The 104,137-nt window shown below is 39.0% G+C and overlaps 8 protein-coding genes and 1 long non-coding RNA gene across 9 annotated transcripts; 7 read left to right on the top strand and 2 right to left on the bottom strand.

Annotated features, from left to right (window-relative positions):
- The first annotated feature begins 4,261 nt into the window (after positions 1–4,261).
- On the top strand, positions 4,262–13,245 carry LOC306824508 (B-cell receptor CD22). The gene is made up of 19 exons (XM_079344687.1): positions 4,262–4,500; positions 4,606–4,671; positions 5,597–5,695; positions 5,807–5,918; positions 6,023–6,168; positions 6,269–6,389; positions 6,506–6,642; positions 6,918–7,040; positions 7,348–7,494; positions 8,238–8,343; positions 8,559–8,722; positions 8,814–8,963; positions 9,145–9,276; positions 10,526–10,607; positions 10,888–10,936; positions 11,073–11,159; positions 11,277–11,410; positions 12,163–12,287; positions 12,469–13,245. The coding sequence occupies exons 2-18, from the start codon at positions 4,623–4,625 to the stop codon at positions 12,263–12,265; spliced, it is 1,941 nt and encodes a 646-aa protein (XP_079200813.1). The 5' UTR covers positions 4,262–4,500; positions 4,606–4,622; the 3' UTR covers positions 12,266–12,287; positions 12,469–13,245.
- Positions 13,246–16,353: 3,108 nt separating this feature from the next.
- Positions 16,354–19,379, top strand: LOC306823273 (B-cell receptor CD22-like; the record flags this gene model as incomplete). Its single annotated transcript, XM_079342728.1, has 8 exons — positions 16,354–16,384; positions 16,493–16,717; positions 16,824–17,102; positions 17,421–17,705; positions 17,817–17,895; positions 18,486–18,516; positions 18,803–18,930; positions 19,278–19,379. 8 exons carry the CDS (start codon positions 16,354–16,356, stop codon positions 19,336–19,338), a joined length of 1,119 nt encoding a protein of 372 aa, XP_079198854.1. The 3' UTR covers positions 19,339–19,379.
- Positions 19,380–19,658: 279 nt separating this feature from the next.
- Positions 19,659–35,144, bottom strand: hpn (hepsin). The gene is made up of 13 exons (XM_079343035.1): positions 34,543–35,144; positions 32,844–33,008; positions 26,282–26,389; positions 25,997–26,038; positions 25,461–25,590; positions 25,263–25,382; positions 25,042–25,082; positions 24,637–24,802; positions 23,670–23,860; positions 22,734–22,829; positions 22,345–22,487; positions 22,046–22,210; positions 19,659–21,289 (listed from the first exon to the last, which is right to left on the bottom strand). Exons 2-13 carry the CDS (start codon positions 32,878–32,880, stop codon positions 21,245–21,247), a joined length of 1,284 nt encoding a protein of 427 aa, XP_079199161.1. The 5' UTR covers positions 32,881–33,008; positions 34,543–35,144; the 3' UTR covers positions 19,659–21,244.
- Positions 35,145–35,262: 118 nt separating this feature from the next.
- Positions 35,263–40,335, top strand: LOC306823477 (sialic acid-binding Ig-like lectin 12). The gene is made up of 8 exons (XM_079343036.1): positions 35,263–35,429; positions 35,708–35,835; positions 36,039–36,100; positions 36,180–36,385; positions 37,701–37,964; positions 38,483–38,791; positions 38,975–39,077; positions 39,517–40,335. The coding sequence occupies exons 1-8, from the start codon at positions 35,375–35,377 to the stop codon at positions 39,572–39,574; spliced, it is 1,185 nt and encodes a 394-aa protein (XP_079199162.1). The 5' UTR covers positions 35,263–35,374; the 3' UTR covers positions 39,575–40,335.
- A 588-nt stretch (positions 40,336–40,923) lies between these two features.
- On the bottom strand, positions 40,924–45,264 carry cd22 (cd22 molecule). The gene is made up of 7 exons (XM_079344025.1): positions 44,940–45,264; positions 44,038–44,382; positions 43,722–43,943; positions 42,265–42,552; positions 42,027–42,123; positions 41,877–41,907; positions 40,924–41,799 (listed from the first exon to the last, which is right to left on the bottom strand). The coding sequence occupies exons 1-7, from the start codon at positions 44,983–44,985 to the stop codon at positions 41,752–41,754; spliced, it is 1,077 nt and encodes a 358-aa protein (XP_079200151.1). The 5' UTR covers positions 44,986–45,264; the 3' UTR covers positions 40,924–41,751.
- A 2,197-nt stretch (positions 45,265–47,461) lies between these two features.
- LOC306823995 (uncharacterized protein) lies at positions 47,462–51,545 on the top strand. The gene is made up of 6 exons (XM_079343950.1): positions 47,462–47,586; positions 48,474–48,603; positions 49,389–49,585; positions 50,429–50,576; positions 51,088–51,210; positions 51,326–51,545. Exons 2-6 carry the CDS (start codon positions 48,513–48,515, stop codon positions 51,373–51,375), a joined length of 609 nt encoding a protein of 202 aa, XP_079200076.1. The 5' UTR covers positions 47,462–47,586; positions 48,474–48,512; the 3' UTR covers positions 51,376–51,545.
- A 10,301-nt stretch (positions 51,546–61,846) lies between these two features.
- On the top strand, positions 61,847–74,084 carry fxyd3 (FXYD domain containing ion transport regulator 3). The gene is made up of 8 exons (XM_079343046.1): positions 61,847–62,052; positions 71,037–71,094; positions 71,405–71,437; positions 71,756–71,779; positions 71,931–72,005; positions 72,104–72,140; positions 72,340–72,383; positions 73,281–74,084. The coding sequence occupies exons 2-7, from the start codon at positions 71,061–71,063 to the stop codon at positions 72,380–72,382; spliced, it is 246 nt and encodes an 81-aa protein (XP_079199172.1). The 5' UTR covers positions 61,847–62,052; positions 71,037–71,060; the 3' UTR covers position 72,383; positions 73,281–74,084.
- Positions 74,085–76,375: 2,291 nt separating this feature from the next.
- Positions 76,376–101,316, top strand: LOC306823483 (proline-rich transmembrane protein 1). The gene is made up of 3 exons (XM_079343042.1): positions 76,376–76,741; positions 77,651–77,881; positions 100,136–101,316. The coding sequence occupies exons 1-3, from the start codon at positions 76,568–76,570 to the stop codon at positions 100,277–100,279; spliced, it is 549 nt and encodes a 182-aa protein (XP_079199168.1). The 5' UTR covers positions 76,376–76,567; the 3' UTR covers positions 100,280–101,316.
- On the top strand, positions 93,019–95,879 carry LOC306823488. The gene is made up of 3 exons (XR_013779006.1): positions 93,019–94,254; positions 94,339–95,397; positions 95,495–95,879. It is a non-coding gene; the product is annotated as an uncharacterized lncRNA (long non-coding RNA).
- Positions 101,317–104,137: the final 2,821 nt, after the last annotated feature.

Below are 104,137 nucleotides of genomic sequence, written 5' to 3'. Positions count from 1 at the left end.
CCTTTCATTGATTTGTTTGAAAGAAAGTCTGTCTTTCATCCTGTGGGAGATATTCTATTCTAAAAGTTAATTTAAATGTGTCACGTCATTCTTTAAATAGGTTTGCTTCAGCTTATACGTAAATTATTTGGATAAAGGGAAAATGATAGTCACAATGAAATAGTTCTGTGTTTTAGGAAAAAATTTGTTTCCAACAACTCTAAAAGATTATAAAGTAAACACAATATGTTGTGTGGAAGAAGAGAACAGAAAAAACAACAAAATGTGGTTTCCTAGGGGTGTTTTCCAGACCGTTTACTGTGCAAACAGGGAACTCACTTACTCTAAATGATGTCAAGGGTTTCCCTTTCTCCATTTTCCATATTCCATACACAAAGGTGAGCTAACTAGCTGCACAGTAGTTTCCATTAACCTCACATGTGAGAGGAAAAGATTGATCTAAATGAGCACTTCCTAATACTTCCTTAAAACTTAATTGCCGGTTAAGTGCTTGAGAGTTTTCTGCATTAAATTCAGGTACGTTTTTCTAAGCTATTGTATTTTTCTAAATCGAATGTACCTCCCTTGAACATCTGCTATTGACCAAAAAACGCACCAATTATTATTGTTTTGAAGTTTAACATTAAAAAAGCAGGTCAGGCATGTCTCGATTCTTAGATTTAAAGATACATTTCCTCCTTTAATTTTGACCTCAATAAAAATAGGAAAAAAAGCAAAATCAACTGCAGTCTTACACCACAAACCAAAAATGTTTCCTTAACTCATCCAGCTTGGTTAAAAGAGAACCCGATCCTATAGAGTCAGCTCAGCTGGAAGAGGCTCAAAAAAGATGTAATTTTGTCAGCTGCCACTAGACGGGGTGAGAGATGGGGGGAGCCAAACCCCTGCCCATAATAACCACCAGACATGACTCATTCAGCGTGGAATACCACAGCAGCCACAGACAGGTCTCTGGCAGACGAGGAGCAGAAACCCGACCCTGCAGCCCAGTTTGTGAATGGAACCCAAATGAGCAAAACCAGAGTGATTTTAATAGAGCTCTATAGGGCTCAAAGATTTAAGAGTTTTAAAAATTCATAAACGCTTGGTTTGGCTTATTTATGAAAGTTAAGAGTCTGAGAGGCTAAATATGTTTTTTTTTTTTTTTCATATGATCAGCTTAGCAAAGGAGGAGGTAATTCTTTCTCGCTTGCCCTTTTCCCTTCATTCCTCCTTTTATAATTCCCTGTTGGTTCAGTGATTCTTTTGGCTACCCCTCACATCTAATCCAGTCGTCCTGCAGAGCGCCTAAAAGACAGCACAGGAACAACACATCACCTTGTCAGATACAACTGTAGCTCTGATCATCGTCAGTCTTTGCCCAGATTCCTCCCTGTGGAGACCACCACTCAATGTGAAGACTAACACATGTTGGACAGTCAAATCATTATTTGCTTACGTGGAGTGTGTCCAAGGCTGGAGGAACCGTCGAGCCAGGAGTCTAATCTGTGGGCATGAGGAGGAACATAGAAATAACATATTGTACAACTTAAAGTATGGCAGGGGAGCAAAATGTGAGCGCTCACGTTACATGAAAACAGCAGGCAGGAAGTGTTTTGCAACAGCGGAAAATCTTCAGGTCCAGTCTGACCACCAGACGGTCACACTTCATCGGGCCTGGAGGCTGCGGTCAGCGGACGGATACCTTTCCTACCGTAGGGGTTGGATATGCTGTCATGCATTTGTCTACTGCTCCAACCCTCAACCTTTTTTTCCTCTCTTTCGCTCTTTGGACAAACTGGGCATGTTTTGTTTTTTAAAGTGTCCCCCTTTTCTTAAAACGCATTTCCCCCTTTCTTTTCCGACCAGTTCTCAGTTTCGTCTTCTGTCTCTTCTTCTCTCCCCCTGTAGCAGCCTTACCTCATTGTGTTTTCGCCTCTTTTCTCCTCCCACTCACCCACCGTCCCCCCTCAAACGTTCTCAGTCCTCCGTCTCTCACCCTCTTTCTCTCTCTGTTTGTGGTCAGTCACACTTAATCTACCTCCATCCATCTGTTTCTCTTCATTCGTTTAGTCTGGTCTGTTTTCCATTAAGATTACATCAGGCTTTGACCTATTAGTGCGCCATGATCCTTTTGAAGTCATTCTGTGGTTACAGGTTAAGCTCAAAGCCCACCACTTTTCTTACTCTACATAACACAGACTGTATTTATAAGGAGAGGGTTTTTAAAACTTCTCAGACTCCGACCAAAATGACTTTTTTTTTTTCCCTGGGATCATTAAATCATACGAGCATTTTTGTCATGTGGAGACCCGTCAGAGGAGGGCCTGCGACCCATTTTGAGTCCCAACTCATAATCCAACCTAGCATTCTGTGAACTGGAATATATTGTTCATTTAACTTCACATCTTGGGGATTTTGATGATTTTTTTTCTAAATAGCTTTCCAAACCAGAGAATCTCTGTTCCTTATTAAGGTTTCTGTTTAAAGTTGAGTTGAAATCCCGGACTTAACATAATGCAGACCTTCTGAATAATGTTTTTTTAAGTGTTTCCTGATAGCCGTATCGTTAAAAATGTCCTACAGTATCTGATTAAGGCTAAAGCACCACAAACTAATCTTTTTGGAAAAACACACAATAAGGAACATTTTGATCTTTTTTGAATAAATGAAAGTCTGAGCAAAAAAAAAAAAAAAAAAGAAATTTGCATTGAAATATGGCAGGCTATGAATCCAATATACATCCATCTCTCTTCGTTGAGTCCTTATTGCCCCCCTCACTTGGCTGATAATTAAGCAGTTACTGTTCATGTCCAGATGTAGATTTCAATATCATCTCTTTAACCTTTACTTTCTCTCCCTTCTTTCTCCCTGACTTGATGCCAGTAAATAGAGACTGACTGAAATGTTAAACTGTACATCATCATTACTCCTGGGTCAGAGCGCGGGTAAGTAGCCAATTGGCCGAGTCGTGATGTTAAACTGACATCTATTGGCCGAGCCGTGGCAGGGTGGGATGTTAAAGTCATTTAGACTCATCAGGCTAAGTGGACACAGTTGAATGAGAGGTCTCAAACCTCCCTACGTCTGCTTGTGGGTAGATTTCTGTGCCAAAAATTCTCAATTAGAGCAGTGGATGAGAAGACATCTGCCGAGTGTGTGTCTGCTTGACTAATGCGTATTGATGTTCGCCAACAGAGCTGAAATCCCTCGACAAATGAACCGTACATGTCTTTTCAACAATCGGTCAATCACAATGTCAGAGTTTGAGAGATATTGTGACAGTGTCAGATTGAAGCCTGACTGTTTTCCGCAGTGCAAAGAATGTTGTACATTTTGATATACATGTATATATTTAAAATGGCTAAAAATGACAACGGTATTGTTTAATGCCAAGGTGCTACTTGATATCATTGAGCAGAAATTAGCAGCCTCTGCAGATCTCCTGAACTCTCTGGATCATTTTAGCTTCTTTCAGCGCGTTGTTTTAGTTTAACTGCTTAAAAACGTCAGTGTTTTGGTTCATTCTCAACTCTCTCCAATCTCTCATCACTCTTTCTACAGTTACAGGAGGAAACACAGAACCGACTGTTCAGAGAAAGAAGAACGACATTTGTGAAAAGCACTTACACTGCCAGCCAAAATGTTGGACACACAACAAAAAGAGATTTTTTAATAATTCAATATAAAATATTACTACTGTAAGCTGTATCTAGGGTCTGGTGATAGCCTTATTTTTTTTTTGTTTACTATTTTTAAAAATAAAACGTTTGTTTTGTTTTGAAATGAATTGCATATGTAGGCATAAACTCTTTATAAGAAACACATCATGTAAGCATAAGCCTTTAGATCAAAATGTCTTCAAGTTAATAATTTGCATTTGAATCAGGTGTGTCCAAACATTTGACTGGTACTGTATACTTGGAAAGGGCAAAATCCTCAAATAGATCAGTGATACTAATTTGTCAACAGGGAGTGCCAAATGGAAGCACTGATATTTCCTTACAGGAGCTTTTAATAAAAGATATAGAAAATAGACATGTTCTGTACAGTAAAGGAAAGACCCGAATATTTCTATTTTTTGTATTGATAAAAAGCTTATTATTTTCTAAGGAATACTTGTTTGTGCAAAAGTTTTCTTTAGTTAAAAGAGAATGCACACACTTGTCTTTCCGACCTTTAGGTCTGTTACATTAAGTTACAGTAGAGGAGACAACTGTGAAAGTGATACGATCACAAGGACATCACAAGTTCACAATAAAGTAGAGCCATCAAGTCACTGACCTTTAATAACTGCTTTAGAGGGAGAAGTGGAAAAAAGTGAAAATAGAAAAATCAAGAACAGACTATTGGAGGGTAAACACACTACTTCCTCTTCCTCCTGCCTCTGCCCCTTTTACTCCTCCCACCTGATTCTGATCACCATGCAACAACCATCACCATATAAGATCACCTCCATCACTGCATCCCTGACACCCTGCCCCATCTGACTGACTGATGTGAATACAAATACTTTAAGGGGTAAGTGCTTCATCATCAATCTGCTGGATTTGTTTATCTTGGTGAAAATATTTGATCATTTTTCCTTCTACTTCTTCTTGTGCTAAATCTCCGGTGCCATTACAGCGTTTGTGTCAGCGGAGATGTTGGCAGGTGTGTTAGTTCTGGCCACCATCCTTACAGTTGTACCAGGTAAGAGGGCTATACAAAAGCTAACTTTTTATGTTGAGGTGTAAAACATACTCCTAAACATATAAGTACATAGTCTTATGACTTAGTAAGAGACGATTTGCAATACTCCATCATTGTCAGATGACTGTTTGGAGTTTCAGATGTTTCACTAAAAAGGTCAAAGAAAAGTAAAACAGGTGAAAACTGTTTCAAAGAATAGCCTGACTTTTTGGATTCATTATGCACATAAGGTCTTGCAGCCAGGTGCCCTTGCCTTTACGCTCAGGTTATTTATAAGTATTGATTGCCTTTTGTGCAAGGTAGTCAGCCAGGCAGGCAGATAGCAGCACAGGACGACACCACGGCTGCACACTCAGGCTCACTGTCACTGCTTCAGTTTTATGTGTCGCTCTGTGAGCAGATGCGAGTTGTGGTTTGACAAGTTTTACTCTGAGGAGCCACTCTGACGGGAAGAAGTTAGTTTTCAAGTATGTATTCCCAAATCTGTTGGAATTTTATATTGTGCACTTTTTTATTTGGCAGAAAGTAGATATTGTTTCTTGCTTGATTGTAAACCTTTTACTAGTCCTAGATCAAATAAAAAAATTAATGGTGAACTGTATAAAATATATCAATCAGAATTAATTATACCCTATCGTATGTATTGTTAGCTCATACCCTATCGTACATAAGATATTGCAGCATGATTGTACCACATCATTACATATCATATCCTATCTTATAATTTCATACCACAATAAATCATATCCTTTCCTACCATTGTATCATAAATAAAATCAATTCAATTCAAAAGACTTCATTTGTCCCCGAGGGGTAATTCAAGGGATCAGAAAGATACAGTGCTAAATGAAAGGATCCAATATGACATCCTCAGTATATATGATTTAATAAAATAGAATTTGATGTCATTTAAATTGTCTTATAGGTATCCAGAGCAGGTGGAGTGTGTCATTTTCTCGAAGGGAGATCTGTGTGTGGGCAGGAACAACTGTAACTTTACCCTGTCGTTATGACTACCCTTCAGGTATGAAGTCAATGAATGATCCTTCACCAGAATTCATTGGTGTTTTCATACAGTGATTGGCAAAGCTATGAAAGTGTCTAAATGATGGTTCTGCTGTGTTTTTCTCCACAGGTCACACTGTGAAGAGGGTCATGTGGTTCCGGGTTTCTACAGACGGTCGCAGGGAGTTCACTCACCACACGGACCCAAACCAGATCAGCCTGTCGTACAGAGGACGCACACGGTTGGAGAAACATGTGTTGATGTTTAATTAGCTACTATACAAATAATACTGTATGAAAATACTGCATATGCATAACTGTTTGACAAATGAGTACTTGGTTCCAGCTACATTGGGGGGAGCTACTCTAGCTGTTCAGTCCAGATCCGGGTTGTGAGACTGAGTGATGCAGGACAGTACCACTTCAGGTTTGAGACGGATCAACCACTGGGGCGATGGACTTCTCCCAACACCATCACTCTGGATGTAACAGGTTAGACGTACACAAACTATCACGCTAATTAAGTGACTTATAACAATTCTTCGCTGGGCTAAAACCATAATCGTTTAACGTCAGTGCCTTTCTATTTCAGACCTCCAGGTCCAGGTTCATCCAGCCCGGCCTGCAAACATGTTTGGATTTGGTGAGACTGTGTTTGTGGGATGTCAGGCTTCAGGGTGTGCTGCACCTGGAAGGAGCCTTGCTCTGTACAGGTGTGTTATCATGTACACATGAGAGTATAATTAGTCACCCAAACGGTGGTTCAGAGCATATATTGTCGTAAAAGAATATATACTGTCTGTCACAATGATTATATGACCTTCTGTAGGAATGGACTCAACCTGGGCTCCTATGAGAAATGGATGATTATAAACCGATTTGACCTGCAGCATGCTGGAGCGTACAGCTGTCGACCGATCCCACCACAGAACGTCCAATCACCCTCTCTCTCTCTTGCTCTGGGACGTGAGTAATCAAAATGAAACATGTCAAAAATGTGCCCGTTTGCAGCTTGATTGTTGAGATTAAAATGAGATACATGAGCAGCTTAAACTATTAAAAGACAGAGGAGTGAGTGATTAAAGAGACAAACCACTCGTACTAATAAAAGGGCAAAATAATTAGAAGAAATTTGCGTTAACATTTTTTATCTTTCAATCTTCACTCCCTTTATTCTGTTCTCTTTTCTTTGTTATATTCTTCTTTTCCAACCCTCCCATTTTCAATGTCTTCCCCTGCAGACAGTCCTCGCTCGACCTCAATATCAGTCTTTCCTGTAGGGGAGTTGTCAGAGGGGGGGTCAGCTACTCTGACCTGCAGCAGTGATGCAGCTCCACCTGTAGAGAGCTATGCATGGTTCAAAGGTACAAAACAACACATTGTTATTGTGTTAACAAAATATGAAAAGTTGGCATGAACCAGTTGTGTTCTTAAATGTTCACGTGAATATGTGTGTGAACTAATTTTGTCTGTATATCTTTGCTGTTCTGCATGAGTTTAGTTCTGCTCAAGGAACTTAAAAGGACAATTTTCCTTACAACTGTTACTTGTTTTATGCATTTCTTTTAGGTCTCTGTAAATAATAACTGTACGGTCGAGATTTGCTCTTTTGGTTAAGCGTCTTGAGATGAAGAAAAAAAGATTGATTGATGCTTCTTCCTTGCTCTCCAGATATGGAAAGCGGCAGCATCCCAGACAGTTTCCGGCCTCAGCTCCTCCTATCTCACCTCAAATACACAGACAGAGGAGAGTATTTCTGCGTAGCAAGAAACTCACTGGGAACTGACCGCTCCAAATCACTCCTGCTCAATGTCACCTGTAAGTCATCCTGGATGTTCAAACACCAGCACACTTAAACACGGAAAAAAATGTGTCTACGGTCTGCTGAAGTTTTGTATGTTAGATGTAAATCTGTCTGGGGTCAGCCTGGGTTTAACTGGTGAGGCAACAACTCTATTTCAAAACAGGACTCTTTTATCATGTGCATTTAGAGGGAAGTGGTAAAAACAGAAACTACTGACATTTTACTTTTTGTTTCTCTATTTTTTTAAAAAGTAATAGATCTAATATTATGCATTAACTAGGTCTTTCAGAGGAAAATACTGTTTTGACATTCACCTATATCATATATGAATACAATGTGTCATTTTGTCTTTCCTGGTAATTGTCTTTCTTACATGACTATTTTTGTCATAACTCAATTGAAACGATCAGCAGACCTAAAGTTCTTCAACTTTTCATCGATATATTTTTCTGTTACTACTTCTTGTTTTTTATCACGTTTTTATACTTTTCCATTACACCGTTGTGTTGTTGTTGTTTTGCAGTCACTGACAAATTATCTGAATATCATGAATCAAGACTCATCTATACTTCCAACCTCCTGTTTTTGCTTGAGTTTGTTGATTTTTAAAGCCATGCATGGACAGATGCGCCATTGCTGCATGTGTTTCACACACGTCACATGAAGGGATCAGGGTGGCATTTACTTAACATCAAAGACAAACGTGAGCTTACTAGCAAAATGCTGTTATCTCGCTTTCGTCTGCCTTCTTGTTCAGACTCTCCAAAGAACACCCGTGTGCTGCTGAGTCCTCCAGGTGACATCAGAGAGGGCTCGTATGTGAACCTGAGCTGTGTAAACCAAGCCCACCCTCCTGCCAGCAGGTAGAATCGATACTTCTCCTTTCTTTAAAAAACAAAGGATTGAAATGAGTCTGCTGAGGTTGGCATCAATCTTAAATGTTTCTTTGTCATGTGAAATTTCTATTTAGTTTAATTCGCTTTTGAAATGCAGACCTCAGAAATGACTGGACGATGTGAAAACCCTATGATCATTTTCATTATTCTCATCATCTTCACCTCTTTGTTCTCTTCTGTAGGTATACTTGGTACCATATTGTAGGTGATCAGATGGTGAATAAAGGAAACGTCCAGAATCTGACGTTCCCCTCAGTGCGAGCTCGTCATGCTGGTCAGTACTATTGCTCAGCATGGAACCGCTTAGGATACCAGAGCTCCCCTGTGGCTACACTAACAGTGCTTTGTAAGTGCAATTCTAAGTTTTTCATTCGATTAAATGTACTGGTATGTGCATCTAAGATGAAAAATCTATTTATTCTCCCTCCTCCCTACAGATCCTCCTAAGAACACGTCTGTTCTGGCTCGTCCCTCCACTGTGGTGGACGCTGGCCGGCCGTTGACGTTGACGTGCAGCAGTCAGGCCAACCCAGCAGTGGACAACTTTACATGGCACCGTCTAACTCTGGACGGGGGCTCTGTACAATGTTAGCATCTTAAAAAATGTGGTTCCACTCGAGGTTAACATAAGAAATCCTCAAGGTCTATAAGCACTGCATAATGTTTGCAGTCTGTAAGGCGTTGCTCTGTGTGTGTTTCTGGACTGTCTGTTGGTTTGGATCCTCAAACTGTCAGAGTATATTTTCTCTCTGTGTGTGCTCCCTGTAGCGTGGGGCACAAAGTCCGGGCCTGTCTTCACCTTCTCAGAGGTCGGCCCTGGAGAGAGCGGTCAGTACTACTGCGAGGCCAGGAATCGAATCGGAGCTCACAGCTCTCCTGTCCTCACCGTACGAGTCAGAGGTAAAAAATGATACATGTATGGAAAACATGTAACTGAAAGCAACTTTGGCATTTGATAAAGTTGTTTTAAATTTTGGATGGACATTTATGTCCTCTCGAGGATGAATCCCACTAACGTTGAAGACTCTACCATAAGGTTCAGATTTGCAGTTTTGACAGAAATTTGTCTTGGTGATGGAAATTACAACTCTATACCGAGAGATGGCTCTATTTTTCTGATGCCTTTTGAGTCAAGCTATTTTTCTTTCTTGTAAAGACATTTTGGTCCCATGACTGGTTGAGACTTGATGTTACCCAGTGATTTGAATCTGTGGCTAAGAGGTAAAGTCGCAATTTGAAGTGTCCTTGGCCTAGATACTGATACTGAGTTAATGTAAGAAAGCTGTCAAAAGAACATTGTAAACGTTCTACTTGTTGAACAGCATGTTAGTATTGCCATTGGTAGAAACTTAGCATGCAAATGCTAGCATCAAGCTGTAAGCTCTTCGTAGCTACCGCATCACAGAGCATCAAGTAAAAACTACACCTCTTCTAAATGTATATATAATTCCTTGACAACTACACTTGAGAATGTAGTCAAACAACAAAAGCCACATAATTGTTGACTGGCAGGTTGGTTACACCTTTCTCTTGCTTTTCATTCCATCGTCATCTTTGGACGTGTCATAGATGGGATGAGCTGTCACTGATAAGCTCAGTGAAACCCTCCTTCGTCCTGTGTACATCTATGTTTCTGATTATCTCAGACAAGGACTAAAAAGAGCAGATTATGCTGAGGTTATAGCTTGCAGAATGTCAGGATGGGTCTGATGTTTGCTTGAAGTGTTGGGTGATGAGACCTCCCCCGTCTCTATTACAGCATGGGTCTAACTCCTCGCAGCATATGGTGTCATGGTTTCTGACTGTTTTTATATGAGTCATTGTGAGTCATGTAAATCTGTCTCACTATGAGGAGAGAGGACAGGGTGATGAGGTGTTGTGGAAAACTTCTATTTGAGTCTAGACAGCAGAAGTTGTGGACTTTGGTTTTGGAAATCAGAAGTGGAAACACAAGTTTGAAGTCTAGACACTTAAAAGATGATGCACATGATGTTTTTCCTCTTTCTTCACTTTCCCTCTTTCTATTTTTATGTTTCTGATGTTTTTATAGCTTGCTGCACTTCTATTTTTATTCAACACATGTAACCTTCAGTTTTTCTCTTTACTTGACGTTAGAAGTCAGGCTAATCAACTGTCTTTAAACCGGCAGGTCGACTTAAGGTCATCGCCCTGGCGTCGGCTGTAGGCGTGTCTGCAGCCCTCATCACTCTCACTGTGGCCATTATGATCAGGTGACAGGAAGAACACAGCTATTTAGTCAGTGCTTTATGTGCATGTTTGCACTACTGCACATGAAACAAAAATGAATTGTACAAGCATATCTGTTTTGTGTAGGGAGGGAGGACAAACAATTTAGTTCCCCTTGTTGTTACTTTTTGTGTTCAGCATCATTTTATTCCATGTCTCATGGATTTGCATCACATTTAAACTTACAAAAAAAAAGTCGATTTCATGGTTTATATGAATCACTTTTGTGAAAGGAGTCCTCACTTCTTCCCCATGTCTTCACAGTAAGAACATGCACAGAGTAGACATGGAGCCAGGAGAGGTGCCAAACAAGGTCAAATATTCTACATTTTCTGCTGTCTTTGATGATCAACTAATTGTCAGTACTTTCAAAACTGTATAATATTCCATCATTATTTATAACTTTTCCCTTTTTCATACTGAATGCATGTGTCTTTGTGTGACCCCAGCGTCCATCAGTGACAGCTGACACCATGTTTTATGAGTTAGCCCAGCAGAGCTTTCCAATGAGGAAGGGCAAGATGTCCGACATACCGGTACAAAAGCAGACCCTTGCAGATTCTTATACTGGAGGTAAACTACTTACATGCATATATGAAACTGTGTGTGTGTGTGTCTGTGTATGTGTCTGTGCGTGCACGCGTCTGATGCAGGAGGAGCCAGAAGACTTGAGTGACAGCTGCCACCCCGCCATTGTCCCTCTGAAGGAGGCCCCTCCAATCACTGAAGTTGAAAGTCGAAGCCCCGCCCCGAACTGCATCACTGTTCATTACTCCAAATTGTCGAGGTAAACTTTTTAGCTATTTGTCAGCTATTTTGTTGGTCACCCTATAATTGACATTTGGTCCTTTTTAATATGAAGTTTACGAGGATATCAAAAAAAGGTTGATATCATTATTATTTTTAAATAGAAAAGAAAATGTATTTTAGCTCTTTTTAGCAGAACTGGGTAATATTGCTTTGGGTATGGTGTATATTTAAGAGCAGGTTTGAATAAGATTGGATGGGCGTGACTCACCCTGTGCTTAGTTTATTTTGAACATTTTGTTTTGATAAATTGAATATAGATACAAATCAAACTTTCTCCATCTCTGCTACTTTCCACAGTCATCAGCTCTATATCTGTTTGTCTCTGCTTCTGACTCCTTCTTGTATTTTACTCTTTTGTCCTTCCTTTTCTGCACCATCTGTCTCCCTTCAGACCATCGACCGCAACAGTGATCTACTGCTTCTCGTCTTGCACGTCACTGATTTTATTTTACAGCTACACTGGCCCTCTTCCTTTATTCTTTATCTTCCTGTCATCGCTTTCTCTATGCTGTCCACTCCTTGTCATTCCTTCTCTATCTTTTATTCTGTCCTCTGTGATATCCAACACCTCTGTCTGTTTATGAGAGGACAGTAAATTTCTCATCCAGTTTCGGAGGTTAAAAAACATTTTAATGGATGTGGAGTAAAATAAGGACTTCTTTTTATGGTGTGATTGGACTCATGTGGAGAAGGACTCATGTGGCTGCTTCTGTTGTTGTCCCGTTTCAGCACAGAACAGGTGCAGGTCCACAATCTGCCACGAGGGGGAGACAGAAAGCCGAAGGATTCATCTGAAGTTGTTTACACTTTGCTGCAGCAGCCTTGGCACTAACAGCAGAAAGACGGCAAGTCAGGTAGGATACAGTATAACTTTCAGTCTTTACATTTACAAACTGACAGTTATTAGCCAGTCAAGTTTTTTTGGTTCCTGTTTCAACTTTCTTTTCCTTACCGACTTATTAATTGATTTAATTAATTACCCATTATCTATTCTCCTCCTCCCTCTCCATTTTCTTCCTCGTGTGATTAACACAGCACACCTGATGTGAACCAATCACTGTACTTCTCAGACTGTGGGACAGGTCAGTCACTCCTTGTGGATCCGGATGAGACCTTACTGTAGGTTTTGTAGGCCTGACATGTTTCATCAGACTGTTAGGACAACTTTGGGCCTTGGTCCAAAAATGTGTTGCATGTCTTTCCTGTTTTTTTTCTATGCAGCTTACCTCCCGAATGCAGCCTGATGAAGGACAAATGCTTTAAACAATTGTTTGCCGTGTTATTTGATCCACAGTACATGCTAAATACAGTACAGTATGCTGATTTTAAGCTGAGGGATGTAAAGAACGCTGAACAAGCATTTTTATGTATTAGAATACAGTTCCTTTTTTTATATACATTAGTGTCAGCACTCTGTAGAAACTCTTCTGACATTTATGGAGAATATGTAATATTTCACACATTCAGATGTTCACACTAGTGTGCACTTAACTGTTGATGTTTCAACATTTATCCAGTTTCTAGAGCATACTTGTTTCCTGGAAGTTTGTTGACATTTTTTGCATGACAACGCAGACTCTAAAAGTGAGGGGTGACAGTGTGGCACGCTAATGAGTTCGAGCATTGAGATTGTCTGAATTTGGATTTTTCCCTTATGGTAATAAAATGTGTCTCAGGATTATAAAACAGAAAATATTATAGCTCTATTACGCGTGACTTTCTTTCTTACAGTTTGACTGACAGTATTTGTTTTGGTACAATGACATGATCAAACATGGATCCTAATGGTCAGCCATGTTTATCAATGGTGGCAATAAAGAGTTGATAAAAAAACATTCACTTGTTGTTTCTTTTCCAGTTTAAACTCATCGCATACAAAAAACGTTTTGTTCTATTATATTTTTTTTTCCTTCTGCGGTGTAAACGCATGTTGATGGTCAGAGGACTTGAAAAGTTAATTTACAATTCTCCACTTTGATGATTTCTTACTACTTAAACTGAAAAATTATTTGACCATTTTATTATGAAACAACTACAGACTACTAAATCAGATTCATTACATAGTTACTGAACTGTTTTATACTCGTGATTTTTTTTAAATACACAAACAGCAGAAAGCATTGTTTTAAGCACAAATTGGAGAATTTTCCAGATGACACAGCACAGTAAAGGGACACGTTTCTACATTTGCGATGGGTTTCACTTGCGGAAAATCATACCACACACAGGACCTTACACGATCCAGGAACTTTTTACATTACAAGTCAATTATAATAGCACTCAGTTTCCTAACAGGAACTTTTGTCACCTTCAACTGTCACTTTGTTTAACATGTGGCAGAGTAACTGTTGAGTGTAATGAATCTTTAACAACTTGTGACCTCTCTTCACGTGATGTTGGTTGTGTAATTTGCTTAATATTTTAGGACATGTTTTAAGTGTTTATTAATGTTAAATATCACAATATCCAAAACAATATTTTTTTCTTCTTTTCTCTGTCATGATCAGATGGAAAACAAAGAGGTTGACCAAAATGCAGATACCAGCAAAACTATCATGTATCCCCTTTTTAACACTGCAATGATTAAGATTAGACCGAGCCACTACTTTAAAGTTTATAAACAGGATCCTGGGTGCTCAGCTTTAGATTTTAAACTCACTAAATGTCCCTTTACCAGTAAAGTTATCAATACAGGCTGACATGATCTGTACATCTATGCAATGCCGTTATAAGCCAAAATAAATAGCATGGTGCAGAACTACTTAACTCAACTTATGAGCTATCCTTGTTTTCCCCAGAAACAATGTAAAGTATTTTCAAATATCAGTAAACTTTTGTGTGTGTGTGTGTGTGTGTGTGTGTGTGTGTGTGTGTGTGTGTGTGTGTGTGTGTGTGTGTGTGTGTGTGTGTGTGTGTGTGCGCGCACATGCGCGTAAACATGTCTTAATACCACAAATACAGAGCATTACTCCCAACATACTAATGATTATTTAACCCACAATTTACTCCCAGAAATTACCTCTTGGTTAACCAACTCTTTAAATGTTCTCATTCGCACCAAATGCTTGGATTTTAAAAGTTAGGGCCCACATAAAGAATGGAAATCCCTAGGACCTTTAACAGCTCTGCTTTCAGTATGAATGTCTTCAGTTACTCACCTCACCAGCATTTGTGCAATTAGAATCAAGCAGGTAGCCGTCTGTGAAGCAACGGAGCTCCAGCACACAGGATCGGCCCACGCTGATAGTTGCTAACACAACAGCAAAATCCCCCTTCTTTTACCGTCCTCGGTGAATCTATATCCGTTGTTTACAGCTCGTCTATCACGAACACGGTGCTAGTTTAAACAACCGCTTAAAATCCAAACATACACGTCTCCAAAGCTAATGAAAACAACAAATGCAGACAGCATGCTACCCTTTCACTTTCCATTGACAGAAACATAACTGATTTCTTTAATGTAATGACACAATGTGTAACTTCGAAATAATGTTCAATCCGGGTTATAACAACGGATATGAACGAGACAATGTCTTCCTTATTGGAATTTACACAGCTCCTCCTGCTTGCCGCACATTGCTAATCTCACTCACAGAGAGCATCGGAACGGTCTCCCTTCGGAACGGTCTCTCTCAGTCCGTCACCTCCTCTCTACTCATAGTTATCTCTGATTGGCTAACACGTTCAACTTTCCTAGTGACTGATTGGCTTAAAGTACATCACTCAAAACAATACGCAAATAAATTGTCTGAACCATAGACTGTAAAAGAAACAAAGGATCGTGGGTAATAAAGTTTTCATAGAATACGTGTGTATATGCAATAAAAGAGTCTTTTTAAAGAACCATATTTTGTAGGTCCCTACATAAACAAAAAGGCAAAACAAAAACTTATTATCTAAACAAAGTCCAAAACTGCAAAAAACCCTCCACCCCCTCCATTTTTTTAATCTAAACTGGTTTTTTTCTCTGTACATTTAGTTCAGAAAATTGGATTTTTCCCTGGGGTAGCAACTTCTTCCAGTGTTAAGAAACTAGTAGCTTGCATAGAAATTCTTTCAAAGTATCTTCCTCTGTAAAGTCAACCAGGGACATTTAAAAACAGACGTGGTGAAAGAATCTGACAAAAAAACAACAACATTTCTGTCAAATCTCCAATGAAGCTCCACCCACTGTGTGTGCATGTAAATTAATAAGATGGGAGGAAGCTGGGTGCAGATGATAACTTCGAACTTCTGCTTTTCACCACACATCCACATATCAAGTCAAAGAAAAAGAAAGCATTGTGTCCTCTTGGTGAGTATGTTTATCTTTAATTTAATATTTGCTTAATTATGTTCATCACAGACTATATAGTAACTTGTGTTTTGTGTCATGATGTTGCAGATTTATTTTAATAGATCTAATGAAGAGTTCAATTCTGATCTTTCTGTTCATTATCCCAGGTAGGGAAACTTTATTCTCTTTTACATTTTTGATTCTGTGTTTGGTGTCTGTCATGAAATAATCTGACAAATACTACTCATACAGTCTACTTTTAGTATTTTATTTTATTTACCCACGATTATGTGGGGAATTAGTTTTTGCTGTGTTCATATTTATTATTTTTTGCTCAAAGGTGTCTGGAGTGGAAACTGGGGTGTGAGCTTCACAAGTCAGTGTGCTCTGAAAGGAACGTCAGTGGTAATAAATTGCAAGTATGACTATTCTTCTGGTGTTTTTGTCACTAAAACTCAGTGGTACAAAAACATTTTGATATCTGGAGAGTTCAGACTGGTTCCCCTTTCAAAGATGCCTTCAGCCCCTGAACACTTTAGATACTTGGGTGACAAGTGGTCTGTCTGTAGTCTGAAGATTAATGATGTACAACACTCCGATGCTGGAGAATACTATTTTCAATTTCAGACAACTTTGAACTACAGATGGAGGAGTCAGAGACCTGCTGTTTTAACTGTAACAGGTACATATTTAAAACTAAATAAAGTTATGTTCATGTTAATTTGGTTGTTTGTTTGTTTGTTTTGATATGTTAAAAGGGTTGTCCTTGTGTTTTCCATTCAGATTTGACTGCTCTTGTCGAGCCGAGCACTGTGACAGAGGGAGATCATGTCAGTCTGACCTGCGTGTCAAGGTGTCTTTCACATGTAGAAGTAGTTTGGTTCAAAGACGGACAACCTGTATCAAATCCAATCTTTCAGGCCAGGAAAGAGGATGCTGGCAGGTATTACTGTGCCGTCCAGGGACAAGAGAAGATCCGATCTGCCTCTGTGGCTCTCAATGTTCAGTGTAAGCATCACACCCACTCAGCTTTTGAAAAATAAAACTACTTGGAATTTGCAATGTGTCACAGTTATTTTGAATCCTGAAGTAAATCTTACATTTTCTCCCTCAGATGCTCCAAGGAAAGTCTCGCTGGTAGTAAGTCCATCATCAGAAGTCCACAAAGGGAGTTCTGTGGCTTTCACATGCAGCAGTGATGCAAATCCAACTGTCACACACAACGGATACAGCCTGCGTAAAGACGGACATTTGATCGGCTCAGGAGCAAATTATAGCATCTCTGACATCCAGCCAAGCCACAGTGGACTGTTCTGGTGTCAGGCCTGGAATAACATCAGCAGGAGGGGCGTAGACCTGATCAGCTCTACTGCAGTTTACCTGAACGTACAGTGTAAGTTTGCTAATGTGATACACTAAAAAGTCTGCGTTCAATGTTTCAGTTGTTAGAGAAACAGTTTCGCTCCTACGCTAACGCTTCATCTTAATCATTTGTTGTCCTGCATTCATGTGGCATCAAAAAATTCCCCTGACAGAAAAGAAAAAGAGTTCAGTGGAAGTGAAAAAGACTTATACAGTTATTGGGAGGTGAATTTGAATAGAAAACCCACAAGAGAAATAACAACTATTTTCAATCATTTGTTTATGGTTTTAAAATATAAAAATAAAAAACATTAACTGTGAACACATGTATTTTTTTAACTCTTTTCAGACCCTCCAGTGAACCTTTCTGTTTTAATAGACCCTCCTCATGTCACTGAGGGCAGCAGTGTGAATCTGACCTGCAGCAGCTCTGCTAACCCTGCAGCAGAAAACTACACCTGGTTCAGGAGGACAGCTTCTCCCAGCTCCATGTTCCAGGTGGGCTCAGGACAGGTGATGTCTCTCCCCTCTATGGAGCTGTCCCATACTGGACTCTACCTGTGCCAGGTCAGGAACACAGTCGGAGAAACCAACTCAACTGAGGTGCTGCTAACCATAAGTGCCCAAAACCATGGTTTGTACAGTTTAACTGTTAATTATCATTAAGAAAAGATTCATTATCAAACACTTTGTTTCATCTTTGTTTTTTACTAAGACTGGCTTTATTCTTTGTGCTTCTTCTCAGGCGCTCAACCTGTCCTCTACTTGGCTGGAGTCGGAGTCTTTCTTTTTGTTACATTTGTGTTCGCCGTTTTTTTCTTCTGGTGAGTCCTGTGACCAAAAGACTCATGTCTTATTCACTGCCTAATGCAGACTTATGTTTGCATATTTTTTGTATCTCTTGTCAAAATGTTTTGTAACTTTTCACCAAAAGCTGTCATTGCTGAATGTGCTCTGTCAACTTGGTTTCCATTGTGTTTTACCGTCTTACAAAGATGACACTTGCCATTGCCTCAGGGATGTAAATGTATTTCATAACCTGAATTCATTTTAAAGTTGTAATTTAGTTTTTCTGTTTGGCACACAAAGTTCCAAGTTTGAAATGCTGATTTGCTTATATTAATAGGGCTAAGGCTACATGGAATTTATCCTATCTGGACTGTATTCAGGAAATACAAGTTTTGACTAATAATGAATCAAGAAACTTTTTTTAAGCGCACTTAGTTTTCTTTTGCTCAATTCTGACAAACAGAAAGTCAATATGTCTGGTCTGAGCAGAAGTTACTGAAAGAGCGGCGCTTCAGTGTTTTCCCGCAGTTACAGAACAACTTCCTGTGTGCAATGTCTAAGTTTGTGCAACAATGTTTTGTCAGACTGATTTATTAGTTTTTTTGGGTTTCTCATGTCTTGCTAGGAGGAAAAAGACTAACTACACAGAGAAAAATGTGAGTGCTTTATATTATTGTTATTTATTCATGACAGAGTGAGAACAGACCTAACAAGACTTTTAAATGGGGTATGCCTTTTCTCAATGTCACTTACACTCTCTGTGCTGCATCACTTAATGAAAGATATGAAGTGGTGCTGCATCACTTAATGAAAGATATGAAGTGTCTTAAAATGAGAACTTCACGTTAGAACATCAGAACAAATACGTATGTTGACCCAAGTCCATTCATCACAGTCAAATGTCTCCATCATTCGCTTTAAAAGGCTCTTTCTCTTCCTCAGTCTCTAACATCTCATGAAGATGACGTAACATACTCAACAGTGACCATCAAACCGAGAGTCTCAGATGGTCCACAACACATGAACAACAACAGAGCCATGAGGGACTCCGCGTTCACTGTTCAGTTCAGGTAGTCTTTGGTCCAATGTGCTTATACAGACTTATATTCAAGTAACTAAACTGTCAACCTTCAATGAGAGTCATGACAAATTCCTGTTAACAACTAGAAACAATATCACAGCAAATGAGTGCAAAGTCCCTCCTACCGTAAAATACTGAACCGTGTCTGGGTTTAGAATTATTTACTGTCTCTCTGTTAAAGTATTTGATAACTTGATTTAAACAGCTAAACATAAAACATGATACAACTCAGAAACTAAAGTAAAATAAGACTCAATCTTTGGTCTTAGAAGAATTCAGTCAGAATAATATCTCATGTTCAAATAAAACAAACAGGTAATGTTGTTTTCTCCTCAGGTCCAGAGTAGGAGACATTGAGGACTCTGTGATCTACGCTACAGTAGCTAAATCCCACTGAGTTAGACTGACACCTTCTCCACCTGAGTCCGAAGTTTTACCATTATCAAAACAGTGAGTCGTCATTTGTGTACGGTAGCCTGAAGAGGTAAAATGTCTATTATGGGCTTAACTCTGAGATTTAAGATCTTGTGTAATCGTTTTAAAACCACTTTAAAAAATGTTTTTGTATTTATTGCATTATATTATTCAGTTATTCAAGTTGTATGTTTATGTTCTTACTAGTCTAAATATTGTTAAATATTTTAAATACAGAGGATTAAAAGATATCATGTTATATAATACATTTGTTCCCATGTGCTTCTGTTTAATAATCCTCCATTGTTGTTTGTAGATTTCAATGAATGTTTTTTTATTTAATCTTTATGTAAATACAATACTCAATACAATAATTCACATTTTACAGTGTTTCTGTCTCTTGTACACATCAATTATAATAACACAATTGCTATAACTGAACATATATTGATTTTCTTTCAAAGGAGGAACAGGCGGTGAATGTTCTGAGGGTTTTTGAGAAGACAAGCTAAATGATGAAAGTTAGTTGGGTTCACATCTCTTTATATCATCCTTTCGTCAGTGATTCTGCATTAACGGAATTCACATTGTATTTTTGATAACATTTCTTGACAGATACTGTACATTGTACCTTTTGTGTTTGCTCACAACATCAACATGTTGCCTATGTGCAGTAATCGTCATCCTGTGTAATGTGTGTCCGTCTTTGCATAAGAACAGACTGGGTTAAAAGATGTGTGGATAAATGTAAAAAGTTGTTAACTACTGTGCAAATGTTCTCCATAGTACTTCAAATGTTCTTTTTTTCTGCTTGAATGTTTTTTTTACATAATAAGTTCAACCTCTAAAAGCAAACAGTGGTACTGAAGTGTAACAAACTATTTCCAGATGCCACTGTCATCTTAACTGTACAAACAATTCCAAAAAAAACATTAAAACTGGGCAACAATGAAACATGTGTTAGTGTGTTATGTTCAAAATGACAAAATGGACTTTTTGTATTCAACACAACACTTTGGACATCAACTTGATGTTTGTGCTCTGTTTTTAAGACTTATGTCTGTAGGATCTGAGGTTCATGAAGACACCTGGAACATGACTCAAATAAACATGTACACCGTGACAAATATTTACAAGACAACAAAAGAATGTGGATTTCAGGATTAATGAATTCACAACAACAAAAATAGGAACAACTTATGTGTAAAAGTCTTAAAAGTATGAATCAATATTACAAAATGATGCTAACCAGGGACAGTTTAATACATCAGCTTGTGTACAGCTCTTTGTACTTCAAGTTAAACATCCGTCCCTTGTAGAAATCAAAAGTGCAGTCTGCACTTACTTACACTTACACAGGCTCACTGTGCTGCAAGAAGTCCATTAATTAGTGTATACATCTTTTTAATTACATGGTGAGTGCTTCAGATGAATCTTAATTTTACAAGTCTTAATTCTGGTCAGCACTTTGGAAAAAAGAAAATCTTGACTTCTTGTTACTTAACAGAAGCTGAAGAAATAAACTGTCAGCTTCAATCCAGTTTAGTGTTTCAAAAGCCATTTCATTTTCACCCTTTTGTCATTGTGCTTTTTATGAAAAACAAAAAGGTCAACAGAAAAAGCTCCTTCCTAATGATCACATCTCCAACTTTACTTCTCTTAAAGAGCCCGTCTGTCTGACACTGGGTAGCAATAAGAAATGTTGGCAGATTCACAAGGAGGTTAAATCCTCATTGCAGGTTTAGGATAAGAACGGGAATCTCATGAACCGTGACATAAGGGGAACCTTACATCCCTTGGTCCTTCAGTTATACAGTCCCCATGGACCAGGTCTGTCAGTATTGTCATCCAAGAATAGAAAAAAAGTAGAAAAGGTGAGAGCAGGAATCTCATGTTCGGGCCATTTTGTGGAGCCCGGGTGAGTTGTGATAGTTCTGGAAGAGAGAGAGGAGAGCAGAGTGTGTGGTTAAATACATCTGTAGCCCGAATTAAATGTCGGCTCACCTAACTCATATATGTCATTATGATGTGCAGATTTCCCCCTTTCCTGAGTAGAGAGCATTAGCCGTCGTGTAGCAGCAGCAGTAGAAAGTGCTAAGTCAGCATCTTCATGTCCTGTCTAATCGTCCTGCAGACGTGAAGTACCATACTCCAGTGAAGTATGTTTACATTCAGTTAAACATGACTTACAAATGTCGTAGTTCATTCCTCACATCTTTAACTTGTGGGAATGTTTCAGGGAAATCCTGGTGTATATATTATTCTTATTCTTAGTTTTAAATTATTTTTTTTGTATTCCATATTATATTGTTTTGTTACTAACATTGTGTGTTTGCTATCCAATAAATAAAAAAAAGTCCAATAAAGACAGAGCTTTTCTTTAACACATGCTGTGAGCCTGAGAGGATACTTCTGTCCAGTTATAAATGTCTTCATGACTCTCCGGTTGTTGTTTTTCATATCACAACAAACTTAGTGAAGGTGAGCCCAGCTCAGTGAGTCTGAGGATGGTGGTTTTCCATTTATCCCTACAAAAGTTTAACACAACTATTTTCTATATTTTGTGAGGAAGAACCAGCCTGTCATGTTTTCTACATTCTCTGAGTCAACATTACCGGGATCAACAACAAACCAGAAGAAGTAAATAAATAAAAAATAAAAAATACAGAAACAATAAAACAATCTCTCACCCTCATGGCCGTAGATATCCAGGGAAGAAATCTGGACACACGTGTGTAGACACCAGGTTTCTTTGCCATGGCACAGCCCGTTCCCCAGCTGACCACACCCAGCAGGCGATATCGATTGGTTTTAGACAGGCAGTCATCTGCCACAAACGGACCGCCGCTGTCTCCCTGAAACCATCGACACACTTAATAAGTCAGACAAGAATACATAGAAAGTGTATTCACTTTGTATGGCAATAGGATAATAAAAAGACAAATCACATCAAAACCTGAAAAAAATAAACACACTAACACAATTTTACCTGGCAGGCATCAATGCCTCCTTTCTCATAACCTGCACAAAACATGCTGGTGGTGATCTGGTTGTCATAGTAATCAGGAGCATTACAGACATTGTCACTGATGATCGGGATGTTTGCTTCCTGCAGAACATCTGCTTGATGACCTGAAAGCGTGAAAAGTCCCAATATAGTGTATAACAATTAAAATACATACATGAAAGTTAATCGATCTTCAGTTAAGTCCTGCACTTTAAAAATGGAAAATGGTCATCAACACACAGTGAGATATTTGAATGCAGAAAACAAATACAGAAAAGCAAATTAAGGATGGAAAGGCAACATTTTCAAGAAAAAAAGCTCATGTTTTTGCAATATTTAGTTTTGTGTCATGTGGTCCTTTGTCAACTCACCATAGTATCCTACATTCCCCCAGCCTGTGACGGTTCCCATCTGCCCGTCTATCAGTCTCTGACCATACGCTGGCAGGCAAACAGGCTGGATGTGTTCTGCACAGACACAATGACAAACATAAGGGCACAGCACATACTGAAAAAACACTCTCTTGACTGAAGACTCTGGGTCCTTCATGTACAGTAGAGTGTATGGAGTATGTTTGCTATCTGTACATTTGTAAACAGAACCCTTCCTGTCTGAGTCCAGGTTGAAGGAATGAAGGTTAAAGCTTCACACTGGGGCTACACAATTATATGCAATACAATCAGAGCTGTCATCTTTCCAAGTTCAAAATGTGAATTCACAGCTTGATTGTTTTGATAATTATAAACCTTGTGACTTATCATGATTATAATTATTAACTTTAGTGCTAATGAAGTGTCCTGGCCTTCTCTCTTCTTCAAAATTGTTGTTTCTCTTTACTGTGTTTTCCTAAACCCCAATACATGTAAACAATACCACAAACCCAAACATTATGATTCCCATCACTGAACAGTGTAACAGAGAGCAGGGATTTGTTTTATTTCAAACCACAGTAGACTTTGTGCTGTTGCTGTAATTATGAACACCAAACACCAGAGGGCAGACATGAACTACTGAACCATTGCTAACTTTTCTTCTGCCCTCAGATTCCAGTAAAATCACAAATGCAGCAAATGCATCTTACCTCAGCGTTCATGATTGATATAATTATTTCCAATAAAAGAGCTTTCATCCTGCTGACTTCTGGGAAATGGGCAACCTCCAGATATAGTAAATTACAAAATTATTCACTCCTGTTGAGTCTGTCCTTTTCATCCCTACTTTATCCCTACATATCGAATCATTCTTATCATGTGTTGCTTGGGGCTTCTTGATCAATAATTATGAGGATATGTTGTTGTGAAACCTACCGTTAAAGGTGAGGGGCTGGGTAAGGGCCAGAACAGCGATGTCCCTACTGTTATCATCAATATTAGGGTCTACAAAGGGCAGGTAGCTGCTGTGGTAAACGATGGTCTTCACCTCCACCAGGTTACCGTTCCCTGGTTTATTATAGATGGAGCCCAGATGCACACGCCAGCGGTTAACGAAGCGATACCGCCTGACACACAGGAGTGACAGAGGAAGACATGATAATGCCTGATAAGACTTTGCAGTTTTTAACAGGCACATACAACACAAATGAACCACCGTTAATACAAACAGAAACATAATTTCTAGAAAATTAGACAGAGGAACGATTCATGCTTGCAAAATGAGTTACACAGTTGTTAAGATTATTTCTCATCGTGTGTTAATACTATTGTGTGTGTAAGAGGTGTTTCAAAGTAAAGTCAGTGCTAAGACAACAAAAGCAGCAATATTTCTGATGGCCAGCAGGGGGCGAGTTCAAACGTCAAGTGTAAGGAAAGACGAGTTTAAAAAGCATGCGTCCCCACAGTTGGTTTACTTCCTCTGTTAGATTGACTGTGACGAAACGTTGTCTTTTTAATGTGGCTGCCTCAAAAGTAAACAAGACCAAGAGAGAGTTACAATGTTTTCATCTGTCAGCAGACTGGTGATGAAGCAAGTTATCGAATGTCAGAGAAAAGCTTTTTATTTCATTTTATTGGCATTATCCACATGACTGGTACGTTACAAGGAAGCAGAAGGAGACCTTTTTTTTACACGATCAGCAAAGACATAGGAAGTACTTCGTTTTTGGAAATTGAACACAAGCTGGAAGTCCTTTATATCTATATAAAGTCGTTGGTCTCAACTGTATGGTCGAATAATTTTTTAAACAGTGTCGTCAGTTTCACTTCAGTCCCAGACATTTACTGAAATCAGGTTTTATTCACCAAATGAAAGGAGATGGTTTCAGGCTTGATCACTTACTCTGGGAAGCAGTGAGCTGCAGACACAATCCATCGGTCTGAGATGATGGATCCTCCACACTGATGAACCCCATCGTATTGCAGGCTCACCTGCCACGGCCAGCTGCCCTGCCTGGCATCCACACCATTAACTATACGATCTGCTGCAAAACTACGCCTGCCGCAGTCTGCATGAGAATGTTAATGTCGGGATTAACTCGATGTGATGCAGGAATGACAACAGGTAAGTCAAATGAAGTAATGACAGACTGAGAAGGAAAATAACTAAAGAAAGGGGGACAGGCAAATGTCTCAATGTGGTAAACGTTTGCATTAGTAAAGTTGTCTGGATCTGAGGTGGGAGGTGGGGTATCTGAGAACAAAGTGTGTCAAAGGCAATAAGAGAAGATCTGAGCTCACATCTTACCTTGGCACAGGAGTGTGAGAACCTCCCCGCTCTCACAGTCACTGAAAACAAGACACAGAGTAAGTAACACATCACGGAACAAAGAGAGAACATCATAACTGTAAGGCTCTCTCCTTGTTAACCGAGGATCGGCATGAGAGAAAAGGCAGGACGAGGAACAGAGAGGGCAGTGAGACTGTTGTGAGACAGTTGAAGGATCTAACAGGCGTTTCAACGATTACCATGGAAACAATGAGTCTTTGATTTTCTTGCCGTAGCTGAGCTCTTTCTCTCTGACGCAAAAGAACTCCCCTCCGTCTCCACTGGCCTCAGGCACTGATGTGATGGAGTAATTCACCACGCTAAAAACAAACACATCGGTGCCGTGTAAAACTGTGCTTCATGAAGATGGTGAGATATCATTGTGAAAATGGTCTCACCTGACAAAGCCCACTTCTTCACAGCTAATGCTCGCTAGAAACTCGTCCGCTGTGGAGGAGCACACCTGACGCCACCTCCTCTGGGCGGAGTCAAAGACTCTGAGGCGTTGGTCAGGAGCATTTACCTGGACTTCAGGGGATGATAAGGGTTTGTTTTCAAACAAGCTTGGTGCAAAAACAAAAAAGTCCTGCTTGCAAGTATCTAACATTTATTACTCCCCCCACTGTAACTGAAAGGATCATCTAAGTAGTCTTTGTAACACCAAGATCTTATTGATCTGCAACAATAAATAATAAGTCATTCTTTATTTGTCTCTGACAGCAGTGGAATATGTCATTCAAGTTCAGCTAGGAGTGAAGGAATCATTGATAATGTGTATGAAAGCTAATAAAGTGAAGTGAAACAAAACCAAAATGACCAAGCCTTGTTACTGTGGCTTTGGTTTTGTTTCGTTGATTTCATGTTCAGTAAAATACATTTTCACATGAGAACGTGCCAGAAATCATTTGAGAGCCTTCACCCTCTCGATGCTTACCATCATACAGTCCTGTGTCTTCCTCCATTGTGCAATACGTCACTACAGGGGAAGAAAAACAAGCCGAGGTCAATGCAAAACCTGAGAGAATGGCCAGCACACTTTTTAAACCCTGCTACATCGACTTTTTTACTCTTAAAGGGACATTTACCTACAAAAACAGGTGTCATGCTTTATTAAGGAAACTCTAAACCAGTAATTAAGAGTGTGTGTGTGTGTGTGTGTGTGTGTGTGTGTGTGTGTGTGTGTGTGTGTGTGTGTGTGTGTGTGTGCATGTGGTCTGACCTACGGCCCAGACGGCTGCTCCAATGGCTCCCAGGGACATCAGGACCACACACACCCCAATGACACGGCAGGGCGTTAGCACACAGGTCAGAGAGATTCCCCTGCTCCCTGTAGATGCAGACACACACAAACACATATATAAGTATATAATTCATACACACACTTACTGTATGTTGTGTATGAGACTGCAGCACTCAAGCCTTCAACAGTAAATAATACTGTCAGAAAGGCAGCTGAAAAGAGGGCAAAGGCTAAATATAACTGATTTTATTTCTCTAGATTGTATTAGATATTTTTCTGCTACTTTAATTTGGTCTTTTTTTTCTTCTTTTCTTTTGTGGGGGTGTGGGGGGGCATCCAATAACAAACATCAGCAAAGTGGCTGCCTTCAGCTCTCTGTCCTGATGTGAAGGGGCATGCAGCACTTTCCTGGCACTGACAGAAAGGTACAAATGACTCTAATCAGATCAATAGTCTAAAGTCCTAAAGTCTACCATTTCTCCACGAAGCAAGAACAAACTTTTCAACTAAGATACGGTGCCATGTCTGTGCAGCGTGCATGTGTTTAAGAGTGTGTGCACCTGTATGCGAGTGCGATTCTCAGTGTGTCCCTCTATGCTCTGAGCAGAGTTTTGTCAACTCGACCTACAAAGACTTTAAACACACCGGTGAAGAATAGGTGGAATAAAGCACTGCCACTGTATGAATCCGTCCAACTGTGCCAGATTCACAGTTCACAGCTCGGCACGCTGACTCACAGTCATGAAGGAACTCATGAAGTCTCTCTTCTCCCATGTTTCTTCCTTTCATCTCAAGGTTTTTTTTATACTGTTAAAAACTAACTTCAAGGGAAAAAATGCAAATATTATTAAACTTTTTCACTGAACACAACTCAACCCCCTTTCCTAGCAGATGAGATGTTGTGTCTAATAGAATCAATCAATCTCAATCAATCTTTATTTATATTGCGTCAATTCATAACAGGCGTTATCTCGAGACACTTTACAAAAGCAGGTAAAGGACCTTATTGTTTGTCTGTTAACATTAACGAAAGAGCAGGTAACAAGACCATGCTCATCATTATGTTTACAAAAAGCAGGTAAAGGACCTTACTTATGGCTATATTACAAGAGCCAGCTTAATCCGTCATAGCGTGGCAAGAAAAAACTTCCTTTTAACAGGCAGAAATCTTCAGCAGACCCAGGCTCGTGACGGAACAGCCATCTGCTAAACTGTGCTGGGCTTGTGAGAATGTGATGACTTGCAAAAGATTGAGACACCATATTTAAGTGAAGAAGAAAAAAAATTGAAACTAATAAATGTCGTTGCTTGTTGGAAAACGATGTGCTCGTTTTAATTTCAATGCCAGCAGCAGGTTAAAAAAAAAGTAGGAATACGGTCATGTTTCTGTTGCATCACTTTCTTTAAACACTTTGTTTTTATGAAATCTGGATCTTTGGATAGCAAATTCTCCTCAGATCCAAATTTGTTTTTTAATGGAGGACTTCAGCAGTTCAGGGTCTCCTTTGTGTTATTATACACTTTTTAATGCTCCAAACATATTTAATGGGAGACCAATCAGGACTGCAGAAAGCCATATATATATATATATATCACTATATGTTATGAACTGAGAGCTTCCTTCAAGTCTTTTGTATATTCTTCTGTAAATATCTACTACTTCTATGTTTTTCAAAATGTCTATTCATGTAACTATTCTGTTCTGTTTTGACTTTTTGATTTCTGTACTGCTGCTGAAACGCTGCAGTTTCCCCTTTGTAATCATAAAGTAATATCTCATGTTATCAACCAAGATTAAAAATATATGCACATTATCATCATCATTAAAGTTAAATCAACAGTGCACACAAAGTGTTACGCCTCTTAAATACCGGAAAAGCTTTCTTTAAGTTTCATGACTCTACCCAAAAAACAGCAACAATGTTGGTAAACAAAAGGAAAAACAAACAAATCCCCTTTTATTGAACATTTGATTTCTCTGGCTCTATAAAACCACCTCTTGTTTTTGTCAGCTCTAACGTTTAGACTTTTAAACTTTTCTGAGGTGGAAGTAGGTTTGAGTTACACTGACATTCTGTGATGTGAGTATTAGCAACAAACAATATTATCTTTAACTGATTGTTTACTTGTCCTGGCAGATAAATCACAACACTCGTTTGTGTTTCGTCTGCATGTGTACGAGGCTCCTCGGATGACCTCGACACACATGAGGATGGATCACTTCTTCCCGGTGTCAGAAGCAGACAAGTTATGATACAGGCATTTTAGTAGCACATTTAATTTGTCTTTGTGAGCCAAGCAGGTTTTTACAAATATCACCAATGATGGCTGTACAGCCTTGTCAATAAACAAGCAGCCATCATGACGTGAGTGATAAGCACCCTGTGTTTCCAGACATGACATGTCAAAATAAACTCTTAGAAGCCATACTGGAATGACAAATATGACCGAAGATATGGGATTTTTTTTTATAGGTTTACAGACAGATAGTGTAAAATATGTGTTTTCTATTCAAATCATGTGTTTTAATAATAATAAAAAATACTTCAGATGAAGAAAGGAATCAGTTTTCAATGTTGAAATAGAAAATGTAGCCCTGAGTGGAGGACATTAATACCATTCAGAGGCTGTTAATCTCTAAAAGCGGGGAGAATTAACTATCATTTCGAGGATTGTCTGTGCATTACATTGCATAAGACAGTCAGGATTTGAAGTAATAGCTCATATCAATGTGCCAGGAAACAACTGAAGATACAGTATATGAGCTTCTTCTCAAGTCAGAGGGAACATTACATGCCTCATTTCCTTCCTTTGTTTCTATCACACGCTATCCTTCCTCACGATCGCTGTCGTTTTCATTTTCTGTGAAAACATTTGAGGGAGAATAATGTACCCACACGTTTGATGAACTCTATTTTACCGAATGTAAATGTTCAGATTCTGAAGGCATTTCCTGTTCTTTCTTTGAACATATACAAGCAAATCTGCAAACACTGAACTGCATTATCTTAAATACTGTACATCTTCTTCTCTGTTAAATCTTCTTCTATTCGTGCTTCATGTCTGCTCTCGTGCTTCTCCTCCAGTCGTCATGCCTGCATACAATGTGTGCTCTTTTTTTCCAATGAGGTCAGAGAAGCGTTTTAAAGGAAAGACAGATTTGATGAATGTATGTATGTCATACAAACATTACCCAACGTATTATCAGAGGTACATCCACGCTCGATCTTTCAGGAAATACCCCGATGTTTCCTCCACACACTTCCACTCCAGCACAAACACAAACACACTAGTCCGGCCTTCCCACTCATTCCCAAATCTCCTTTCTTCTCTTTTCCCCCCCTTCTCCTGCTCTCTGGTCCTGATCGCTGAGCAAGACAGAACAAACACTCTATTGTAGTATTTTCTACCTGAGACCACCTGCTGTTGTGTGTATGTGAGTCTGCATGCGTGTGTCATGAGTCAGGGCTCTCCTGAAATCAGGGCCGTTACGTGCTGACGCGCAGGCTAAAACAGTAAACGTCGGTACGCAGTTGTGAGTACACTTCATATTTAGTGCAGCTTTTATTTTAATAACACAAACACTGAAGAAGTGATGCAATGCTACATAAAGTTCATAGCACTGCTTGATGCTATATGTTGTCATTTTACCTCGCACTGACACAAAGTGGCTGTTTATTGAATGTTAAACTCAGGATCTGATGTCAGGAATATTAACTCTATGCAGGTTATGAAACATAATATTGCAAATCATGTAACAAATATGAAAAGTTTCAGATATAGTTCAATACAGTACACATTTCGGGTTTATCCACAGTGTGACTGCATCGATTCTTTCAGTGTTTTTCTCACCAACGCTGTAAACAAGGCTGGAGAGAGAGGTCAGAGTGATTCATCGCTTACAGTTAGTGACCAATCGTCACAGATTTAATGTACGCGTCCACGTTTTATTTTGGGTTTATGTCCACCCTCACGGATGAGTAACACGATCAGACAGATGCAGCACTATGGAAAAGGTTCACTCCGCCTTTTGACTCATCTTCCAGGATACCCTCTCTAACACCAAAGTGTTTGCTGGAAGAAGCAGCTGTGTAGCAGATGAGACGTGAGGCTGGCCACGCCCGCTTCAAGCCAAAAAAGAAGAAAAAAACATGAAAACAACTCGTTCTGTGCCTTTTTTTTTTTCAATTCTAACATTTAAAACAAACTTTCTCAGAGTGCGATTTATTGTGACTTTAACAAAAATCTCATGTCCTATGAACAAAAAAATAAATATATACCGTATATATATATATATATATATATATATATATATATATTCCTCAGAAGACAGAAGCAGAAGTTTGTTGTTTTGCCTGTGGTGAACTATCTGGATCATTCCTGGAACTTTAAGAGTTATTCATAAACGTATCTTTAACAAAACAATCTGACGTCATCAGTAATCTAAGACTTCCTTTTGGCTTTTTATTGGATTACAAACTTCATTAGCAGATTTTGTTGCCATGGAGATGGATCTGACAGCTCAGTGGTTATTTTGAAATGATTAGAATGCTTAATGGCTTCTGATTCATGGTTTGATTTTGGTTTTACATTGATTTTTATTTCTTTGAAAAAAGAAGTTTGTGGAAATAATCTAAACTTGAAGTAAACTGACTGTGTGTTGTTACAATCTACAGTTATTCTTCTTCCTCTAAGAGGCGCTAATATGCTATCAGACAAAGATGAACAATCACAACAAAAAAAAAAGAAATCAGATCAGAAAAGATCAGATTTTTATGTTTCTTGTGGTCCATTTAAAACAAGAGCTTTTTCTCCTACACCTGAAACAAGACAAGGGGCTTTAAACGAAGCTTCACCTTCCTCGATAGACTGAAGGGAACTGTGGGGTGGCAACCATGAGGTGAAGCACACACACACACACACACACACACACAGAGAAGAAGCTATGAGTCATAGTGGTCGTAGCTGTAAAAGCCGAAAACTAAAAATAAACACAATCTAAGCGTGCAGTAAACCTGAGCCCATACGATCAGACAAACACTCTGCTGTATGATTGTGTGTGTTGCTGTATATTCCCATTTCTCCACTTTTTTCCAACATGTGAGCACATGTCATGTTTAAGGTAACCTCAGTTTGCTTCTGAAAATAGATGATGCCCCCCCCCATCTACACACACCCTGAGTAAGAACATGTGTGCCACTCCTTGGCGAGACTGTGTTTCTCCTGTAATTAGACACAGCAAAGAAACGGTCTGATTCACTGCTTATGGGTGGACCCGTTCAGTCAGGCCACAGAAACTGTAAAACCAAACGACTCGCTCTGTTTTGACACAGAAAGTAAGGACCTGCACATCGCTGACACAACAACCGAGAAGACGGACGAGAGACAACTTACTTCTTTGTTCTGACTGTTTTACCTGCAATGGAAGGTCGGTACCTCAGCTCTTATTTGGGATTTTATTATTGACGTGTTTGTGCACATGGCAAAGTCTCACAGCCTACACTGGCCTGAGCGCTTACAGCCACAGTAAACGTATATCTTATCTCTTCTGCTGTAAAACGGCATCATATAAATGACAGTAAACGCATTAGAAGCCATAATTTGAATGGTATTTTGCCAACACCATAACAGAGCAGGTGTTTCCTTTTGAATGATGTGAATGTGCTGAAGAAGGTCAGAGAGCTTCAAAGTAAGTTTGTTTGTTTGTTTTTTGATGACTGTGGGATGAATGTGTTGTTATTGCTTTACATACTATAAGATGGAGCTGCAGTCATTCAGTCTGTATAGGGACTTGGGTTCGGACTGGAGGGTCGCCGGTTCAAGTCCGGACCAAAATACAGAAGTTGTTCTGGTAGCTGGAGAGGTGCCAGGGCACTTCCCGAGTACTGCCGAGGTACCTTTGAGCAAGGCACTGAACACCAAAACTGCTCTGGTGCACTCCCTGCATAGCAGTGTGTAACAGCCTCACTCTCACATCTCTCCACTAATGCATGTCCACAGGTTTTGTTAGTGAATGTGTGTGATTCAGGAAGAATGTCCCTAAAAAATGACACATTTTGAGTGTCCCCCTCAGGGAATAACAAAGAAAAATTAACTTTCAATTAAGTTTCACTTTGTGCAAGGGTTGGTGGATATTTCTGGACCCCCTTATCAACATTGATATCACATTTCACTTTGGCTAAGGACTTTAATCCAATCAAATGAAAATGAGAAAATCACAACTGTTGTATCTTTTTTGAGCTGACAAATAAAGAGAAAGAGAGCCAGCTTTAAAGAAACCAGTTAATGTTTAACTTGTCAAGTGAACTGATATCTGCTCCCAAATATGACCTGCCAAGAGACTGCTGATGTTAGCTATGAGCTAACTCTGGTACACATGTCAAAATGATACTGTTCATGGTCCCTTTACAAAATAAATGTAATTAATTAATACAAGACAAGCAGGATGCATGAGCATGACCAGCAAGGTTTTGTTGTGTGTTTGCGTGTTCATGTGTGTGTACGTTAAGCATTTGTGCTTGTGCTTTAAACATGCACTCACCCATCTTCCCCTCTGTCACCACCTTCTCCGCATACATTTGTATTGCAGTGTGAGGCAACAACAGACAATGATGTGTCTCCTTCCTTCCTTCCTTCCTTCCTTATGTCCTTCTCTCCTTGATTACTCAGGGCAGATGGTCTAGACCCACTTGGTAACCAAGTTTACCTGAAATAGAATATTGAGCATCTAAATTACCAAATAAACATCAGGTTGAAGTAAGAAAGAAAAAAATCTTAGAAATACATTATCAGAGTAAGCCAGTGTACAGAGCCAACATAAAGTATAATATTCTTTATAAAATGTGTATTGTTTAGTTTGTCAGGGACGTTGTACAACATACATTAATCTCAGTTAATGAGAGGAGATGCATTGCACCTGATTATTTAGATTCCATCTACAGTCACTGGACAAAAAGGGGCGACTGCAGGGATTGCAAAAGCAGTTCCAACACATATCAATAAACCAATGACTCCTCTGTTGTTTTAAAAACTCCCCAAATAATTTAATAAAGTGACTTTTATTTCATTTTCACAAAACAGCATGATGTTCTTTTTGTAAATGATGGTCCTATTAACTTCACAGTATACCTCGATGATAAAGCAGGGTAAGCTTTACAGTATGGCTAACTGTAATTGGCTGTGATATTGCTACCATGGCGACCTACGTATCAACCAGGACAATGACTACAAATGTGTTATCCATCCTTCCTTCCAAATATGGAAAAACAATTCATTGCAAAGTCCAAAAAGACAAATATGGGGCTTCCAAACAGTAGTTCACAAGCTGATGGGTACCATAAATGTGGCTACGTCAACTGTGGCTATAAATGATATCTTATCAAAAGTTCATGAGCCTAATTGAACAAACTGTGATAGATATCGCCAAAAGCACATCTTAGCACCATGTTTGTTTTAGATCAGTTGTTTTTTTATTTCGTTGGGTTATTCCCTTACACACACCTTAATTTACAGTCTAAGGCACACTCACACTGAATACCTATTGTAGGGCCCACTCCTCCTCAAAGCCAGATCTATACTAACAAGTTAGGCCCTCATTATTTCTGATGTGGAAAACTGACAAAGAAAGTAAAAAATAAATACTTTATAAACTCACTGAGCTACTTTTCCAGATATTTGCAACTTAAATCAATATGAACAGATTCTCCCATCAAGACAAATACAACTGTTTGATAAACAACGTTTATAATCCAGTGTAAGCAGGTAGCCCACAGAATACAGAGTCCATGCTCATAACATGACATTGAATCTCATGGCAACAAACGGGCATTAGTTTATTTCATTCACTTCACTTTAATACTGAAGTGTTTATGTCATATTCGATTACTTTATGTCCCAATTTATAAACAACATAAACTATATTAAAATGTATCTTTTGCTTTGATACACATTCCCTTTTTTACATTAGCATGATCCCAGTAAGGCTCTTAAGAGTGTAAAGGTCCTGGGACAGACATGTAAAACAGGTCAGCAGACTAAAGTAGCCTACATTAAAAGGTTTTGGACAAGATAACCTAATATTTCGAAAATAAAAACAGGCTATCCTTACAACTGAATAATTCTGAGGGTATAGACTCGTTATTGTATCCACAGCAAAATGATGTCCTAACTGATAAATACAAACAGCTAGTTTACAGAGTTCACCTGGGCTTTATTAAAGTCTCCTTCGGGAAGTGACTCACCTGTCTTTCCTTGAAGCAGGTGGATTCTTGAATTCTTTTCAGGTCCCCTTTTGAAAATTGTAAAAAGTCAAATAGGCTACTTAAAGTCTCTACAGGCGACAAGCTCTTTAAACGCAACCACAGATAAATCCAAGTTTGCGGTAAATCCTTTTTCTGCTCTCTCCACAGGTTACTGACCCCACAGAAAGAAAGAAGAGGAAAAAACGAAGCAAAGTTTTAAGCGACTGCTTATATCAACCGAAACCATCGGTGCCAGCTTCTAATGAAACAGAGAGAAACATTTGGAGGATTTGGTGTAATTTAGACAAATTTAGAAAACGGTTCTACGAAGTTTCAGTCGGTCTGTGTGGTCGTCCTGAAGGCGGTCAGCTAGGCAGACAAGAGGGGCACGCGTGACGTCAGCATATGTCCCTGAGTGGAAAAACGGTGCACGAGAGCCCTCAGAGTCCGCAGATCTGCTGCAGGTGAGCACACTGTCCTACAAGTGTAAATTATAATAGCCCTAAATAAAACTCGTTCACGGGGATTTTGTCTGGGTTATTGTCTACTTTTTGAAGTCACGGCAACTTTGATGCCTCAAACACATTTTGTCCCCCACCATCATCACCATATTCTTTTGAGTTCCTTTTAGTGGCAGGAAACCACAGACATCTCTGCAGTTCCTTTTTTGGCAGAGGAAATAAAGGGTAAGAGCTTGTTCCTTAAGAAGAAAAGCTTGCATTTGACTGATTTGACTAAAGAGAAGTGACAAGAGTCCAGGTATAGGGGAAGGAGAGGGAAAGTGGACAATTGACCCCAATAAACCCATTTATAGCAACAACAGGAGGAGAAGATGGTTGGAGGAGCTGCAAAACGCTTCTGGCTGCTGGTTTCACTTTTCCTAAAAGGTAAGAAAGAGATTACCAGCATCAGCTTCATCAACATCTGACCAAGCATCTGTCTGTGTCAATACTAAAACAACATAGTCAATTTCAAGTCATTAACCCGGATGAAAAAATCAAACTGTAGCATACACAATGTTTTCTGTATATACACACTATATGTTTCAGTGTATTTTACAAAAGGGATTTTCTTTTTATTAGATCTATAAGAACAATTATGACAAAACAGTTCACAATTTGAATGTAGCTGTAACTGAGAAGTTACAATATTCTTTGGCCTCCAGGTGTTGCTGGTGATTGGTCAGTTCATCTCCCCTCAAGTCCTATCTGCGCTCTTAGTGGGTCCTCAGTGGTTCTTCCTTGTTCCTATGACTACCCCCAAAGTTCCAATGAAACCAAGCTCTCTGCTCAGGTAATTCAACAAAGAAGGCTTTGTTAGCAGCCACAGGAAATTCTCTAGTGTGTCTTGAACCAGATGGTTTCTTTGACAAGACTAAAATACTGTATGTGATTATAACAAATAAAAATCTGTTTTTTTGGAGTTATCCAAACAAATAGAGTCTTGTTCAAAAGTTATGTTTATTCAGTAATGGAAAATGTAATGTTCTCCCTTAGGCTGGAGGAGAAGTTTTGTCTGAGATGTGGTGTCTCGAGGACAGCCGATGTGTCACACCTAGGTATCATTTAAGCCACACACAGAGCTCATGCATGTTTGAGACAAGACTTAATATCTAATTGTCTGTATGTCTGTCTCAGATATGTCTTCCACAGCGATGGCATCTTCCCTGATCTATCCTACCAGAGCAGAGTGGAGTACCTTGGACGACCAGGAACAAAGAACTGTTCCCTGAGGATTTCAGATCTGAAGAAGTCGGACAGCGGAACTTATGTATTTTACATCATCACAAGCCACCCGACACAGAAGATGCCGGAGCAGAGAGGTGTACATCTGCTGGTGGCAGGTGAGAAGATATTATTTGATCAACTCTATCAGCTTCTTTGTGAGAAATATGTGTCCCTTTAACAAAGCATTTAAAAAGCACAATTATCAATCATGAATTTAAACTTTTTAAATGATCCTGTTATGTTGTTTCTTTGTGTTAAGACAGTTCCTGTGTCTTCCTGTTTCTTGTTGAACCTCACACTATTTGACTGTCTGAGGTATCATACTTGTCTTGTGTTGCTACAGAGTGGATAGTAGAAATAAACAGAAAACTTATAGTATTTGTACTTTTGTAACGCACATCAGTTTTATTCTTGAGCAAAAACTGTCTGAACTTTAGCACCACTCTATTTCCATTTAACCACTTCCTTTGTGCAATGATCTGCTATTTCCAGAAGTAGAACTGAAACTCAACACAAATGCACTAATTAAGTGTAAACTTAGTGTAATAATCTGTTAATAATAACAATGTTTGTCCAAGACAATCTGTAACATATCTTTCCTTTGTTTAAATTTTGCAGTTTTAGAATAATTCAAAGTTAGTGCAGACACAAAGCACCCTTATTTCTGTGTGTTGGTGTGAGGAAGTGCTGTTTTCATGTTGCGTCAAAAACTTCTTTAGTTGTCTGTCTTGAGTCACATCCTTGTGTTGTTTTTCTTTTCCATGCCATGTCATCCTCTGTAGATCATGACCTGTGACTTTAGTTAAACAAACTTTCAAAACAATATGAACAGAAATGACAAGACAGGTTCAAAGGTGATTAAATATAATACCAGTTTAAGACATTAAACCAGCTGCAACCAGGAAAAATGTTCAGACGACAAGACCTTTTAGCGTGAACTTTGAGAGTTTTGTGAAAGAAGCTAAAAGGAAGGCGGTCAACTAATCCCTTCAAAGGTTTTGCCAACAATTTCTTACTTTACAACCCTATGAGTAAACATTACTCAAAATGCAGTGTAAAAGTCTGATAACAATATTTTTCAGACCTAGTCTATTAATTAAATAATGAATTGAGGATGAAAAGAGTAGTGAAAACCAATCCAAGAAGGGGAAAAAAGAGATAATTCAATTATTGAATTTTTACAGCAGGGGAAATCTTCAATTATTCCTTAAAGAACTATTATACATTTTTTGAATGAATTAAACAGGAAATGTATCTCTAAAATTTGAATTCGATCTTGTGATAGATTTACAAAGACCTAAACTTTTGGAAACATGAAGGACGTATTTGATTCCAAAGTCTGTTTCCGATAAATAAAAATAATCCTACAACACTTTAATTTACAGTTATATTTAAAGTTTATTTTTCTCTTATAACTCTTCATTTCTGCAGACACTTTAAATGCAGTCTCAGTGTCAGCGAATCCATCCAGTGACATCACAGAAGGCAGGACCTTACATCTGGCCTGCTGCAGCCCTGCAGCCACGCCACAGACTCATTTCAAATGGTACAAGAGCACAAGCAGCAGCCCGAAACACACCGAACAAGTGTGGAGCATCAGCAACATCACATCTGAGGCCTCAGGCAGCTACTTCTGTCAAATACAGACCGGGGATAACGTGCAAAACTCAACAATGCTGCACATTGACGTCCAGTGTGAGTAGAGTTTAATACTGAAATGATTCATGTCAATATTTCATGTTTGGTGCAAAGAAAGACAAAAAAATGATGACTGGAAAGAAAGAAGACAGATTGGCAGAGTTAGTGACAGACTAAGACAACCCAACAATCACCCGAGGACAAGTAAAGTGTTTTGAATTTGAATAAATTCCGTAACAAAGAAAGAAAATGTAAAAAAAGACAGAAGAAGGAAAAATGGACAGGAAGCAAAAAAGACATAGACTAACTAATAAAGGAAGAACAACAAAGATGAGAGACAGTTAAACAAAAAGGGAGAATTATATCACAACAAGTGATTGCTACATTTAGAAGAAATGTAGCAATCACTTGTTGAGCTATTTCTTGAGAAATTCATCTTTGGCTAAAAAAAACTTGGCCATATAGTTTAAATAGTTTGTGACATTTTGTTCTTCTGATGTAAAACAATGTGTGTAAAAAATGTTAATTAAACTCGGAAGCATGTGTAACTGACCTTTGACTTCTGCCTTGTCTAGACTCTCCTCGAAGCTTGTCTGTAGTCTCACCATCTGTTGACGTACAAGATGACATTCCCGTGACTCTGACCTGCAGCAGTGATGCTAACCCACCTGTCCGCACATACTCTTGGTACACGGGTGCAGCATGTCTCCCTACATCAGACAAAAGCTTCTATCAAGCGAGACAAACCCTGGCCGCAAAGACAGGAAAAGCTCCCATGCTCAGCAGCACCAACATTACCACAAAGGAGCCAGGACTGCACTGCTGTGTTGCACGTAACAAACATGGATCACAGACTTGCAGTGTGACACTCACAAGCTCCAGAGGTGGGTCAATAAAGAGTCTGCACATTTGCTCCACCGTCCTGCACAAACATAGTTGTAAGGCCCTTTCACACATGCACTGCACTCCTGATTTTTTCCGATGCACATTGTAATTTAGATACTTCATAAGGCAGTGTGACCAAAGTTTAGTGTTGACTCATCTCATCTCTTTTCTGTCCACTAAAGCATTAACCCCATCAGAGTCTTCAGGAGGCAGATGGGTGCTGATCGGCGTAACCATAGGAGTTCTGTTGGTTGTTATAGCAACAGTAGCCTTTCTCATGACCAGGTGAGTTCCTTGCTTAACTAACAACCAATAGCAAAAACAGAATCTGAGTATTCAAGGAAAAGGACTGTAGCTGGATTGTTCAAAAACATTCAATAGGTATAAAAGTCACTGCTTCAGTACTTTCAATAAGCATCACATGAATAACAGAATCAATGAGGCATGTTTAAAAACAGTAAAAACTGGCATATACAAAATGTGTGGTCATAATAGGAATTCACAGGTTGCTGCTTGGACTGACATAGTTTAATATGCCAATCATGTCTGATATCAAATGGTTGTAAATGGAGAATGTGATACCATTAGATTTGTAAATATTATCCTAAAACATTTAATCAGTTTCTATTTTCTATTAAATTACAAGAAGAATAAATCAAGGTAGCAATAACTCAATAATGTGAATGTGGGTGTCTTTGGAGGAATAATCTGTTTGTCCTTTCAGGAGACGAAAGTCATCAAGAAACCAGTCATACGCCCTCACAGCGACAACTGCATCTTAAGGATTCAACAAGACCAGGACCTATTGTGTGTGAACTACAAATAGAGGACAGACACACAAAAGACAAGAGACTTTTTTTTCATTGCACGCCAACAACTGAAGAGAGGTATAACTCGATCTTGTCTGCTTACCTTCATGCATTGTGTGCATTTAATGTGGAAACAACTTGAAACTAAAGCACATTTCAGCCTGGTTGGACATTACTGAAATTGTGTCTGCGGAAAAGGCGACAGCTTTAAAGCCTGTTGACAGTGATGTTATTTCACACAGAGAGCCTGCTCGTGTGCCTGATTCTACTGCACATTCAGGCAAACATGACAGAGCTGAATCACTGAAGCTCTGGGGGGTCAGTGCAGTCAGCTGAAAGTCAGCTATGTCATTTGTTCATTTGTTTTAAGTGCAGTTAGGAAGTGGAGGAAGCTAAATGCTATTGCAAGAATTCACATCGCCATTTTCTAGTTAAAAACTTTATTTATAAATGAGAAATTAGATCCTCTTAGACCTTTTTAGCCCCAAACTGTGATAAAAAGCGCTGTGCTCAGGCTGTTTGAATTGAGACAGTATCTGGTGTGACGTTAAATACACCCTTGACAGTTTGTCACAAAAGACTACGGAAGACATCCAGAACTGTTGTAAGCACTTACACAAAGCAATTACTGTATAAGCAATGTCCAGCATGAAAGCCTGTTTGTGATGATGAGCATGATGATGATGATGATGGAAAATGTGATCCTAATGATCCAATTAAATGCTGTTGTAAGAGAGGACTGTGTGGTTTGGGGTAAACTGTTCCTGTGATAAGACTCATACAGACACAGACCAGAGCCTGAGGAGATGTGGAGGAGGGTGATAAACCAGCAGGACAATGCTCTGACAGCCGGACATACATGTACAAAATGAACTTAAACATCAAGCCATCATCTAGTTATTCTCTATTTTAAGAATATAGTCTTTGTCTTTTGTTTGTATTATCACGACAATAGTAGTTGACTGTTGCCTACATGCAGTTTTGAAAAGGAAAGTAATAGCGCTTTAAATTTCATTTAAAAAAATCTTCACATCAACATTAAGGCAATTACTCAGTCGAATTAACATCATCACATAACGTTTTTTACATAACGTTAAAACAAGAAACAGAGCTAATTATTGGTGCATATTTAATTATTGAAGGCTACACAGTGTGTCACTAGAGAGTTGTTCAAAATAAGTTTACGAACCACGTTAGAGAGTGACATTAAGAGTACGTAAGATATTTAATAAAAAACCTTTGTTTTTTTCAATGTCATTGTCAGCTGTCACATGTTGAGGGAGACTTGACTCATGAATGAGATCAGAACATTTATTGCATGACAAAACTCTTTAATAAAAAACTTTAATCAGATAACCTTATCCATCAGATAACCATAGGTCATTACAGAGGCCAGCATTTAAATTAAACTTTAATATATGACAGCTTTTAATGTAAACAAATGGCAGTCAGTCCCTGAATGACCAAAATGGTATCACTGCTATCTCAAAGACACTCTTACACATCAAATCCATAGACTTGAGGCTGTGTTGTTGTATTCATGAATGTTTTTTATTAATATGATGTATTTTTTTGCAAGTACACTGGCATTATAAAAGCTTAAAATACAACTTTAACCAACCCAAGCCTTAAGAGGACATTGTTCAGGTCAATTATATAAATAATTGTAATGATCTTTATTTACGGTCCAGTCCGCAGTTTCAACTGAAGGGGGCAGCATTTTCATGATTCAACTTGTGACTAAAATTCGATCAAGAACAATATTCACCGGACACAAATTGTAATGTAAAGAAATAAACATAGAGATAAGAATAAAGCATGAATTGGTCCTCTCCGCTTTCATTTTGGTGAAGTATTGTCCAATAAAATGCACAGTGCTTCTCTGTGGGTCTTTCTTTATGACAGGAACAGCAGTGGTGTCTTATTGATGACATTTAATACTCTTACATGTTTTCATGTGTCACAAAGAGGTATGACGGAAGAAGATTAACCTGCTCTTGAGCTGTTCGTCCAGTTTTTGTAGTCACTCTCCATTCACAGCACAAGTCACGGACAATTTTATGCCAAGTTTCAAGTCAGCATGTATTGTTATTAAATGCCATCACTTGTCTCTGCAATGCTTAAACAGACATTTCCTGCTGGCTGTCTTTTTAATTCATTACTGCAGTGCTTACATTTTCATAGTCATGGTCATTCGCCTGAAACATAACAGGGCAAATTAGACAATTTCATATTAAACACTGACCATAATTAATTTATACTGTGTTCTTCTTACCTCTTTATTTTTATTTTTTCTCTGTGTCCTCCTTTAAAATGAAACGAGAAGAGCTTTCAAAGTATATTCTTTCAAATTCATGTAAAACATACTAAAATGATATATGATATGATAATATCTGAGAGATATGAATTGGATAACTGAACTTACCAAGCCCATATGATAACCAGTGAAAGAAGCAGCAATATTACAGCTTTGACTCCAACCAGGAGGTAGACTTTGAATACTGAGAAAGAACTCCAAAGGTCTGCATGAAAAGTTCAGCAAGACTTTAAATTGTTTTCAATTGATAAAAAAAAAACTCAGTAAAAGATAGATTGTTATGGAAATGAAGACGATAACCCTCTTTTTATTGAGGGATTTCATGTGACTGTTAAACTGTACAAACCATGGTTTTGGGCACTTATGGTTAGCAGCACCTCAGTTGAGTTGGTTTCTCCGACTGTGTTCCTGACCTGGCACAGGTAGAGTCCAGTATGGGACAGCTCCATAGAGGGGAGAGACATCACCTGTCCTGAGCCCACCTGGAACATGGAGCTGGGAGAAGCTGTCCTCCTGAACCAGGTGTAGTTTTCTGCTGCAGGGTTAGCAGAGCTGCTGCAGGTCAGATTCACACTGCTGCCCTCTTTTAGGGTATCAGTATAATTCACCTCGACAGACACATTCAAAGGAGGATCTGTAAAATATACACAACAACAGTTTGATACACTCACTTGAGGACTGTGTAGCCCATAGACCTCATAAAAAGATGAATGCAGTGACATCTCCTTAAACGAGAGGACAACGCATTTAGCTCCCCCTCCTGATTGACTGCAGTACATGTCATGGACTCTGCCTCCTTCATGTTAACAGATGGGACATGGGTTAAACTATAAAATCAGAACACTTGTTCTTTTTTTAATCATGTATTTTGTCTTTTTTATGCCTTATTGTAGAAGTTGAGTTTGAATAGGTTATTTGAACATTAAAAGGGTAAAGGAACAGAGAGAGGAGACATAAACACGAACTGTAAGTGTCCTTATATATTATCAGAAAGTGAAATCTGTGTTTTGAAAGGGGCAGGAGAACAAAATCAAAGCATAGTTGGCAGCTTAACTAGCTTAACAAAATCATGTAAGTTCGCACATGTTATGGGCATAGACTGTAAGTTGTGGAGGATATTTTGGCTTTTTATTACAGTGAGAGGAGGGGCAGACCGTCAACTGCAGGTAAAGTAAAGAGGGAAATTTGCTGCCTGAAAAAACACCCTCTAAAACCTAAGTAAGGTTTGAAATCAACCTGACAAAACCTGAGGATTTCAATGTGTACTAAAATCTTTATGTCTCAGCCTCTGTATCATATAGAGACATCAAAATAAAAACATTTGAATGCTTAAACTTGTGGCTTTAACGCTGAATTGAAATTGCCTTTGCACTTTAAGTCATGATCAAAATCGTCAAAAAAACAAAACAAGAAGGAAGGGCAGACGATGTGTTGCGTCTTTAAGAAAGAAGTATGGCAGCCTCTCATCAGGTCTCAATAGGCTCCCATGTCACCTTGGTTGGCATATTTGGAGCTAACATCCCTGTTTACAGTCTTTTTGCAAGGCCAAGTTAACTAGCTGCTGGATTTAGTGTCTTATCTAATAAATGAACGTGAAAGTGGTCGGCCATCTTTTTTTCACATCTAATTCGAGGTCATTAGACACAGTTCTGTAAAGCTCCTTTATAGTCTTCAGACCACTTAAAGCTTTTTAAACTATGTCATAATTATCCAAATATTGTTGTTTAAAATGTTGAAAGATTCCATACTTGTGTACATCACATACAATCATTCAACCAATAATTCAATGGTGAATATACTTACACAAAACATCTAGAGCTACAGGATCCGATTTCAATGACTCCTGCCCTTCAACTGCACACAAGTAATTCCCAGCATCCTCTGCCTGAGCCTCGAACACTGGTTTGGATACTGGGTGTCCGTCTTTGAACCAAACTGTGCTTTGAAGATGGCAGGATGTTTTACATTCAAGACTCACGCTGTCTCCTGCTCTCACAGCGTCAGGGTGCACTCTGGCTTGCAGCCCTTGATGTCGCAAGTTTAAAAAAACAGAGAACGAGAAAAGTTACATTTTTTTTATCTAAGATGTACAATAAAGTTAATTCCAGACAAAACGTACCTGTGACAGAGAGATACACTGACTTCCTACTGCGCCACCCATACTCGTCAGTGTCAAACCTGAAGTAGTAATACCCAGCGTCATTATGCTGCAGGTCATGGAGTACCAGGCCACAGTCGTGCTGCTGGTCGCCAATGTATTCAAAGCGATCCCGATATGAAGGAAGGTGTGACAGCTTCACGCGTGTCCATGCGCCATTTTTCAATTCCCCTTTGGACCACTCAGTGTTTTTAACAGTTTGTCCATCTTTGTAATTGTATGAGCAATTGAACACCACTGATGACCCCTCCACAGCGCATGGATTTGGGTTTGCAAAAGTCACAGACAAATCAGCACTCTCAGTTCCTGCACAGAGACCAGGGAGATATCATGGACTGTGTTTAACATGAACTTGACAGAAAAACAAGCACAATTATAAATCAACAACAATCTTTATGTAACTGATAGAACGTATTTTCATGGATTCATTCATCTTGATACATTTGTGGATATATCTTTTAATTGTGTCAACCTTGTGAGAGTAATTCATTTCGGTTTGTGAAGATGTACTACATACATGTGTAAGAGATCACATTACAGTAGTAGCAGAGTTATATTTGGTTTGGAGCCAAGTGTCTGTTGTTGTCTGAGAGATTTAGCTTAACATAGATGTTTGACTCAAGGAGTCAAGGAGATGAGTTCTTCATGCCTTATACAGAGTGAAGTATTTATGGGCTGTCTTTCTGGCAGAATACAAGGAACACTGTGAAGAAGAATACTTGGCCTGTGACAATCCTCTGGCAGATTAGTTTTGTAGAAACATTTTCAAAACAAATAACCAGCCAAGTTACATTTAATAAATCTTTCTTTAAATACAATCCAGTATTTTGTCTGAGAACATGAATTAAAAAGTAACTGCTTACCTACTCCAAGAAATAAAAGCATCAGGAAAGCGATCATCGTCTCCATATCAGCGACAAAACACAAAATGCGGTGAAGGAAAAGTCAGTTATGGACTTTTTTACATTTGTTACATCTTTCATAAGTAGGCATGAAAGAAGGCAGCATAAATCCGGAAGAAGAATAAAACAAAGCAGTGCACTTCGTCTCAAGCTGATCGAAATAAGGTTTGTTTCCTGAGCGTGAGGGTCTGTAACCTTAAAAACATCATGACCATATGATGGAAGGAGGTTTCTGTTTTTCCAGTTAATTTGAATGGTTCTTTAGAGCAGGATGTGTGAGCAGAAATGGAGAAGTTGTGGTTGATACTCAGTTCATTTACCGTATGTTTTCAGTTTCTTCTTCTAAAATGCCTCCTTTAGCAAGCATGTCTTCTTTTGGGCAATTGCTAAAATATAATGATATCCATTGCCTTACAGTGTTTTTAATTGTTGGATTAAGGAGCTTTGCACTAAAAAAGAGCTCTTAGTCATGAAACGTTCAACATGTCAGTACAACAGTCAGGACTTTAGATCATGAGTGGGCAATTATTTTTTACAAGGGGCCACATGAGAAACCCACATTTTGTCAGAGGGCCGCACCAAAAATACCTTGAACTCTGCTCAATGTTCTCTCACTGTAAATACAAAATTATATATTTTGAATAGCTGGTGCTGGCAATCAGAGGAATACAAATAGTCTGTGAATATTTGTAGAAATAGGCTTTGTTAAAATGTGGTGTACAGGTCAATAAAAATAAAAAATAGATGTAATAAAACAAAAAAAGTGAAATGCCGTGTAATTTATTTTTAACTTATCTTTACAAGCAAAGAAAAACATTTTCACATTGTTTTTCATCTCATTCATTCACTTAAGTGAGAATAATCCAGTCTATCTTCATCCAGTCACTTAGTCTTGTCATTCGTCTTGTACACATTAGTCTTTAATTACCTGTTTATAATTTTGGCTTCTTGTTATTATTTAATGTTTACATTGTACACAGAGAACACTGTATATAAAAATAAATTCCCTTTTTGTTAAACATACCTGGACAATAAAACTGATTCTGTCTTGGGCTTCAACAAGGACATTCAAATATGTCTGAATGTCTAAGGTGGCTGTGTGAATGACAGCTGAGAGGTGCTCGTCATCACTGAAAGAGGATCTGTGTTTGATATGTTTAACTTCATCACTGGGAATGTCTGTTCACATATGTAGTTAGATCAAAAGAGGACAAGCATCTTCTGAACATTACTATAGTCATACTCGGCCGCTTTGTCCTTCAGCTGAAGCTCCAAGTTTGCAGCCACGTCCTCAACCCGCCTCCTCACAGTGCGTCAGGAGAGTGACACGTTGTCAAGCGCTCCTTTTTCTCCGTCAGTGCAACAGAGTCCAATAAACACTCCTGAATAAACTCTCCCTCAGAAAACGTCTTACTGTTTCTGCCAACTCGTCCTGATGGCATCTCTGGCTGTGTAACGTCTTGTAAGAAACCCTTGTTGGGTTTGTAGCTTCGCTAGCAACGCAGTTTACCTTCACTCACGTGCGCACTGCGTGCAGTCTATGGTCCATACGAAAGTAATACGAACGTAGCGTCTTTCAAAATAAAAGCGTGAGAGTTGTATTGCATTCACGGCTTAAACATACATGTCTATTTTTGTTTTGGCCGGATGTGGCCCGCGGGCCGTTGTTTGCCAAGTTCTGCTTTAGATGATGATTTTTTTAGCTGCACCAAACAATCAGTTCCAACCAGACTTAATTCAATGAATTTTAATATATTCAACAAAATTAATTCAAAACATTTGCTTTTATTAACTACTCAAAGTTGGGCATAATCCAAACTAGTGTGTAAAACAAACAAACCTGCTTTACGTCATCCTGTTTCATAGCATTTAGCTGGTTTTAAGGATTATTATTTGAAACATTCACTGCATTAAATCTTTCTCTTTCACTTTGTAGAATACATTATCACTTTCAACCTAACCATTAATGGAGCTGACATTCAAAGAAAAAAAAACATTACAGTAACTGTCTCTTATTGTGTTTGATTTTGGTTTTAAATCTCTCTAATTAAGCTTTTTTGTGTTGTAATTTTTTTTAAATTGTTTGTTAATTGTTGTTGTTCATTCATTTCACTCGTGTCTGAACTACTTCATGTGAGTGTTGTTAAGGTTTATAGCAGTGATAGGAGCCAAGCTGTGCCCATGTATTTGAAAGTTAAATTTTGTTTTGCAAGTATAAAGCTCATTCTGTAAGAGAAGACTTGAGGGAAATTAAGGGGGGGGGGTGCACTTGTGTGTGTGACTGAGAGTTGAAGTAAATGAGGATTCAGGGTAGTCGACTGATGTTACTCCCAGCAGCTATTATTGGCTCAGGCCAATAGGGGAACGTCTTTCTGCTCAACCTGTTTGTTTCGCATTTTCAGAAATCCATCTCATCAAACAGGAAGAAGTCCACATTCCTTTAAAGGCCTCGTTCTTATTGACACCGTTCCTGGTCTAGAAGGAGGATGGAGTGAGACAGACAGAAAGAGAGGGCTAGAGAGAGAGAACTTTAAAAGGAGTATTATCACAATCTACAGAAAAGGAAGCGACCTGCGGACCTGCTGGGAATTTTCTAGTTCATTTTGCGGTCAGTGTCTTTTTTCCCCCAGATTCTCAGTTTTTCTTGATGCTTCAAGGAAGAATTTTACAGTAATTCCATATGTCATGTGAGAAAGAATTAGATTTCGGGACCAAATAGTCATATGGTGGATGACAGGATTACAGCATTGATTTGAAAAATTAAAAGAATTGATTAAAAACTCAGTTGACAAATAAAATATGCCTATAAAATGGTGGTAGATTATTTGGAAGCCTGTCAGCTCTGCAAATAGAACATAAGTAGCCACGATATTGTGCTTCAAATAACTGACAGTATAAAGAAACTGTGTGGCAACGCAACAGAGGAGAAGTCACACACAGTAAATACTGATTTGGTTGTGCTGATCTTTTGTGCTTATTGTTTCTTAATGTGAAAGGTAAAACTCAAAGACTTTTGTCCATCCACAAAAGAGAGCCATTTTTTTCCACACTATAGTTATGAGAATAAGTTCTTGAATAAGTAATAGTTTCTAAAAGTCATGAAAGACTTTTATATGTATGTATTTTGGATGTATTCTATTGCTCAAACTTCATAGGCCAACCAGTATAAGTCTAATAGTGCAATATTAATGAGATATGTTTTACATATTTTACAGTGATTCTTTCCCAGCATCATGTATACAAAAACAAAACCTGTTTGAAGTATCCAAAAATACTCTCAGCTCTTTCTTATGAGGCATTGAGTCATTGTTTCTAAAATAATAGAGGTGTGACATATTATTGAGCTTGTTACCTGCCCTCAGGTATCAGTCTTCAGCAGCACTCTCATTTAACAACATTCACTGACAATGATCTATGGAGAAACAATTGCATTTCATGATGTGATTTCTTTATTGTTGCATCGAAGTTGAAGTTACATCTTCTAAACAATTGTAGAGTTATCGATGGCCTAAAAGACACTGAGTGGAGAAAAAGATGGAGAAGAAGGGGAGAATACAGACGATGAAGGTGTATCACCTGTGGGTGCTGCTGTTGGCTCTGCTCCAAGTCTCCACACCCACCTCAGGTAATTAACCCCAGCAAATATTCAGCATAAAAGACCTAGACAAGTGACGCGCAAGTTTCCAAATCTTACTGACATTAATATGAACACATTGATTACTGCAGTGTGTAAAAAGACAGATCTTTGATGATGTAAGATTTTCAGTGAAATGTAAATTAATGGACGAATGTTTGCATCAAGAATGCTCCCACCCTGCCAAGAAAATCTTTCAGGGAAACCCGAGTTTCCCTTCATTTGAATATTCAAAATACAATGAAAATGTCACGCATCAGATGAAGGTAAAATGTGTTTCTAAGGAGGTTTTTGCTGGTAATGAAACAGGACTACAAAAACAAAGTAGACACATACAGAGAACAATATTATTGTTGAAATAATTTATATATACAACTTCTGATGTAGGGTTAAATGTAGACAGTGTCATTCTGCTGCTGAAAACACCTTTTAAACACATTTTTCCCGAGCAAGAGAATAAGAATTTGTTGTGCATTAGACATTAAAAATAAAGCTCAACCTGATATGAGAAGAAAAGACAAGACCAGCAAAGACAAAAAGCTTCTGACTTTGTCCACAGGGTGCGCCAAAAATCCACACAATCTCAAAAATCCTCGCAGATGCTTTATTTGGTTTAAACACATAACTCAATAACGATCTGATATCGTTGTCATATTTTTTGCAGCGTGTTTTGGAAGAAGACGACTGCTTCCCTTATCTTGTGCTGTCTCTGAGTATATTTGTGGGGCTTCTATTGATCCATTCCTTTCTGTTACATAACCTGATCACTGTTTCAGCTCTAAACACAACCAGTCGCCCCTCCCCTGTGGAGTACCTCACACGCCCAGCTAATGTCACAGTGGCTGTGGGAGAACCTGCAGTGTTTCTCTGTGGAGTCCCTGAAACGTCTCCAAACATCACGCTAACTCTCTACAGCAATCATGGTAACTACAGTCTCACCTGCCCTCAAGGCCACATGGAGGACATCCCCCAGGTATGGCGGTGATAAATGCAAACATGCACATATATATACACACACACACACACACTGACTTAGATTATAAAACAACTAACGCAGCAACGTTTCCTGTTTGTATGTAAATTTAGACCACAAAGAATATTGGATGAATTCATGGTGGAAGGAAGTCTCTAAAAGCATTTGAACGGAAACTTTCTAGGTATAGAAAGATTGGAAAACATCAGGACTTTACTAGGGGCTAACTAAAGAAATGTAAATATTATAATACTTAACTTCAACTAACATAACCATATCTGATATGTTGCGGATTTAGTCCATAAACATTTTGCAAGGGTTCTGATTCTCCAAGAATGATTTTACAGTAATGTCCACAATGTCGCACAATCAGCCTTTCCTTCACAATATGCAACAATCATACACCACACAAGCAGAAGAAGAAAAAAGATGTACATCAAGTGGATGTGACGCAAAATGCAAACACAATGTGTGGTCAAATTCACGACAAACAAGAAGAAGAATAAAGCATTTGGTTGTGAGTTATGTTTGCTTCCTGCAGTGGTGCATGTGTGGTTTGAATTCACTCTTGGAACCAGTAATGTAAGTGTCATGACTCAAATAGTTTTTTCACACTCATCTGAAGTGTTGTTTTAATCAGGTTTGGATGTGTTAAAAGTGTTTGGACCTGTGTGAACACTGTAAACTTGAAACTTGTTGAAGTGAACTTTTTCAGCAACACATCCATACCTCACCAGCCAGCTGTCCACTGTCTACACCTGTCATCCTATGTAGGCTGAGTCAAATAAGGTTCATATCCCAGGTATATTTTGTGTCATTCTGATCATGAATGTTCTCTCTCAGGCTCTCTATGGCAGCTGTGAAGTGAAGAAAGGACAGTCTTTGGCTGTTTGGACCATCAAGGGAACGTCTTTCTCTGACAACGGCACACGAGTTGAATGTCAGCAGTTACAGAATCCTGACAAACGTGTTGCTCACCTACGGGTTTATGGTAGAGACTCTTCAATTGTTTTTATATGTTCATAGCCATGATATCAAATCATGTCATCATTTATCATTTTGTTCTTTTAATTCAGCAGTTTTGCAATTGGCCTGGCATGATCTCAATCAGCTATTGTTAAAGATCCTGTGATGAACTTATAATCTGAGTCTCTTCTGGAGACCCCTGAATCGACAATGTGTCACTTATAGATGCCTGTAGACAAAGCAGCACCTTTCATTCTTTACTGATTTTGAAATATAGTATTTTATTTTTTAATTAAATAAATCTCATTCTATGTTCTATTGTCACACATAATAGAAGTCACAGAGCCTTAATTTGTTGTTCTTTTTGTCAAGCATGAGCATCAAGCTTAAAGCTTGTTGTCCCCTTTAACTCTATTTCAGCCATTTAGTCAGACATTGTTAGATATAAGATATAATAATGCAAAAATGACCTTTCTTATGTTGTTGTTGTTTTTTGCTTTATCACAATCCCTCCTTCCCTTCCTCATTATTCTTAGATAATGGCACAAACCATGCCATTGTCATTGGTTGTGTCATTGGGGGTTTCTTCGGCATGCTGTTGGTGGTTGTTCTCGTGTACATCACGCTGCAACGATCTGAGACCTTCCAGAATTGCTTCAGTAAGTACAAATTAGATTTAATTAATTAATTAAAATTAAATAAATACACGATGAAATGCAATGCCTGAACAACCATATGTAAAAGATGTTAAGAAATGTCCGTCTTTTTTTCTAGGGGGAAAAGTAGCTGAAGGCGATATGGCAACAATTGTAACAAAGGACTAAAAGCAAAGTCAATACGTTACTTTGTAAGATATACCTATAGTCATACGTATAATTATTCACCAGAACAATTTGTTTTGTTAGAAATCCTTTGACAAATTTTAGTGACGTTCAAGCTGGATTTATCCCGTCTCTCTGTTCAAGTCGAATCCAATCTGGAACCAATCTGGAACTTAGTCTATCTATCTATCTATCTATCTATCTATCTATCTATCTATCTATCTATCTATCTATCTATCTATCTATCTATCTATCTATCTATCTATCTATCTATCTATCTATCTATCTATCTATCTATCTATCTATCTATCTATCTATCTATCTATCTATCTATCTATCTATCTAGTTCACCTCCTTTTTTCTTTTAGCATCATTCATTGAACCTTGCATGTCTGTGTGCTTACTTCTTCAAGCAATTTAGCAAAACAAAACAAAAAAGATTTAACCAGCCAACTTTCCCTCTAAGGTTGTCTATTCTTTCTCACCGTTAATAGAGCACAAAACTATTTGTGTTTGTGCTCTTTAAAGTTGCACAAACTCTTTTCACTTCTCACTTCTTTCTTTTTTTCCTTTGGTCTAAATTCTAAAAATATCTAATCTTTGTGAGATGAGTTACTGACCAGTGCAGTCTGTGGTCAAAAAGATGTTATGAAAGTGCTGAGAAAGTTATCACAAAATGATCACATGCAGACAGAACATTTCAGGAAATTATCTTTGTTTTAAAACTGTATAGGAAAAAACTATGGAAAGTAAAATACTCTATGAAGCTCTTATTCCACGGATAATAAACCCTAGGCTCCGTTACAAAGAGAAATATTCTTTTTGAAAGACCTGACTCTAAAAATAACAATAAAACTACAACTTATATTACATGAGAACATTTTGCACTTTGTATTAATTCAAATCTCCTAAGAAAATAATGTTGTGTCTTTATTCAATGAGGTAGCAAAGTGAGTGTATGTAATCATATAGAGTTAGGTATTTATTCAGGTATTTGCATTCAGAAGTTAATGGCCCTAATGTTTGTTTTCAAATTGCTTGTCTTTGCATAAAGGCAAAGTTCAGTGGATCTTAGTCCTACAGTTCCCAAAAATGAATTAATGCATGTGTCAGATGCTATGCTGTAATGCTGTTAATGCTGCTGCTTCTACTGTGTTAACTGTGCAATCTATGTTTAGTCCCTTTTTGACACAAAGTTCTAAATCAGAGGTTGCTGCCTATATCATCACGACACTGAAATAAAATTATGACACTAACAGTCTCACTTTTGTTCTGCCTGCAATGGATCCCTGATTGGATGAAAAAAAACAGAAACAGAAAAACGTTTAACATAAACAATCATTGGTAAATAATTGTCTTATATATGCGTGCTTGTAATGTTTAAGTTGAATTCAGAATAATGACAACACACAAATATTATGAAAGGCCTCGTCATCTCTTAATGACATGAAATCAAACGTCTGCTCCGACACAATGTATTCATGCACGTGCACACATGCACACAAATGAAAAGACGCTAAAGTTGCAATGTTCACACAAGCATACAACTGATTCTCACAGTTATCCGTCAGTCTTTTCAATGTTGACTAGCAATAATTCAATGTTGTGACTTGGATGTTTATGTCTACTTCTATACATTAAGATCACTTGGGGAACTTTTTGCTGTTGCTGTAACGTGACAGAAAAGATGCAGAAAATAGACAGGTGAAAAATTAATTGTATGATTTTTGCCTCCCCCTTGTGGTGACTTCTGACACAACAGCTTGTGTGGGGAACTAGATTTCCAATGTGTTTCCCATTAAGTTTTACTGCAGATAAATGACACAATATAGCAGTGGCAGAGGTTGTTGTGAAATGCAGGTTCCCTTAATATGAATTTATAATCCAAGTAAATTACATTTTTACTCACTTGCAATATATTTTTGCAATATCTACACACAAGAAGAAAAAAAAAAGATCTGTAACCCATTAATTTGTCCATGGTGTACTGTGCTGTGAAACCTGTAGTCCCTTATTTGTTTGAATACATTTGATTTTAAATATAGACAATACAATATTAACGAAATTCTTAAAAACAAATCATTCAATTTAGTTCTGTAAAAAGGTTTAAGAAAAATGAAAAGGAAGAGTCAAGAGACCAGACAGTCTAAAATAATAATTTATACTTTATTAATCCCACAAGGGGAAATTCAGTTTAAACTCTGTCTAATGAAAACAAACATAGGCCGAGATACACACTCTTGCACAAACAGAATCCTAGTGACATGCATTAATGGAGAGGGGTCAGAGTGAGGGGGCTGCAAGCAGTTTTGGGGTTCGATGCCTTGCTCAGGGGCACCTCGGCAGTGCTCAGGAAGTGGACTGGCACCTCTCCAGCTACCAGACCAATTTCCAGATTTGGTCCGTGCCGGGACTTGAGCCAGCAACCCTCCGGTTCCCAACCCAAGTTCCTACAGACTGGGCTACTGCCACCCTAAAATCTGGATTATTTAAAACATGCTCTATTTGTATATAAAGCGAGTAGTAGATTGTTGCATCTACTGTCTTTTGAGATTTATTGTGACTTTCCTAATTGATCTCATCAGCTTTGTTAGCATTGTTACTGAAATGTTAAAATGAATATATTCCCTGGAAATCCAACAAAACAAATAACCGACTGATAAACTGTCATCTCAAAATGAAACCATATGTTCTGAGGCATGGCCTCAGCAAATGGTGTGAGCAGTATTAAATCTCCTGTCAAAAAAATTAAAGCTACTTAATTCATTTTAACTTTAGAATGAACCACAAAACAATTCAGACGTATTTGACTGCGTTCTGCATTCCCCAGACTGTGTGTGGTGACCTGATGAAGCAGCACCGAGGGTCAGCAGAAAGACACACACACACACACACACACACACACACACACACACACACACACACAGCAATCAGCAGGAGGAAATTCTGCCTCCTCTTTATTTGATAGAACAGAGATTGCACGAAGCAATGTGTTGATTCAGCTGCTCCCCTACACCTCGCTGTGTCTTATGAATCTCTTGCCCAATTTCTCTGTTTCTGAAAGTGTTACTGAGTATGACTGGCTACATTGGGTGTTATCGTAAAAAAAATAAGGACTGAGAAATAAGTGAGTCGTATTTACATAGTAAGTCAGTTTGTCTGCTCTTGTCTCATTTGTCATCTTTCTTTTTTAAATTCCAAACATTGTTGTAATGTGGGGACCCCACACGTAGAGTAATGGCTCCATAGAGTTCCCAGATAATTTGTTAAGAGTCTTAAAAATATTGAAAGAGTCACAGTCTTTTACCTCAAGTTTCCATCAGGTCTGAATGAAGCTCTCTTATGTGTTGAATCCCATACCTTGCTACAGACACTAACCTGCTCGTAGACCTTCAGTTTGACTGTTTATGGACAAACAGCACAAATACCATCATAACAGACGTGTGTGTGTGTGTGGGGGGGGGGGGGGGGGGGGGGGTGTCCACTGTCCACTGATAGCCTATGTTGTTCAGTATGTTCTTAAGTTGACCTTACATAGACAATGAATTACTCATGCTTGCCACACTGATCGCTATCTCATGGCACTTTGGTTAAAGAATGGCATTAGAAGTTAATTAGTCACAAAATAATCATGTGACTTCAGGTTTTACAACTTTTTTAACCATTACAACTGACCTTCAACTAACCCCTAGTTTTTTTCATGGTGTGGGGGGCCAATGAGACCAAACTATGCTCAATGCTCTGCTGCATCAATCTGTTTTAGACCATATATCAAAATCCAGTTTGCTGGATTTGCACCAGTGAAAACACAATTAACAAATAGACTAATCCTAACATCCACAGAATATACAATATTATTAACAACACGTCCTGCTAAAAAGTGCTATGTTACTACAGTAGGTACAGTATATCTGGGTAATATTCTATAGTGATAAACTTGACAAAGCACCTCACAATACTTCATTTTCACGATTTACTTTGCATAATAAAATAACATTAGGGGAATGTGTGGTGTGTTGTCAAGGTATATAATATATTAACTATTACCTAAAATAGATAGAGTATATGCTTCCTCCTTCATGCACTGAAAGAAAATACCCCACTCAGCATCTTCTCTCTATGTTCTCTGACGCCTGTAATTGTATCAGTGATGATCTATTGACATGGAACAAAGTGACCTTTATTTAACCTCTCATTAACAATGTTACAGAAAACTGATTCAGCAACAGTACACAGACACAGTGAGGACAAAGAGATCCTTCACTTTCTCCATATGAGTGTTATTGACCCTAAAGATGAAAGGGACCTGTTCCATTATTTCAAAGTTCTGTGGAGATGAAGAATTTGCCATCCATAGAATTAAGCAATGCACATAAATGTGAGAAATGTGTTTGGGAAGCAAGAGGCTGTATGTTTTACCCTCTTGACTTATTTCACCACAACTTGTCACTCTATCGACTGTCACATTATTGTTTACACAGACACGCAAACACATTTAACCCCAAAGTCTTTGTCTCTGTCTTCTCTGTCCTCATAGCATTAGCCTTAGTTTGGAGTCTGTTGAATGTCTCAGCTTTGTCAGTGTATGACAGGGAAATGTATAAATAGAATCACTGTGAGCCACATGCAAGTGCTCACATATTTCTACATGCATGGGTGTTGTGAATCTGACTAACACTACAATGAGTCTTCACAGAGACCCTCCTACAAACTGTACATCATAAGAAATGTGATTCAGTCAGTGTGTTTCCATGATGTGATGTGTATTTATTCTGTTAGTCTTTCAGTAAAGATTCTATAAATCTAAAACTTGACCTTCAACATGCATGTAAACATGTTATTCTGACTAAAATCATACTCCTCGATCTAGAATACTCCTTATCTAGATAATGCTGTTTGGGCTCGATTTGCTCTTGCATACCCTTCTATCGGACTCAAACCAGTCTAGGCATTTTTAACATGTTCTAAGTTCTGATGCCAGGCTTTGACCTACCCTGAACTCAAACAGCATAAACACGTAGCACAGCAGAAGTCACCTCATCTGCCTTCGGCTTTCATCCTAAGCTAGAAGGACAGTGTAGATCGCATTTTTACCAAAAGTAAAGCACAAAGTATTTACAAATTCAGAGCTCTTAAAGGGATACTTCACCCATTTGCATGAAGCTTTGTATCATTAGAAACATGGTAGTAGTGTTGAATGGTCGTGAATCCAACCCTCATTTTGCCCTGAGATGAGAAAAATGTGTTTTTCATTGCTTGAAAGTTTTCTTCATGTGATGCAAAAAGCGTCATATTGCATCACATCCCTTTAAGTTATCCAAGTTTTCACCATTTGACATACATTTTGCCACTTGCAAATGCGTTAGAAAGGTCAACCCAATGAAAGTCCAATAGTAGTGGTGTTCCGATTACCTCAGAACTGGGAAGTCGAAGCTGGGAATGAAATCACACCTGAGTTGAGCATGTTCCAGTTGCAAGTCGGAAATGCAACATGGACACCTCCAGGAGTACCTTTGTGTTGTAAGCTAATACCCGACAATAACAACACACTACGTGATAGTTTGTGCACAAAAGTGATTGATTTAGTCAAACAAAAGAAGAGCAAGAGGCTAATAAACATTATAGTTACAGCTTTAAGGTATGGTTGATGCATGTCGCAGCCATGTTGGATTCTAACTCGGGCATCTTGGAAAACTCTGACTTTCCGACTAGTAATTTCAACTTCAAGGGACATTCCAGTTGACATTTCCGGCCAGGAACTCAGAATTTCCCACTCACCAGTTCAACTTTTATTAATACAATTAGGCTAATGGCATATTGTTCTCATTGTGCAAAACCTCAATGCTGAACTCTTAATCAAATACAAATTTACCCACTACCAAAAGCAAAACAAAAAATGTTATACAAACCAACAAACAGATTTTGCTACCAGGTAGTAAAGTTGCTTATTAAAACATCAACCTCTATTGGAATTGACTCACTTTTGGAGACAGCCTCAAGTGGCCAGTCTTGGAACCGCAGTTTTTTGGTACATAGCTTCATTTTCAGCACCAGTGACTGCAGCTCAAGTCAATCAATCCTGGTAGTTTGGCTAACTCCCTCCATACTGACCATGATTCATAAACAAATAGAAATGCCTGTCAAACATGAGACCAACATAATTCAGTATTTTGCTTCAAGAGTAGCAGTTCAGATATTTGACATAGACACAGAGATCAGGGAGACAAAAAAAATGTATTGTGTGTATATAAAAATGGCTTCTCCATTCTTCAGAGGCACACTCCTTCATGTTTATGTCACAACATGGTATCCTATATAGGCTACAGTATTCACATGCCCATTCTAAAGTTTATACCCCAAACAAAGAGGAGGAGCAGGAGTTTCTTATTCAGGTGAAATATAAAATGCTCACTTTTGACCGGGCATTGTCTTGGGACATTCACATACTCTCCTCAGCTCCTCAAACGTCTGCTCAGGTAAGCACATGCGAGGTGGAGAGGCAAGATGGCAGTCTGGGTTAAGTGTCAAGGTCATCTTTCTTTGAAAACTGTTGATTGTAGTAGTCTTTTTTTTTTTTACAATTTTGATCTATACGAGAGGTTTTAGTGAGGATAGAGATGTAAACAGGAAAAGGTATGTCTCGGAATGTATTGAAAAATTAATAATTATAATAATAATTAATTAATAATTATAATTAATAATTTTGAATTACTCAGGGTAAATTAACTTCCATGCTATATATTCTGTAGTGTGTGGTAACTGTTTACTTGCTCCATACATGTCCCTTTACAAATGAACATGAAATTTAATTGATTGAACAGAAAATGGTTCCTCCATTTTTACCATCCATGTGCTGCTTCTTTTTTATAATATATGACATTTAAAAAATTACAATGAATAAATTAAGAAGCATTTTGCTATCTTTTAGTTTCACTTTTCTTCGATATTGGATATTTTCCATACTGGATAAGAACGTAGTTTCTTTTTGCCTATTTGACAGACAAATGACTACATACAGTTTGACCTTGATAAATGTCATGCTAACTGGTAGCTGTGGAGATTAAGTCTGTTGTGACAGAGGACAAAGGCCACAAGGAGGAAGTGACACAAATCTAAAGATAATGAGTCTCTGTTTTATCTTTGTTTTTATTTGACGTCTATGTCTTGAAAAGAATGTGCAAAGTGTGGATCTTTGCAAGAAGTTATAAAGATAGATTCTTCACCGTCTTGATCTTCCTGTCTTAAAAACAGTATGTGTGTATGTGTTAAAAACAGTATCTGTGTGTTTTATACTGTCAAGTTTAAAAAATGCTTATCTTTTGTGACAGGAAGGGACAATTATTTTTTAAAAGGCATAAAAACTTGTATTAAGACATAGAGAAATATAGTTAAAGACGCTGAGGGACTCAACATTCAAACATGCAGTGAATCTCCCCTCCACAGAGGCCTACGGGTGGCCAAGGTCAGTTAGAGGTTATTTATGACACTGAAAAGTCATTTGCTTGTCACCTTGACTCCTAAACAAGACTTTTTGGACATTTGCTGGAAATATATTATTTGTTAAATAATAACATAAGGAATGTACACTCAGTGAACTTTATATGAATATAACTTGTATTTTTTGCTTTTCAAAAAAATTATTTCACAAGAAAAAAAACTTGTTATGGTTATGTTAATATTTTGAAATTCATACCACAAACATCTCATATGAAATAGAAATCCAGAGAAATACCCTGAGGTGATTCTGAAAAGCACATGACTCGTTGTGAGTGGTGTTTGAAGGACAGTTTTCCTGTAACCTGCTGCGTTTTGCCCCAAGACAAAAATGATCAGCTGTTTACTCTCCAAACACCCAGAATGCATCCCTGCTGGCGAGACATTGACCTCTCACACAACAAGGACACTCTTCCTGGGGGGAGGGAGTTGTGTGTATGTTGTGCAGTGTCTTTATGTGCATATGTGTGAGAGAAAGAAGGGACAATGATGGGGAGAAATCAACACTGTCTTTGTGTTTTATTCTCTTCCAAAATCCCGTTATCTACTTGTTTTTTTCTCTCTGACTCTTAGTTGTATTCAAGATGGGACAACTCAGTGTTTTGGCTGTTATGGCAGGTAAATAAAGTCAAATTCAGAAATCTTTTGTCATCAGTGTGCAGAAACAAAGATCCTTATTTACCAGGAAATGACAACATCGGTTAATATACAACTTCTAAGATTTTACCAGACAAAACTTGTTAGATGCATAAAATCAATTGACTTTGTAAGTGTAATGATTTGAACAATGTACAACATGTTAAGTAGGAGCATTTTTAACCATAACTCTTTCACATCACACATTACTAAAACATGACCAAATTAAACTTCGCCTAATATTTCAAAGAATTTGTCTACAAGTTAATTTTTCGACACACTAATACAAGATTTTTTTTTTGAACTTTCTTGCAGTTCTCTTCTCCCTTTTCATGGAAACTGAAGCAAGTAAGGCCAAAACTCAATTGTTCCTTAATTCTGTTCTGAAACTGGTTGATCGAGAGACTGGTTTAGGAAGAAATTATATAAATGAGCTTCTTTTGTCCAAGTAACAATGACCGCTTCTCAAGAACTTAAATCTGTCTTTTGCATTACCTGGATTGTAAACCTCTGAATACCTTAAATAAATACTTTGTAACAGATGTTTAAAAGCAAATAAAGGTATTTCAGCAAAATAATCCAATGTTACTTATTTAACCTCTTCTTGTGTTTTTTTGCAGATCCATTTGTTTACAGTAAGTAGACACCCTTATCTCCTCTACAGTGCATCATGTCACTAATTGTGTTTTCTACATGTCTACAAATGCAGCCACAGCAAATGTGAAAAATAGTGTAAAAAAACACATGCCTATCAACAAAAGATTCAAATGTTTTTAATTACTTTCAAAACATATTTTTGAAAACACGTTTGATTTACATATTTTTTTCTGCTTGTCTAATGCCCCCTCTATGTCTGCCATTGTCATCTTACAGACTATGAAAGGCTACGAATCGGAGGCCTGATCTGTTCTTGCCTGTTGTTTGCTGGAGGACTCGGAGTTATCCTCTGTAAGTCCCTAAAACACTCAGATAGTGATGTATTTGTGGAAAAAGCTATTAGCTGAAATTGAGTTGTACTAAAATGCATTAGCTGACTACAATGAGTCTTGTTGTTCACAATAATGATTTAAAAAAATATCAAATAACAGTGCATGTGTAAATCCAGTAACACATTTTGCTTTACCTTCACAGACAATAGGTGCACCAGGAAGGAAAAGTATGTTTCTCTCATAACATGCAACATGTTTTGTATTTTCTTTATGTCTGAACCTTGACATGTAACTTTCTCCCTTCTTTTTTGCTCTGTTTTCCCACTCATGGTGTCTCTTTGGCTTCCAAAACTGCCTTGTTTACTCCCTCCCTGCCTCTTTCTCTCACCTTGTAGAAAAGCAGAGGATGACAACAGTGAAATCTGATATGGCGCCTGTCAAACTGGTTTCGGCCCAGATGAAGAGCACATGCAAGGGGTGGAGAGATAAATGGTTGTTTGGTGGGGGAGGGAGGATTTGGAGGTGACACACCCTTTCAGGTGATTTAACCTGTGCAGACCTGTGCAAAAAATAACGTTTCTGTGTGTGGAAAGAAAAGCAGATACAAAATGAAGCCCTCTTAAATCCTCAAAATGTATTCCTATTGGTCAGATCTGTACTGATGTGCAAATTATGTTCATTTTTATTCATGTAGATGCTTATCCCTGTAAACACAAGTAGCCTATTGGTACAATATTTTGCTTACCATATATTCTGCTGTATGTAGTCAAGTCATTACCATAATATTGCAAAGAGCCAATGAAAGATGACATCTTTAAGAGCATGTGATGTTTATTGCATAATAAACTTTAGTAAGATTATCCATGTGGTCAACCATTTCAATATTAACATGCTTAAACAGACATTTTTGTTAGAAACCTTAAGTGCGCCCATGTAAAATGAAAATAAATGTCACAATGTTAAAACCAAAGTGTAGCCTAATATTTACACCTTTTATAGGCTAATTTCTGTGAATAATGTTTAATAGACCTAAATGGTACCAGCCTACTGAATGACCTTATAGCTTTTTAACTGCAGCTAGACAATTGGTCTAGTAGCCTGCTATAGGCTATAAGTTTGGCTGCAGTAAACTTAGCCTAAAGGTCTACACGAAGCCAACGAATGCTGGCCCGCATTATTATACAGACTATGTTATTGTCATAGTCTCTGTTTTTCTGCCTTTTCATGTGACCAGCTTCTAACTCATATCCCCCCCCCAAAAAAAAACTCGTCAAATTTCGACCTTTTCGCTCTCGACAAGCAAACATTAATTGATCCGCTCCTCCTCCCGACTCTCCCTGCTGACTCTGGATCAGCCTCTGAGACCGGTTCTCCTCTGTTCAACTTTGGCTCAGCCGCTGGCGTTACGACAGAAACCGACCCTGGATCAGCATCCGTCTTTCGCGTGTTAAACTCGGCCCCCTTTTCCAAAACCAAGCCAACCTGTTGAGTGTCTCGGAGGATAAGGCTGGGTGTTGGCACACACAGTGGAGAGAGAAGTCGCTACGTCTGAGTCAGATATCCGCCTGCTTCTGAGAAATTCCCCCGGGTTTTTTTTCTTAACAAACACAGCGTTTTTAGGGTAAGTGTTGAACAAAACAATTCGCTCTTACAACCGTGTCTCTGATAGTGTTGTCAGGGTTATTTAGGGACATTGGACAGAAAGTCCAAGTTTTGCAAATCTTCCCGTGAGCATCTTATGAAACTGAAGAAGGGTTTTGTTCATGTTACAACGGAGACATTTAAGATGGCTTACACGCAGTTAGGCTACTTTAGCGAAAGTTAAAATCGCTGTAAGTGTAACCAGCGTCATATGAATTCTTGAATTTCCCTCGGGATCAATAAAGTATCTATCTATCTATCTATCTATCATATGCTTGTTCAGCTATTTTAAAGTTTTAAAAAGGTTAGTAAAAAAAAAACGTTTTCGTGGAAAAAGTTGAATATTCGTTTAAAAGTGAAAGAACAATACACCATTTGTCACAATAAATAAAATGTCATCCGGCTGACATTTTTCCTGGTTACCAGCATGGTTACCACCGCTGTCATGACTGCACGAGCCAACGTGCGTAAAGCACGGATAGTCCTCATTCACGCGCATTGATCACCATGTTCATGTCAACTTTTTCTCTAAGTTAGATTTGAAAAACTGTATTTGTGTCCGTAACTTTAAGCCCTAGATGAAACTAGAAAATAAAAGAGAAGGAAAAACTGAGAATGTACCTCTTTAATAACATTAGATGTGTAATAAAAAGAGTGGAAACATAGTATGTTACGCGTAAGGCTTTCCGAGAACAGTGTTGGGAAATGTCCATTATTATCCTACACTTCTATGCTTTATTGAGCACACGCTGTATGTGTGGTGAGGGTATGTGTAAATGTGTGTGTGGTTGTGTGTGTGCGAAAAGGCCAGTTGATAAGAGCAGGGGAGATAACAGTTCGCTACCATGTGGCACAAGGACAGATTGGGACAAGGGCAGATACAGTAGACTTCACATGTTGAAGCGGAACTGTACTGGACAAAGGCCTAAAAATATTGATTATTTGAAGAATTCGTATTTGAAACACCTGGTCAACCTTTAGGAGGTTTTCAATTATCTGATTGAAACTTTCCAAATACTTACAAATTATAGAGTTTGGGAAGCATGTCATGTCAAAGATTTCCTTTGAACAAACTCTTCCAGATGATTGGGAAATTCATAGTTTTTACACACGTTACACAGTTGAAACATGTGATTGTTTTGGTATTAGGGTTTCCTTAAGCCATGTGTAAACTGTCTGTACTTACACGACAAGCAATATCAGATTATGCATTTAGCAAATGTTAATCTCATATATGACCATTACATAAGAATACATCAAATATACCAGAGGCTCAGGTTGAATAAGCAAGAACACAGAAGTTGTTAAAGCTTGGTTATTTTGAACATTTGTGTTGCTGCAAATCTCTACTATATGCTTATCTGGCAATGGATAATGTCATTGCTTTGGTTTGTGAGATGTAAAACTACAGATAGCAGCTGCTATAATATGTCTGCAACATCTGAAGGCAGAATGGGAGGATTACAGTTACTTAAGAGGGACAGAAGTCCTATAGTTGAATTAATTTTGAATATTAATAGAGCTAAGTCATTTAGCTTAAGATACCTTTTCTGTTTTTTGCCTACATGGCTATTGATCTGCCAGACAAATAAACAATTAAGATATATCTCTTGCAGCATACTTCTATTAAATATTTCTGCTAAAATTTACATAATTTTAAAGATTTTTCAGGTATTGAATGCCTACACACTGGAACAATTGTTTTAGTTGCTAATGATTTGTTAATATTTCCCAATAAAACCCCAGAAAAATAACAACCCATAAAACAATCAACTAAAAATGTACAACAAAGGCACACTGAACGGTAGATCACACATGTAAAAGTCACTGGAGAGACGAGAGAGGTTACAGGGTGAGAGACAGAGGTGGAGAGATTGTGAACAAAGGTGGCGACAGACAGACAGAGTTGTCTTTCCTCTGTCAGTTGAAACAGCTCGTCCTCACCTCTCCTCACATGACGACCGTTCTTAAAAAAGACAACAAGACAGGAGAGGGAAAGAGCTGAGAGAGAAAGACTAAAGACGCTCTGAGGAGAGGCACACTTTCTCCTCATCTTTCCCACACATCGTGAAACACAGACTTAACCTTGAGTAGATATTGATTTTGTACCAGAGGTGTGACTCTGACCTTCAGTGCGTTCACTATGAAACCACAAAGGTTAGCAGAGACAAACCAGGGCTGGAGCTGCACCTTTGAATTTGGCTGTTCAGTGTGAAGATTTGACTTTAGGTGTTTTATTGGGTGACTGTACTCATTCTGTACTTTCTAATAATTGCAGCAAAGAACTTTATTAGCGTTTTATTTGATGTCTCACTGAAACTATGAGCATGATTGAAAGGGTTAGTGGTATTAGTTCATCTTACAGTTCCAAAGGAGCACCAGGAAGCAACGCAGAGTGTTCAGTGTTTTTACCAGGTGTAACTGTCACTGGCTGGGTTTCTTTTAGAGATGTCTTACCTCTTTGGATGACCAGAATCAGAAGTACTTCATAAGTCCTACATTAAAATGAAAGAAAATGAAAGAAACCAGCCAAGACAGACAAGAGGCAGTGCCGCACCACGGCTTTGCTAGCCCTGTTAGCACAGGTTTGCACACGTGGACTCGACAAGATTAGCCTGCTAATAACAAAACCAGTGACGAGAGATATGATTCCATTAAGTTTAGTGGAGGGAGATGGGATTGGTCGAGCCGGAGTAAAAGCCATCATCAAGACTAACAGCAGACATGAGAGTGGAAAGATGAGGAAAGAGCAGCAGAATTGAGTGCCGTTATCTACAGACTCGTGGACTGATCTCTTCGCTGAGTCATATGTTACTTGTAGCTGGGTTTTTTTTGTTTTGTTTTTTTACAGTGAAGTGGAAAGCGTTGGGAATTCCAGTGAACCTCTGGTTAACAGTATGAAATCTGACTTTTATTTTGAAGGGTGAAAGCAGCAGCATGTGCTGTTCTTTTGAGCTGTTGAGAAGTTAACTGCTATGGGCAAATAAAGTTTGGTCTTGTTCACACTATGGAGCTCCTTGATGATGTTTTCTTTATATTCATACAGTAAAGGTGGAATTAGTTATTAGTAAATTACCATCACTTGTTATTTAATTGTGATTTAAAGTACTGATGAGCAGACCACCAAGGAAAACACAGCGGGCCACTGGCAGGTGTGTGTGCTGCTAACCTTGTGGTTTCCATGTGTGACTCATGGCTCTAGTATGCTCCACTCCCTTTTTACCCTCCGCTTGTCTCTTTGTGTCCTTTCTTATTACTTCTCTTTCCCTTCGTCTCATCCCCCCTGGACTTGAATATCTGTCTTCTGTCTAACTCTCTTTTCATTCTTATTTCCAATCTCGATGTTTGTTTTTCTATAATTTTCTATATATTTTTTCTTTTTCTTTTGAAACATTGATGTTGTCAGCTGTTTTGCAGGACCAAGACAACTTGTGAAAGCAATGTTCTGTCGTCATAAAAGACACATTTCTTAATGCACGGTTGAAGTATGCAGGAGCAAAAGCAATTTGTTCATCACAGAGCAGGTTCACACCAAACCTCTGGTGTTGAAAAAAGAACAAGACACACAAGTATCAAAAAAAAAAAAAGCACTTCCTCGAGTGTGAACTTTGGCTGAGTCCAAAGCCCCTTAAGTCCCAAAAAGCCCATTTTGACAGCAGAAATAAAGCAGCATTCATTTTCAAGTTGGAGCAGGCAATAAATAGAGTTTTTAAGATACATTTATATTTTTCCAAATGAGATCAATATAGTTCAAACTGCATTAAAATAACATTATACATTTCTTCCATAGAGCCAGCAGTTGACTTTATTCACCTCCTCTCCCTGTCTGCCCCTTTTCATCCTTCTCTGAGAAAAATGTAAAAAACTTCCTGCATAACAAGGTACACAACATTCTGCATTTTGTTATGCAGGAAAGGACTTTAATTTTGATTTCATTGAAAAGGTAGAGTCAGTAGCTTTTCCCTCAAATGTAATGTGGCTTACTCATCACTTCTGTTCCTCCGTGTGTGGTGCTGACTGTCTGCAGAGACCCTGTCCTCTGCCTGTGGTTCCATGTTTGGGCTAGTTTTGGTTGACTTGGGATGTTTCTGGGTGGGGAGTTGGTGTGTTTCCCCCAGCCAATGGCAGTGCCCAGGTTAGTTTTGGAGTGGACACTGTTCAGTAATTGGACTCGATTCAAACAGGCAAATATGAGGGACGTGGAAGAAGCGTCAAATAAGAGGAAATATAATCATGGTGAGGTCCAGTGGGTGACGTTAATGACACAATCATGTTTCATACAGCCTGTGGTTGTGTGTTGAGTATGTTTTTCCAGGACACGGGAGGCTTTCCTCCTGTTGTGTTTTTTTGTGTGTCTGTGTGACATGAAGGATTTGTTGCACACTGGAATCCAGCAGAGCTAATTTTGGAATAAAAAAATGCCGCTGAGAATAGGCAGCTGTCTTTGTAGTGCTAACAGGAACATTCGAACACGCACGCACACACGCACACAGACACACACACACACACCAGTGTCTAGCAATCATACGGGTAGGTGGGGCCAGTGTTGAAAAAATAGAAACAGTGTCTATAGGTCAAACAGACATGTTGTGAATACCGCATACCATAATAGTCAAAGTATAAGATTTTATTTAAAAAAAAAAGAGGAAGCCATATTCAATCTCTTGTTGTTAGGAATCCAAACACAACATTGAACTGTGAGTTCAACAAGGGTTGTTGAAAGAAAGTCACTCTGTGTTTCTGTGTGTATTTGAATGTGTGTTGTCCCTTAATTTAGCCACAAGGCAGTAAACACATATCTTACATTTAAAGCCAGCTTGTGTGTGTGTGCAATGTGTGTGTGTGTGTGTGTGTGTGTGTGTGTGTGTGTGTGCTTGGGTGGGAGCCATCCTGATCTTTTGGCGTTGTTCAAAACGTGTATTTCTGATATTGCTATATGATGCTTGCAACATTCATAAATTAAAAATCTTAAAAGTACCACCTTACTCTTGTTTCATATATCGCTGTATATTGGAAGCTAGAAAACGGTTGAGCGCTGTACAGCAAAATAAGAATATTTAAACGTATCTTTAAGTGGAGGTAGTGACTGTGTAAATTAATGACACACGGTTGTATTTAAGAGTCACGGCTCCTCTGTGAGCCTTGCAGCTTTTTGTTTCACACTACGGTTTAATAAAGATTAGAAGAAGAGTGGGATGGTGCAGAGAGGATGACAGCGTATGAGCGTGAGACGGGGCAGCGGGCCTAGAAAGCCTGAGCTCTGGGGAGTTTGGCAGGGGAAGGATAAGTTGGTGGAAAAGACCTCACAAAAGGAAAGGGAGACCGGTTAGGGAGCAAGGACGTGCAGAAGTGTGCCAGAAAGGAAGCAGTGGAGGAAGGGTTAAAGGGGCTGAAAAGGAATGAAGGATTGTCAACATTAACAGAAAAGCAGTATGAAACAGTGGCTTCTATAGAAAACCGATTTGTAAAGCGTTTATAAAATAAGTACAAAAAAAAGAGTAAAGGGAGTAAAGAGACAAAACGTAGGAAAACGCTCATCAGAAAGAGAGATGCAGCAAGAGCTGAAAACAAAAAAAGCGAGGGATAGTCGGAGACAGGCAGAAGAGCGTGACAGAGCCAGAACAGAAAAGTCTTTATCCCAGGAGCAGACGGAGCTGGAGAAGTGGATCCACGGGTAGTGTGACCTCAGGGAAGGATTTTTACTGAGTATGAGCTTTCAGGAGTTCATCAGCTATATCTGTAATCATGTTTGCTTTGGTTTCAGACTGAACCAAACTTTTCCCCACAACTAAGCACAATTCTTTCTTGTTGGAAGAAGTAGTGTGTGGGGTTAACCTTCCACTGAATTACATCTGAAACAATGAGTTTGATGGTTGAGATATTGATGACCTATATTTATTTCAGGAATTTTCAAGCTTCAAAAAATGACATTTCCTATAGTTATCCGCAAAGGACGACTGAAGACATAAAAAAAAAAACAAGTCCACTTCTTAAGTGACCATTCTTCGGTTTTATTTATATTTATATGTTTGCTCATGAGTCTGAGTATGGAGAAGAAGTCCACGTAATAATGATGAGCTAGGAAGGGAGGGGAATGTTTTTTACACTTACTTAGAGGCCAGACATGAAAGATGTTAAGAGTTTTATCATTTAAAAGCAAAGTTTCTTCACTGAATGGAGCAAAGGAAGGGCAGCTCGGAGAATAAAACACGTATCGTGCGTAACAATGTCAGACTTCTCCATATCAGGATGTGGGTGAAAAGCAGCTGATTGAATCCCTGGTTATATGATAAGAAAGTCAAAATGATATTTACAGACTACATTCACAGTAAATTTACTTAAAGATCAGACAGAGCTGGAATTGTTTTCCTTTGACTTCTCTCATAAATGCTGCTGTGTAGTTATCACCTGACACATCAACCCTTCTGGTTCCAGTTTGTCAGTGGCAGTGTGTTTTTACACTCTTGTCTTACTGCTCAGTAAAGTGATCCAAATAACGAGTTTGGACGATGACATTTTGTTCTTTGACACTGTTGTCATTAATGTATCTGCATCATTGAAGGCTTTCTCACATGTTAAAGGCAAACTGATCCCTCAATTAATGTCAAAACATCTTTTTTTTTTTTTTTGAAGCAATTGGCTTTAGAAGTTTTCTCCTTGACCAACCACCTTGCCTCTGAACTCTCCATAAACACAACATTTGAATTCAGCCCTCCAGGACTCAACTCCTGGCCCAACCTTACACTAACATTTGTTTTACGATCTGATCCTCAGATAGGAAGAGGGAGGCGCCGCCTCTTTTATACCCCCTGCTGTCTGTTCCTCTCCATGTCATATTTACTCTTCTCAACTGTTCTCTTCCTCTCCTCTGCCTCCACTGACCACTAGACTCCTCCTCCTTTTCCCTCCTCTGTCCCTGTCCTTTTCTCTCCTGTTTCTGTCTTCACCCCTCTCCTCTCCTGAGGTAAACTTCCTCTAGTGGATGTTGGCCTGTCTCCCATCCTCTGCATTCCCCCCGTCTCTGCACGGGTTGCTGTGGAGAGGCACCAGGAGAGAAATACTTATCCTGCTCTTCTCCTTTTCTTTTCTTTTTTTTAAATCAAGCTCTAAATACCAACAGCAGAGGAGGGAGCCCCATTGTTTTACTTACATTCTCTTGTATTTGAGTCCCTGCGGCTCAAAGGTCACTGTTGAATGTGCAACCTCACAGATATTGAAAAGAACCTACCGGAAGGAGCTGAATCTTTATCATGTTTTTATCCTCTTTTTGTTAACCTGATCTTCAGAGCTTAAAGTTGAGCTGCAGCATTTTTTTATTTTTTATTTTTATTTTTTTTTACAACAAGTGCACATCTAGTCTTCCTTTGTATCCTTGAGGTTGAACATTTTCTCTGCACATTAGAAGACATATTTTCTGAACAGGTTTCTCTGCATTGTTAGATCTATGGGAACATGTTAGTGACTTCATCTCACTTTCTGCATGTTAGCTGTCGTTTGTTATTTTGAGCCTCTCAGTATGCAAAAGAAGAAAGAAGGAAATGCTTATAAATGTAGTGCTACTTGAACGAGAACTCCACCTTCTCTGCCCAAACGAAAAAGATATTAGAGGATGTTTCAAATCTCTAAATAAACATTTTAATAAAGCTTTAGAAAGCCAAGAGCACCAAACGCCTCATTTGTTGCTTTATATTCTGTAGTTTCTTCTAACCCGTACTCATCCTTCGATACATTATGATGCACGTTTGTATGTTTTTTGAGTTTTTAACTCACCCGACTGTGTGTGTGTGAGCCAGTTTGAAATGTTCTCTGGCGTGTTTGCTCTTCACTATGGAGCAGTCGAAGTGGAAAAGTGCAGTAAGTGGAAAATCACTGCTGTTGCTACTCAAGGTGCGTCTCCTCCACGTGGGCGTGTCCTCTCCTCCCGCTGCTTTTTAAGCATGGCAGCTAACACAGCGTGCACACACAACAGCTTTACTGGAAAGATGTGGACACTTTGAGTTAGTGTGTGGGATGTTATCTGCAGCTGACAGGAGATAATATGAATATTGAATAAGATTTATGTCTCAGTGTTCAGAGCCATCTCTGGAGATAAAGAGTCTTTCTGAGCCATTAGCAGTGATTGGGAAATAAAAATATCTTCATTGACTGTTGGCTGCTCAAAAAAGCAACAACTATGTACCCACCAGTGTTGAAAAGGAATGTGATTACAATCCAATTGTAGATAGGAATAACTTTGAAGGGGGAGTTAAATGTGTTCATATTCACATTGATTTTTTTTTCTGGAAGGTTTCTGCATGCCGTCATGAAGACTGATTGAAAATAGTACAAAGAACCCTGAAAGCAGAAAAAGGATGGTCGCAACACTTAGGTTGAAACATGGCAACAGTGAAATGCTTGACCCAGAGAGCTTCAGTCTCCTGTTGAGGCTCCATTAGAGCACTTTGTTCCCATCAACATCAGATCAGGTTTCAGAGAGAGAGAGGGAGAGAGGGAGACCACTGTGTGCCTATTTATTCATCTTTTTGCATTTATGTGTGCGAGTCTGTGCGTGTGTGTTTGTTTGTGTGTGTGAGTCAGTCCTTTCCGTGCCCCTTACAAAACACAGGAAGGCTAACTATTGTAGCTGCTCTTTGTTGACTGGAGCCAGTTACGACTGTAGTAATCAGCCTTCCAACGTTCACATCCAAATATGATTATTTTGCCATTGGGACTTAGATAACATTATTTAGCCCATTTTAACCTCCGCTCTACAAGCCTGTGAGTGCAGCACATGCAGTTTGCAGTAAAACTCAGTCAAAAGTGAAAAGCATGAGTGAAAAACAAAGGCACAGTTTTGCTAATACAAGTATTAATATTTTGATCACTGGTGGGTTTTTTTATCTGTTGTACGTTACTGATGCTGTAAAGACAAACAGTATTGTTTGCATACATCACTCTTATCAGTGTCTTTTTTTCTGCCTTTAGGCCCAGAAAGCATCAAAGGTGAAGATGGCAAAGATCCATGCGTTGGTGTTTATGACACGTGAGTATAAGACCTTTTAAATACTTTTCATTTAATCTGTTTACAGCAAGAATTATTTCATTACCTGATTCAGGTATTTGTATTGTTTAATATAAGTATCTGATTTATAAACTATGAAAACGTTAACTTTAGGATTAATTCTGTCACTCTGCACAAAACAGATTAAAGAGAGTGTATGACACAAAGTTCATGCGCTAACCTGAATCCAGTACTTCAAATGAATGAAATATTTTCCCTTTAAATAAACAAGATGCCTCCAGCTGTGTTTCACTTTTGTCATCTGTCTCTCTCTCTCTCTGCTCTCCTGCAGTCATGTCGCTGGTGTTTGCAGAAGCACAGGACGGTGAGTACACCTCCAGACTATTCTTGACCAGATCGATCCATCCATTTGAAACGAAATAAGATAAGAGAATCACAGGACTGTCGGAGCCTTTTGCTAAACTTCTGATTACAAATAAGTGTAACGTAACTTTTCCGTTGAAATGTATTGATCTGATGGTCAGGTATGTCAATAATTTGCAAGAGAATACAGGCCATTGCGTGTGGTAATCTCACTTCGAACTGTTGACTTTACTGTGTCACTCATTTGTATGTTGATGTTTCTCTATATCCTCGTTTATCTGCTGCTGTCCACTGACCCTCACTTTTTGTCTTCCTTCAGCCGAGGATGATCCTTTTACGTTTGGTAGGTCATTTATGGATTGTTGGAACTTGAAAAGGCGATCTGAAACAGACTTCACATCTTCTTTTAAATGCATTCTTTATTATTTCATTACCTTTCGAAATAATTTGTAATAAAATGGCTAAATTTTAAAAAAAAATGTTTTGCCTTGCAGACTACCACAGGCTGCGTGTCGGAGGCCTGATTCTTGCTGCTGTCCTCTGCCTTATTGGCATCACCATCCTGTTCAGTAAGATGCAAATTAAGCACACACAAACTCTTATCTACACACTCGTAAAAAAACACTAATCATGTCATATAACAGGCTAATCATTTGTCTTCTTCCAGGCGGCCACTGCAGGTGCAAGTTCAACCAGGACAAGAGGTGATGCTTCTTTCAGTCAAACATAAAAAAAAAACCCACAGCATTTGTACAATGGAAATGGAAACTCCAAAAATGTGTATTATGTTGTAGAAAGAGTTTGTTTACTAAGATCACCAAATTCCTGCGACATGAAATGTGACGTAGCTCATAGCAGTCTTGTACATTTCTCTCCTCTGACACTTGCTTCTGTTCTTTGCAGAAGGAGGACAGCAAGCAATGCTCAGCAGATGCTTCCTGAATAAGGTAGCATTTGCTCACTGACACAGCCATTGCAAGAAGCGTCATGTTCTCAGGTTTTTAAGAACGCTGCAACACCTGTGTTACATCTAAAACGGCCGTGCAGGGAGTGTAATAAAACTGCCTCCCTTCCTGTAAGGAAAAACAGTCAAATATCTTACATATTTCTCCTTGAACTTTATTGGCCTTGCTGATCCTCTCTGACAGCAGAGACTATGTCGATGATTCCTTGAACATGGTGTGCTTTAATAGTCAAATAAAAGACATCAACACAGCAAGAAGAACAGTTTTAGAAAACCCAGAACATATCCCTTCTAAAGTTATCAAACACTTTTCACTCGTCAAATATACCAATACAGTGTTTACTTCCACTGTATTGTCTATTAAAATAAAATAAGACAATTCTTTCATTAAGTGTGTCGAGCTCTTTTCCCCATAAAAAATACGATTTCATCACCCAGTTGACGTCTAACCAGGGTCTAAAGTTATATTTACTCTGTGGGAAAGCTCCCATAGTGCTGGACCTTGCTGTTCAACAGGTGGTGGCACTCTGGATGATCCTGCTCATTATTTAACATGTTTCAGGTAACAAAACATAAAGTTTAAGATGCTCAAAAATATACTCAAAAACAAATGTGGGCTGAAGAAATAGTGAACATACTTCTTGATAATTTGGTTTTAATGACTGTCAAGATTAATGAAAGCTTGAAATGGTAATCAAACCTCAGTTTGAATGACATCATCAACTATGTGAATAATTAATTTAATTCATTTTTCCAGAGGTAATCAAAGAGGAACACCAGTTGAATGCAACGGTTGTTTCCAGTGTAACATGTTTACTGGGCACATTTGAAATGATAACCTGAATGTGGAAACTCACCCTCCTGCCCGTTTGTCGTTCAGGGCGTTCCTGTGACTGACAGATGTCAATCAGAAAAGACACAATGACGTTCAACACCTGCAACCAACAGAAAACATCTGGCTGCCTGAAACATCCAGCACGAGGATTTAGATTTAATGTTAGAGAGAAGCAGAAAGTAGTTTGTGTGTTCCTGCTTTAAGGAGTGATGCTTTCTGCCTAATAACTGAGCTACTGATCTGAAGCATGCGCCTTCACACACACACACAACAACCTATGTCTCTTTCATTTCAATCAATTGAACTTTTTTCTGTATTTTGATATTGATAAGGGAAGAAAAACAATGTCCAACATTTTAAGAATTTCTGTAACAATGGAGCATTTTTTTTGTATTAATTGATAATCATTGTGCTTGATTGAGCTGAAAGTGACTCCAATCAACAGTAACACAAACCTTTTACCAAAAACATCCTTTGAGTATCCTCATACTGTAGCTTGAATTAGTTTCACACTACGTCTAGTGTCTATTTAAAGTGAACATTGATAAGATGTGCTTTTGTTTCCTTGTTGAAAATTTCCTTAGACTCCATCTGGCTGCAATTTACATTAAATGCTAACTGTGACCAATTTAACCCATTGACCATGCTTTAATGTCAAATGTATCAAATCCACGTAGTCGTGATCCTAAAGATCAAGAGCTGTTGTTAATACTCCGTGATAATCTGTTAATCTTAATGTGTAGTTTAAAGGGGGAGTGTTAGTGGATCGTACTGTTCAGAGATACACAGAGACTCTGTCATGTTTCTATAAAAGACTTATTGAAAAAAAAAGACTTTTGTTTTTGTTTGATGTTGTTGTTTTTGTTTGTCTGTGTTTGTGTGTCAGTGATCCCATAGCTGAAGTTTGAATAGTCCTTCAGCAGTTCAGCTGAACACACACTCTTCAGCACCCAACTTTCTTGAGTCTGGGATGGATAGAATGTTTTAATGATTATTGCACGAAGGTAGCTGTGAATATTAATTTGTACTCCTATTAGAAAGATAACACAGCCGCTTTAACTGAATTTATTAAAAAGCTAAAATAGAGTCTGAATACACTGGGACATAAGGAAGAATGAATTAAGGCTGAACATTTAAATAGCACACCACCAGCAGTCAGTGAAACTACTCCATATTTTCTGTCTCTCTTCTGTTGTCTTTTCAATAAGAGGCACAACATCTTTACATGCACTGTGTTCATGACAGTGTCCGTACAGTTTATACACACCTTTAAATTACTGGCTCTTTTTTTGTATGCATATTTTTTTACGTTTTTTATATTTTTATTTAATTTTGCACTGCGTGAATTTCTTCTGCTATCCTGCTGTAACACTGCATTTCTTCATTTGCGAAATTAATAAAGGATCGTCTAATCTGAATTTTTTTTTCAAAAAAGATCATTTTAAATGCATAAAAAATAATCGCTACTATTTATAGCTCTCATAAAAGAAAGACTGGTAGACTATATCATCTGTGAATTGCTGGCTTTTCTTTTAAAATATGAAGGCTCCATACATCCATAAAATGTTTATAACAGCTAAATATGAGGAGGGTAATATACAAATGAAACCTTGGTCTACAAAGTAGATGTGTGCAGCCTGTAGCTTTAATCTTTTGCCATCTAGTGGCAAGGACAGGTCATGAGAGAGGAGGTGTAAGCATCACTAAAACGGATTACATCTGTATAATAATGCATCAGATCATGTTGATGGTCTTGAATTCTCAGCCTTTTAAATGTTACATTTTAGTTTTTCATTTTTAAAACCTTGAAAAAAAAATCCAGTTAATTCAAGTTTAAAGTGTCAAAAAGAATCAACTAGATTAACGTAAAAAAAAAAACCATGAGGGCAGTTATTTAAAAAACAAACAACTATTTAAAGTATGTTAACAGCACATAACCAAAATATATTTTTGGTTTGTCATGGCTCTTGTTTGCCTGCTGGAAAGACTCTGGCTCCATCTCGTGGACACTGTTGTATACTAACTTTCTCACAGAGGACTCTTCTGCTATTCTTAACCAGCTGTGTGCTTTTTGTTAAACAGAAGGGTTTGACACGATGGACAAAATCAAAATGGATAAAGTTTAGAGGAAGATGTCTTAGTTGTTTGCTCCTTTGATGCGACTTTGAGCCGTTTTTGAATCAAGTTGACCAAGTTATATCCTGCAAGTTGTAAGGCAATAATTATCTTTTCAAGGTTTTGTTTTCCAGTAAATTTCTGCCCAAGAGGACAAGCCTTCATTATTACAACCTCGCCCCCCTTGGCCCCTCTCCCTTGTTTTTTATTGGCTGGATCGGGAGCCTGCAGCATCAAGCCAAACAGTTGATAGCCAGGACATGACCGGAAATGAGAGTTGTTCATGTTATAAATAAAAGCCTAAAATAACTTGGTGTGGATTATATGACAAAAGTGTTAAAGCTCTTTAAAAAAAGAAATAACGTTTCTTTTACAAGATGAAGATGGGTTGGATTTCTTTTTGCTATGCATCATTTTTTAACACTTTGATTAATTTTTGAAGAGCTATTTTCTAATAAAATGGCGGAGGCCTTGTTTGTGGACAATTCAAGCCTGTTTATGACTTTTCAAGAGAAGTTATGTTACCAAGTAAGAATTGAATTAAACAATTTACATTTTTATTTATTTGTTTCAATGATGTTTAGAATCATATTCATACAACCCAAATCATTCCTCCCTGCTTCAGTCAGACTCTTCAGCCAAGCCCATTTGTATTGCATTGTATTTATGTTTGAATGAACAATATTAATATGTTAAAGCTACATTTCTGTAACAGTTTCATTTTGAATTAAACAACGTGGATGTTGGTTCATTATTTACACATTTGAAACACGCAAAATGTCCACAATGTGGACTCAATTAAGATTTATCCTATTTTATAAACCATATAGGCCATAACAATAACAATAATACTACATTATTAAGCCTGTAGGACTACATAATTACAACTTTTGCGTTTTGTCTAGTACAGAGGGCAAATCTCACTCACACTTTCACTATTAAGACATCCTTGATACTTCAATACTGTGGGCTATTAACTTTCCATATGGAAAAACCTCGATCATGTCAGAAAGGGCTTTTAATTTGAAAGTTGAAACCGGAAGTGTGTCATTGATTTTGCTTGCTTTGACACTAGGCAGAAATTGTCATCCATCCCCGAGATTGGCCAAAGTTATTCACGACGGGACACCAGGAGAACAACATCGGAACCATCCTAAGAACATCACCGCGTTTTGGAAAGTGACTTTTTTTTTCTCTAAAAGTAATTCTCACATTGCATGATGGACCCTGACAAATCTGCAAGCGCCCCTCCATCGAACTGGACTGGTGAGAAGTCCTCCATGGGGCATGTTCCCCCTCCACCATACCAGGACGTCCAACAGCCATGGCACCCGCAGCCGGGTCAGGGATACCCTCCACAGCCGGGCCAGGGTTACCCTCCACAGCCGCAGGTCAGAAGCCCAGCACACAGCATGAACACTAATACAAGTTCAGAAAGAAATCATCACTTTACTGGAGAAAACAGGATACTTCTCGGCTTAGTATATTTAGTTTGTTTGCTTTTTATTCTTTATTTTAAAATTAACGTTTTTTTCCAAAATGCTAAGGACAATGAGTTTAATGTTAATCACTTTAAAATACGTTTTATTTGTGCTAAGAATGTAAATAGGAATTTAAAAAAAAACAAGACGAATTCAATCATGCATAGTAATATATCAGCTATATATATCAGCTCTCTTGTGTTCCTGTTGATATCCAACTAAGTCACTGAATTAAAAAAAACAGAAACAAGATGCTCTTGGAAACGTAGTTTTTTAAAATGTGGATAAGTAATGCTGTTTTTTCTTTGAGGATCAACAGTTACTGTTATGATTAACAGGTTTAAATCTTCATTGTGAGACTCGTGGATTAAAAGACAGTCATTTATGATCATGAAACATGTGTTTTCCATCAGAAAACATGTCCTACATACATGCATGACAAGATCAGATTAATTTAAGACATGCATGGAGTTTTATCTTTATAGAAAAAGACAGAAACGGTATTCATAATTGTTACATTGCTGTAATGGCCAGTTTATTGTAGTTCTGGTTTAGTAAAAATCCTAACCATGTCACTGTAGTCATAAATAAGCAATCAGGAAGTAACCACAGCTGTGTACAGCTGGTGTCTTGGGTTCCTGTTAATCATCAAACCATATTACAACATATTGTAAGTTTCACTTCTTCTGTTCCCCTGCTTCTAAATCATGTGAACTCTTGTTTCATGTAAACCCTCCCCCATGTGCACCACTGCTTATCTAGTTGGCACACCTGTTAAGTTTTGTTTTGAGTAAGTGGTTTTTCATGTTTTGGGCATAGGGTTATGGAGCCCCGCCCCAGCAGTACGGAGGCCCAGGATATGGACCACAGTCTTTCCCTGTTGGTCAGCCATACCCCAGTCACCAGGCTGGCGTCATTGTCCAGCCCACACAGTTTGTGGCCCCGGTCCCGCTGCAGCACCCTGTCAGTGACTACTTGTGCTACTCCATCTTCACTATGATCTGCTGCTGCCTGCCGCTGGGTGTTGCTGCTCTAATCTATTCTATCTCGGTGAGTTTGAGTCAATGTGGGTTATTCTCAAGGAAGTTTGAAAAAGTCATCCGGTTGGGTAAGAGGCCTTCTAAAAAAAAACATGGTTAGACCTTCAACCGTGTGAATCACACCACTGCAGATTTCCTGAATTCCAATAAAGCAGGAGGTTTATGTCTGAAGTGAGTAAGATGGTACCTCAGAATCCGACTTGTCACCAAAGTGACAAGCAGGAGGTGTTTTCGGAGGCATTGGGAGTACTACACATCATGGGAACTTTGTTTCTGTCTGCGTTTGCACCGCAATGACAACATACTCAGAAGCAGGAATTAAAAAGGTTCCTCTTAATGGCGTTCCAGGAACTATAATAGTTCATAGTTTCTGTGGTGAACAATCAATAAAAAAGCAAGAGGGTTCTACCAGTTCTTATAACTATGAAGAAGTTCCTGCTGTCGAAATACGCCTCATAGGTGGTTGATTGAAACACACAGAACATTTTACATAATGAAGTTGCTGCTCTTGCTTTTACATTGTTCAGCATTGGGATAACAATATGAAGTTAGAAAAAGGAATGATAAAGAGCACCTATTAGCGTGATATGAGTTTGTAGCATTCTACCGTTTCAACAATACTGAAAAATATTCTGTTGTAACTTTTGGTCAGAGAGTCCAGAAAGTCTTTGAAAGGTTCATATGAACACTGGCAACACAGATGAGCTCTGCTGTTGAACTTTGATTTTCTGATCAATATCAACCCCTTGTAAATGATTAATGACGGAAATAAAAGAACTCCTGTGTGTGTGTGTGTGTGCGCGCGTGCGTGTACATCAAGTGGATGAGAGTTACTTGAAGGGATCGGGAAAAGGCAATGGGATGCTCAATAAGTAATGGTGAAGATGTTTCCAGCTCCTGAATGTGTTTTGGTCTTGAATCTATTTATCTGCATTTTTTGTGATGTTTCAGTTAAGTTTGCTCTTTATGGCTGCACGATAAATCCCTCATGTATCATTGTCACTGTAGATTCATTCACAGTGAACACAACACAGGATTCTAATTTGATCGCATAAATAAGAAAAAAACGAGTCAAAACGAGCAGTGCTTTTTTAACCAGTACATGTGTACATCGTAACCCATTAATGTAAAAAGATGGACGCCTTCGTATGAAGTCCATGTTTTCACACCATTTTGATGCATTTAGATACAAAAAAAACGTGTGTAGTTTCTTAAGTCCTCCTCCTTTGAAAATCAGCTGACACTGACTTGCTTATAATGTAAGACATTTATTTACAAAGACAAGAAACAGCATCAGTCCAGGTTAGCCATGGTACCTGGGAGAGTCACCAGCCAAATGTGATTCTCCTGAACAAAGAAAAGACCCTAGTATTTATGCAGCGTTGGTCAAAGCATCAGGACATTTACGACTTTATTTAGGCTTTGATCATTCAGGTGTGCATCTCCTACAGTCCTGCACCCCCTGTGGTTCCTCAGGACATATGACTTCAAAGGTTATACAGGTCACTATGAGATGACCTCTTAGCTCTCCCAATATATCCTAAGGGTCTATTCTCATTTTACTACCAAACTGTTTCTCTTTTACCATCTTAAGGAATGTCCCCACATAGACCCCTTCATTGTCTTTGATGTTAAATCAATCTCTAACCTTAAGAACACCATTTGTCCCACCAACAGCTCACATGCTTCAGCAGCATACTTACACTTCACATACTTGTTCATATTACATTGTGTTGCATGTAAAATACACTTCACTTGCTATCAACTCAACTCAGATTAATGGACTTTGTTGGAGTGCAAATCTTGCAACCTTTTTTGAAATGTATGTGAGAAATGTGTGACGCAAAGGACCTGTGAGCTAACAAGCATTGCTACGCTTATAAATATCCATGGTTAGTTCCTCACTAATTCCCAGTTTGGTTTTTTTAAAGAAGCCCTCTGCTTCCTGTGAGCTATAATAACTTTGTTTTTGCACCGTCTCTGAATTGTTTCCTTGTGTGTGGTGGTTAATCTTTCTCAGAAAAAACAGAATGTTCAATCTCCAGCTCCTGCAGTCTACAAGTCACAGTGTCTTTGGGCGAGACACTAAAACAGAAGCTGTGTTTTAGTGCGCGTGTGTGTGCAGTAGATTAGTGGGGAGTGACGGGTGGCACTCCATCTATGAACCTCTATCACCAGTGTGTGAATGAATGGGTGAATATGACATGTAGTGGAAAAGAGCTTTCAGTGCAGTCTATGAATCATTTATACACATGAAATGGCCACAGAGCTGCAGAGATAAGATGACTCGTCTTGTTGTTTGGTTTCTGCTTGTCATTTTGTTGATATGTACAGTTGTAAACTTGTGCATCGATACAAGTTAGTCTATACAATCTGGCATATTTACATTAACATGTTTATGCTCCTTCGTGTGTTCTGTCCCTTTTTTAAATTACAAAAAATAAAAGACTGTAGTGGACTGAAAGGTCAACAAAAACTATGGCTGCCACTAAGAATGATCTGAACTTCACTAGCAACGACCACGTCACAACCATAGAGGTTTTAGATACAGTATTTAATGATAGATCATATGACTGATGAGACAGATATGTTAATGTAATGATTATGATGGCGGAGGATGATGTCGGTTGGCTGGTCTGGAAGGATGAACTGACTGCAGGGCAGAGGGAGACTGAGTGGGGGAACCATCTCAAGCGTAGTTCTGCCTGAGCTGATCACTGCCCAGACAAGACGAACGAGATGGAGAGATGAGGAAAGAGGTTGAATGGATGAGAAGAAGGGAAGAACTGAGACAAACGGTGTAGAGGACAATGGCTCATTATAAGTAGGCTTGTCAGGTGAATGAAGGTGGGTGTGGTCCTGTTCCTGAACCTAAGCCAACGTACATTAACTGCCATTTAATTATTTTTTATTATGAATCCAGTTGCTATTTGATCCTTCAACGACAACAAAGAAAAGGAAAAATGTCCTGGAGTGTTTTCCATAATTCAAAGAAGATCACTGCACAAAGGAAAAACACAAAATATTCACATACAACAGGCAGGTTTCATATAGTTTTCTTTTCTTTATCTTGTAAAAATTGGATGAGTGAAAAATTCAATCAGTTCCTGATTATCCCCTACAGCAGGTTTCTAAAACTTTTTAGAACATGCACCCCTTTCAGATGAGAACATTTTCAAAGGACCCCCTCGTTATCGTAACGTTGATAATATACGATGTATTCATTTGCTATGGAATACTTTGCCACAGTAGAATTAGGCTACATTTATACTTTTCAAATAATTCCTTTTATAAACCTTGAGAAAATGTTGGTTCCCATGTGGTTTTTTTATATATATTTTTTTAATCGTTGTGACTATGAAGTGACGACATGTCAGGATCATATCAGAGTTGATATGTTGGCACAAAACTAAAGTGAATGGAAGTATTGGACAAAATAGCTGATTTTATTGGTGTAAGTCCCATATTTTTGGTGCAAGTCAAAAAAAATTTTAAATTATTCCGCGGGCCCCCAAGATACGGTCGGCAGACCCTTGGGGGTCCTGGAACCTTACTTTGTGAACCACTGCCGAAAGCAGATTAACTCAGATTGTGACACAAAAGTGAAAGTGAAGCCTGACAGGGACCCGTTTATCCTGTTTGACTTTTTTTCCGAGCAAGTTCAAGGATTCAACAAAGCAGTGTAAGAAATAAATTAACTAAACAGGCAGATTGAGTAAGACAGGCATGAGCACAGTGATCACACAGACGTAATGATATATTGTTAAAGTTTTAATGTACAGGTTTGAAGTAGACATGCAGCTTCAACTATGACCAGTGAGTAACTGAATTGAGTGAGAGCATTTCTGTCGTGAAAGAGTTCCTGTTTTGTTGGTTAACATACACAACAACTGCTCTGATTAATGTGTGATAAGCCAAACTCAGCTTATCGATATTATTGTTTGCTGAAAGTTGTTTAAATTCTGGCAAAAGTTAGATAGGCTACCATTTCCTGTTTAAAACTGTTACCATGGCTACCAAAACAACAGTCCCTGCATGACTGGAAAAGGATCCTAAAGAAAGGCCTCACCAGATACACAAAAACATTCCGTCGGAAAGTCAAAAGTTGTTCCATGATACTTCTCAAATAAATCAGTCACGAGAGTAAGTAATGGATACATGCAGAAAATGCCAATGTGGGAATGTAGATTTCAACTCAGAAATGTATTTCCCCCAAGTTGTCTTTGGCTAAAGGCAGATATCTCAAAACCTGTAGAGATCCACTGCACAGGGAGAAACAATGAGAGGCAGGGCAGGGTACTTCACCTCAATCCTTGTTGGTGTTGACGAGTATACGTCTGTTGCACAGGGTATCATTAAACCAAAATCCCTAGGATATAGTCAGAGTCGTAGTGTGCTACTTAGTCTTCATTAAAGCTACTGTGTGGAGCTTGTTATTTAGTGTTGCTCTTGCTGTAGGTCATATTGAGTCATCAGTTTTACTTCCAGTCCTTCATAAGAACAAGATACACACTTCTCCCTGCCTATTGTACTGTGGTGGGATTGAAACTATAAAGGCTTTTTTTATCTTTACTGACGCATGAATATGTATAAAACTGAGAATTCAATGGTCCATGAATGTCACTTCCAATGCAGGTCTGTGATCACATGTCTCTACATGACTTAGCTGTCTTCTGCTGCTTAATCCAGTGTCTTTTACTAAATAAACTCATGTTTAATCTCTCAAGGACGCATAGACACAGTCTTTAATTTCTTATAGATTCAATGCTGAATACAGAGATAACAAGACTCATCCTGAGGGGTTGACAAAAGAACAGAGTATTGTGTAAATGTTTATTGTAATCTTGTTTGAGTTGGGTCTCATGGAAAAACTCAGGATGACCTCACTTGTTGCCGTATTTTGTTACTGGAGACTGTGACTCCCAAATCTTTTTGGCTTTCCCTTTCTCTGAACAGAAACTCAACCTTTACTCCCATCCTGTTTGAACTGGTGTGTATGTAGAGTGCACACTGCTGATAAGATGAATAGATTCAATTTTTTTTTAATTTTTTTTTTATCCAAAGTTGCCCAAAGTTTGGTTTTGCAGACTTGTATCAGATTTTTTAGTTTCATGTGCGGTATATATAAACTCAGTAAATTAGCAATAGTACAGAATGAATGCAAATATCTCAGTTCCATTTGCCCATTCTTGTCATGTATTGTAACAATACTTTTCTGTCAGGCTGACACGGCTGTTACTTATTTTAATTTCACACAGCTTTGCTGACAGGACTAAGACTGGTGTTTTTAACTTAACTAAGGCTGGCACACACTAAAAAAGAGAGACCCTGCACATGACAACAAAAAGTACATCTAACAGTATGCCAGGGTTTGATGAAAAAAAAATCGCTCCTGTAGCGTGTGGTGTGCAACAATATGACTAGCTCAGAACTCCAGACACATTCTCCAACAACCAGTATCGGCACACACCGCTCATCTTCTAGAGTAGGCAAGTGCAACTTAAGAGTAAACCATCATGATGGTAAAGCTAAATGTGGCGAGCTGTTAGGTCATCCACTGCCAACTCTGCTCCTTGACAGTTTGATTGTGAAATGCTTTACAGGACATGTTGTGTAATCGCCACATGTTGTGTTGTTGCCACAAATCAACAAGTTGGTCCTCTATTCCTGACGATCATCTTACTTTATGCTTCTCGTTTGTTTTGCTTCCTTCTTCAATCAGCCTGCTTCCTGATTGGCTATTGTTCCGTTCCACGTGACAAACTTGGCAGTCCTTTGTATTCTCCCCACGGATCAGTATAAATATTAAACACGCTTACTCGGGATTTTAGATTGGTTAAAATCTCTATCGACACACCTCACACATCAGGAGAGTCGGGCAGGATCATCTTTGAAACCACCAGACAATCAGACTTTTGATTCAATTGCTCCCACTAACGTGAAGGTTGTTTCTAGTTAGAAAAATCTCCATAGAGAAATTCAACCCTGGTAAGAAATGGAAAAGGAGTGTCGAAAAGCCAAACACAGTTGGTGTAAAACTATTCTCCAGACTCATTATAATATCTACAAAAAGAGACTTCACGTTTATAATTCACAACTGACGAATGAAAGGCAAGCCTTCTGCTCTGACATCATCACCATAAACAATAATAATGCCCATGCCCTGTTTGCTTGTGTGGACAGGCTAACAAACCCTCGTGGGTCAGTAGCATCTGAATTTCATTCCATCAGGGCCTGTAATGCATTTCCACCTTGTTTACTGGAAAAATACAGAAAATTGGACAAAATGTCAGTAACTCAGGATCGGGATATGTTCTGTGTCCGTTTTAAAACAAATTTAAGCACTATGACGCAATTTAATTAAATCAACCTTAAAAGCCTGGAGGACATTATACTACAATAAAATGTATCCTCCTGCCGTCTTGATATTCTGAAAACAGTTTTTAATCAAAGAAGTTTCCCAATTCATGGCCCCAGATCTGTTCCAAATTGTAAACATGACTCTTTCCTCAGTTGTCTTCCCACAAGTCTTGAAAACAGTAGTCATCAAGCCAATATTAAAAAAGAATAATCCAGATAAGTCAATTAAGAACAGTTACAAGTTTATAGCAAATCTTTATTTGTACGTTTTTTTAGTAAAATAATCCCCCCAAAAAAACGCTGCTTTTCAACAGTTAAATAAGTCAGAGTCTTCCAGACAGGTTTTAGACAAAATCATAGCACAGACAGCTCTGGTCAAGGTGTTTAATGACATCCCTTTAAACACAGACAGCGGCAGAACCTCAGTCTTAGTTTGTAGACCATAATATTGCTGGACCGACTGGAAAACTTGGTTGCCGTTTCTGGCACAGCACTAAACTGGTTTGAGTCCTATCTTAAGAACAGGGACTTCTTCATGTCTGCAGGTAACTTCAAATCTGAGCAGACAAACATTACTTGTGGAGTTCCCCAAGGTTTCATTCTGGGGCCTCTTCTGTTTGTCATCTGCATGCTCCCACTAGCTAAAATTATAAAAAAAAAATAATAATAAGTCATCATAATGATGCAGACGATACACAAATATATATTACAATGTCGCCAGGAGATCATGGTCCTATCAAAGCACTGGGTAAATGCATAGAGCAAATCAATAAGTGGATGTGCAAACATTTTCTCCAGCTGAACAAAGACAAAACTGAGGAGTGACGATGAGAGACCACGCAGCTTAAGTCAGTAAAACTTAAAACCACAGACCAGGCAGGAAATCTTGGCATAGTGATGGACTTAGATCAAAATTTTAAAAGCCACATAATGTCTTGTGTGAAGCACTTTGAATTGCCTTGCCGTCTAAATGTGCTATAGATAAACTTGCCTTGTCTTTGCTGACTCTGGATCTAAAGGGGGGAATCAGGTCGATATCTTGTAGTGTGTATACCTTGACTTAATAAAGAGAGAGAGGCTGCAGGCTGACATAGACTGTTTCTAATTAGTTAATTAGTTCAGAGCAGTTGGAGCAAAGGGCAAACAGGCAAACACAAGCTTTTGTTCAAACAGCATTTAATCAGAATAAAACCATTCTGATATGCCCAGACTTTTCCCACCTGTCTGAACAGCGGAAGAAGAATTTCTATTGCCACACCTCCATTACAAAAATGACCCATAACTATACTGTTTTACACCCTGAAAATCATTTTACCTCAGTCAGGCAGACACGATCAGATCGAGCATGTTAATGGCTCCTGATCCGAACAGCGATCGGCATAAACCACCCCTCTCAAGCGGAATAAAAGTTCTTTCCAAATAAGCCTGATCCGATCAGTCTGTTATGATAGACGTGTTTACATGCAATTTTATTCTGATCAGGCTTTTATTCCGATTATTTGTGTCCATGTGAGGACTAGAACTACAATATAAATGAAGAAACACTTAAGACACAGAGAACTCAGGAATGTTACAAGGACAATACACACATCACTTTTATTTATGCAGGTGAATATTTACATTCAGGTGGAAGCATTATGTTGATTATGGAAGATAACAAACCTTTCTTACGTGTTATTTTATGGAGTACATTTTGAAATGCAGATCTGTGTCAACTCTGCTGAGTTTACTGTAAAAACAGACATTCATTCTAATTTCAGCAGTTACTGATCGGCCTTCAATCCTGTGAGCATTTCCCAGAATAACTTAATTTTATAGTCTTGTAGTAATTTCCAGTAAGGAAGACTTGAACTGTTGTTGACCTCTTTCTCTCTTGACTCTCCTCATTTCTCTAGCACGTCTTCTTGTCTCTTTTTTTTGCGCTTCCTTCTGCCTTAGAGACAAGTCTCTCTCTCTCTCTCTCTCTCTCTCTCTCTCTCTCTCTACTCTCTGAACCGAGTGAATCTGACCCCCACTCAAAGCATATACACATGGGGAAAGTCAAGAGGGGGTTATGGTCTGGAATGTTTACTGCGTTATTCACGTTGAGCAGATCTTCTCTGCTTTACACTCTTCTACAGCACCAGTCAGGAAAGTAGTCATTAACTGTGAACCCCGAGAAACAAATCCACTTCTCTTAATAAATACTCACACATGGGATTAAGTGCAAACAATATAAGTTATACTGTAGATCACTGGTCAATGCAGCAGCCAGTTCAGCTCAGAGTGCACTTTAGGAAATGGTTGGAATACCTACAGGATGTGGTCATCATGGTTAAATAAGGCCTGAGTAAACAAGGCCAGAGCAGCTACATAAGGGAGGTGGAAGAGGGCAGGGCGGTAGAGATTGAATATGAGGGATACAAAAAAAAATAATCTACCTGAATTCGGATTGATCTGAAATCAGAATATGTTGATTTTAACAGTTTATTTGTAACTAAAAAAGAATTCCAGAAACTGAAAGAGGCCTAAAAGGGTTTGAAAGTGGACAGAACGGGAAGGAAGAGACGCACTTCCACAGTTTGTTCTGTTATCGAATATCACAGATAAAAATAATTTGTCATTTCAAGCACAACATACTTCGTGCTTTCCCTTTGAAAACAATTCCTGAAGCGTTCTCTCTTTGTCCATTGCTTCACAGTCACATATTTTACAATATCAAATGGTCCTGGGGATCTTGCTGACTGGCACTCAATAAAAAGACTGCAGGGAGGAGGGAGAGGACAAAGTGCATTTGTGTGCTTCTGTGCTGTCATTTACAATAGATTGGGGAGCGGAAAGTTTAAGAAAAGGAAAAAAACAAATCAAAGAGGGATAGTCATGTTTCAGCGGTGCTTTATTGAGCCATTTTCAGAGTTCACTGCTGGGAGGCTGGACAGAAGACAAAAAATGCAGAGACAGGAACAAGATAAGAAAAGCAGGCATGGAGAGAGGGGAGTGGAGCAGAGATATGGGGCTGCTGGATTTAGTCTCTCTTGACATTTCAACCATGATGAAAAAGAGAGCAACATAACTGCTTTCTCACATCTTACTGGGACAATGCCTTGATGTACATTTCTCATTAATATGGATTTACTTGAAGAAAGCAAAGATTGGATGTCTATAAAATTAAGTCATCATTTTTTAGATAACTGCAGTTGTAGTGGGTCTTTTCCCTCCAGTATATTATGTACAAGCTGGTGTTGAAAAATTAAGCCAATGTGGAAGTTGAAAATACTGCTTTTCATCAATTCAACAAACTTTATTTGTCCCCAGGGGGCAATTCAAGGGCACACAGAGCAGTAAATGAATGACGGCTATACTACAAATTTAACCAACGTTAAAGAGTCAACAAACAAAAGTGAAAGTGTCACAATAAATCAAGTGTCTGCTTGACGCTGACTCCAGGAACCCCAGAAGAAAGCAGAACGTAACACATTTACAGCCTGCTCCAAAAAAATGAAATGGGTCTGATTGGCTTATGATTGTACAAACATTATACAGGAGGGGATTTTATGAAGGCTAAGTGTTGTTCACAATAAGGTGCTGAGCTGATCGAGGGGTGGGCTTGTGTATCCTGGCTGACTGAAAGTTAGGCTGAGAAAAGATTCCCAGCACAGTGCTTGCCATCAACAAGCTTCCAAAGTCCCTTATAGTATCAGATGGCTGAAGTCACTCAGGCTACGTCCGTTTCCCTCGGGATCAATAAAGTATCTATCTATCTATCTATCTATCTATCTATCTATCTATCTATCTATCTATCTATCTATCTATCTATCTATCTATCTATCTATCTATCTATCTATCTATCTATCTATCTATCTATCTGTCTGTCTGTCTGTCTGTCTGTCTGTCTGTCTGTCTGTCTGTCTGTCTGTCTGTCTGTCTGTCTGTCTGTCTGTCTGTCTGTCTGTCTGTCTGTCTGTGTGATTGGTAACATCCTTTCTGTGATTTGAGTGTGGAACTTCATGCTTCAAGTACAACTAGTCATTTGCTTGTGATGAACAAAACTGATTCAGTCTGTGGAAAGCTATGAAGTGAATGTTTTTTGAATTGAAATTGAAAAGAGTTTTATTTGACTGAGGATCTTGAGATATGTGCTCGAGGCATATTGTGAGAGGTCCACTTTTTTTATTTGTCCTGTTGGTCTCAGTTCATGTTTCTGGTGATACATTGTTCCTCGGCCTTGATTACGTCTTTCACAAAACAAGACATATTTCCTACTGATATCAGCATGGAGGGTTGTAGTGCTGACCAATAAGACAAGAGAGGCTTTTGTAACTCAGACATCAGCACTCTGTCCTCCAAGCCACTCATACTTTCTGTGACTTCATCATCAATCAGCCCTTTGTTTCTCCAAAACATGAGCTCTTCCTCTTCGCATAGCCTCCATTGACAGTGAAGGGCTACCCAGCTCAGTATTTAGCAGGAGTCCTTACAGGATTTCAACATCCTGTTTCTCTGAAGAATCCTGCCTCTCCAACAATAATAAAACTATGGTAGTCATAAACTCATGCTTGCCCTGTTAACTGACGCATGTCCATACAAATAATGTGGCATGCACTGATGTGTCTCATCAGATTAATCTCAGTAAGCTTATATACTGTAACTGTTTACAGGATCAACCTGCACAGGTTGATTCATACAAATATCTCGGAGTACATATTGACAATAACTTATCATGGAGTGTCCATGTAAATAGTGTGTGTACTAGGATCCAGCAGCGACTTCACTTTCTGCGAAGGCTGAGGGTGTACGGTGTCCAGCAGAAGGTGATGCTGCTTTTTTATCATTCTGTGATCGAAAGTATACTTCGCTATGCAATTGTTTCCTGGTTTGGTAATTGAACTGTGAAGTTGAAGACGCAAATAACCAGATTGGTTCACACTGCACTTAAAGTGATGGGAGTGAGGGAGCACCCCACTCTTCAAACAATATTTGAAGGAACTGTACTTAGACAGGCCAAGAAAATAGCTGCAGACCCCTCTCATGTCTTGAATTCAGAGTATGAATTGTTACCCTCAGGCAGACGCTACAGAGTTCCAGTTAAAAATAAGAAAAGATATTTGAACAGGTATAAATTTTCATTTATCCCACTATCCATTTCTCTGTTGAACTCAGGCCTTAAGTAGAGCTTCTGTTCCTGTAAAAGAATGCCATGTATATATGTATGTATGTATGTAGGTATGCACTTTATTGCACTGTCAGCACTTGTGTGCTATGCACTGTTTTACTGTATTTTTCTTTTCTGTCGTGTTATGTGTTATGCAGCAGCCTGTACGTCCAAGGCAAATTTCCTTCGGGACTAAATAAAGAAATCTTGAATCTTGAATCTTAATGGGCAGCAGAAGTCATCTGCTGGATGAACTCAAATAGTTTCATAGTCAAACATCAAAGAAAATGTTGGTAGTTTGGGAGTCATCTGAGGGGAAAGATTAGCCATAATCAGGTTGTAAAGTGTGTGTGTGTGTGTGTGTGTGTGTGTGTGTGTGTGTGTGTGTGTGTGTGTGTGTGTGTGTGTCCGTGAGTGTGTGTGTGTGTGTGTGTGTGTTGACCTTTATTTAACCAGGAAGAAAAAATAACTCATTGACAGTAAGAATCTCTTTTTCAAGAGTGTCCTGGTCAAAACAATCGGCTACTCAACGAGCAGCCCATCCTTGGGCAATTGAAAGACACAAATCTCAGATCTGAGCAGCAAATGTTTGTCAGCATCATCCATAAACATATCCACATCTACAGCCAGATGTCTCTGCCTCCAAGTCATTTAACTTCCTCTTAAAAGCGTCCAACGAGAGAGGTTTGTTTAGTTTCAGTTCATTTTGTCATGTGTTCCGAGTAAAGGAACGCCTTTTTTCCCAGCTGCCTTCTGACTTTTGGAACAGACTTTTTTCTGTGTGTCTCTGTAGCTGCTTCGCTAAGTTTGAGGTAGCGTGAGCAGCGTCAGAGAGAAGTTTCCAACAAAATGTGCACCTTACAGTCAAGTTATTTTCCTTACGTTCAACAAATTTCAAAGCAATGTTTGTATCTCCAACCGTCAAAAGTCACACGCAGCAGCATGTTCTGCTTGTGTTGTTGACGCTGCCATTGTTATCTCATCTCCCCCTGCGGGTGGCGACTAACCAATCAGTGATCCTAAAAGATATCTCATGCCAAACCCTAAACAATCCCTGTTCCCTTATTAACGCTCCCTGACCCGGATGTTACCCGGATTTATCCCTCAATGCAGTTATCAAACGCTTCAAAAAATATCAAATGAAGACAAGATGGTCACTCTGTCACTCTGTTTGCCAGAAAGTTGCCAACTATGTGCTGACCTCATGTTGGGTTTTTAATGTACCGTTGTTAATCTGAGCTTCATCTCTGGAAACAGCTGCCTGCCTGCTACAAACAAGGCTGATGAGAGGCAGATCACAGTTCAGAAATCAAAACTATAAGTTGACAGAGGATGAAAAGCCTCATTTTGGTAATAAATGTCTGTGGGACACACCTGGCATTACATAGTCAATAATACATGTTTTTTTCACACAAACTCATAAACATTCAGTGTCTTTTTGTTCTGTCCGAGTTAGGTTCCAGGTCTCACCTCAGAAAGCTCCACTTGAATCAATCCCAGATGTGGAATCTTAAAGACCTCCTGAGCACTTTAGGAAGAAAGGCAGCCCTGAAACAAGCTGCAGCCTCGAAGCTACGTCTGCTTGGTGTTCTTCCTCTACAGTGGCCTTGTGAGCTCGAGTTATCTTACGCATACCTGCGGAACACGACGCCTGTATCCCTGCCTCTCTCAAGGCCCTTTAACACATGACTGCGCTCCTGAACATTTCCTGACATTATCCAGTTGGGCTGCATGTGTGCTTAGTAAAATGTCCGAAGTCGGGGTGAGTGGATGTGTGAGCACAAACTCAACAGTGTTGTGTTTGTCTGGAAAAGGCATGTAGTGACATTAACCCATCATCACTGAAGACTCCTCCTTCTCCGTCCTCCTTCTACCCAGCCGATCACACCTCCTCAACCAAACCAAAGAGACATCTTAAGTTATGATCCAACACATAAACTCCCGCTGTAATGGACGTGAGAAAATATCAGAGCCTTAATTTGCATTGCCATTGGGTTGTGGTCAGTGATTTAGGCAGAAATGGGAAAACAGGGGGTGCAATAGAAAATACAGGGGGTGCAATTTTTTTTCAGTGTCACTCACATTTTAGTTTTCACATTTTAGTTTTCCCAAGCTTCATAATGTTGAGTTACTGTACAGCCCCTGCCCTGACACACCCCATCATCATTTGACTGCAACTCACTTGGTTCATGTTGTCTAACCCCTTTGTTGGCCCACTACTTCTATCTGCACTTTCTTTAAAAAACCAACAACAAACAAATATATTCATAATATTACGTGTGTCATCCAGTAATAATAGATCCCTAGACCTTGATAAGTCAATCATCTGTCAGCATATTCGAATGTGGCGCTGACCCGAAAAGGTGGAGCTAAACCCTGCAGTCCGTTGATTGGTTGAAAGAATCGTCACTTCCCGTGTTACGTCGGTAAACAAAACTCCGCCGTGTTTAAACCATTGACTGTAACACAGCTGATTGTTTACGTGTGTATTTCTCCTCACCGCTCACAGCCTTCTCTGAAACAAAGCTTGATTGAGTTCTTGTAATAAACAATCACATGCCAATGACAAAGTGGATGAACTGCTGGATGTCTTCCAGTGTTTGTTTTGTTTATGTAGCGTTTTTGTCCTTTGCTGAATTTATTAGTTAGCGGTTAGCTGTTAGCAGTTAGATGCTATCATGTGATGCTATCGTCATCCGGCTGACACGCCGTCTACCAAATAGGGCACGGTTGGCTGTAGAAACGTAAACGGGATCGGGTTTAAGCTTTTCAGTACCGGTATTCGGCAAACATATTCTTTGCCAGAATTAGAATGTAGCCTAATCAGATATTTAGCGCACCGTATAGAAACCCGTGTAGTAAGCACGTCTATTAAATGTACCGTAAATTCCGGACTATAAGCCGCTACTTTTTTGTCACGTTTTGAACACTGCGGCTTTTACAAGGATGCGGCTTATTTATGGATTTTTCTTGCGGGACAATGAGCTTCTGCCGCAAAAACATTTCACCTCGTCGCGTCGGATCTTAATATCAGTCATTTTGCGCTTCATGCACGCACCCTCATCATGGAAGACACACGGAGAAATACATATGATGCAGCTTTCAAGTTAAAGGCGATCGAGCTGGCTGTCAAAGAAGCTAACAGAGCTGCTGCACGTAAAGTTGAAACTGACAGCGACAACGAAAAAGAGACTGAGGAAGTGAGTAATGAAGTCATTCCGAGTCAGTGAATGGATGGACTTTTTCTTGTGAAATGTATTACTGTATTAAGGTAATCTTTTTCATCAGCCGTGTTACAGACACTGTTTGATAAAGGATTTACAGTAGGCTTCGTATTTGCAGATGTTACCGGTAGCCTACGTATTTAATTAAAAGTTAAAACAATGTTTTATGTCACGTCTTTCTGTGTAAATAGCTCTGTTATAGCGTGGACACCTGCGGCTTATAATCAAGTGCGGCTTATATATGTACAAATACATTTATTTACTTATTTTTAGCCGGTGCGGCTTATATCCAGGTGCGCTCAATAGTCCGGAATTTACGGTAGATATTTGCACGGCCTAGGTCAAGCCGTGCAATAATTTCAAGGCCGTGTTTTTTTTAAATAGGCCGTGCAAAAAGCGGTTTCGCGGCAGGCTACCTAAATCTATGGTTGTGGTTAATGACCACTATAACCAAATGGTAATGCTGTGTGGGTTGTAACGCTGTGCTAAAGGAATCAATATGGCAATATATATCTTCACCCTGTCCTTGCATGTACCGATGCAGAGGTTACAGAAACGATGTGGCTGCTAATCTGTGATGACAGTTTTGAAAGACAGTTGATCTATGGTGCAGTTAGCAATAACATCATTGCCGTAGCACAAGGATTAAAGTACTTTTTTTTTTGTAGGATCTCTGACGACTTGAATTGAAGTGTTTTAAGTTGTAGATCTTACGGCCGGCTGTTATCCTCAACAGTGAAGAACAGCTTCTATAGTGAATAGTGTCGGACACAATGAATGTATCCTGTCACACACTGTGTATCGTGGTCTCTGTATCATGATCTGTGTTGTATGGTGGGGTTCTGGATATACCTAGTGGTTATAAATGGCCATGTGGTAGAGTTGGTAATATCAGCGTTGTCACTATCTGGCAAGTTTGAATTGGGATATGAAACATTCCAGACTAGTAATGCTAGAAGTGTGGAAACGAATGAGAGTGGAAGAAAATCCACAAAGCCAATGAAAGCAAAAATGTAAATAGTTGAAATAACAGACTTAACTCCCACTCCATCCTTACTTTCCTTTCTTCATGGCGTGCAAAGAAAAGGTCAGGTTAGCTCTTTATATCCGCTCCACTCCCTCTTTCATCAGCTCTGTTCACCTCTTCGCTCTGATTTTCTCACAGAGGGAAGCCTCTGCTCATATGTCTCCACACTGCCTCATATTTCAATGGAACAAGCCAGGAAAGCTCAGCCGCAAGACACTCAAACACACACACACACACACAATACAGTGGGAACTATAATACAGCTGGACGTGAATATATGCAGCCAGTTGGTCAGATCCAGGAAAGCCGAGCCAACAAATCATTTAATTCAATTCAAGTATGCGTCAGTCTGTGTGATATCATCTTGGGGGTTTGGCTTGCAGTATGAGGACGCATTACAACAGAGTGGTTATTCATACACCACAGTCGAGAGCTTTTTGTTTAATGTGTATAAAACTATAATTTAATCAAACTTTTTTTAAAGCCTAATGCTGTTTTCAAAAACATAGCATCCCTCAAAGTTGGTATTATGTTCTTTTTATTTATTTTTTTAATATATAAATGCAAAACAAAGTTTGTTGCTTTTTCCGTTCCAGACCTTCATTTGTCCTTCTTACCAGGCATCTCACTTTCTATACCTGGTCCATGGGCAGCTGTATATGCTGCTGGAACCTAAATTTCCTTGAGGGAGTCATCCCAAAAGGATCAATAAAGTTCAGTCTAAGTCTAAGTCTAAGCTTGGCTATTGGACTCAAAGACACTTGCCACTTTCCAGGACAACGATTATTTATGGCCTCGTAGACTCAAAGGCAAATCGATCCGGTTGTAGCGAGATTGACAGGTTTTAATGTTGGGGTGCCAGTCAGAGTCAAGTCTGACAAAGTAAAATAAAGTTTAAAGAAAAAATCATCAACCTGCACTGTTATGTAGGTGGCTATATTCACTAATATTAAGGAATACCACGCACGCCCGACGTGCGTTTCAAGGCTTTACTTTGGAACTCTTCTTCAGAGGATAAAAACACAGTACAACAGCGTATAGTACATATAGTACACATACATACATAACATTTCCTCCCAACTAAAATATGTGGTACCTCCACAATGCAATCACTCATTGGAACAATAAACATTAAGTGACAAGGAATACAGAACATCATTATTTCCCGTATGCATTCAGAACTGGTACACATTTACATATCAGTCAACATTGCAGGAGTGTCAACCTCTTTACCCCCATAGAACTTTGATTAGTCATCAGAATAACGTGCAGGCGGTTTCGTGTGTCTCACCGGATAGCGTGAATGTCTAACAGTCTCTGCTATCTTAGTAGGCTCAGCACTGACTGGTTCACTTGAGCAAGGTGTCTGAGTGTGCTCGAAATCCCCGAGAACTGGTTGGGCATTCTCATCAGTGTGAGATGCCGGAGTATCGGGGTGGTGTGTAGCAACACCAGCAGTATGTGAAGTTGCCTTTGGGATGCTTGTAGGAAGGTGGACTGCAGAGCCGGCAGTGCCTGTGTGTGCCTGCTCTGTGTGTGGCAACATTGATTCTCGTGGCGTTTCCACACCCCTTCTGCTCCTACCTTGATCTCATATGACACTGGTCCTGTTTGTGTCATTACAAGCCCTGGGGCCCACTTCTCCTCCCCTCTCTGGTAGTCACGCACGAAGACAGACTCACCCACTGCAAAATGTCTGGCCTTGGAGCGCTGTTGACGGCGATGCTGCTGGGAGACTTGAGAGCGATGCACAATGCCAGCCACACTGGGTTTAAGAATGTCCAGTCGTGTGCGCAGTGTGCGTTTCGTGAACAGCATAGCAGGTGGTTCGTTTGTTGTGGCATGTGGGGTGTTACGGTATGTCAACAGAAACGTGTCAAGCCGCTGTTGCACCGGCGCGGTGCCTCTGGAGGATTTGAGGGCATGTTTGAAAGTCTGTACAAAGCGCTTGGCCAGGCCATTTGTAGCCGGGTGGTATGGCGTGGAGCGAATGTGCTTGACTCCATTTGTCTTCAGGAATGTGGCAAACTCCTCTGAACCGTTGTCGCTCACGAGGATGTGAGTGATACCATGACGACTGAATAGGCCTCTCAGTACAGTGATAGTCTTGCTTGCGGTGGTGCTATCCATGACTTGCACCTCGGGCCATTTGGAATGTGCATCAACTACCACAAGATACATATGTCCTTCAAATGGGCCGGCGAAGTCCACATGAATTCTTTCCCATGGACTGGACGGCCACATCCATGGGTGTAGAGGGGCAAGACTGGGTTCCTTTTGGATGCGCTGGCATGAGTGGCATGATTTGGCCTCGAACTCGATCTGAGCGTCAATGCCCGGCCACCAGACATGAGCGTGCCAAGCTCTTCATCCTCACCACCCCTGGGTGTGCAGTGTGTAATTCGTTGAGCACCCTGGTTCGTAGCTTGAGTGGCACCACCACTCGTATGCCCCACTAGAGGGATCCCTGCTGGATTGTGAGGTCATGTCGGCGAGTCAGGAAAGGTGACAGTTCAGGTTCAGTGTTTTTCATGTTTGAGAATTGCCCAGTGCTGATCATCTCCAATACGCGAGACAGCGTAGGGTCAGACCTGGTGTTATGTCTGATATCCTTTGCACTGATTGGTAGTGTCTCTAACTGCGACATGTAAAACACATCTACTGTGTCCAACTTGTCGCGCTCAGTGTCGGGGAGGGGCAGCCTTGACAGTCCATCTGCATTCGTATGTGCTGCTGCTTTGCGATACTCAATGGTGTAGTCATGTGCAGACAAGAGGAGTGCCCAGCGCTGCATGCGGGCTGCGGCCATTGAAGATGTACTCTTCACTGGACTGAGAATGGAAGTCAATGGGCGATGGTCAGTTAGCAGTGTGAACTTGTTCCCATAAAGGTACTGGTGAAACTTGCGTACACCAAAGACAATAACCAGCGCCTCTCGCTCAATCTGACCATAGTTCTGCTCTGCCTGGCTTAGCGTTCTAGACGCATAAGCGATTGGTTTCTCTACACCATCTGGCATAACATGTGAAAGGACGGCTCCTACCCTGTTGAGTGAAGCGTCACATGCTAAACGAAGGGGCAGCTCTGGGTTGTAGTGGGTCAGCACCTTTTGAGATACCATGAGTTCTTTCACTTTTCGGAACGCTGCCTCACATGCGGTCGTCCACTGCCATTTCTTCCCCTTGTGCAGCAGTGCGTTCAGTGGTTGTAGGATGGTTGCATGAAGCGTCCATAGTAGTTGATCATTCCGAGGAGAGAGCGTAGTTGGCTGACATTGGTGGGCGCCGGTGCCTCCACAACAGCACGCTCCTTTTCTGTTGACTTGTGGAGCCCAGCACTGTCAATGATATGGCCTAGATACTCTACTGACTCCTGAAAGAACATGCACTTGTCCTTTCTGACATGGAGGCCGTACTCCTCCAGTCTCATGAGAACGGCGTCCAAAGCCTTCAGATGAGTTTCCTCATCTGGCCCACTCACCTTAATGTCATCTAGATAACAGTGGGTGCATGGCAGTCCAACGAGCACTTGATCCATAGCCTTCTGGAAGAAAGCCTGTGCCGATGCAATCCCGAATGGCAAACGATTATAACAGAAAAGTCCTTTTTGTGTGGAAACAGTGAGTAGCTTCCTTGACTCCTCCACTACTTCCATCTGCAAGTATGCATTGGACAAGTCCAGTTTGCTGAAGTGCTGACCTCCAGCCAGCGACGCAAAAAGATCCTCAATTCGTGGAATGGGATACTTGTCCACACAGAGCGCTTGGTTGATGGTGACTTTGAAATCACCACATAGTCGCACTGTGCCATCCTTTTTGCTCACAGGAACCACTGGTGTGGCCCAGTCACTATGCTCCACTAGTGAGATCACACCAAGGTCAGTTCAGCCTCTACTTTTGATCTCAGAGCATAGGGCACATTACGTTTACTGTTGTGCATCACGTGCCACCGTTTCAGCAGACACTGCAAACGTGACCGCTTTATTAAATGTTAAATTGTCCTCAGTCAACAGGCGCTTTTGAACAGTTTCACTTTTCAGTCCACAGTTGATTCATTTTTTTAATGCTTGTGCATAGAGAACAAAGTGAACCACAATCAAATAGTGTGTATGTGCACACATATCCAGACAACAAAGCAGATTCTAAAGAGCAAAGTCTCTGTGCAGGAAGCAGTTTCTAACCACCGTGTGACTGTCAATGATGAATCAAACTTCAACATCTGTACAGACTCTGTACACTCTGTACAGACAGTTTCACAGTTGGTTATTATAACATTATTATCATCTTTACTGGTCACTTTAACCCGCCATTCACTGCATATCATTTCTTCATTGTCCTGTTGAGTCCACCCCATTATTCCTCTGTATAAATCCTGTTCTACTATTTTTTCAAATTGTATTTATGTTACTATTTTATTCGGTTTTTTGACTTTTGATTTCTATACTGTTGCTGCAACGCCTGAATTTCCTCATTGGGGATCAGTAAAGTTATATCATTCTGAAATCAAGGATGGAATTGCACAAGTTTTATACTAGAAAGCAATAAAACACAGAAGTAAATTTTCATCTAATAGAATTTCCACAGCGAGTCACTGCTAGAGGATGAAAGGCTTCTTACCATTAAGTCTTTGATTTTATATTTTATATAATTCAATTATAAAATGTGATTTGTTCTTGACTGAAAAAGGACGTTTTCTTACACAGATATGTATCCTAGCTGATATAAATCTCCATTTGTTCCCAAAAGTTCACAGTTGTTTAAGGAGCTTTTTAGAGTTGTCTTTGTTGTGCATTTCCTTTATGTGAACAGCATTCTGTGTCGTGAGTTTTGTCATCTTTAATCCCTACTTGCACTGTAGGAACAAGTTGCTCATGTAAAAAGTCCTCACCTTCTCCCTGTTAGATGTTGTGCAACATGTTTTGTAACTCTGTATGACAAACAGAGGAATGTGAAATAATGGATTTTTAAGCAATGAAAGTTATCATGACAATTTTGGGACTTTCCGCAGCCAGCTCTGCACGTTGCATGGATAAAGTTGATGGTGTGATTTTACTAACTGTTGAGAGTCTGGACTTCTACCAAGGCTCTGAACACCAGCTTTTTCCCTCAGAGCTCTCTGAATAATTCAATTAAATTATATTTGTATAGCACATTTCATACAAACATAAACATAAATGTGTTTTACATAAGACATAGATAACACAATACAAACTCTTTAAAAATAATAAACAAATCAAAAGGTCATTTAAAAGGTGGATTAAAGACTTGCATGAATTCATCCTGAATGATGTGAAAGTGATACCAGACAGCCTTCGTAAAAGCCTCTTTTTGTAATTAAAACCTCTACGTGTTGATTGAGCTGTTCAACCTTGCACAATTATTGTATATTAATTTTATGAACTAAAGCTGTAGGTTGTTGAAGACGAGATCAGAGTCATCATGAAGGTTTCATGGAGTATTTCACATTTGAGGATGTAGTTCCTTATTTTCCATGATCTAACTGTCAAATGTTCCTTTTTTTCCTATAAAGTTTGCATGATCATTGATTTTTTTCTGAAGTAACCAATAAAGCCATTGATAAAAAACAAACAAACTGTGGTGTAACAAGGTTACATGTCTTCTTAAATTGGATCACTTCAAGGGGACATATTATGTCCTCTTCCTCTTTAAGGAAAGCCAACGAGAGCAACCGTGGTGTTTTTGAATCTTCAAGGTCATAAGCCTATATGAGCTTAGTTGCAGGAAACAGATTGTCAGCTACTATAAAGCTCCGTTCACTGTCTGCTCATTTCATGGACTTTGAAATGACCTATGGCTGTTCTTAAAGGTAAACAAATCTTACTTGAGCTGCCTTTACAAGATGAAGGACAGTGTTGGATCAGAACATTATCCTGTAAAAATTGTGAAGGACCACCACAGTGTTTTGGTACAGGATGTGCAGCGTTGTGTGAGAAAGAGTGAGACAGCTGCCTGTAATCATGAGCAGCTGTACTGAAGCAGACAGGGCCTTCTCACAACATGGGAAAAAAAACGCACAACACAAACATACGGTGGAAAACACACCCAGACATAATCAAATACACACAGGGATTCAAGAGGGTGTGGGAGGGAGAGTGGCTATTTGATTGGATTACGACTGAGGGCTGCTGGTTTCTTGTTAAAGGCACAGAACTCTTTATACCCAGACCTTTCTAAGTAGATGGACTCTCTTGCTTCTTCAAAAATCAATATCATGATTTATTCTAACAGAGTCAAAACCAGCCTTATCATTTCCTTCTCAAGACAAATTGGACCTCTCCTTCCTCACCTTCTTCTTGAATTCACCTGTTGGTGTATGATCAACTGATTTCTGCGCGCAGCTAACAGCTAGCAGCTAACAGCTAGCTGGTGAATATAGCGTGTTGTGTATACTGTAAAAACTAAAATAGGTAGAGCTTGTTCTCATTGATGCAACATTTACTGTATACTGACCTCTTGTTAAAACAATGACATCTTTGCATATTTAACGTCTTTCTGTCCTTCAGACTCGCGAGGCCAACATTGTTGGTGACCGGATGACAGCCGAGCGGAGCAGCAGGACGGCCCGTACGCTTAACCACGTGGGCCTGGGAATCGGGATCGGGGTCCTCATTCTCTGCATTGTCTACGGAGTGGTGATGGCAGCTTGATTTCCCACTAAAGCTGTTGGAACATCTCTTTTTTAATTTGTTTTTGTTGTCCCATGCCCCCATATCAGTTGATCAGAACACATCATGCATGGATGCCTTGAATTTCCCTCGGGATCAATAAAGTATCTATCTATCTATCTATCTATCTATCTATCTATCTATCTATCTATCTATCTATCTATCTATCTATCTATCTATCTATCTATCTATCTATCTATCTATCTATCTATCATGAACCACAGCTCCAACCATCAGGTAGAAATGTTTATTTGAAAACAATTGTAAGCCTAAAGTCACCTGAAGATCCTTTTTAGACAGAAACTGTTTTCAACACTTTAATGACCAAGTATCCAAAGTAACATTTTATGTTCTATGTTATTCTCTAGCACCATGAAGACAAAGCCCTTAAACTTCATATCCCATCAGCATACTTTGAGGTTGGGACTTTCTCAGTAATTTTGATTTTCTAAAATAATTTCCAACTTTGTTGCTTTAAAACTTGAGTCTGGATTCAACACATTCAACACTGCAGGGATCAAGTATCATCCAAAGAGTTTTATAGTTTGGTCAAATAATACAATCCAGTCTACAGTTTCAGGGAGGTTCAGTTTTTCAGTTCTGCAAACTGAAAGAGATTTATCAGATTGTACAATAGTAGACATTTTCCTGCCCGTTAAACAGAGAAGTTGGCTGTAAATATGCACTGACATCCCTTTATACTCGAAAAGTGTAACAAGATAGTATAAAAGAAGTTTCAAATATAACCTTTTAAAGGAACATGAGCTGTGTTGAGTAGAAGAAGGAGAAATAGTCAGAGTGAGCCTGTTTGTTGTCAAAGTGTATCTTGATGTGAGTTGCACGCTTTAGCTGTCCTTTTTTCACTGCAGCTGAACACAGACGCTCACTTTCTTTAAAGCCGGAGTCTGTAATCTATCACTGTTCAATGTTAGATCTTTGTTAACCGTAGCTAAAAATCAAGAACTTTCACTATAATACCACATTTCTTTATAAATAAACTTTATAAAAGTGAAAAACAACACTTGAACTTTGTGGTTTATTTAGATAGAGGTAAGTACTTTGAGATTTATGGAGAACTCATAATTGTGTGTTTGTACATATTTCATTCACTATATTCATTTTCACTAAAGGTCCTGGCTTACTCTTGTGTTACACTTAAATGTTTAACTTTAAGAAAGGCCATCGCACCTGTTAATTAACTCTCACTATGAGGTCATTTTGTGTTTCAAATGTTTTAATCAATCCAATCATATGATCAAAATCACATTTTTAAGTATTTTGGGGTCGCAGAAAGTTTTTTCTTGCAATGGGCAACATAGTGCTGCTCTCCAAACATTAGTAGAAGAAAGTCTACTTAAAAATGTTAGACACAAAGCATCAGGACAATGTGTCCAATGCAGCTGGTGATCTGTCATATTCAAAATGGGTTCCAAATCATTCTGGTTACTTTCTGTGAAAAGTACATTTACTTCTTCTCAACACACGGCTGAGGGGACCCGAACATTGGTTTGTCTCACATTTTTCAAACACACCTACTTCCACTGGCACCAATTGGCATTGTTCTGTATCATCTCCTAACATGCAATCTTTTAAAGGCAGGGTTGGTAAATATCTCGAGATATATTATCTTTAATCTATATTAATTTGATATCTTATTATATAAGATTTTGGTCTAAATTGTCTTTTGGTACAGGAAGACAATCTGTCAGCTGTAGCATTAGCAAGCATGTAAAAACTTTAACCAACGTCTGCCATGAGGTACCAATCTGATGAACCAATCACGCCTGCTTGTCTCCCTGCTCGTTCGGACATCGCCCCCAGCTGATGTGAGCTTCTAAACCAGTGAAGCTTGTGCATGTAAGTGAGGGGCGTGGCTTTTGAGGCACAAATGGGAGGGGCTGGGTGAAGACGGAGCACTGAGGAAATGCCACTTTCAAAATAATTGTAGTTTTTGAAAATGACCAACCCTGCCTTTGATGATACCGAATAAATCAGTGGGGACAAAAAATTGCTCTTTTTTGTTGGATAACAGAATAAATCAGATGTATGGATGCTTGTCTGCTTCGGGCTTCCATACAAAGAAGACTACAAAGGTTTCAAAAAAGTGATCAGGCCTTTCGGAGGAGAGGTGAAATCCACAACCACTCTCCGAGAAAAAAAAAATAAAAAATATATATTATTATTATTATTATTATCTAATTAATAATTCAATACAATACAATTCATTGTATTAGCCATCACAAAAGAACCGATGCAGCTTCTGGTTCAGACTCAGCAGCACAAGAGTTTGGAGAAGAGACGGAGTGAAGAGACACGTGACAAATGTTTGGAGCTCTGGGCTGCTAGGATAAATGTTTTGTCCCTGTTACAAACTCCAGCCCCACCCTCACTTCTTCCTTTGACGTATTCTCTTTCGTCACACTCATACCCTCCTCCTCCTTCTCCATCTTCCTCCCTCCTCTATGTCCATAACCTCCCCCGTTTCTTCTTACTTCCCCATTCTTAGTGAGGATCTTTCTCTTTCTTTTTATTCTGCTTCTCTGTCTTGAAATCGTCTTCTCCTTCTGCCTTCAACATCTTGTTCCTGTTCTTATTGTTTGCTTGTACTTTGCAGTGTCAAACCTACCTTTACAAAGCCTGAGATGAAGCTCACATTTAAAGTTTCCTGTAGCACAAACTCACATTATCACTTTTTGTTTCTCCACTATCTCACTCTTACAGTTTGTGTCAGTACTTCGTCATTCTCAATGTTTTGGTCCATTGTCAGTACTGCTTTATATCAAAGTCACAATTTGTTTAAGTTCCATAGAAGTTTACACTATGCTACTGGCTGCTTTATTAATAAAGCTTTCCTGTAAGAGATGAAAAAAAACCCAACACAATGCAGATCATGTTTCAGGTTCTTCAAACAGTTGATTCAACTGGGGGATGGCATGGAGGTAAACCCACTATTGTTTGTCCTCTCATTCAACATCATTTCATTTGTACTAATGTGAATGATACCAACATGCTCGATCTCTCTGCTCTCCAATTATCTCTGGGGTTTGATTTTTACAGTTGGTCAGGATGTGAATCTGACTCAAATCCCTTTTGTTTGTTCACTCGTGGTTGATGTTTCCGCAAGAATTTCTGGAAAGGTTACGCAAGTACAGCAGCACCTACTAGTACAAGTAATACTACCATTTCTGAGTGAGATGCCAAATTATCAACACATGTCAGAAGCCTTACATAAGAACACAAAAGCACAGTTCATTGAAAACATATGGATTGCGCTACAGAAATTCTTGTTCAATTGTGTGCCTGTGCTGCTCTCTAGTGGCCACAGAGAGGTACTGAACACAATACAAGGACGCGATTAAAAAAAAAATACTGAAAATGAAATTAATCCTGAAAATATCTACAAAAAGTCACTAATTGCGTCTCCTCTCATAACGATGTGAAGACCACCAGTGGAACCTGAGAAAACACGCATGCACACATGCATACATTTATACACAAATATACACCTTTTCTAATGTTTTACACCAATTACATTAAGTGGAACATTCTAATAACTCCATGATTATTATCAAACTGTATAGTCTTCAAACATCCAGGTATCTTCCCCATCTGCAATTCAACAACAAAACAAGAGTTTTTGTTTATATGCATGGTCTTCACTTTATTGAACATAAGAAAATAAGTACAAATGGCAAACCCTGAATAAAATTAACAGTTGTTACTAAATAAATTATGTCACCCCCTCTCAATGATTCAGTACAAGAAGCCTGGCATGTTTTCAATACTACAACTGACGAAGGCGAGGACATCCTTCTCGTTTGGAGTGTGAGATTGAGTGAT

The sequence above is a fragment of the Symphodus melops genome (genome assembly GCF_947650265.1).
Source record: "Symphodus melops genome assembly, chromosome: 5".
NCBI classification, from domain to species: domain Eukaryota; kingdom Metazoa; phylum Chordata; class Actinopteri; order Labriformes; family Labridae; genus Symphodus; species Symphodus melops.
The sequence above is the reverse complement of the archived record's forward strand: the minus strand, read 5'-3'. Positions and strand labels throughout refer to the sequence as shown.

Coding starts and splice junctions, on each gene's coding strand:
- cd22 (XM_079344025.1), bottom strand. CDS start 44,985: ATGGAGACGATGATCGCTTTCCTGATGCTTTTATTTCTTGGAGTAG. Junction 44,383..44,939: donor GCTTTTATTTCTTGGAGTAG/GTAAGCAGTTAC, acceptor GTCTCTGTGCAG/GAACTGAGAGTGCTGATTTG. Junction 41,908..42,026: donor CTGGTTATCATATGGGCTTG/GTAAGTTCAGTT, acceptor TTCATTTTAAAG/GAGGACACAGAGAAAAAATA.
- LOC306824508 (XM_079344687.1), top strand. CDS start 4,623: ATGTTGGCAGGTGTGTTAGTTCTGGCCACCATCCTTACAGTTGTACCA. Junction 10,937..11,072: donor CAGGAGAGGTGCCAAACAAG/GTCAAATATTCT, acceptor GTGTGACCCCAG/CGTCCATCAGTGACAGCTGA. Junction 11,411..12,162: donor CATTACTCCAAATTGTCGAG/GTAAACTTTTTA, acceptor GTCCCGTTTCAG/CACAGAACAGGTGCAGGTCC.
- LOC306823477 (XM_079343036.1), top strand. CDS start 35,375: ATGGTTGGAGGAGCTGCAAAACGCTTCTGGCTGCTGGTTTCACTTTTC. Junction 37,965..38,482: donor GCTGCACATTGACGTCCAGT/GTGAGTAGAGTT, acceptor TGCCTTGTCTAG/ACTCTCCTCGAAGCTTGTCT. Junction 39,078..39,516: donor GTAGCCTTTCTCATGACCAG/GTGAGTTCCTTG, acceptor TTGTCCTTTCAG/GAGACGAAAGTCATCAAGAA.
- fxyd3 (XM_079343046.1), top strand. CDS start 71,061: ATGGCAAAGATCCATGCGTTGGTGTTTATGACAC. Junction 71,095..71,404: donor TGCGTTGGTGTTTATGACAC/GTGAGTATAAGA, acceptor GCTCTCCTGCAG/TCATGTCGCTGGTGTTTGCA. Junction 72,006..72,103: donor TGGCATCACCATCCTGTTCA/GTAAGATGCAAA, acceptor GTCTTCTTCCAG/GCGGCCACTGCAGGTGCAAG.
- hpn (XM_079343035.1), bottom strand. CDS start 32,880: ATGTATGCGGAGAAGGTGGTGACAGAGGGGAAGATGG. Junction 24,803..25,041: donor TCTCACACTCCTGTGCCAAG/GTAAGATGTGAG, acceptor ATTCTCATGCAG/ACTGCGGCAGGCGTAGTTTT. Junction 23,861..24,636: donor GCAGCTCACTGCTTCCCAGA/GTAAGTGATCAA, acceptor CCTGTGTGTCAG/GCGGTATCGCTTCGTTAACC.
- LOC306823995 (XM_079343950.1), top strand. CDS start 48,513: ATGGAGAAGAAGGGGAGAATACAGACGATGAAGGTGTATCACCTGTGG. Junction 49,586..50,428: donor ACATGGAGGACATCCCCCAG/GTATGGCGGTGA, acceptor GTTCTCTCTCAG/GCTCTCTATGGCAGCTGTGA. Junction 51,211..51,325: donor GACCTTCCAGAATTGCTTCA/GTAAGTACAAAT, acceptor CTTTTTTTCTAG/GGGGAAAAGTAGCTGAAGGC.
- LOC306823483 (XM_079343042.1), top strand. CDS start 76,568: ATGATGGACCCTGACAAATCTGCAAGCGCCCCTCCATCGAACTGGACT. Junction 76,742..77,650: donor GTTACCCTCCACAGCCGCAG/GTCAGAAGCCCA, acceptor TTTTGGGCATAG/GGTTATGGAGCCCCGCCCCA. Junction 77,882..100,135: donor CTCTAATCTATTCTATCTCG/GTGAGTTTGAGT, acceptor TCTGTCCTTCAG/ACTCGCGAGGCCAACATTGT.